The 144,179-nt window shown below is 36.3% G+C and overlaps 2 protein-coding genes across 3 annotated transcripts; both read left to right on the forward strand.

Annotated features, from left to right (window-relative positions):
- Positions 1-4,260: 4,260 nt before the first annotated feature.
- ccl32b.3 (chemokine (C-C motif) ligand 32b, duplicate 3) lies at positions 4,261-5,276 on the forward strand. The gene is made up of 3 exons (XM_073830354.1): positions 4,261-4,393; positions 4,569-4,686; positions 4,848-5,276. The coding sequence occupies exons 1-3, from the start codon at positions 4,333-4,335 to the stop codon at positions 5,020-5,022; spliced, it is 354 nt and encodes a 117-aa protein (XP_073686455.1). The 5' UTR covers positions 4,261-4,332; the 3' UTR covers positions 5,023-5,276.
- A 29,408-nt stretch (positions 5,277-34,684) lies between these two features.
- Positions 34,685-110,839, forward strand: ek1 (eph-like kinase 1). Of its 2 annotated transcripts, XM_073831049.1 has the most exons (18): positions 34,685-34,772; positions 47,908-47,972; positions 49,275-49,944; positions 71,940-72,095; positions 72,226-72,579; positions 75,999-76,010; positions 77,493-77,605; positions 80,384-80,546; positions 82,802-82,910; positions 93,121-93,188; positions 93,650-93,775; positions 93,903-94,088; positions 101,087-101,148; positions 102,680-102,889; positions 103,670-103,819; positions 107,546-107,739; positions 108,620-108,757; positions 110,488-110,839. In XM_073831049.1, exons 1-18 carry the CDS (start codon positions 34,685-34,687, stop codon positions 110,588-110,590), a joined length of 2,967 nt encoding a protein of 988 aa, XP_073687150.1. In that variant the 3' UTR covers positions 110,591-110,839. The 2 variants fall into 2 exon arrangements, with proteins under 2 accessions (XP_073687150.1, XP_073687151.1); XM_073831050.1 differs by lacking the exon at positions 75,999-76,010.
- The last annotated feature ends 33,340 nt before the right edge of the window (positions 110,840-144,179 follow it).

Below are 144,179 nucleotides of genomic sequence, written 5' to 3' on the forward strand. Positions count from 1 at the left end.
TTGGACTTGTTCTTGTAACTTTTGTATTTTGTATAATTTTTGTTTTATGTGTGTTTTGAGTAACGGATGGAACTTTCACGCTTTACCGGGTTTAAACCATGTTCATAAATGTGACAGGATTAAAAGCCTGTCTGGCGCCCGAACTCTATCAATTAAATTTTTTTTTTGGTGTGTGAAATAATTTGTTACCTGACTTGGCAAACTAAGAGACTGTTTTTCCTAAGTGGACTAGTAGGCTGGCTGTAAGGACACGGGCCTGAAATGCGGAGGAAAATAAGTTTTTTTTTTTTTTTTTTTGAGCATGGCGACCACCGTTACACCTGGCTAGTTTAGAGTTAATTATTTCAGTTTTTCACTTTCCTTTGGGTGTTTATAGCAACTGGCCGTTCATTTTGCCCTTGTTTGAAGACATCAGAAGCTGTTCTCCGCAAGGAAAATATCAAAAGTTACAAGATACATAAAGCAGACATCTGCCATATTGATGCTATTGAGTGAGTTCACTCATTTTTATTATGGAATAGTATAAACCTCAGAGTCAGACAACTATTCAACACTGCATGTAATGATAAATCTGATCTAATATGTCAAAATGTCTGTTCTTCTGGCAAGGCTTTATTTTAGTACATTGACAGTTTTTACTTATAACATTTGTTACTAAAACACACCATTTATGGTACTGATGTACAGTTTCATTTCAATAAACATCTGTACATTTCTATATTGTGTTGTATTTTCCCGCTAAATTGTTACTTTTATTTACAGATTTAAAACAGTCAGTGGTTTAACTTTTTGCTCCAATCCACAAAAAACTTTGGGTGAAAAGAGCCATGGAATTTGTGGACAAGCGGACGGCTTTTGAAACCACAGCACATCCTATAGAGTCTGCATCAACATTTAAAACAGCATCTACTACTTCTAACAAATGTCTGTAATTTCTTTTTCTGCTTTTAACTTGGTTTACACCTAGCTAGTTTAGAGTTAATTATTTTAGTAAAATTTTCTTGACTAAAAGAATGTCAGTTGTTAAAGATCTTTTGCTTTTTTTTTTTTTTTTTTTGCTTATAGCAACTGGCCATACATTTTGCCCTTGTTTGAAGACATCAGAATCAGTTCTCCGCAAGGAAGATATCAAAAGTTACAAGATACATAAAGCAGACGTCTGCCGTATTGATTTATTGAGCGAGTTCTTTTTTTTTTTCAACAATATATTTCATGATAAATCTGATATAATATGTCAGAATGCCTGTTCTTTTATTTTAGTAAAGTGAGAGTTTTTACCCATAACATTTGTTACTAAAACACACCCCTTTATGGTACTGATATACAGTTTCATTACAATAACCATCTGTACATTTCTATATTTTGTTTTATTTTCTTGCTATATTTTGTTTTATTTTCAGATTTAAAACAGTCAGTGGTTTAACTTTTTGCTCCAGTCCACAAAAACTTTGGGTGAAAAAAGCCATGGAATTTGTGGACAAGTCGACAGCTTTTGAAATCACAGCACATCCCATAAAGTTTGCATCAACATTTAAAACAGCATCAACATTGAGCATCAACTACTTCACCTGAGCTATTGGAATTTCCTAAGACATGTAATATTTTTTTCTGTTTTATCTTTTGTTTGACTAAACGAATGTCAGTTAATGTTGTTCAAGATCTTTTTTCTTTCCTGTTTTTGCTTATAGCAACTGGCCGTACATTTTGCCCTTGTTTGAAGATGTCAGAAGCTGTTCACCGCAAGGAAGATATCAAAAGTTATAAGATACATAAAGCAGACGTCTGCCGTATTGATGCCATTGAGTGAGTTCTCTCTTTTTGCTCATCGAATTATAAAACTCACAACTATTCAACACCATTTCATGATAAATTTGAGCTAATATGTCAAAATACTAGCTCTTTTGGCTAGACCCTATTTTGATACCAAAACACATTATTTTATGGTATTTATATAGAGTTTTAGTTTAGTAAACCTCTGTACAATTGTATATTTTGTGGTACTGTCATGCTAAATTATTACGTTTTTGTATTTACAGATTTAAAACAGTCGAGAATTTAACATTTTGCTCCAATTCACAAAAGCCTTGGTTGAAAAGAGCCATGGAATTGGTGGACATGAAGGTAAATAAAATGACAGCACATCCCATAAACTCCCCATCAACATTTATAACAGCATCAGCACAAAATAAAACATCTCAATGGAATGAACAGGATGAACTAAGATGTGTTTCACCTGTTTACATATGTCTGTAATTTGTACCTATTTATTTGCCTCTGGTTAATATACAGTATGTTGTATAAATATATATAGTTTTCAGTGTGTTTATTGTGTTTGTATATTTTATGTGGTCAATAAAATGTAGCTATGTGATTAGGTGCGTATTAAATTTGATCTTGAAGTTTGTTTTCAGTTATGCATATACCTGCAATTGCCTAATTAAAAAAAAAAAGAAAAAGAAAAAGAAAAAAAGATCAGACTAGATTTATAACCCTTCACATCAATGATTTGGCCACCCATGCCCTTTTCCTACTACTAATAAAATAAAATGAACTAATAAATGCAATTAAATTAAATTAAATAACAAATAATAAATAAATACATACATGAATAAATGCATAAATTGATTTATATTTTTAACAATTTTTTAACACACAAATTTAAAACATTTAAAAACATTTTTTTCACATGATACATGTTTAGGCAGTGCATGCGTCTGTACTGAAGGCACTGTCACCTTGCATGGTACTCCCACAACTTGGTTTGAGAGGAGGTGGAGTAGTTACAGGATGCGTTTTGTGAGAAAATGTGGGTGCTTAAACAATAGGTTGGTGATGTGTTTTCCATCAAGTCATACTAATGTGTCAGGTTTTCAGTAGAGCAAGGTTTTAAATGTAAATATAAATGACAAATTTTGTTAGCATGTAATGCATGAACCCACGGAGACATCTATATGACGTCTATGTCTATATGTGGTCCTTCTGAGCCTTTTTGTATAAATTAAAAGCAGGTCAGTGAGGTAAATGAAAGCTAGGTCAGGTTTTTGTGGTGTGGAATGATGGTTGCATATTATATTAGTATGCAACTGAAAAGAGAAATGACATTGCTCAGACATTGCTACTTGATATGTCCCGCCCTGTCTCTCTGTTTCAGTTGAAATTATGTCAACAGATAGAATAACGCTACATGATGTTTTATTAAACAAAGTTCGGGAGGAGCACGTCAGATACTTAGCCTAATTAACACAGCTGGAACTCACTCAAGCCAATCTACATCATGCATAAATACTTGGGCTTGGTACTCTAGGTTCGGGCCATTCCCGAGCTCGGAGCCCTTCCCCGGACAGCACGCCAAACATACATACTCCAGCTAATTATATGTACGTGGGAACTTGTTAAGTGTTTCAAAGCACTTCAGTCGAACTTTAAGTGTACAGCTTTGTAGTAAAAATACTGACAAACATTGTTTAGAGCCAAACAGACTCAGATAATTCATACACACACGGTTCAGTACAGTTAGGGTATGTCGAAAAAATCCTGTCTTGTTTTCTTCTTCAACATCAAAATCGTCCCTCATCACTGTTTTACCTTTTTTTTTAAGAAAAACTATTGACTAAAGAATGAAAGGCAAAAACATCTTGGATGACAAGGGGGTGAGTAAATTATCTGTACTTTTTTTTTTCTGGAAGTGAACTTCTCATTTAACACTGTTGCTGTGGGTTGTTCATGTCCGTGGTTTGAAGCGACCCTAATAATGTAATATTTATCCCCTGGAATGCTAATTTTACCAGGGGAAAACCGCCATTTATTTTACCGGGGGACCCCCCTCAAAATGCAATTGGGATACTTCGGACTACTTTTAAGTAGCAATTGGGCAGGTTTTGTTGTGAAAACCTGGCAACCCTGGGTACTTGTCCTCAATATGAACTCTAGCCTTGCTCTATGGATTTTTTTATGATCATGAGGCAACATGGCAAAGCATTACATTTGTAACACAAGTTGTATGCACTCTCAATTGTCATAAAAGTGTGCAGTTCTTCAGTTCTATAGTTAGGCCATGTATTCTTGCAATGCAGCTCCATTCATCTACAGTAGCTACCCACGCTGTGGCGAGCTGTGTGGGTGAAGGACCGAACCGAGAGCTCATCAGTAGCGCCTTTTTCCGCTCATCGGATAGAGGCTCATTCGAATGCATTCTCTCACACACACTTTCTTCATTTTGGAGGTTGAGGTTTGTGCGTGTGTGTGTGCACAAAAGAGCAGAGGAAATGAAAGTGTGAAATATTAAGGTTGTGTAAGGAGTAGTTTCAGTCAGAGTCTGTCTACACAGTTGTCATGAGGTCGCTCGCCTGTCTTCCTTTCTGCCTGGGGTTGTTTCTGTTCTGCCTCATAGCAGGTGAGTCTAAAAGTTTTTTAGACACCTTTTGTCAACCATTCATGATTTCTGGAATGGGTCAGTGTGTTTGTAACTTGAATGCTAAAATCAGAAGTGAGGTTTTTAAATCTTGTTTTATTAAGTTCTGAAACAGTTTAATGTTTCAAAGTAACTGCCATTTCTTTTTGTCATGCAGAAACAAGTCAGCTGTCTTCTCACTGCTGTTTGACGACGGGGAAAGAAACAATATCTGCAAATAGAGTTATGGATTATACAATTCAGAAAGCAGGAGTTTGCCCTATCAATGCAATTGTGTAAGTGAAGAAAGTCTCATAACTTTCTTTCTTATGACATTTATTTATTTAACATTAAATTTCAAGAGTCAACAATATGGACCTTACAGTGATTTAAACAGTAAACAATATGGAAATAAACAATTTTTTAACTTTTTTTCCTCAATTGTTTTTCACTCTAGCTTGTTGACCGTAAGAAGGAAAATTAAATGTGTTGATGCAGACGCAGACTGGATCAAAGGTGTCATGAGAAAAGTGGACCAGAAAAAAGCCATGCAAAGCCAAAATGGCAAAAGACAGAACAAACATAGAAGAGGAAAGGGACGCAAACAGAAGAATCAAAAGAAAACTGTATAATTTCTTTGTTTTCTTTTGTAATGTATCATTCGACCTGTGCCAACTGACATTAACCTACATTTGTAATATGCCAAAAAAAAAGTATTTAAGTTTTTTTATGTGGAATTTTGATCCTCTCTCTCTCTTTTGAAATGAATTTATTCTGCTTCACAGATATTATTCTTATCAAGAATGTATTTTTGTATTCAACATTTTTGTATTAAAAACGTAATGTTGCAGAATCATTATTGAATAAATTAAGAAAAATATGACAATCAGGATTTCCAATTTCTGTTTTTTGTATGAATGGGCAAAAAGAGTAAAATGACTAACTAGCTAAATCAAAAAAAAAAAAAAGAGTGAATGCTTTAACCACAAAACTGTTTCAGATCAGTTTCAGGAACATCTGATACTTTCTTTTTCAAAATGCAGGAATCAATTCCTCCTAAGAGAAATTAAGATGAAATAAAAACAGATGTCTGCATCTTTAAACACAAATGGGCGAAACACAGCATTTAGTTAATTGTCAGGTTAATTGTGATCGGTGCTTGTTTTTACGAAATGCTGTTTTAAAATGGACCGCCAGGTGGAGTTATTTGACAGGAGATACAAAAGAATCCACTTTCAATGGAGTCTTGGTTTTAAATGATAAAAAGGCGCAACTAAAATCTCAATGATTATTTACAGCTCGCCTCACAAATAATAATAGTGGTGTGTGCTCACAGTTTGTCCAGTTCTATGCCTGATTTTTTAATGGTTTCACTTCTCTTGTGAGAATATAAAGACGAATATAAACTATAAATCTGCTATTAAACGATTAATGTTTTTGTATGTATATTTCAATGCATTGCTAAGTAGCTACACCTAATACCTACGCAGTTTTAATTACTAAATATAGATGCTTTTATGTAACATCCTTTTGAGACGGGCTTCTGAGAAGATGTCTTTCTGGACAGGAACTTGAAGCTTCTCATGGTTTCTGCTTTTGGTTTGTGGTGAGTTTCTTTATGACTGTGAACACCTCTCAGCTTTGCACTCAACTCTACAACACTTTCTCTTAGCTTCAGTTTTCTGTCCATCTCTGTGTCTTTAAATGTCCTTCAGCCATGTGAAATTGTGGGTTTGTTATGGAAGTAGTGTGTGTGGTAGTAGCGTGTGAAGGATGTGTGGATGTGAGTGTATGTGGGAGAAAGGCCGGGTGAAATTAGACACCTGCTGCTTCGCTGTGCTCTCATCAGAGTGTGTGTAATGCGGTGGAAAACACACCTGCTCCCTGTCAGAGGGGCAACATGGACGTACACTCGCAAGACGGCAGATTGACTATCCATAGGTTCCATGTGACGTCACTGTAGTTTATCGCCGCCATTTTTGTGTCCGCGCTACCTGTTTCAGTCTATGGTCACAGCAGCCGCAACTACCAGAGGAAGATCAACAAAACTCCCAGACTGTTCACAACAAGTATACAATATGCCCGGGATATGTTGTTCAGTTAGCTGTAAAAACAGTCATCAGAAAAAAAAAACTAACAACAGTTTTATTAGATCTCAGCAGTGCTCGAAGTGGGTCGGTATGCATATAGCGTACCGGTGTCATTCACGCAGGTGCTTTCCAAAGCAGGGTTTTTTTTTTCGGCACAATAAGAGTACTGGAATAATAATTAAATATTGACTAAGATTGTGAATCAGTACATTATAACGAAAATAATGCCTTAAAATGAAAAGAAACATTTTTTTGCGATTACATCATTTTGAACCGATCAACTCGTAAGTCCAAAGATTTAGTAAACAAGAAAGCATTCAAAGAGCAAGTTCAAAACAGTGCTAATGCAGAGAATAGTGACTTACAGTACATCCAGATGCCGTAAATTATTTGTTTTCATGTGGCTTAAGAGCAAGAGTGTTTTATAGTTGAAGGTGTTTTAGATTATGCGGTGTTTGGTGAATTATGAAAATTAAATAATAAACGCTAAACTATTGTACTACATAGCGTTCGTCATTGCAACGCCTGCAGTAAAGTATATACATGTAAAAGGGTTCTCAAAAATAATATTTGTTTTGCTAAAACTATTTATGTACAATTACTCTAAAAATGATTTGTCATACAAAAATGGCACACAAGTTACACACAAACCATCGTCCCAAGTAAATGGTACCATTGTGAATTGTGACTGGCTGCACAAGTGGTGTAATAAACTAAATTAAACTAAAATGTTATTGCAGCCATATAGCTTGAATGAATAAAAATGCATATTTTAAATAAAGAAATCTCATGCTTTTGGTGCTTGAATTTGTGCTTCAATAATGAGATCCAGTTTTAGGAATACACAAGACGTGAAAGACGTCTTCCCTCAGGTATATTTTATGTTTTCTTGGCTTGCTGGATGTTGCGCTTATGCTCAATAATCTCATTTTTTTGCATTCGCCAAAACTAATTTGCCGACATCTAAGCGCGGACTGTGGGAATTAGTGCCGTCAGCGCGAGTCCCGTTCGCTGTGAAGTAAGTTAGTGACCAGCCGGCAGAGGATTCTTCAAGGTCTTAAAGCCTTCATCGAGCGACTACGTTCACAACAATTTACACTTTTTGTCCTAAACATACAATCAAGTCAAATACACAGTGTGGGAAGTAGTAGTAAAAAGTAATTTCTTATTTCAATTTATTATTAAATCTCATTGAGATGCGCTGTGTCTGTTGTCATATCGGACACAAACATGGCGGCGAGCATAGCGGAAGTGACGTCTTTGGTACCCATGAATAGACACCATTGGAAAAAAAGACACACGTGGTGTTACAAAAGATTTATTTTCAATACCAGAAGGTAAGACGTACCAGAAAGAATTTGAGAGAATGCTCAAATATATAAATGCCCCAGAAGGAAAAACGATGCATTAAGAGCTGGGGGTGTAAACTTTTGAACTGTGTACATTTTTCTTATTTTGCCTAAATATCATATTGTTTTCATTTAGTACTGCCTTTCATTGGCTACAAATGATATTTACATATGTTTCCCAGAATACAAAATAAGTTAAATTTACCCTGATCCTCCAAAGGTTTACACCCCCTGCTCTTAATGCATCGTTTTTCCTTCTGGAGCATCAGTGAGCATTTGAACCTTTTATAATAGTTGCATATGAGTCCCTCAGTTGTCCTCAGTGTGAAACGATAGATCTCAAAATCATACAGTCATTGTTGGAAAGGGTTCACAAAAATGCTGAAAAACCAAAGAATTTGTGGGACCTGAAAGATTTTTCTGAAGAATAGCAGGCAGTTTAACTGTTCAGGACAAACAACCCTGTTGAAAAAACAGCATAGGCTGGTTAGGTAGGTTTTGATGCTGGAATGCTGGTTTTAGCTGGTTTATGCTGGTCCTTAGATGGTCAAGGACCAGCATAAATCAGCAAAAGACCAGCGTAAATCAGCTAAGGACCAGCATAAACTAGCAAAGACCAGCTTAAGTCAGCATACTAGCATCAAAACCTACCTAACCAGTTGGTTTTTTCAACAGGGAAGGGATTCATGAACAACTATCAGTAAAAAAATAAATAAAACACACACACACACATACACACAGCTGTGGATCATTCAGGTAACAACACAGTATTAAGAAGCAAGGGGATGTAAACTTCTGGATGGGGTCATTTTTATGAATTCAACTATTATTTTCTCTTGTGGACTATATGGAAACATCTTTTATGTGAAATATCTTATTCAGGTCAGTACTAAATAAACAATAACATGCATTTTGTATGATCCCTCTTATTTTGGTAAAATAATTAACATTTTGCAGATTCTGAAAAGGGGGGTGTAAACTTTTGACCTTAACTGTATTATATTATATAAGTATAGTATAGTTTTTTAAATGTATTATATTATGCTTCTTATTCTTAACCCAATTTCCAATGGCTTTGTTCTTGTTGTAAACATAAATCTAAAAAACATTTGTTTTTGTTTTTTCTAATTCTTAAAAAATGCCAAATGCTGACTAGGAAAATAATTTTTTGCAGTGCATTATACCACCAGACGGATACCGGCTGACCTTATCCCTTCCGACATCTCTGGAGAGACAGTGTTATCATTGCAGGTTATGAATATCGACTATGTACTATAGATCGATACAAAGACCTTTCACATAGACCTCAGCTATAATACAGCACAGATGAGGCCACTCCATCACTTTCTCTCAGGTCACTCAGGTAGAACGTGGAGACTTCGAGGCGTCTGCGTTCTGTTCGACTGGACGTCCATGTCTCATAAACATCCTGAAGCTAACATTAGCCATCCATAGACAGCTTTATTAAAACACAGCACAGGTTTAATGTCAAGACAGCAGCGTATTCTGATTTTCCCATTGCCTGAAAGGCCTCTTTAGACAACGTTTTGGTGTGATTAACGTGTAAAATACTACAAAATGTAATCTAACTGCAGGGTTTGATTCACATCCTGGTGTCTTTTGGCTCCTTTCTTTTTCTTGATTCCTTTTCCCGAGGCTGGCTTTAAGAGGCTGCGCGGAAGAGATATGAGTCTGGAGTTTGCTTAAGGGATTTTCAGTGTTTTAAATAGAGAGGTTAACTGGGGTCATGGCGGACCGGTGACGTTTTGGGGCAGAAAGCCCAGCTGTGTGCTTCTGATTAAGAAACAGTCTATATGTTGAGGATTTGAGGTTCTGTCAAGGGACCCGGTGTGTTTAGGAAGAGATGGTGTTAATAAAGTCAACATACGGCTAAAAATATTGTCATCCCGAGAGAGAGAGAGAGAGAGAGAGAGGTCAAATATTGTGTGTTAAAGATAAGAGTTAATTTCACCGGATCCAATAAAAGCAGTGTGAATGCAACACAGAAATATCTGCTCTGCAAGGCAATATATCTAATCCTATTGCTGCAGCAATAAAAATGCGATGTTCACAATCCAGGCGTATGCATTCTTAAAAATATCCCTGGTTCTCTTGTGTATTTTGAATCACTGTAGTCCAGAAGCCTGAAGTTGCATAACTCTGAAGGAAAACCCTGCATCTTGACCTACTTAAAGAGAGCGTAAGAATCGGCTGGAGCCTGTTTAATGTCGTCCCGCTCTGCAGCTGAATGCATGCTGGATGTCTTATCACTAAATATTGATTAAATTAGGTAGAGCAGCTGTTTGATAATGAGATCTCAAATAATTACAAAGACTAATCCGCACCGGAGCATTACGGATTGATCCGTTTCTCTGCCTTGAAATGGAGAGAAGCGGGATTCTTTGTCGGTGCTTCTTTGACAGAGACGATGGAAGCAGAAACCCAACGAACCCGAGTGATGTGCAACATCACAGAGCCGGCGCTGAAAAAACATTCTCTCTTGGTTATTATATAACCACGCCAGAGGGATAGGAGTCTTTTCTCTCCTCTGTGATCTAAAAGAGACATCCATTGCCCTCTAAAGTGTTGCAGAAGGAGACATATTCAGAGACATTACAAAATAAACAACTCTGACAAGGTTTTGTTCTTCCAGGGGTGTGTTGTGTAAGTGTCTGAGGAAGCACAACAGAAAGAAAAAGTGATAGAGATACTGGGAAATGGTTTTGTTAATGTGTTGGGTGGTTTTTGAGAGGCTCGTAATGCGTTGAATTGTTTTCTTTTTGAATAGTTCGGAAAATATTAGTAATACTTCCCAGCAATATGCTCTTTCAACAATGTCTGTCAACTGTTCTTACATATGCCAGGATGAAAAAGTATTATTTTTTATATATAAGATATAATGGATGATTTATTTTAAGAACGTAAATGTGAATAAGGGATAATGCATGGTTTGCTGTGCATTAAACAATTTTATACAACAGTTCTTTCTGGTCCTTGAATCTGATTGGCTGAGTGGATTGTGATATTCTAGTGATATCGTAACTCCAACCGCTTCACAGTTGTATCACTTCACTTGTGGCATTTCTCACAGCGAGTGTCATGGTGGACACCCAAATCCACCATAATCTTAGATAATTAATTAGACTTCAAATATTCAGTGTTCTTGAACCCGCTGAAAGCAGCCTTACCTCGGTCAGTTCTTCTGGAATTTGCCATTGGCGCTAATGTGTCTATAGTGGTTAAACATAAGATATAATTTGTTTTGGATAAATCTAACGGGCAGTTTTTGGTCTCATTAATCTATTATTTGTTCCAGTGCAAATAGTTTGGAAATAGTTATATTTTATGTAACTTGAATGCTGTATATCAGAGCACTGCCTTTGTACTTTTGACTGAATTGGCAACTTTTATAAAGGCTGTTGTTGTTTTAAATATAATTATTAGTGGTGGGCCGTTATCGGCGTTAACGTGAGACTCTTATCGGGCGATAAAAAAAATATCGCCGTTAATCTATTCTCAAAGTTGGGTTGGGAGCTGGGTCTAAACTACATAAGCTATGATGACTTTCACCTTGATATTTTAGCGCGGATGATGTATACCTAGTCGAATTGCACTGTAGGAGGCGAGAACGAGTCTTCAACTTCTGTGAAATTACCACATCAAACGAGAAGTGACATGCATGCAGCTATGAAGCCGCTTCAGGGCAGGTGCGTTGCTAGACCCTTTTTACTGGGGCACGTGCCCCAGTGAAAATCTGCTGTGCCCCAGTAAAATCTCAAGTTTGAATTATAATTTACTTTGATAATCCCGAAATAAAGACATTAAACTATATGCAACAACTGAATTGACGCTTTTAAAAGCAACGCAGTTTAATGGAAGACTATGCACGCAGAAATCCATGCCCGTGCGCGTCTGTGTATTTAACAGCAACGCGCACGTCGTGCAGCCTTTTGCGCAGAAGTACTTGGTTACACAAGTTTGTATAGGTAGTTATGTTGTAAATGCAATTGTCAAGCAGTTTGTGATGCATTTTGGAAACAGGAGATGAGCGCCTGGTCTAATGCGCCACCTGGCTTGAGAAACCCGTTCTCGAAGACTTACTTTTAGTCATTATTTAAGTAGCACACATATTCTGAAAATGCCTTCAGCAGAATTCAAATTAGCCATTTTAATCTAGATTAATCTAGATTAATTCCAAGATTTAATCTAGATTAATCTAGATTAAAATAATTAATCTATGCCCACCCCTAATAATTATTAAATAAAAAATGTTTTATATAATTAATAGTAGTGTTTAATAATAGTATTTCATTTTGAGAAACTTTTGGGTTTGGGAAGTTTGGGAAACCCTTTTTTGAATTTGTGAAAATGTGAATAATTAAAACCAAATAAGAGAGATATTACAAAATGCATGTTATTTTTTATTTAGTACTGTCCTGTGTATATTATTTTACATAAAAGATTGTTTATCGTCCACAAAAAAAAAATTGCTGAAATTATTAAATTAACCTCCTTCAAAAGTTTGGGAACCTTTGGTTCTTAATACTGTGTGTGGATACCTGGATGATCTATGACTGTATGATTTTGAGATCCATCTCACACTGAGGAGGACAACTGAGGGACTTAAACACAACTATTGAAAAAGGTTTAAACATTCACTGATGCTCCAGAAGGAAACACGATGCATTAAGAGCTGGGGGTGAAAACCTTTGAACAGGATAAAGATGTCTAAATTTTTCGTATTTTGTTGAAAGATTTGTTTTCCCCCCTTAAGTACTGCCCTGTGGAATCAACAGAAGATACTTGCATGCTTCCCAGAAGGTACTAAAGAAGTCCCCCCCCCCCCCCCCCCAGCTCTAAATGCATTAGTGAAAGTTCTTATAGACAGCATGTTGAAGTTGCTCAAGATGCCATTTCTCCTTTCTCTGAGAGCGATGACGTAGTCTGGTAGCATGAGTTTTCCAGAAAATGTGTGTACTTCTTGGAACTCTGCAGATTTCTTTTAAATACTACTGTGTATTGTGCATGTTATTTTGACAGACAAAATGTTACATTTAGTTGTTGCAAATTTGTTTGACTTCATTTTGTGGTTTTAATGCACAACGTTGTTTTTTATTGCCTCTTCCAACAAAAATATTTTATTTAAACCCATGAAAATGCAGTTCCTATTGTAAATAATTTTTTCAGGGTGGTTGTTGTTGTTGTTGTTGTTGTTTACATTTTCAATTATTCCTGGTGTGTATTGTTTGACTCTTATGAAAAAATTGATATCATAAAAAATTATTGAGACTTCACGTAACACCTAGAAATCACATGGAAACATAACAAACCATTCTAAATACATTAGCAACCACATATCAAAACAATAAATAAAATACAGTTGAGATCAAAAGTTTACATACACCTTGCAGAATCTGCAAAATGTTAATTATTTTACCAAACTAAGAGGGATCATACAAAATGCATGTTATTTTTATTAGTACTGACCTAAATAAGATATTTAACGTAAAACAGGTTTACAGTCCACAAGAGAAAATAACAGTTGAATTTATATAAATGACCCTGTTCAAAAGTTTACATACACTTGATTCTTAATACTGTTTTGTTATATTATGTATTTTGTTTTATATTTTTTTTAGTGATAGTTGTTCATGAATCCCTTGTTTGTCCTGAACAGTTAAACTGCCTGCTGTTCTTCAGAAAAATCCTTCAGTTTCCACAAATTCTCTGTTTTTTCAGCATTTTTGTGTATTTGAACTCTTTCCCACATAATGACTGTGATTTTGAGATCCATCTTTGCACACTGAGGACAACTGAGGGACTCCTATGCAACTATTACAGAAGGTTTAAACGCTTACTGATACTTCAGAAGTAAACGCAATGCATTAAGGGCCGGGGGGTGAAAACTTTTAAACAGATTGAAGATGTGTCCATTTTTCTTATTTTCACTAAATATATATATTGTTTTATAAAGCCCTGCCCTTTAGAAGCTACAGAAGACACTTACATGTTTCCCAGAAGACAAAATAAGTTAAATTGACCAAATTCAAAAATTCTAATAGTTTTCACCCCCGGTTCAGTACTAAATAAAAAATAACGTGAATTGTATATGACCCCTCTTATTTTGGTAAAATAATTAACATTTTACAGATTCCTTAAGCTGCATGTAAACTTTTAACTTCAACTGTACATAAAAAGCAGAGGTGAAAATCCTTTATCATTAGATTGCACTTTCATTTCCTGTTTCTTTCTCATTCAGATTCTCACAGTGTGACAGAGAGTAAGCCACTCATTCATACAGTTGTGCAACATCTACGATCCTTCAGGTAGTAGCAAGGAGTTAAATAAACAGATCACTGAACTTTACCCTGGCTTTTGGGCTTACATTGCCTGCATTCACTGAACTCCCAATGTGTTTTGGCCAGGTTTCTGTTGCAAAAGACTCTAAACTGGTTGTCAACTAGAGTTCTTTTCTTTTTTAACTCACTATGTATTTTACTAGAAGTAGCTTAGTGCATGTTCAATGCAACTTTACCACATAAGAGAAACATTAGCAACTTCCAGAAACCTGCAGCAGACATGCAAGCAGCCCTTTCTCTTTCTCTGCACCAGACACTTTTGTAGAGCTTCACAAAACTAAACAAAAACAAAAAAGCTCTTTTGTGCTGGCTTGCAGTGCATCAGGGACCTCATGCTGGCTGATTGACGGGGGTCCAGGCTCCACCCACCAGAGGTGAGCAGGAGTGTGGGAAGAGGCAAGTGCACAATGCTTGCTCTCCAGAGGGGCGGGAGGGACCTAAGACCCGGCCCCAGCTCCATGGCAGACAGGGCAAGGCTCTCTTTCAGTAGACGGAGCCCTAGGGTCAGTATATGGGGCCCAGAGAAGCAGATCTGTGTGGAGTGGCATGGCCCTCGTTTAACCTGTCCCAGATGGCTCTGTTCTGTGGGCACCACACAAGAGAGGCACAGCAGTCTGGGAAGTTCAGTCTAGGAGTTGCCAAGTTCAAAGTGTAAGTTCATAAAAATAATGTGGAAGTGGATTTAAATGTAATGCTATGAATCAAGATTACCCATTTTAAATCAATGTTAGTTCAAAAGTAAACTAAAAGTAATCTGATTATATTACCTAAAATGTGTAATGTAATGGATTACACTACTAACTAATCTAATGTCTAATTTGGAATCAGACAACAATTTATAAGTAATCTGTCTAGTGTTCACTACCAGTCAAAAGTTTTTGAAAAGTAATATTTTTTTTTCAAAGAAGTCTATTCTGCTCACCAACCCTACATTTATTTGATCTAAAGTACAGCAAAAAACAGTAAAAATCTGAAATATTTTTACTATTTAAAATAGTTGTTTTTTATTTAAATATATTTTAAAATGTAATTTATTTCTGTGAACAAAGCTAAATTTTCAGCATCATTACTCATGTCGTCAGTGTCCCACAATATTTTAGAAATCATTCTAATATGCAGATTTGCTGTGCAAGAAACATTTATTATTATTAATATTTAAGTACATTTATGTCAGGATTATTTGATGAATAGAAAGATCCAAAGATCAGCATTTATCTGAAATAAAAAATAAACACTTTTGAGCCAGTATCATTTTTGTTTGGGAAAGAATAAAAATGATAAAAATTAATACTTTTATTTAGCAAGGATGCTTTAAATTAATCAAATATGATGATAAAGACATGTATAATGAACGCTGTTCTTCTGAACATTTTATTCATCAAAGAAACCTGACAAAGGATCATGTGACTGGAGTTATGACGCTGAAAATTCAGCTTTGAAATCAGGTATAAATTACATTTTAAAATATATTCAACTAGAAAACAGGTATTTTAAATAGTAAAAATATTTCAAAATTTAACTGTTTTTGCTGTACTTTGGATCAAATAAATGCAGGCTTGGTGAGCAGAAGAGACTTCTTTAAAAAAACATTAAGATTTTACTGTTCAAAAACTTTTGACTGGTAGTGTTTATGTAATAGATTATACATCTATTATGAAGTTATTGATGTTATTTATTTTATTTTTAAGATGAATCATATTTAACAATACCTAACAATCTCTCTTTGAGATATTTACTACAACTGTCTCACTAACATTAAAAGCTTCAGTGAAACCAGTTTATAGTCCAAGTATGGGATGCCTAGAAACAGATAAAGCCTTTTTCTAAGAATGTATTCATCACAGTTAGGCCACTGAAACCCATTCAGAGGTATTTTTCTCCATATTAAATGCTCTTCCCATATGCAGCATCAGCGGGGTTCTGGAGATCCAGAGGGGCCCCTGCTCAAAGTTCAAGAGCTCCCCTGCAAACCCCCCTTCCTATGCCCATCCACCATGGTTACATATCCATGATAGACAAATATGAAAGCATGTGGCTCTCGGCTGCAGCTGACATGATCATTCGTGCTCTGTCTGGCCTCTGGAGCTTGCCAGCAAGCCTCATTAGGCTCGAGCTATCTGCGCTAACCAACAGGAGGTCTTCGGTTGAAGGTTGATATGTATTTGTCAGCCCTGTTACACTTGTCAAAGTCCCTCCCACTTCATTAATAAGAGCGAGCATAAAGATCTCGGATCTGCCACAGCTTTTGGATTCTGAGGCTGATGGGTACAGATTCTCACTCCTCTGTGCTAAATAATGAAACAAGTTTATGTTGGGGATGTGGTGCAGCGGGAGACATTGTGGAAGACACATCGTGACCACATCTTCCACAAACAGGAAGGTTCATCTGACAGGTCACTGATGCGTGCAGGGGGGCAATTTTAAAAATTCAACAGGCCCTTAGTTATTTTAAAGTAAAGAGATATGACATTCAAAAAAAAAAAAAATGGAAGAAGAAAAGAAAAATCTGTCATCATTTATTCACCTTTATGTTGTTTTGAAGCTTCTAGGCTTAAAATTATGCAAAAACTTGAGAAAAGTTCATGGTGTCCCTGAGTTCTGGCCAATGTAAATGAACAGTTCTTGCAAATCATGTCAATAAATCTTTTGAAATTCTGATATAGAAGAGTTTGAGATATACATTGTTCAATTTCAATATCAGTTTATTCATTGATGTGTTTTTCCAATTGCAGTCACATAAAACAATGTTTACATTAAACTAGAATTAATAATTTGTTTAAACCCAATCAAAGTGATTCTTGAAAACATGGAAATTAAAACCTTACACTGTAAAAGTTTTCACTAGTTTCAACTTAAAAACTTAAGTTAAGCAGCTGCCTTAAAATTTTAAGTTAAATCAACTTAAGTCATTTCAACTCAAAAGTTAAATCAACTCATTTTTATTGTAATAAGTTAACTTGTAGTTTTAAGCTGATTTAACATAAAAATTTAAGGCAGCTGAGGGTGACAACAACATGAGGGTGAATATATGAACTATTTCTTACATTTAGATGCAATTCATGACAGAAACTGCGATGTTTAACAGTTTTTGCAAATCGTGTCAATGAATATTTGAAAATTGTGATATAGAAGATTTTGAGGTATGCATTGTTCAATTTCAATTTCAGTTTATTCATTGTTGTGTTTTCCAGTTGCAGTCACATGGAAGGTTTACATAAAGTCAGAATGAATAATTTGTTCACAAGTCTGAGTCATTTGGATCTAAAGTTCAACACATTGACTCAATCTAATCATAGTGGTTTTCGAAAACATGGAAAATGAAAACCTTAGTAATTTTAGGCCTGGGAGATATGACTTTTAAAAATGAATATTCTGCCATCATTTATTCACATTAATGTTTTTGGAGCTTTTAGGCTTAAAATATGCAAAACTACCAAATGTAATTCAATTCACGAAAGAAAGTGAGTCATATCTCGTCAGTGGATCTTTTAATACAGTTTGTCATCATTTACTCACTTTTATGTTGTTTTGAAGCTTTCAAGTTAAAAAATTATACAAAACATTATAAAAGTAAGCCAGCTCATTCAATTTATTTGCAATGTTTAATTTGTGAATTAACTGTTCTTGTGAGTTTGGCCATTTGGTTCTTATGTTCAACTCATTGACTTGATCCAGTTGGTTCCAATGGTTGTAGAATTATGATTATGATTAAATTAGGAGTGAATAATTTGGTCTTTTTTTCACTAAACACGACTGTATGGCACCAAAAGACTTTCATGGTGTTTTTTGCTTTACAAGGCTTAAAAGCTTCATTTCCCATTCATTGTATAAGTTTGTGGAACAGTACACAGAAGAAATAGAGTCATAAGTGTTGGAAACAATGTTAGTAGTTGAATATAGGAATAAAAGTGTAAAAAATAAAAGTGAACAAGGGAAGTTTGTTTTTGGGAAAACTTTAAAATGTAGCTTCCTACATTGGTTGCCGCATGCACATGTTCTTTCCAGACTGTCCTGCCTGTCACCAATAGTGCGATAGACAGCAAGAGAAGGACAGAGAAATGCACATAAAAAGACAGTGGCACTAAAAAAAATCTCACTGCATTTATTTTTCAGCTCTGGTGTGTACAGGCTTGTCTGAGCCATCATAAACACCCCCGGCACTCCTCCACACACCCCGGGCAGAGTGCCTGATTGTCTGTCAGCCATTGTTGGAGAGGGCTTACACAGTAGAGACATCTCATTTACACTCCCTGCCATCACATTCAGCCACATGAAATGTGATGTCATTTTTTTTGGTAGGTGACAAGAGCTTATGAGGGCTCCTGCGTGGGAGGAACCAGCTGGCAGAGGGGGAAAAAATGGTGGCCTTTTTCCAAGAGCAGTAAGAGTATTGATTTGACCTTCATCTTTAAATACCAAACATTGAGGTTTTGGTCTAATGGGATCTGTTGTGTTGGTTCACTTTGCGTCCCCATGCCTGTGATATGACTTACATGGTCAGGTGAACATGGCGGCACGTTGCCGCAGCAGGGCAGGAAACTGACTTTGACCCTCTGATCTAGATGTCCTTAAGCAAATAACAATGGGTGATGTAAGGATCTGGGTGATCTGTTAGGGCTATTTTTGTTATTTTAATCGATTGTCATTTTTTTAAAAAGAAGAGATATCAATTCTTCAATCCCAAGAATCGATTAGTCTAGTTTTCAGTCAATGAACAACATTTTTGCATACCTCCCATCTAATAAATCGCAATAAGCTTTGATATAAAACAAAGTCTCAGATTTCAGATTCTGTCCATTTCATTACAATATTCAAAGAACAAAAACAGTTTTGGTGCTGTTTAAAGTGTAGTGACAGATCGCTGTAGTGCCACAGTTCAAAGGAAGTGGCAGCACGAAGAGCACATGAACTGATCATCTCCTCTGCTTTAATACCAGTTTCAGCATGAAATAAACATGAATGAACATCCAAAGGTATGTTAAAAGAAAGAGTACAATAGAAATTTGTATCCTGTCTTATATAATCACTCAATTTGTGTTTTAACCAGGCAAAGATGTCGGCATAACAGCTTGTAAACAATAGAGGTTAGCACTTACCTCATGATTTGGTCAGTTAGCTGGATGCACGGCCATTTTTGGCGATATTCAGATGTAAACAACAGCATGGATTGCATGGTTAATGTACTACCGAATACATTCTGCTATTTTATGCTGTCTAAACCACAGAAAAAAATGTGTGGAAGCTCCTAAATTATATAGAGAGGGACATTCAGGCAACCTGTTACCTGTGTTTTTCCAACCTTCTACCCGTGAAAGTGCATTGGAATGGCAGTCAAACCCGTGACTTCCCACCGTGAACTCGCACTAGATCAATGTACTCCTAGTTACGAGCTCTGACGTCACATAGCCCACAAATCAGCAATGGCAGCCCCTATGTGTGCGGTGTTTATGCAAGTGGTATGCGGTGTAAAAATAGACTTTAGGACAATATAACATTATTAATAATAATATAATAATAACTTGCCTGGAATGCTACAAAGTCGTAAGTCATGGTCTGAAGTTGTGATTTATGTGCTCAAAAATTTGCTTGGAACGCAGCATTAGTTTGCAGGAAAGGGTGCAATAGTTTGACAAACTGAAGCTAATAGGTGGTAAAGATATGTACTGTATAAGCAGAATTAATTAAGATATTAGCCTAATATTTCATCTACCTGACCAGAAATGATAAGAAGAAATATGAATTTTGTCAAAATTCTCACCCTGGAAATCCTGGTTCAGTTTGGCCAAGCACAAATGCATTTTGTTCTTCAGTTTTTTGCACTCTTCTCCCTGATTTGTTATAACTTTTGTCAGTCTATATATTCTGTCCCTCTATGTTCTATAGTATTATATTAGTTCGCCGGTGCATTTCTTTATTTTTCCACTTGGGGTCAGTATCTCCTTTAGTGTTTCTTTTATGTTCTTCTTCATGGATTATAACGCAGGTTTCTACTCGGCACTCTGTTGTGATGTGCGGACACAGCAGTTAAAAGTTTGTTACACGCTGTGTGAGAAAATGTCCGGAGGTCAGGTGTTGACATGCTTCACTCTTCTCAGTCCCCTTATCTTTGGGAAGCTTTGACATGCCATAATCTGTAAGTTATTAGCTGCTAATTTTGTTTTTCTAAATGTTTAGTTATTTTTCTGGTACTTAAGAGGTCATTTTAACTCTTTCAAGCAAAAAGGTTGTTTATGATCTAAGCCAAGCTAATGTTGCTAGCTTCTGTTTAGTATGTGGTCCTACAATATCTTATAAGTCAATGTGAGCACTGTTTTTACTCAACTTAGGTCGTCAGGTTGTACAAAGTACAAGTACCTTTTGTTTTACTGTGTAGCTTTGATTAAGGCTTGCTGAGTTCATGTTCTACTAAATCTAGAGGAAAAGAGTCGACCTGTTATATTCTTACTGATATGTTGAATAGTATTTTGAATTGCATGTGAATCTGTGCTCTGAAACTGCAATTATCTGCAGTATATTCTGCAACCACATGGTGGCAAACTGAATCATTTAAAGGTGTAATGTTGTGATTCTTATATCTAGAAATCTGATCACTTCCAGTATTTAAATTCACAGCTATGAATCTTGGTTTGTTAAATAATGTATTTTTATTGGAATTTGCTTGTATGTTCACAGTTTTACAATCAAAAAGAGAGGTCTTCAGTAAAGACACTAAGAAGAAAACTGTGTCCTGTTATTCCTGGAACCACCTTCTCTTACTGTTTAGCTCACTGCATAGGCTGAGTAGCCACACACTCAACCGAGGGCAGAAGAGTAAAAAGATTATCTACCTATCAAGCACCCAAGATGTCTCAGCCTGAAGCTACACCACCTATGTCTCAGATGGTGGCCCGGTCGGAGTGCCACTCACGTTCTTCACGCCGTTCGTCCACCAGCCAAGCTGCAGCACGAGCCCGAGCAGACGCAGAAGCTGCCCGCACCAGAGCACAGTATGCCAAACGCCAGATCGACATGGAGGTTGAGAAGGCGCGCATCGAGGCAACGCTAAACGCTCTGAAAAAGGAGGGTGAGGCTGAAGCAGCGCTTGCTGCAGCTCATGTCCTGGAAGCGGCAGCTGACGAGGAACACCACGCCATCGACCTCACTGAGCAAGGCATCTCCCCTAGGACGCCTCCTTCCATCAGACGTGCTCGAGACTATGTGAATGCTCACTTCACCAACTTCAGTTCGCAAGTGAAAGAAGAAAAGCCTGACACAGGACAACTGGTCAGTCATAACGACTCTCACTATCTACAACAGAGCCAAACACCAGTCGCTTCCTCTCCAGGTGAACATCTCACTGATTTTGTAGACAGGGAAAAGTCCCCTCCTACACCCATAAAAATGGACATTTCACCCCAGCCTAGACCTTCAGCGACTCCACAGACGGAACTGTCACATCTAGCAGCCTACCTGGCACGCCGTGATCTGCTGACAACGGGATTCAAGATTTTCGACAACCGTCCTGAGTCCTACTTGTCCTGGAAGTCCATCTTCTGCAACGCCATAGAAGGCCTCAACCTCAAGCCCAGCGAGGAGCTTGACCTTCTAACCAAGTGGCTCAGCGGGGAGTCACTTCAACATGCTCTGAGGATCAGGGCCGTCCATATGAACAACCCACAAGCAGGCCTCCAACGTTTGTGGCAGCGTCTAGACAAGAGTTACGGCTCTCCAGAGGTAGTTGAGGCATCACTCTTCCAACGCTTACAGAATTTTCCAAGGATATCCAATAAAGACGCTCACCTGCTGCAGGAGCTTGCAGATCTTCTGCTAGAGTTAGAGTATGCACAAAGTGAAAGTTATCTGCCAGGCCTTAGCTTTCTCGACACCCCGAGGGGGATAAACCCGATAGTTGAAAAGCTCCCTTACGGACTCCAGGAGTCATGGGTGAAACAAGGGACAAAATACAAAAGAGACAATGGTGCAGTTTACCCACCTTTCTCATATTTTGTTCAGTTTGTAAATGACTATGCTGAAATGAAAACAGACCCTAGCTTTATGTTACAAAATTCAAACATAGTAGCTCCAAGAGTTGACAAAACACTAGTAAAACCAACCAGATTCAGAGTTCCTGTTGCAGTGAACAAAACAGATATCAGTCAAACAAACAGCACAGCTCAAGCATCCGTTCTCAATCCGGACAAGCAATGTCCTATTCACCACAAGCCCCATTCACTCGCTAAATGCAGGGGATTTAGGTCAAAAACACTGGAAGAGAGAAAAGGTATCCTCAAAGAACACGCTATTTGTTACAAGTGTTGTTCTTCCACAAGTCACAGAGCTAAAGACTGTAAAGCCATTATCCAATGCTCAGAATGTAATAGTAATGTGCACGTGTCCGCCATGCATGCTGGTCCACCTCCGTGGATACCTAAAGACTCTAACCCTCTGCCTCAGAGCCACGGCGGGGAGTCCGATTCCCCAAGCACTCTAACTACAACCAGTTGCACAGAAGTGTGTGGCCAAGGCCTCAAAGGTAAATCCTGCTCTAAGATTTGCCTAGTCAACGTGTATCCCCGCACATCCCCTGAAAAGAAAAGGAGGATGTACGCCATGTTAGATGACCAAAGCAATTCATCCTTAGCCAGGTCTGCCTTCTTTGACATGTTTAATGTAAAAGGTACCATACTCCCATACACCATGAAAACATGCGCTGGTTTATCAGAGACTGGAGGGCGCAGAGCTAGTGACTTTGTGATTGAGGATGTGAATGGAAAAGTGTCCATGCTGCTGCCCATACTAACAGAATGTGATCAAATTCCAGATAACAGGGACGAGATTCCCACCTCTGAGGCTGCGTCGGCTCACCCTCATCTACAGACAATCGCTTCGCAGATTCCCCCTCTGGACCCATCAGCAAAAATCCTTCTCCTCTTGGGCAGGGACATCATCGAAGCTCACAAGGTCCGCAGTCAGGTGAATGGTCCAAACAGTGCGCCTTATGCTCAACGCCTTGATCTGGGATGGGTAGTTATAGGTGATGTCTGCCTCTCAGGTGCCCACAAACCCACAGTGAACTCTTTTAAGACAAACATTCTCGACAACGGCCGCCCTACCTTCCTCAGGCCCTGTGAAAACAAAATCCATATCAAAGACAAATACACAGAAAGCTGTCATACACTTAAGACACAAGCTGAACTGGGCAGACACATTTTCCAGCAAACAGCAGATGATGACAAAGTGGCACTTTCAGCAGAAGATGCTTTGTTCTTGGACATTATGCACAAAGACTTTGCAAAAGATGATGCAAATAATTGGGTAGCTCCACTCCCATTCCGCACCCCCAGGCAGCGTTTGCCCAACAACAGGGACCAGGCCCTCAGTCGTTTAATGTCCCTCCGCAAAACGTTGAAAAGGAAACCTGAAATGAGGGAGCATTATGTTGAGTTTTTGGACAAAATCTTCAGTAAGGGCCACGCCGAACCAGCTCCTGCTCTTACTCCAGACCAAGAATGCTGGTATCTCCCAAGTTTTGGAGTTTACCACCATCAAAAGCCAGGGAAAATTAGGGTAGTCTTCGATTCGAGTGCTCAATGTAGAAATGTTTCTCTCAATGACGTGCTACTAAAAGGGCCAGATCTCAATAACACTCTTGTGGGAGTTTTGATGCGTTTCAGGTCTGACCCATACGCAGTCATGGCAGACGTGGAGCAAATGTTCCACAACTTTCTAGTCAGAGAGGACCACCGCAACTACCTTCGCTTCTTGTGGTTCAAAAACCATGATCTGGATGGAGAAGTGCAGGAATTCAGGATGAGAGTACATGTATTTGGGAACTGCCCCTCCCCTTCAGTGGCTATCTATGGACTTAAACGGTCAGCGATGGAGGGAGAAAGAGAATACGGCAGTGATGCAAGAGAGTTCATTGAGCGTCACTTTTATGTAGATGATGGACTGAAATCATTCTCTTCCGCAGATGAGGCCATTGACATTCTCTGTAGAGCTCAGAAAATGCTGGCTCAGTGTAATATACGCCTGCACAAAATCTCGTCCAACTGTCCTGTCATCACAAGTGCTTTCCCAAGTGAGGACCTTGCAACGGACATGCAGGGCCTTGACCTCGGGCAGACTACCCCACCCATGCAGCACAGCTTAGGCTTGGGCTGGGATCTGTCCACAGACCTGTTCAAGTTTCAGGTAACAGTCAATGAAAAGCCCTTCACTAAACGAGGAGTGCTGTCAGTCATTAATAGTGTGTACGACCCGCTCGGCTTTGCTGTCCCAGTCATTGTAGAAGGCAGGGCCATACTGAGAGGCATTTCCACTGACATTTGTGAATGGGACACCGAACTGCCTAAAGACAAATTACAACAGTGGCAACAATGGAAAGACTCCCTCAAATATCTACAACAACTTGAAATCCCCAGAATGTACACCTCAATACCACTATCTGCAGCTCTAACTAAGGAGATCCATGTTTTTTGTGATGCCTCCACTAAGGCAGTGGGCGCTGTTGCTTACCTCAAACTCACGGATAGAGATGGACATAGCGAAGTGGGTTTCCTTCTCGGCAAAGCACGGCTTTCCCCAAAACCAGACATCACCATACCTAGGCTTGAACTTTGCGCAGCAGTCCTGGCTGTGGAGGTGGCCGAGTTAGTCCTGGAGGAGCTGGACATCGCTGTCGAACAGGTGAACTTCTACACAGACTCCAAAGTAGTGCTCGGTTACATCTTTAACAAGAAGAGACGCTTTCATGTTTATGTGCATAACCGAGTGGAACGTATTAGGCGCTTCACACAAGCTCACCAATGGCATTACGTGCCCACTCATTTAAATCCTGCTGATCATGCCACACGAGCACTACCCGCTGAGCAGCTCTCTAACTCCACATGGATCAGTGGACCCGCTTTCCTTTCCAATTCAGGAGAAAGCCAAGCACAGGCAGAGTTGTTTGATCTTGTAGACCCAGAGACTGACAATGAACTGCGACCTGAGGTCACTACTTGTGCCACCACTCTCTCAGAGAATAGACTCAGTAGTGTCAGATTTGAGAGGTTTTCGAGTTGGAATGTACTACTTAAAGCTATATCCAAACTCCAACACATTGCCCAGTCATTTAAGCCGAACATAGAGGGCTCCTGTCATGGCTGGCACAGCTGTAATGAACATTTAGCTGAAAAACAACTCAACCAAGCCAAGAACACTATCATCCACACTGTTCAGAGAGAAGTTTACGCAGAGGACATGAGACAAGTTGAAAAAGGTGTGCCCCTAAAAAACTCAAGCCCACTTAGCAAACTGAGCCCTATTGTCGACACAAATGGAATCCTCAGAGTGGGTGGGAGACTAAAACGTGCACAGTTGACATCGGACGAAACAAATCCCATACTCATCCCTGGAAAGCACCACCTTGCCCAGCTCATTATAGAACACTTCCATAGGAAAGTATGCCACCAGGGCAGACATTTTACTGAAGGGGCAGTCAGGACTGCAGGCTTTTGGATTGTGGGAGGTAAAAGAGCAATAAGCAAAGTGATATTCAACTGCGTCACATGCCGTAAACTAAGGGGGAGACAACAGGAACAGATCATGGCTGAGCTACCTGAAGACAGGTTGTCCACGGAACCTCCTTTTACATATGTAGGCCTTGATGTGTTCGGCCCCTGGCCTGTCACAGTCAGAAAAACGCGTGGTGGACAATCGGATGCTAAGCGATGGGGAGTCATATTCTCATGTATGAGCACACGCGCCATTCACATTGAGATTATAGAATCGATGGACACGTCGTCGTTCATCAATGCCCTGCGTCGTTTCTTCGCCATCAGGGGCGCAGTCAAACTTCTTAGATCCGATTGTGGGACAAATTTTGTGAGCGCCTGCAAAGAATTGCAAATAGACAAACAGGGCTGTCACAACAGTAAACTTCACAGCTTTCTCGAAGACTCTGGCTGCAAATGGCATTTTAACCCCCCACATGCATCACATATGGGTGGCTCCTGGGAGCGCATGATTGGGGTCACACGCAAAATCCTCGATGCAATGCTCCTAGAACATAGAAATGCAAAACTTACCCATGAGATATTAGTGACATTCATGGCTGAAGTCACTGCAATAGTAAATGCTCGTCCGCTCACGGCAGTTTCTACAGACCCAGAAAATCCAGCCATTCTTACCCCTGCCATGCTACTCACACAAAAGGTTGCAACCCCACCAGTCCCACCAGGTCAGTTTGAGAGCAGGGATCTTTTCAGAGCGCAATGGAGGCGCGTGCAATACCTTGCAAATGTTTTCTGGAGCCGATGGCAAAGGGAATACATCTCAGGACTTCAGAACCGCCGCAAATGGAAAACAGTAAAACCAAATTTGCAAACAGGAGATGTAGTTCTGCTAAAGGAGGCACTTGAACATAGGAACAACTGGCCACTTGGTCTCATCACCAAAATCTTCCCAAGTGAGGATGGACTTGTCAGGAAAATAGAGGTTAAGATTTTCCGCAAGGGGGAACTCAGATGCTACACAAGACCTATAAGTGAGGTTGTGTTACTGGTGTCTAAAGACAGTACTTAGAGTCAGGTACTTTGTTTCATTGTAATTTATCTGTAGTTGCATGCTAGTTATGGATGACATTCTACAGATGTCAGGCGGGGAGTATTCTGTCCCTCTATGTTCTATAGTATTATATTAGTTCGCCGGTGCATTTCTTTATTTTTCCACTTGGGGTCAGTATCTCCTTTAGTGTTTCTTTTATGTTCTTCTTCATGGATTATAACGCAGGTTTCTACTCGGCACTCTGTTGTGATGTGCGGACACAGCAGTTAAAAGTTTGTTACACGCTGTGTGAGAAAATGTCCGGAGGTCAGGTGTTGACATGCTTCACTCTTCTCAGTCCCCTTATCTTTGGGAAGCTTTGACATGCCATAATCTGTAAGTTATTAGCTGCTAATTTTGTTTTTCTAAATGTTTAGTTATTTTTCTGGTACTTAAGAGGTCATTTTAACTCTTTCAAGCAAAAAGGTTGTTTATGATCTAAGCCAAGCTAATGTTGCTAGCTTCTGTTTAGTATGTGGTCCTACAATATCTTATAAGTCAATGTGAGCACTGTTTTTACTCAACTTAGGTCGTCAGGTTGTACAAAGTACAAGTACCTTTTGTTTTACTGTGTAGCTTTGATTAAGGCTTGCTGAGTTCATGTTCTACTAAATCTAGAGGAAAAGAGTCGACCTGTTATATTCTTACTGATATGTTGAATAGTATTTTGAATTGCATGTGAATCTGTGCTCTGAAACTGCAATTATCTGCAGTATATTCTGCAACCACATGGTGGCAAACTGAATCATTTAAAGGTGTAATGTTGTGATTCTTATATCTAGAAATCTGATCACTTCCAGTATTTAAATTCACAGCTATGAATCTTGGTTTGTTAAATAATGTATTTTTATTGGAATTTGCTTGTATGTTCACAGTTTTACAATCAAAAAGAGAGGTCTTCAGTAAAGACACTAAGAAGAAAACTGTGTCCTGTTATTCCTGGAACCACCTTCTCTTACTGTTTAGCTCACTGCATAGGCTGAGTAGCCACACACTCAACCGAGGGCAGAAGACTATAGTACTCCAAATGTTCTGCCAGGTCAGAATGATTAGTACAGCACAAATTATGACAATAATTGATCATTTTCAGCAGCAAATCAGGGAATTTTGCAAGTTCCATTTAGTTCAGTGGTATTGTTTACGTTCAGTGCTGCCAATATTGCCGATTGAGGACATGTCATGAAAACACTTTATATGTCAAAAAAAACAAACAAAAAAAAAAAAACACATATTTGGTGACCAAAAACCCATTAGTCCGGTCGAAAAAATTAACTTTAGAGATGAGAACCTTGCTAGATATATGTGACCCTGGAGCACAAAACCAGTCTTAAGTCGCTGGGGTATATTTGTAGCAATAGCTAAAAATACATTGTATGGGTCAAAATTATTGATTTTTCTTTTATGTCAAAAATCATTAGGAAATTAAGTAAAGATCATGTTTCATGAAGATTTTTTGTAAAATTCCTACTGTAAACCTATCAAAATGTAATTTTTGATTAGTAATATGCATTGCTAAGAACTTAATTAGGGCCCGAGCACTACAGTGCGAGGACCCTATTGGAATTGCTCCGTTTATTAGGGCCCGAGCCCAAAAGGGCGAAGGCCCTATTGTTCTTCTAAGGATTCTTATTTGTTTTTTTTTTTTTTTTTTTTTTTTTTTTTTTTCAACCGTTGGGGCACTTTTGGGGGCCTTAACATACTCAAAAACTCTTGAAAATTTGCACACACGTCGGAATCTGCCGTCGTCCGGACGCCACAGAGGCTGGGACCCGGGCGTGGTTCAGGGCCTCTACAGCGCCCCCTGGAACACAGTTTGAAAACTTGATGTACTGCGCACACATACTTGCGCGTATTGATATGAAACTCGGTACACATATAGAACTCATCGAGCTGAACAACTTTTGTACTCTATGTCATGGGCTCCACGCAACAGGAAGTGAGATATTTAGGGCTGTTTAAAAATCGCATGCTCTGGAATTTAACGTACTCCTCCCAGGAATTCCATGGGATTGTCACCAAACTCGGTCAGCATGATCTCAAGACATTGGGGACGCTAAATTGCGAGGAGATTTTTGATATCTCGAACGGTTTGGCCGTGGCAAGGCGACAAAGTTATGGCGAGAAATGAGAAACAGGAAGTGTCTAATAACTGTTGCACACATTGCCTGATTCTGATGAAACTTCACCAGTTTGTTCCTTGTATGATGCCGATTCCATAAATGTGACTATTATGAGTCAAAGTTATAGCGCCACCAACTGGCAGCAGGAAACGTGTCATTTTCAAAATGCTTTGAAATCAGCCTCTTAATTTTAATCGATTTTCTTTAAACTTCATCAAAATCATGTCAAAACACGGCCAATAAGAATATGTAAAGGGGTCGATGATAAATCAAATGCTGTTGCCATGGCAACGTGTCAAACTTTAAAATTACATTCCTGTCTTTTCGAGGCAGATAACATGCTTAGAATTTCATGAAACTCAACACACACATCAATATTAATGATAGTTAGACACTGGCAAAAGGTCATAAATGGGCGTGGAGCAGGCACTCTGTAGCGCCATCTTTTGACAAAAGTTGGGGGGTTAGTTTTTCCTACAGTCACCAAACTCTGTACATATATTAATCTCATCAATCTGGACAACTTTCTAAATCAAACTCATTAGCTAAGACCAACAGAAAGCCGGCTATTTTGATTTGAAGGTGGATTTTTTGAAAAATCAGGTAGTAAACAAATTCACACTACTCCTAAGAACAACCAGCTGTTCACACCAAACTTTTTTAACATGAAGAGAAGATTCTGAAGATGTTAAATTGCGAGTGGATTTTGGATATCTCGAACGGTGTTGACGTGGTGATTTTTTAAAGATGTAGTAAAAAACATAACCCTAATTTTTTATATCTTTAAAGTGCAGCATCCAAACTCTTTAAAACTTTTTTCACACAGAGATCTAATCATTCTGAGCAAGTGCTGGAAATATAAATTTTATACAAGCTTCAATGAATTAAAGAAAATTAAAAAAATAACTCAGAAACCTGCTGTCACTCTGGTGAATGTCTCTACAGTATGTGTGTGCGTTCAGTCAGGCACAGAGAAGCTCATTATTGCAGGGGGGAGGGGTGAGAGGCAGAGAGGGTGACAGAGTAGAGAGCCATCCTACAGACCATCTTTGAACAAAAAATGCATGTACTGTATGTAGTGTAATTACATAAATATGTCTGATCTTTGAGAGTCTGATATTTTGAGAAAATATAAAGGGTCACTAAGTCTTTCATTGTTGGTATTTTGCAGTTGTTTTTTATTTATTTTTTACTTAACTGTACCATGAACTTGTCCTATTCAGTCACATAGCAAAAGATTTAAAAAAATACAACTTTTTAGCATGATCAATTTATCTTCATTGATAGACAATATTTACATAGTGTTATTTATTGAATATAAAATAATAATAATAAAAAATTAAGACAAACTTTGACAACAAAACAAACGTTACTGTTATCTCTTCAAAACATCTGAAAACCATAATTTTAAGATCAGTTATATGTATATATGTATCACCCCGTTAAAATACTCAACTTGATTTTTAAAGATATTTTGAAAGAATGAAGCGTTTATAGAGCACTTTATTGTGTATTGCTGTACACCCACATGAACTGTGTTCATGTTCATGTTAATTCACAGTACATAAACTATATATGAATACTTTTTTAGCTTAATATTAATTAACATTAATAAATGCTATTTATTTATTGGTCGTGTTAACTAATATAGTTAATTTTAACAAATGAAACTGGATGGCAACATTTTATATTTTGTGTGTATGTGTCTGTGTGTTGATTTTAAAGTCTAACCCTTTCAATTCTGTAAACTTTAAATCCAAACTAGCAGAGGGTTACTGTGAATGCATGTGCCAACTGGGCACCGTCTTCCTTATTGATTCTTAGTTATGTAGCGCTTAAGAGTGCTGTCTTGTAACAGGAGGAGTCACCAGCAAAGCAATATCCACACAAAACTTGTACAGATAGGTAACAATGACATTTAAGCAGAAGTGGTGGACGTAAAGCAAGCAATAATAACATTTTATTATCATCATGAATCATGTTCTTATCATCATCATCAGAATATAGGGAAAATTTTGCATATTGGTTCACAGTTGGCATTATCTGAAGTCCTTGCATTGATTGCATTTAATTAAATCAACATTATATTTGGTCAGTCTGATCTTGAGGCCTTAGAGATGTTAAATTGTGAAGATCTTGAGTTTTCATTGAGTTGTTATAACTTAGCCATAAAATGTCTGATCTGCCACAAAATTCACAGGTTTGGTAAGAGTCCTGGCCTGAAGACACCTAAAGACCAATATTCAGATATTATCATAGCGCCACCTGTTGGCAGCAGGATATATCTTATCTTTCACTAACTCAAACATACCAAGGTCGATCTGCACCAAACTTCATATGTTTGATAATAGTGCTGGCCTGAACACATCTACATGCCAATAATCAGTTATAGGCATAGCGCCACCATCTGGCAGCGGCAAGTTTGGCACATTTAAATGACTTATGACATATTTTTCTATATTTACTGTTTTAAAAGCATACTGCCCACCGTTTGCTGATTTCCTGAAGCCACCGGTCGGCGGTGAGCCCGGGTGCGAGGGCCCGTTCATCGCTGCTCGCAGCTTTAATTATTATTCTTCTTCTTCTTCTCCAAAATGAAAAGTCTTTTTGAGGGCCTAAACATGCCCGAAAACTCACGAAACTTTGCACACGCATCAGACCTGGCGAAAATTTACATCTGATATGGTTTTCAGAAGTGGGTGTGCCAAAATGGCTCGATAGCGCCACCTATAAAATTTCAACGGAGTGCGCCTCGAGCTGCGTTTCACGTACATGTACGAAACTCGGTACACATATGTAACACACCAGTTCCTACAAAAAAGTCTCCTGGTGCAACATCCAAAACCCAACAGGAAGTCCGTTATATTGAATTTCCTGTACGATTTTTGTGCAGTTTTTGCCATTTTCAGGCCTCGTACTTTAACGAACTCCTCCTACAGTTTTTATCCGATCATCTTCAAATTTGCTGAGTGTCATCATAAGGCTTTTGCGATGTTAAATTGCGAAGCTTTAGAGTTTTCGTCGAAGGGCGTGTCCGTGGCAGCCGGACAAACTTTGATGTTTCGCCATGAAAAAGGAAGTTGCTGTAACTCAGGCATACGATGTCCGATCTGCCTCAAACTTCACATGTTTGATAATAGTCCGGTCCTGAACACAGGTCAATGCCCATATTCAGTTATAGTCATAGCGCCACCTGCTGACAACAGGAAGTGACATGTTTAACACTATTACGGACTCCTAGCAACATTTTGAAAAGCGTTAACAAGTCTTAAATAGGCTAGCAACATGCTACAAACATGCTAAAACATGCTAGCAACACTTAGCTACGAGCTAAAGCATGCTATTAATACAAATACAAAAGGAAATTGCTGTAACTCATGTATATAATGTTGAATCTGACCCAAACTTAATATTCAACATGCTACAAAAATAATAAAGCATGCTAGCAACACTTAGCTAATATGCTAAAGCATGCTAATAATACAATGAAACAGGAAGTTACTGTAACTCAGGCATACAATGTCCAATCAGCCCCAAACTTAACATGTTTAATAAAAGTCCTGGCCTAAACACACGCCCATGCCCATATTCAGTTATAGTCATAGCGCCTCCAGCTGGTAACAGGAAGCCACATGTTTAATACTGTTGTGGATGCCTAGCAACATTTAAAAAATATCAACAACTGTTCAAAACGGTAGCAACATGCTAGAAACATGCTATAACATGTTAGCAACATTTAGCTAAGTGCAAAAGCATACTCTTAATGCAGTGAAACAGGAAGTTACTGTAACTCAGGCATGCAATGTCCAATCAGCCCCAAACTTCACATGTTTGATAACAGTCCTGACCTGAAGATATCTAAATGCCAATATTCAGTTATAGTCATAGCGCCACCTACTGTCAACAGGAAGTGACATGTTTAACACTGTGACACACTATTAGCAACACACTAAAAAAGCCATTGAGTGCTAAACTAATTTAAAACGTACTCAAACATGCTAGCAACACTTACTTAGTGCTAAAGCATGTTGTTAAAGACATAAAACAGGAAGTTACTGTAACTCAGGCATGCAATGTCCAATCAGCCCCAAACTTCACATGTTTGATAAGACTCCTGGCCTGAAGATATATACATGCCCATATTCAGTTATAGTCACAGCGCCACCTGCTGACAACAGGAAGTGACGTTTAATGGTGTTACGGACTCCTAGCAACATATTAAAAAGCGTTAGCAAGTTTTAAATAGGCTAGCATCATGCTAGAATCATGTTAAAACATGCTAGCAACACTTAGCTAAGAGCTAAAGCATGATATTAATACAAAGAAAAATAAGTGTAACTCATGCATACAATGTCCAATCTGACCCAAGCTTAATATGTTTGATAAGAGTCCTGGTCTGAACACAAGCCCATGCCCATATTCAGTTATAGTCATAGTGCCACCTGCTGGCAACAGGAAGTCACATGTTAAATACAGTTGTGGAAGCCCAGCAACATTTTAAAAATATCAACAAGTGTTAAATAGGGTAGCAATATGCTAGAAACATGTTAGCAACATTTAGCTAAGTGCTAAAGCATACTCTTAATGCAATGAAACAGGAAGTTACTGTAACTCAGGCATGCAATGTCCAATCAGCCCCAAACTTAATATGTTTGATAAGAGTCCTGGCCTGAATACATTTACATGCCAATATTTAGTTATAGTCATAGCGCCACCAGCTGGCAACAGCAAATTACTTGTTTTACACTAACTTAAGCATGCAATATACAATTTGCACCAGACTTGACATGTTTGCCAATAGTCCTGGCCTGAAGACATCTCAAAGCCAATATTTCGTAATAGCGCCACCTGTTGGCAGCAGGATATGTCATGACTTACACTCAAGCATGCCATGTTCAATCTTCACCAAACTTCATATGTTTGATAAAAGCGCTGGCCTGAAGACATCTGCATGCCAATATTCAGTTATAGGCATAGCTATAGGCATAGCGCCACCAGCTGGCAGCAGGAAGATTGGCACATATCAATGACTTTGACATATTCCTCCTACATTTACTGTGTTAATAGCATAGTGCCCACCATTCGCCACCGATCGGCGGTGAGCCCGAGTGCGAGGGCCCTACCATCGCTGCTTGCAGCTTTAATTTGACTTGATTTTCTCAGTATTTTGATTTTTTGCACCCTTAGATTTCAGATTTTCAAATAGATGTATCTCGGTCAAATATTGTCCTATTCTAACAAATCATACATCAGTAGAAAGCTTATTTATTGAGCTTTCATATGATGTATATATCTCAGTTTTGTAAAATTTAACCTTATGACTGGTTTTGTGGTCCAGGGTCACATATGCACCATATATATTTTTTTCACGGTTGTTTAATAAGTTTGAATAAATCCGTCGGATATTTATTACAGTCACTATTCAAATGTTTATATTTAAAATAAACAAGAGTAGAAATACAATGAATTCTCTCTTAAATCTATATATCTATCTAATCTATATATCCAAACTGAATGCCGACAGTAACTATCACTTTTTACACAATTTACAGCTAGGAAAGTCTTCTATTATACGCACTCAAGCACGCCTACTTTTGACGCCACGCACACACGCGTGACGCCCCCTTCATCCAGTTTGCTCTGTCCATACTCCAGAGAGTGCAGTTCACGCCAGTGTGGGATCATCCTTCAAACAGGCGCACTGTTTCCTTTCCAGCTCAGCTCAGCTCAGTTCAGTTCTCCAGCACAGCCACCGGCTCAACAGCCCAAGTTTACGCACAGGGATGCGGGCGCGTAAAGCCGCCTGAAAATGGCTCTCTTTAGGATTTACTCTTTCCTTGCTCCTTTTCATATATTGGTGTTGTGTCAAGCCTTGAGGAATTATCCGGATAATGAAGGTAAGGCATACAATCGCTGTCATGTTTGTGCGCTTTGGATGTTCTTGGATTTCGTTGGACTTGGGTAGTGAATCATAAGTGAGTCAAAGCAAATTCATGTATGTTCGTTTCTCTCCCGGGGCTATCGCATTAAAATTGGATGATTTAAAGATAGGATGCCTTGGAGTTAGAAAACATTAACATGCAGCCGTTAAAATGCAGAATTCTCATTTGAGTAACAAAAAAAAAAAAAAAATGTTAGCGTAACAACGTTTGACGAATGATCCAATAATTTGACTAAACACTGCTGAGTTGAAATGATTACAAACAAGGATGTGTCCATGACCAAATATGATCTAATGCTGCTCAACTTTGTTTTTGTAAATACTCTGAGCGGTTGACACAGATGTAAATGGATATACACAAATAATGTTTAATAGTAAACTGTCAGTACTTTAAAGACAACTCAGACTAAAACAAGCTGTATTTATATGTTGGAATTTGATGGGTGTTTAGCATTGAAAGGGATGGTTTGGACGGGCAATGCCTTGAGCAATGACAAATGGATGTGAGACACTCATTTGCTTAATTAAACAATTAATTAGCAGAGATCAGAGAGAGCTGCTCCCATAGAGACTTGGTATTCTAACCCATCCAGACCTATATATCAAATACTTGACTCTTGCGATCTAACTTCTTTGAAACTGCTATGACACAAGTTGCTTTGTGAGCGAGGAAAGTAGGTTTCTTGAATTTACAAGTGAGCCAGGGATATTTATAGACCTTTGTGTTTTAAAATGCTGTGTTGTCATCTGAAATATTAGGATATAACAGGTAGCATTTTCAGACTATATATTAAAAAATGCAGGGATGTCAGTTTACCACGCAGTCCACACTGACTTATTTCACTCCGAGGCTTCAAAAGTCAGACAATAAATTAACCTCACTGGATTAAAACGGGTTTACTTCTCATTGTTATGAGATTAGGATTAAGCCACCCATTGTGCTGTTGTCAGAAGGAAGGTTCAATGGTGGATTTAATACACATTTAGGTGGAATCTATCAGATAGGATTTTGTGCATGATGTCTTTGGCTGACTGGAAGCTTTGGGAAATTAAAATACACTTTGTTGGGCATTGACAGTGGGAGTCAAATCTAAATCTGGGGTGTTTTGTGGTGTTTCATCTATATATTCATTATCACATCTCAATAATCATTATGTTCAAACATATCTTCCATCTTCGCATAGAGTTGTCATTGTGTTGGTGTAAATTGCGGTTGTTATAAAGGTGCGCACTTCCTCTAACCGCCAGCTGGTGGTATCCCTGAGGTGATTTTTACAATATGGTTCTATGAATGTTTGTGTTGTGAGCAGATCTACATCTGTGTTCGTGTCGACGAACTGTTCATTAACTTCTTGCTCTGGAGTTTTTGTCTTGCAAGCATTTTCTTTATTAAGGATGGTAGCCATGTCCCATATCGACATATGCTTGATATCTGTCTTCTGGCAAAGCTAAAACACATCAGCACATATTTAATGTTAATGACTACATTGGTTTTCCATTCAGGGTCCAAATGACTGACTTCCTCAGCACATTTTCTGTTTTTGGACGGCATTACTGCAGTGCTTGGATATTTAGACCCCTCTGGAGATAATAAAGACCAAAGATGTTTTAGAAACATTTCTTAAATTACTAAAACTTTATTCACACATGCTCAAACTTGAACTATGTAGTGAAAAACTGATAACAGTGGTTTTTGACTAGCTGGATAAAAAGCAAATATAGGTCACTAACTATTTAAGAAAATAATAATAATTATTTATTTTATAGTATAAAGTATAGATGCTAGCCAAATTAGACAGACAAATAACATCTGAATTATTCGCAACAGCAAGAAACCATCAAAATAAATACACTTGGAATCCAAATGTGTTCATATTTAACATGTTCAATACATTAATTTTAAACAATTTTGTTGCATTGTTGGGCCATTGTAAAATCTGGATCTCCAAACCAGTTGAGAACCTCTCATCTAGGGTTGTTTAACTATAAATTAAAAGCATAGGTACCTGTGACAACCTTTTGCACTATATAAAGATCTTTTCATTTTTTAATAAGTGCCTTCTGTTGCCCTCTTGTTTTTCTAGTTAGCGCTAGGGTCCCCCTCATTAGCTCGTCCTTTGTGCACGTTCTTACTGCATTTAGTGACGGTTTCTCGTCTGCTTTTGTTTCCCTCCCCGGCACTCTGGCAGGGAAATTAGCATGAGAAAACACACTTTTTATGTTCAATTCAGCCGTGCTTGGAGGCTCTGTTTTGCTCTCGTTCTTTCACTCTCCCTCTCACCATCTCTTAGCTACTGACTTGGAGAGAAGCTTGAATTTGCATCTCTCTTGTTTGCAGGTTGTCTGAGGAAGTCTGTTGATTAGTCTAACCTGTGGCCTTCTCTTTTTTTTTTTTGATAGTATTGGTTATTTTTCCCCCTTCTCGTTGGTAGAAAGAAGGTTTTATACATGATACTTCAAGTGCTCGACTGGTATTTGCTTTGCTTAAGATACATTTACAAATCTTAATTAGTCGTGACAATGCTGCTGTTCTATACCTGCCATGCAGGGCATATTACTGAGCATTTCGCTCACATATTAGGTTGGAAACTTGGAGCTAGCATCACAAAATTAAATTTTGCATGGTCATATGACTTTTAATGGACCGGTCTGATGTCCAACAGATGTATTTTGCTGATATAAAGCTTAGTGACAAGGACTATTGATTCCATCTCAGGCTCATTGGAATTGCGTGTCTGTGGGGACATTTCTGCAAAATAATGTTACACTGCTTCTTTGAACATTTCACTAAAAACACGTTCAGCTTTATTTGAAACAGATGAACGTAAATCTGGCAACATTTTGTTGCATTAGTTGTTGTATGTATGCTGTGTCATGGCTAGGGCTTGACCGATTATTGGCCTGGCCGATTATCGGTGCCGATATTAAGCATTTTATGGTTATCGGTCATTTTCAAAACTGATTTGCCGATAAAATAATTTTAAAGCATTTACAAAAGTTTTTGTCAGAGCTCTTGTTATTCTTAATTTTGACATTAGTTTTCATTTTTACACCAGACATGTATGTCGGTTCAAAATATCGGTTATCGGTTTGCTTGATTAAAAATCGATAATCACATCAGCCCTGAAAAACACACTTTGGACGTGGCAGAAAAAAGGGCTACCTAAGTGACGCTAAAAGGTTAATGCTAATGTGAGAAAAGCACATTTGCTGAAGCAGCCATGCCTTTTTAGCTTGCTTTTACAAGATTTCGAGCTCTATTATTGTAACTTGTGTTTTATCGGACTGTAGCACTACATTGCAAGTGCAGTGCTATATACCAGGTGAGCGTCTGAGCAAGTTTACATCAGAAAAGCCATGCATATGGAGCTATATATGTGACCCTGGATCACAAAACCAGTCTGGAGTAGCACAGGTATATCTGTAGCAATAGCCAAAAATACATTGTATGAGTCAAAATGATCTGTTTTTCTTTTATGACAAAAATCATTAGGATATTAAGTAAAGAACGTGTTCCGTGAAGATATTTTGTAAATTTCCTACCGTAAATATATAAAAACTTAATTTTTGATTAATAATATGCATTGCTAAGAACTTCATTTGGACAACTTTAAAGCTGATTTTCTCAATATTTAGATTTTTTGCACCTTCAGATTCCAGATTGATTTTCAAATAGTTGTTTCTCGGCCAAATATTGTCCTATCCTAATAAACCATACATCAATGGAAAGCTTCCCTTGTAATTATCAGTTGAATTGAATATGAATAAACATAGTGCAGTTTAATTGTCTCCAGTGTTAATTTCATCCGGAAACTGTGGTGAATGGTACAGTAGAGTTGTGCAGTAGAGACACGTATGAGTCTAGGTTGATTGATTCACTTGAGTGAGAAAACTCAAATTCCCAGAGTTGAGTTTATATATATATAACTATGAGTCAAAACCATTAACATGAGAGCTATTACTTTTTCTGTCTCCTGCTTCTCTGAATGGCACACCTTAGACCTTATCGCCCCTGGCTGCATCCAGACTCCTGCGGATCAGACAGCTCATGTGGTAGAACGAGTCTTGATGCCTGTGGCATTTCAGAATTGAGGCACATGAGTGCTTTGGATCGTGGCCGGAAAGCTGGGTGTGCGTTCCATTGGGTTATACACCATGTGAATTTCCTGAATGAGACGATTCATTGTTGCACTGTTTACCTTTTCTTGAGCATATCAGTGTCGTAATACATCTCGCTGTGTTCATCGCTAAACTGGTGGAAAGTAGAAATGTAATCTTAATGTAATCTTCCTTGGCTTGTTGAAGGGATAGTTTTGTGGAAAATCCCTTCAGTGTTTACTCTGTCTTATGTCATTTTCCTTTTTGGAACATAAAAGATATTTTAAAGACCATTGGCTTTCATTGTATGGACAAACAAACACTAAGACATTTATCAAATTCTCTAGAATGTTCAAGTTTGATCGCATTTGCACCTTTCCCTTGTCAATCAGAGGAGAAGGATTAACTAACATCCCACTTTCCATCAAGGGTCAAAGGCCATTGTGTTTTATCATCCGCTCATTTGTCTAAAGGCTTTGCATTTTTGCATTTAGGACCTTTCGGTTCTGGTAAAGTAATGAGACTTGATTAAAACAGATCCCTTGTGTGCTCACGTGCACAAGACCCTTTTAGCCGACAACAGCTTTGATCTGTACTTATTGTGCGCCCTCACCTTCATTAACATGCTCTCTGCTCTCTGTACCCAATACTCGGCCTTAATGTTTTCTAATGTCTGAGACGGTGTGAATTCTGTTGTGCGTATCTCATTAACAGCACTACGCTTATCACTGATGGTCTGCTCTCCTGGGGATTTGAAGCTCATGCGCTACGATTCCTGGGAGGTTTTATTGGATTGGCCCCCTGCATTTTGTTAATGCAAGGTTTAATTGCTTAGAGACTAATTCCGAATTTGAAAACGGCTGTTTCATGCGTATTACGACAAGCTTTTTTTCTTTGATTGAAGTTAAATAAGTATGTTAAAATTTATTAAAATTGCTTTATGAAATTTGGGATTTGAGCCGAACCCAAAAATGAAAATTCTGTCATTATTTACTCACCGTCATGTCGTTCCAAACCCGTAAGACCTTACAAAATAAGATATTTTTGATGAAATCCAAGAGCTTTCTGACCCTGCATAGACATAGCAATGTAACTGACATGTTCAAGGCCCAGAAAGGTAGTTAGGACATCGATAAAATAGTCCATTTGACGTCAGTGGTTCAACCGTAATGTTATGAAGCAACGTGACATACTTTTTATTCAACAATTTTACTTTTGAAGATGAATGAAGGTTTTATGGGGTTGGAACAACATGAGGATGAGTAATTAATGACAGATTTTTGAGTGAACTATCCCATATAAATTTTGCTTTAAATTTTCGCAATGTATTTTAATATAAAATTGTACGGTAGGAAAATTCTCTGTTTCATCTCCAGCGAGCATCTTACTCATCAGCTGTGTTCTGAGAAACAAATCCCTTTAATCAGCCTTAATTATAAAGGGTCGTTATGAACCCGCAAGCTCAAAGGTGATGTCATCCTCTTCTGGTGCGGCCCAGTTTAATCCCTCTAATTATGACTTGGGCTGTTGTGTTGTTGTAACCTGTTTCATGCCCTCTTGGGATTTCATGTCCAGCATGGGTGCAGTTTTATCGCTGTTGTGCATCTCGGCACACACATCCAGACTCATCGATGCGGCAGGTGTGGTCCGAGCCGTGTCTGTGCTTTTAATGAGGCATCCCAAGAGTGTCTTCCCTGCTGTCTTCCACTAACAAACACACGGGTCACCATTTCATGCCATGTCTGGCAGCAGCCTGTTTACACCTCTCATCATTAAACAGACCTTGGCATGGCCAGTCAGTCGTGCCTGACACACATTACGCACATTATTAGGTTGGGAAATGGCCCTTGTGTTCATTGTAATTCACAAGCTGATGTGCTTACTGTCTATTAAAGGGTTAGTTCATCCAAAAAATGAACATTTTGGCATTAATTACGCCCTCTAATGTCGTTCCGATACAGTAAGAGCATTGTTCATCTTCGGAACACAAATTAAGATATTTTTGGTGAAATCCAAGAGCTTTCAGACCCTCCATAGGCAGCAACACAACTGAAATGTTCTCAGAAATGAAGCAAGGTCATATGTGAAATAGTCGATGTGACGTGGGATTCAACCATAATAATGTAACTGTACATATATATTTCCTTCCTTTTTACTTGACAGTTCCTACTTCTAATCTTCCTTCATTGAGTGGGAGGAGCACATCTCAGGAAAGCCTGTTTGGCAATATGATGCTGTAGTTCTGTGGTATTTGTCTGAGTGATAACAGTGATTGTGTGGTGATTTCTGTTTTGGTTGAGTCTTATCTGTCTCATGCTGTGGTCTAGAGCTTGGCAGGGTTCCTGTGGCTCCAGTGTGAAGAGCATGATTTGTAGATTATGACATTCTGTCAGCAAAATTGTCATTTCAACCAGGAAATGTACAAAAAGAACATTTAAGAATGAAAACAAAATTAAAATAAAAGTCTAGGATGAAATCCTTTATTTTAATGATAAATAGTCAAAACTATGGTAGAAATAATGTCAGGAAACCTCAGTTATGGTTTGAAATATGACCAGAAGTAAATAAGTCAAAAAGAGAGAACTGTGTACTTAATTCATCTTATTGCATAATGTGATTTGTAAGTTTTATTTTATTTTATTTTAGAATCATTCTGTGTCAAATCAACCAAATTTCAGACCATCAACCTCCCTGGCTCAAATTTTGATTTTGCTGATATTTTTTCTGTATAAAGACATGTATAGTAATTAAAGCCAAAATATTAAATGTCATGGATTGATGTTTATTGAGCAATCCACTATTTTCTAAAGGGGGGTCAAAATGGCCATTCAGAGACAAATTACAGGGGGCTAAAAATGACTTCAGAAAGATGGCAGGATCATAATGTTACATGGAGATTTATAGTTCTATTAGTAAAATCTGTTGACTTTAGCAATCTTTGTTGCGTTATTTTTCAGTGGTTACCATTCAAATATAGGGAAACAACATGTTTCAAGTTTTTACTCCAAAGTTTGCATGCCTGTAACTCAAGAAGTTTTTAAGATTATCTGAATGTCCTTTTAGATATTGGGTCTTAACAAACTTTCCTTTTGGACTCTTTATTTTTAAGGCCCTACATGGTTCGGGTCCAGAAATATTGGAATTTCAATATGGCTCCAGGGGTAAATTGTTAAATTGTACACATTTTCAATGGTTAAAAACACAATGTGGGTCAATTTACAAAGATATGATGACATATCTTGTTTCCTTCTGTCAAAACAACTGCATTAAACCTGTCTGAGTGCTATAAATATGTGACCCTGGACCACAAAACCAGTCTTAAGTCGCTGGGGTATATTTGTAGCAATAGCCAAAAATACATGGTATGGGTCAAAATTATAGATTTTTCTTTTATGCCAAAAATCATTAGGAAATTAAGTAAAGATCATGTTCCATGATCATGTTCCAATTTTTTTGTAAAATTCCTACTATAAATATATCAAAATGTAATTTTTGATTAGTAATATGCATTGTTAAGAACTTAATTTGGAGAACTTTAAAGGTGATTTTCTCAGTATTTTGATTTTTTTGCACCCTCAGATTCCAGATTTTCAAACAGATGTATCTCGGTCAAATATTGTCCTATCATAACAAACCATACATCAATAGAAAGCTTATTTATTGAGCTTTCATATGATGTATACATCTCAGTTTTGTAAAATTTAACCTTATGACTGCTTTTGTGGTCCAGGGTCACATATTATTTTTGCAAAGTTTGCATGTCTATAACTCAAGTAGTTTTAAAGATATTGTTCATATGGTTTTAGATTCTAGTTCTTAATAAACTTTTCTTTTAAAATCTTAATTTTTAAGACCCTGCATCGTTCAGTCCCAGAGATATGGGCATCTCAATGATGCTCCATTTTCAAATTGTTGAATATTAAAGCAATTTATTTAATTTAATTTTTATTTGATTATTTTACGTTTTATATTTGTTGTTGTAATTAATATTTCCCATTGAAGACAAACTGAATGCTGCCTAATATTCTACATGGTTTTATTTTCTTCTAAAGTCCCAGTTTGTCATTTTCAAGTGTGGAAAGAATTGAAATCATAAAGAACACCAGGCTAATTTTTGCCTTTTTCTTGAGGAAATCTTATTAAACCCAAAATGTATTGAAAAGTAAGGCTATAAATAGGCTATATATCAATATCCATATCAATATAAATATATAATGGATTTTTAATAAAAAAAAAGGCACGTCTTATTTGTTGATAGTGAGAAAACTTATATTTATGATAGCTGATGGCAGCATAAAAGCAAAAGAACTTGTCGTGTTTGGACCTAGTTGTGTGCGGATATGCATAAATATGTCTGCTCAGAAAATAGCAGAACATCTTCATTCATACGTGTTAAACAGGTTTGTCATTGGACATTAGGAGATCACTCATGGGTGTCAAGCTGTAACTGGATGGCTGTTCTTTTGGGCATTGAGTCAGATGAGTGTGATGGTTGTGCCGGACAGGCTGGATCTCTGTGGCAGGTCTCATCAGTCTGTTGAGGCAGAATAGAGGCTCTTTTACCACCTCCCAGTAGAGCAGACCTCTGACTCCCCACCAGCAGTGACTGACAGGAACTGCTCACTGCATTTCAAATACACCCCACCTCTTCTGTCAAGACGACTCTATGATACCAATCTCTTACAATAGATATACTTTCCGTGCTTTGAGTGGCTGCTGTGGAAACTGACATATCAGTCTTTGCAGGCTCTGTGTTTTGTGCTTCAGTAACCCGAGAGTCATTTTCTTCTAACCATACAAGCATTTTTACAAATGTGGGACTGAAAGATGAAGTGTATAATTTTTTGTTGATGCTTGATATATATCTTCACGTGTGTCGATATACTGCCATTCACAGTGCCTCTCCCTCGGTCTCATGGGATATTAAAGTGTCCATCAGATCTATACTTCAGAATCTTGTCAGAAATAGTAGGTCAATCCAGGTATTTTTCGCCTATGTTTTTTTTTTTTGAATGCTAAGAATTTGGACATATGACTCTTTTCATCTACAGTTTTTCGACAGCTTTTTCGAGAATGTTGTCGTTTATGTTTTCGCTACCTTTCTGGGCCCTTCGAAGTGAAAGTTGCTTAGACTGTCAAGTTGAGGGACAGAAACCTCTCAGACTTAATTTAAAATATCTTCAATTGTGTTCCAAGGATGAATGAAAGTCTTAGTGGATTGGAACAACCTGAGGGTAAGGAAATAATGACAGAATTTCATTTTTGGGTGAACTATCCCTTTAAGAATCCTGATCAGTCTGACATAGCAACAGACTCAACCAATAGTGTGAGTTTGGGGCGGAGCCATGTATTTGTCTGACCAATGACAGAGGAGGGAGTGTAAGGGAAACCTGTTTGTAAACAATTATGATTTTTACAATTGTTTGGTGAGGAAAAGACAAACTTTGCACTTAAATAGATGATAAACTAGTAAGAATACAATATTTTATGCTTGTAAATGAAATAGATTTGAAACATTTTAATGCCCAGTAGTTCTGAATCCTGCCCGAATATACATTCGGTTCCAGATATTTTGGATTTCAATATGACTCCAGGGTCATTCAATGTTCAAAAACCCAATGTGGGTCAATTTGCAGAAATATGATGCTTTTCTTTTAAAGAGGATGGTCTGAAGAAGACATAATGTCGAAGCTGGAAATGATCTTGTTTCCTTCTGTCAAAGCAACTGCATTAAACCTGTCTGAGTGCCATAAATATTCTTTTTTCCAAAGTTTGCGTGCATGTAACTCAAGAAGTATTAAAGATATCGGCATATGATTTTAGATTCTTGTTCTTAATAAACTTTTCTTTTGGAATCTTCATTTTCAAGGGCCATTTTTAAGTCAATTTTAAACATTTTAATGCCCAATAGTCCTGAATCCTGCCACAATCTACATTTTCAGAGTTAAGAATAGCATCCTCAGAGATTGATTTACCTCTTAAGTAAAGGATACTTGAGAAGTACCTGACAGTGGCTACGCATGAGCAAGAGTGACCCCATTGTCCTTTTCGGTTCCCTGAGGACATATATCCAGCTGCTTATCTATCTTTTCCGTCTCTCTTTTTTGTCCTACCCTTCTCCATTTTCCATTTTTAAGTTTTTGCTCCCCTGTTTACATTGGAGGTGACTGCTGACCACTGCACTCTTCCCAGTGTTAATGGTTAATCTCATCTATTGGCCTGAGGTGCTGAGATCTCTCAGCCATCTCAAGGGATTTCAGCATTTGCCACATCCACAGTTGCATGGCTGAGAGCTAATGATGAAGAAAAGCTCCCACCCTCTTCTCTATCTAACCAGCTGTTTTCATAAACATGTATCTGCCTGGTCCTGTTCAAGACTGTAACCCTATTTGGGATAATGGGGGCTCAAATATAATTGGCTGGTGAAAAAGCCATTCCATTCAACCACTAGTGGAGGGTATGCTTCACCCACAGTGTGTATCATGGTCGTGACCCTGTTCTCGTAATAGTAGTTGCGTTTGCATTACAGATTCACGCAAAATGTTATAAATCTCAAGAAAAAACTATTGAGAAATAACAGCATTTCCATTAACTGATTATGCAAAAAATTTAATTTTTTCTTATATAAGGGATTATTCAAACAATAAAGTCCCTTATACTTGTGAGTGGCCACGTATGAGGTCGGTCTTGGAGGTAATAGTTTGTTAAAGAATGTTCATGTGACATTTACGTGCACCAAATGAGCTGTAAATGCGGAAAAAATAAAAAACTGTTTCCATTGCAGCTTTGCGATATATTCCCCTTTTAGAATGCCTGAAGCATAAAAACCTTTTTGCAAAACTGATGTGTATTTTCAATTCGCAATTTAAATTTGTGCTGTTTAAAAGCGTAAAAGAAACACAGCTACTGACAGTAAATCTCCGTGGCATAATAGTAAATGCTTTGGTACCAAAATGGATTGAAGTTACGAAAATTTTCATTTTATTGCATGGTTCTGTCATGTCTTCTAGTGAGCTTGCTTATATCCTTCCTTAAGGAACGTCAGCTTTGTGAAACACCCCCTTCTCTCTTTCTTTGACAGGTAGATAAAAGGGATCTTTCACCTTTTTGATGACAAAGAATTGAAAGACTTTCTGTGTTTGAACTAGGAATTTGGAGAGGGATATAGACTCCTTAAACATTTGGGTTTCTGTGACATTTGGTTGCGTAAGCTTGTCAGAATGCTAAGGTTAGTTAGATAATAATAACAGATCGTTTTTGTTGAAACTGCAAAAATGACTTTGCCATGTGTGCCATTATATTTGTAGCAGAAGTGTTTAAAATTAGTGAATTGTGTGAAATCTATGAATATATCTTTTTAAAATTGTATGTAAAATTATACTTTTAAATGTTAAATTATACAATTTAAACTTAGAAATCAATTTTTTATTTTGGTGCCAAGGAAAAACCAGAGCTGGTTTCCCAATTGAGCAAGTAAACAATCTAGCCTGGGTTTCCTACTGCTGAGATCTGATTATGTTCATGCTGGTTTATTCTGGTTAGTCCCTGTTTGGTACTTATCTTGCTAAAAAAACCCAACACAGCAGTTATGTTTGCTTGTAAAACATTGCCAGTTAAGTTGGTTGCACCTGATCTTGCAGGTGCAACTGGTTGACCAAGTGGTCTTGCTGGTTAAAATAGCAAGACATTTTCTTTTGTTTAGAAAGCCAACTTGGACTGCCTTGGTGATTTAAAAGTTTGAGCATATTAGTTGTTTGTGATTTAAGCAGGCTGGTTTTCAAAACACAACACATTAGTTTTTTCATCAGGGACTGTATAGTAGTTGTTTAAAAATTGCTTGCTGAGCCAGAACTGATGTCTCAGGTGGAACAAATTTTGCCTTGCTGTGAGTTAAATGTTACCCGCTGTTTGTATTAATGGTCTGTGCAAGGCCTGCGGCTGTATTCATTTGTTTGTTTTATTAAATGTGTCTTTGAAAGGCCGAGCAGAATTATTTCCAGATCGTTTGGACTGATATATTGGCCTGTCTGGTTTTACCCCTTCATCAGAAAACAGCCACGCGAGCACCAGCAGTTAATGGCATCGTAATCTGTATTCGGTTAGGAAGCAATATCCTGCTTTGCCTCTACATATGGTTTTCTCTTCGAGTGTCAAGTCATCAAATTTACCCAATTGCTCTGTATACGACCCATAAAACCAAACATAATCCATGTTTCCACATCAACCAACCATCAAAGCGCGATTTAAAAATGCGCACTGTTTGCATGTCACACAAACCCATTGGCAGTCAGTTTTAATTAGAATTTGGATCCAGATGGTCTTTGATTTTCCCATTTTCCTTCTTCCTTTTTTTTTTTGAAATAGTCACAAAAGGGCACGCACGTGTGCCAGGAGAGGGAGAGGTTGATATTCAGCGTGAAAGAGGAGGAACATCTGAGGTTTGGATGTGATTAAGAATTAATCACCCTGGTTGCCAGGGATGTAATTGGTTTGGAACGGAGCTCAAAGTGGGAAGTTCAGGGCTCCGACCATTGGGAGATTGAAAGACTGTTAAAAATAGCACCAACAACCTCTGAAAATATTGATGTGAGAACAGATTTCAAAAAGACTGCGTGAGGAGCTGTGAATTGCATGTTTTGTAATGGTCACGGCTGAATATCCAACCCCATCTGGCCTGAGGTTTAGGTTGATGAAATAAATCCACTGTATGTAATGTACCATCTAAATAAAACTGGAATGAATAACCTTGAATGCAAAGTGTTGATTAGGCTGTTACAAGTGATTCTGACATTTCTAGAGCTCCTTTGTCTATGTTTTATTCAGACTTTAGCCTTGAATGATTCATGCTTTACATGACATCATGCTGTGTAAAAACCCCATTGTTGTTTATGAAAAATGTGAACGAACGATAAAAATGTGATGTTCTCTGCTAAGTATACTAGCACTGTGACTTTGATTAACTCTGTACCTCTGTCATTTTCATTCTTTTACAGTTACTCTGCTCGACTCTATGTCCGCCCCAGGTGATCTGGGTTGGGAAGCGTATCCACCAGAGGGGGTAAGTACCTGTGAAAGTCTGCACAGCACAGCCGAAATAGATCAATCATCCAAAAAAAACAATGATTAAGAGCTCTGTGCTTGTGAAAGTTGCCCTGGGCCTTTCTCACAGTAGCTTGCCAAAGATTTTAGCAAAAGTCATTTCAATATAGAAGCCACTGTCACAGGTTTTGGGATAAGTGCAAATTCCTTCCTTACAAAAAGCTTTTTAAAGTTTCAACGAATTTACAGAATGGCGGTTCAAACTTTAAGGCTTTAAGGCTTTGTCAAATTTTACTTTGTCAAATCAAAATTTGTCAGTTAGTCAGTTATCCTTTCATTTTACTTTCTGTGCATTTTAATTCAAATTAAGGAACTGAATTTGATTTGAAAAGGCATTTAAAATTCAAAAGCATTTGCCGCACATTTGTAACATCCTATGGTTATCCCTTGTGGGTTTGAACCTAAAACCTTTTAATTACTTCATCCCCAACCAGTGCTCTTATACCCCAGATTTAAAGTGTACAGCTTGATCTTTCTGACCCTCAAAAATGCACTCGGCTCCCCTCTGTGAACATACAGGCTGTGCTTCTGAGTTTCCTGTGGGGGGTCGTAGGAAAGTCTCATTTCGAACAACCTTGCCAACCCGCTGAGTAACGATTCTCTGTCTCCTCTGTGGGAGTTGGTTCTCATCCCACGCTTTCGTTTCATTCATTCAAATCCATTTTCACAAGATGATGATGGATTGTAATAGTGGCCTTGGCACAAGCAGTCACGCTCAGATTCATGAGTGCCTGTAAAAAGAAATATCACATTTTTTTGTGTGGTGCTTGTAAAGCACCATTCAAGGTTTGGCATGTCCAGCAGTATGCATACTACACTTTTGAAATAAAAGATTTGAAAGATTTACGTTGCTACTTTTTGTACCATTATTTGTAACCCACAAACTTGCTGACGTCAATGCCAAACCAGCAACCCAAGTTATTTTTCATGGTTTTTGCCTTTAGGTTTTAACAATTGAAGTTTCCAGTGCACAATTATACAATTTTCTCAGCATCAACAATGAGTTGATTTATGCGTGAACAAAACAACTGAGACTATTCAGTTCATAACTTTGAGCTGATTGCCTGTCAGATGTACTTTCCTCTTGGTGACAGTTAAATGAAGCCTTTTCTCGTAATGTGCCCATCATGCGTCTGTCACAATCTTTTAGAAACCACTGTAAGAGTTTAGAAAGTTCAGAAACTAAGTGCAAAGAACAATTACTAAAGCATTTAAGGATGTGTGTCTCTTTGTACTGATCGACTTTTTGTCTATTTGTCAGTGGGAGGAGATCAGTGTTATGGACGAGAGGAACATTCCTATGAGGACGTACCAGGTGTGCAATGTAATGGAAGCCAATCAGAATAACTGGTTGCGCACTGGACTGATTCAGCGAGAAGGTGCTCAGCGTGTCTACGTGGAGATCAAATTCACTCTGCGAGACTGCAACAGCCTTCCAGGAGTCCCTGGAACCTGTAAGGAGACATTTAATGTGTACTACCACGAATCCAACAATGCCGTCGCCGCACCTTTGCGCCACATTCGAGAGAGCCAGTATGTCAAGATCGACACTATAGCGGCTGACGAGAGCTTTACGCAGACGGACGTTGGGGATCGTGTTATGAAGTTGAATACGGAAGTGCGAGACATCAGCGGTCTCAGTAAGAGGGGCTTGTACCTGGCATTTCAAGACCTGGGGGCTTGCATTGCTCTGGTGTCGCTGAGAGTCTTTTATAAACGCTGTCCTCTGGCGGTGCTCAATCTGGCCCGGTTCCCGGACACGGTGACGGGTGGCGATTCAGCGCTGGTGGAAGTGCGCGGCACTTGTGTCGAGGATGCGGAAGAGCTCGAGGCACCACGGATGTTTTGCAGTGCTGATGGAGGTTGGCTGGTGCCTATCGGCCGCTGTGTCTGCCGGCCAGGCTTCGAGGAGGTAGATGGACACTGCCAACGTAAGTATTATTGCTTTTACGGTCTCAAATGATTGCCTTGGAAAATATCAACATTTTTGTGGCTAACTGCGTAAATGTGCACTTGGTCTGAAATGATTCTCTTTGAAATTAATATTGTGACCACAATAGTGGTTTTACATAGCAAACGTGTCCAAATTCAGAGCTTTATTATAGGTTCTTTCTGCTTGTGTTAGCATTACGCTATTGGTTGCGTAATAGAAACTTGAGGTTATGCAGTTAGAAGCTGCAGCAAATGTGGTTGAAGGTTTTGTCTTGATTTATGATTGGATGGAAGAGATTAGGATGGATTATTATCACCATATTCTATAGTTGAACAATAGATAAGGATGGGTAGGTAAGTGGATGAATGGGGTTGGGTAGGTAAATGGGTAGATAGATATAGTTAAGCTATAAATGTAGGAGTGGAGATAAAAATACATGGGTAGGTTGCTATGATGAAGGAGTGGATAAATGTAGAAATGGAGATAAGATGGCTTGAGGGCTAGATGGATTGATGGCTGGATAGATGGATAGATAGATGGACAGATGGGGAGATCGTAGATGGGTTGGTGGCTAGATAGATGAATAAATGGCTAGTTAGATGGTTATGTGGAGAGATGGGTAGGTAAGTGGATGAATGGATGAGTAGTTGGGTAGGTAGATAGTTGATGAAGGAGTGGATAAATGTAGAAGTGAAGATAAGATAGATGGGTGGGTGGCTAGAGAGCTGGATGGATGGAAAAATAGGTGGATAGATGGAGAGGTAGATGATAGATGGGGAGATCATAGATGGGTAGGTAGCTAGATAGATGAATAAATGGCTAGATGGGTATGTGGAGAGATGGCTAGGTGGATAGATGGGTAGGTAAGTGGAAGAATGGATGAGTAGTTGGGTAGGTAGGTGGTAGATAGATATAGTTAGCTATAAATGTGGGAGTGGAGATAAGATAGATGGGTAAGTGTATAGATGGGTAGGTTAGTGGATGAGTAGTTGGGTAGGTAGATGGGTAGATAGATATAGTTAGCTATAAATGTAGGAGTGGAGATAAGATAGATGGGTAAGTGGCTAGATGAATAGTTGGGTAGGTAAGTGGATTGAATGGATGAGTAGTTGGGTAGGTAGATGGGTAGACAGATATAGTTAAGTTATAAATGTAGTAGTGGAGATAAGATAGATGGGTATGTGGAGAGATGGATGGGTAGGTAAGTGAATGAACGAATGAGTAGTTGAGTAGGTAGATGGGTAGATGTAGTTAAGCTATAAATGTAGAAGTGGAGATAAGATAGATAGGAAGCTGTCTAGATTGGTAGGTAAGTGGATGAGTAGTTGGGTAGATACAGTAGATGGGGAAGGTAAGTGATTGAATGGGTGAGTAGTTGGGTAGATAGATGGGTAGACAGATATAGTTAAGTTACTGTAGTAGTGGAAATGAGATAGATGGGTATGTGGAGAAACAGTTGGGTTGGTTAAGTGAATGAATGGATGAGTAGTTGGGTAGGTAGATGGATAGACAGATATAGTTCGATGGGTAGATGATAGATGGGTTGGTGGCTAAATATATAGATGAGTAGGTGGCTAGATAGATGGGTAGATGATAGATGGGTTGGTGGCTAAATATATAGATGGGTAGGTGGCTAGATAGATGGGTAGATAGATAGCTAGATGAGTGGATAAACATAGTTCAGCTATAGATATAGACGTGCAGATAGATGGATAGATCAGTGTAGTATACAGTCCAAATTGGAATTTGATTGGCATTTTATTGCTTTATTGTGTTTTTTTGCTATCATTATTGTTTAATGAAGCAGTGAACTTTGTGTAAACTACATACCTCAATCAAAAATCAGCATCTTAATCCCTTAGGGAGGGTTTTGCACTTTTGTGTCTTTCATACTTCCAAACAAAAGATCCATTAAAAGAAGAAAATGCTAGGTAAAACCTCACAAATTAAGCTATCCCCCTGAGAAAAATAGACGGCACACTTTATTATCGTGCGTGCATGGTAACAGGTTTAAACTCAGGTCTTCACTGTTCTTTTCATTACAGAAGGTGCTAATGGCTTCATTAATGTAGCTTGCTTTCTAGCCAAGGCGAGGGTTGCACTTAATTTTTTTTTGTGTGTATGTTTCTCTCTTCGCCTTTGTTGTTTTAAAGCCCTGTCGCCCCTCAGCCTCCGTTTGAGATACTTGCCCGTATGCCACCTCAGGACTGAGATGGCTGCAGCTTTTAAATATTCATTCAGCCATTCTGGACTGTTTTCTTGTGGGTGGAAGTAAAGATCAGGAAGGAGGGGATTTGGACAGAGTTACAAGGAACATTTGAGTGGCATGACTAGGAAGTAGACTGGAGAGATGGGGGTGGGATATCCATCACAACCAGGCTGATAGAGTCCTACAGCTCATGTCAATGATTGTATCTGTTAATTGGGCTGTTAGCTATAGGCATGAGTCAGGTTTTGACTGTGTGTGGTTGAGATAGTGGTGGAAAAGAGAGAAACAGGAAGTTGGGGCAGGATATATATGTATTTATACAACTATTTGAAAATTTAGAATCTGAGGGTGCAAAAAAATCAAAATATTGAGGAAATCACCTTTAAAGTTGTCTAAATGAAGTTCTTAGCAATGCATATTACTAATCAGAAGTTAAATTTTTATATATTTACAGTAGGAAATTTACAAAATATCTTCATGGAACATGATCTTTACTTAATATCCTAATAATTTTTAGCCTAAAAGAAAAATCAATAATTTTGACCCTTAATGTGCAACTTTAGGCTGGTTTTGTTGTTCAAGGTCACATATAGATAATCTCAAAGCCACTGGACTAAGATCTGGAAAACTCCAGTCTTAAATAGACAATTGTATTTTTGGTTTTTGCATGCAACCTGTGAAAAAAAAACTATGTATTGTTTATATATTGTCTTTATATTGTCATAGCTTATCTCCATACTTTCTACTGATTACTTCATCTTTTAAAACCCACTCAGGAAAAGTATCATTTGTTGTGGCACAGTAGATTCAGCTCAGTGCTGCAAGAAGCATTCAGCACCAATGGAAAAAGGGTAGCATTTTAGCAGCCATTCATTACCGAGAGTGATCGCGACTGGGCTGTAACTCAATAATAACCTCAAAATAAAAGATTTACTCCAATTGCAATATGAAATTGGTTAATTCATATGAGCCCGGTCAGCTGACAAAACATTCATTTCTCTCTGGTTCCAACAGCTCGGAGAAACGGGGCAATGCCAGGCGAAATGACTTAAAGTGAAACAGCTCGTGGTATGTTTTCACCTTGCGGTCTCGCTGTGGGTTCTGGAAGTGCTTGCTGACGTTGGCTTTCTCCACTTTTCATGCTGCGAGGGCTTTTATATTCACTGAAAACGGCATTAGAAGGAGGACAGAAGTATTACAGCTAAATTTAGGCTAGTGTTTAACAAATTCTTTCTTCCTTTTCCCCACTGTTTCTGTACTCTTACTTCCTACCTTTTTCCTAGCTCTCCTATCTCTGGGATTCTTTCTAAATCTCTCAACAGTGCCTCTGTCTAGCCCACTTACCGCTCAACGTCGACCAACAAGGCCGTAATAGAAAGACAGTGAAAAATAGAGGGAGACGGCTACTGTTTAGATACGTCGTCTCCCACAACCTCGGCTCAGTGAACTGCCTCTTATATTTATCTCTCCCATTCTTTTCTTTTTGTCTTATTGTGGCAGCTCTCAAACGCTCTCCAACAGAAACCCCCTCCCATCCATTCCGGTTTAACACTTTGTCCTGCCGTCCGTAGATTCATCCTTTTTTCTTTCGCTTCATTCTCCATATCCTCTCTTAACCTTTCATTCTGTGAAAGTATGTTGTAAACTCTGATAAAAAAAAAGCCTCTTGTATCAAGTCCTTTCACCGGGGCTGTTCATTCGTACCCGTATCTCTCAGCGTAAAGCACTTCGGCGTACAATCAGGCCCTTTTGTTGGATGTAAATGGTTTTTGAGTGGCTTGGTGGTGCACATCAGCCTCTGAGTTTGGGTCTGGCATGAGGTCTGACCCGATGGCCCCCGACTGTTAGCATGCCAGCTGGAGATGGGCACTCTCTTCTGTCTCCCGAGGAGTATTTTCTACAACGCTAAGCTCACACGGTTGTGGCTGAATGGAGTGTTTTTCATCGGGGCAGGAGCGGCAGAAATGAGCTCTTTGTGACAGTAATCTCGCTGTGAGGAGCTCTAGAGTGTCTTCCTCCATAGGATTTGAGCTGAGAAACTGGGTCATGGGATTGTCAGCACCCCAGTGGAGATTCACAGTGGAGGCGGCTTTAGGAGATGAGCGCGTGTGTGTGTGCTCCAAAACCAAATTTTGGAGCGTAGATTGGAGAGGTTAACACGGTTAAGAGACCTGAGCTTTCCACGCGCTGCTGCTGTACGTCTTTATAGGGGCTCTAGTAATCACGTACTTAGACGTTTAGTTCGATTTCCACATCTGTAATCCTCGCCACGTGATGCTCGCCGACCGGGTTACAACATGACGCTGGAATTGCAGGAGTTTATCTCCGGCCAGTGATTTTGTACCACGGACACAGTCGCCATTCAGCTCAACCGCATGAACCTTCTCTGCGGCTTTTGTTGGCTAACGTGTGAATGGGTATTAGGAAATTGGAATATTTGAGTCATTTTGCTAATCCTTTTCTCTACCTTTTTGACTATCCACAATAATATTTGCAAGTCCCATGAATTTTTCAGGTCAAGGTAGGGCTGGGTGATATACCAATAACAAGAGTTCCATAATTGTTTGATATAATGTTTATGCGCCATAAGCAGAAACAAACAGCGCTACTCGTTAATTCCGCGTCATATGGACCATTTATCCGCTTTTTTTAAAGTTCAAACTGCAGCGCAGCACAAGCTTACTTGCAGATGTGTTTACTCGCTGAAAATACTCTGTTTTGCAATCACTAAACATCACTGTGAGATCCAATTTGAAGCTTTTGAATTTAGCCAAAACCACAAATGATTCAGTGATTTTAAACTATTTTAAAGGCAGGTGAAACGGCGCTGACAAACAGGAGAAATACTGTGTGCAGCGATATAGTCAGAATGCTTTTCAATCTACAAATAGCCATTATTTACCATGGATTTTTTTTTTTTACTTTGATAACACTAACTGCACCATAGTATTGTTGCAGAAATGTGTGATATTCATATTGAATTCTATTATGTTTTTAATCTGAACATGTTAAATGTATTAAAGGAATAATGGAATAAACTTACAGTATTTTTTGTGATTAAGCTATAGTGTGTGTTAGCATAACTTAAAAAATTATTTAAAAAAATTAGGCTATATATAGAAAAATATTTTTAATTAGACTTTATGAAAGCCTTTATGAAATGGAAATGGCTTCGGTTCCTCCTTGAGATATATTACAATATCATTATAAAAGTTTAGAAGGAGATTTTAAGGCTGCATTTATTTAATAAAAAAAAAATACAGTAGTATTGTGAAATATTATTGCAATTTAAAATAACTGTTTTTAGCATTTTTGTGGAAACCGTTATACACCACCAAAAGTTTGGGGTAAGATAAAAATAAATTGTTCTCTTAAATAAAAAATTATATGCTTTTATTCAGCAAGGACTTGTTAAATTGATTAAAAGTGTCTGTAAAAATACATTTAAATTCCATTTAAAAAATGCTGTTCTTTTGAACTTTCTGTTAAAGAAAGGATTTCTGAAAAAAGTGTCATGTTCAGCTTTGCCATCACAGAAGTACATTACATTTTTAAATAAATTCCAAAGGAAATATAAAGCAGCTTTGGTGAGCATAAGAGTCATCTTTTAAAAACAAAAAAAACAAAAACATAATTTCAAACTTTTGATATATAGTCAAAAGTCTTTGAACAGAAAGATTTTTAATGTTTTTTTTTTTTTAAGAAGTCTCTTCTGCTCACCAAGCCTGCATTTGTTTGATCCAAAGTACAGCAAAAACAGTACAATTTTGAAATATTTTTACTATTTAAAATGTTTTCAATTTGAATACTTTTCAAAATGTTATTTATTCCTGTGATTTCAAAGCTGAATTTTTAGCATCATTACTCTGGTCATTATGTCGAAAACAGCTAGAGTAGAATTTTTCTTCAGGTTTCTTTGGTGAATAGAAAGTTCTGTATCTGAAAGTATCTGAAATAGAAATCTTTTGTAATATTATAAATGTTTTTATCATGACTTTTGATCAATTGAAAGCGTCATTGCTAAATAAAAGGAATTTCTTAATTCCAAAATGAAAATTATAGAGACTCCAAGCTTTTTGAATAGCATATAATGTTACAAAAGCTTATTTTAGATAAATGCTGATCTCTGGATCTTTCTTTTCATAAAAGATTCCTACAATATTACTGCTTTTGCTGTATTTTTAATCAAATAAATGCAGGTTTGGTGAGCAGAAGAGAATTCTTTAAAAAAGCATTAAAAAACTTACTGTTCAGAAATGTTCGACTGGTAGTGTATATGCATCATGTTTTAACATTTAGTGAAGAAGAAAAAAACCCTGCTATATATAGTTGGTACTGCCAGTGAATCCGACCACAAAACATGCCTGTGGATATTTAGGTCCCATAACACATGAAGCGTGATATACCGTTTCTGCGCTGTGGACATACATATACTGAATCATTTAACTGCCACTGGTACATGCTGATAGCCCCTACAGCTCAGTCAACCATAAAGCTGCATGTTCAACATTCAGCCCAACTCAGTGACCTGAGCTGCTTTCTCCCCCATATGCTTTCGAACCCTCTGCGTAGCATATTGCTAGCTGCTCATTGCCAGTTTGGAAGTGTGTGTGTATGAGCTGCATCGAGTGCAAGTTTTTCTTCCAATGGAGAAGCTTTTATTGGCGAAGACAGCATAAGACATCTGCAATAGCCATTTCATTTACCCTTGATAATAATATTATTTCTGGAACAAATGTTTAAAGGAGAAAAAATGCTCATGTGTAACTACACTGGCAGTCAGTTTGGATGCACTCGACTGAATTTGTTACTTATGATCTTTAAAACCATATGCTTAAATGCTTGAAATTAGTTTTGTTGATATCAGTTGTGTCTGCATATTAGCTCTTTATGAAACAAACAAAAAAATCTTCGCAAAAATATTGGTTTTAATGTATGTGTGTACACTTTACATTTTTTAAGGCTGTTTATTTGATTAAAAAATACAGTAAAAACTAATATTGTTAAATAACATTGTAATTTAAAATAGCAGTTTTCTATTTTAATATATTTTTAAATATAATTTATACTTTTGGATTTTTTTTCAGGATTCTTTGATGGGTAAAAAGTTAAAAAGAACAGGATTTATTCACAATAAATGACTTTACACAATGACTTTTTATAATATTTTATTTTATTTCTTTCTTTCTTTTATTTTATTTTATTATTTTGGTTCCATTTTGTTTAGTTCTTATTTCACAATTACTTTGTTTTTTACTTTTTATATTTATATTTATATATTTTATATTTTATTTATTTATTTATTTATTTTATATGTATTGTATTTTATTATTTTAGTTTAGCTTTTATTTCACTTTTATTTTTTTTAACTTTTTTATTATGTATTTTGTATGTATTATTTTATTTTGTTTTATTTTTTATTTTGGTCTGGTTTTGCTTAGTTTAGTTCTTTGTTTCACAATTACTTACCTTTTATTTTTATTTTATTGAAATAATTCTAATACGCTGATTTATTATAATTTTTTTTTAATGTTAGAAACTGTTGTGCTGCTTCATATTTTATTTTGGAACCTGTATTTTTTCCCCCCCAGGATTATTTAATGAATAATAAGTTAAAAAGAACAGCATTAATTTAAAATAGAAATATTTTCTAACAATAAAACTCTTTACTATCACTTTTTATCAATTTAACACATTCTTGCTAAATAAAAGTATTAATTTCTTTTTTTCCACTATTTTAAAATGCAATAATATTTCACAATATTGCTGTTTTTTTCTGTATTTTTAATCAAATAAACAGCCTTGATGAACAGAAAAGATGAGCAGTATTTAAATGAACTGTTCATTTATTTTTAATGTATTTATATATTTTAATGACTATGCAGAGCTGTAATCTACCCAAAGAATTTCATTTCAATTTATCCATTACTTTAAAGTGTGTAAAAATAATAAAGATTTCCGCTGTTTTTATTACTGCCATCTAGTTAATCGTTTGCCGCCTAAAATGTCTAGCCGTCTCAGCCCTCTATCATCCTGTCTACCACATGTCATCTACCCATTTCTGTACCTCCAGCTGCTGTTCGGATCAATAACACTTTAGTAGCCGATAGTAAACAACATGGAATAACCTGTCAGTGGATGGCAAAGTGCCAATCTGCAATTTAGGCTCACGGTCCAACTGTCATAACACAGACAATTCATGATACGTGTTTTCGTTCATGTGCAGTTGTCTCTAAGGAAGTTTCAGATTGCTGGCGTGCTGAGATCTGGGCAGGGTAAAATATAAATGATGCCCAAATCAAACGCTGACGGAAAACAAGCAACGTTATCGCTATTTAGAATTACACGGCGCCTAGACTTATTTCATTTGTTGGTGTCTCTATAGATTTAAAGGCTGTGGAGATTTGAGATGCATTCTACATTTCTTTCTCAGTAAGCAGTTAAACCAAGACCGTTGTGAGCTCTGCTGGAGAACGTCAGGATGGCTACCAGATGTAGCCGGTGGGTTTTTTCCGTCTGGCTGTTGGGTCTTGGGTGTGGACCCCTGTAGGAAAGACAAGCTCAGGAATGGAGTCTCCACAGCCAAAGCATCAAAGACTCGGAGCACCATCAATTATACAGGGACATTGACAGCTTACAGAACTCTAAAATTTCATCTAGGGAGTTTAGCACATCGTTGAATGTTCCTTTTCTGTCTACAGGATGAATTTATGAATGTTTTTGCATGCGTTTAGTAGAAGTTGTGTTTCACAGACTGTAAAACTGACAGTCTGGCTTCGCAGTTTTTCTTTATTGAGAAGGGAAAATGTTAAGGAAACTAGATTTCCCCCCCCCCCACACATTTATCCCAATCACCCGCAGTTTAAAAGTCATGATAGGCCTATTAACATCATGATTTTATGGAGAAATTAATAAATTACATTATGATTCACTAATAGTGAATTGTGGTTTTTGTTAAAATAACAATTAAAAAGTGCCTATTTTAGGTAGAGTAGGTAGTAGGTAGGTAGCTAGTTTTATTTGTTCCTTTTTTTTATTTTTGTTATTTAATTGATCATTTTTTTAATCTATAATTATACCCATTTTTCATTTGATTTTAATTTAATATAATGTATTAACTTTTTAATTTTTTTATTTAATTTTATTTAGTTTAGTTGTTTTTCACATTTATTTTATTTTTTACTTTTTATATATGTATTTTGTTGTTATTTAATTAAAATTTTCATTTGATTTTAATAAATTTTTTATTTTAATATTTTAGTTTACCACATTGTTGAATGTTCCTTTTCCTTCTACAGGATGAATTTCTGAATATTTTTGCATGCGTTTGGTAGAAGTTGTGTTTATTGAAAAGGAAAAATGTTGAGGAGCTAGACTTTTTTTCCCTCTTATTCTTCCCAATCACCTGCAGTTTAAATGTCATGATAGGCCTATTAACATCGTGATTTTATGGATAAATTCATAAATTACATTATGACACTAATAGTGAATTGTGGTTTTCTTTAAAAAAAACTATTAAAAAACTCATAATAGAAAAATTGTGATTTATTTTATTTTATTTTATGTTGTTAAATAACATTAACACATTTTTAGTTGTTTTATTTTCCCTTTTTTATTTTTGTTATTTAATGCAATTTTTCATTTGATTTCATTTTATTTTATTAACTTTTTAATTTTTTAATTTTATTTAGTTTAGTTGTTTACTATTTTATTTTATATGTATTTTTGTTGTTATTCAATTCAATTTTCCATTTGATTTAATAATTTTTATTTTATTTTATTATTTTAGTTTGGCACATCGTTGAATGTTTCTTTCTGTCTACAGGATGAATTTAGAATGTTTTTGCATGCGTTAAGTAGAAATTGTTTCACAGACTGTAAAACTGACAGTCTGGCTTCAGTTTTTCTTTATTGAAAAAAAGGTTAAGGAAACTAGATATTTTCTTTTTCTTATTCCTACCAATCACCCACAGTTTGAAAGTCACAGTAGGCTTATTAACATCATGATTTTATAGAGAAAATCGCAAATCATTTCATGACATTAATAGTGGATTGCAATTTTGAAACACATAATGGGGAAAAGGACGCCTTTAATCACTGTTTATGTTATGTTACATTAAAGTATGCACAGTTTACACTTCTCACTGTTTACTGACGTTGAAATGTGTTCTTTGCTGGTGTTGCCTCACTGTGACGTTGTAATGGGATTTGTTTCTACACCTGTACACTTGTTTCTCTTAATGGCACTCAGATGTATTTTTTTCTATGTGTGTGCTTTGAGGAGAAAGACGGCACGTGGAGGCACCGACACGTGCAACAAGCAGTCTTCTTGTATTATTTTTTCCAAACTCTTTTAATAATTCATCTGGCGGGCTGCAGATGACAAGAGGGCCCTGCGACCAGGAGAAACAGTCTGGCGGTTGGCTCAGACTTCTGTTTTTAGTCAATATGAATCAGAATGGATTGTATATACTTGATTGCATTTTCCTGGTCTTATTGTCAATGACTCATCGGTGCATAATAATCCAAATTTGAAAAAAGCTCATAACAATTAATAAAAAAATGAATCATTACTTTTTTTTTACATTTTTATTATTTATTATTTTATTTTAGTTCAACTTAGTTTAGTTTTCATTTCACAATCACTTTTTTATTTTATTTTAGTTCAGTTTTTTGTTTTTATTGTATTTTAATATTTTATTTTACTTCAGATTAGTTTAGTTATGTCACAATTACTTAATTTTTACATTTATTTTTATTTTATTATTTTATTTTAGTTCAATTTAGTTTAGTATTTACTTCACAAATACTTTTTTACTTTTTTATTTTAGTGTAGTTCAGTTAAGTTTTTTTCACAATTGCTTTATTTTAAAAATGTTCTTTTTCTTTTGTTTTGTTAATTTATTTTAATTTATTTTATTTTTTATTTCACAATTACTTTATTTCTTTTTTTTTTCTTTTTTTTTGTATTTTATTTTATTGTTTTATTTTAGGTCGATTTAGTTTTTATTTGACAATTAGTTTACTTATTTTATTTTATTTTATTTTACAATTTCTGCCTTAGGCCACACAAGCTATTAAATGACATTAACTGGTTTTTAACAAACTCCACACTACATCTTTTTCCCCCTTGTGGAGCATTCCTTTTCACCCAAAAATACATCAGGTTTTGGAGTTTAAAGGGGTTTTCACTTTAATTTTAGGTACAAAAATTTCACTGTGAGCTGCTCTGTTAAAATGCAATCATGTCTTGCTCATTAAAAGTTATTCTCACATTTAAAAAACAGGCGGAGCCTCAGGAGAGACAGGAGTGAAATATCCAATAGCATTTGCACATGTGTAATGAAATGGAGCCACTATCAATAAAACAAGAGACTGTCTTTTAAGAGGAGCCAGTTTCCAGCTTTGACTCTAAATCTGGCAATGACTGGTTTAAAAAAAACTTTAAACGTTTAAAGTCTACGTTTTGTGATTACAGACCTGTACAACCTCACATCTCCCATGCAAATATGGGTTTTCCTGTCAGGCTAAATGATTAGAGAGGACAATAATTTTCTCAAGCAAAATTCTAGAGAATGGGAGCCTTATTAAATAGATCAATATGAAGAAATCTTTGTGATTTTTCATGACACAGACTGTTAAAAGAAAACAGTAGTAAGTCGAAGACTTCAGCAGCTGTTTTAATGGCTCCTCTATGTTCAGAAATAATGCATTGCTTTGGAAACTCAGATTGAAGTCGTTTTATTTTATATTCCTGTGATTTTAAATTGATATAGTGAGGCTATAGCTTTGTAGACTTGCACAGACAGCGAGGAAAAAAGGCACGAGTAAGCGGAGAAGAATTCGTTTTTATTGCTACTTTTCTCACATGTATGGATAATCTCTTTTTTATAGCTCTCCACCCAAGAACTGCGGTCAGAGGCTCCCCCTGCGCCCGCTCTGTAGCTCACCCCACTGAAATAACAGCAAGACCGCTGGACTCCAAACACACCTGCTTTTCATTTCAGCCCCACTGATTACAAAGTCTGCCAGAAAACTGAAGCATTGAGTATGCTGTAAGTTTGCGTAGAATGGGCTGAATGCAAACCACATCCAATATGTTGTTCCCCAAGTACGGAAGCATTTCTAAGATTAAAAAAATGTTGTGCATTAGTAAAATATATCACATTATAGTTATTTTTGCTTTAAATATGTTCTTTGTGATGTAGAACGAGTAAACAAGAAACAGTGCATACAGTAATCAAATGTAAAAAACACTGCATATTCAGTGTGTAAATTAAATATATTTCTTCTTATTAAAGTTACAAAAGTGATTTAGTCAAGAGCAGTGAGAGATTTACTCTCTTTTGTTGTTTAATTAGCCTAACATGAATGACAGACAGCAGGACTGCTGTCACTTTAAGAGCTGCCCAGATCCAATATACTGCTAAAATGTGTTTTCTTTCTGAACTGTTTGCTTTGACCTAAGACCTAAATTACTGTGTTTACGGAATACTTATAAAGACAGCCATTTTGACACGTACAAGTTTGTGTATTTAATTGTTCAAGGCCTATGAAGAGGCAAAAATAACTTGTTTCGATACTGCCACACTCGTTTTTAAACACAATGCATAAGGAGCAGGTCATATGGTTTTTAAAGTGTCCTAAGGTTGTGTTGGAGTCCTCTACAACAGGTTTAAATGCAACTAAGAAAACATTGTAATTTTCCCAGAATATACTTTTATACATAGTCATTTGACAATGATTTTATCAGTTTTGAGCGTAATAATGACTGTAAACCTCTCCCTTCCATAAGCCTACTCTGCTCTGATTGGTCAGCTGGCCAAGCCTGTTGTGATTGACACAGAGTGGGGCACTTGAGCAAGTTAGATAGCGCTACTATCTGTGTTGCCAAGTCTGCTGTTGTTTTTGATGTTGCGGATTGAAGCGACCCCTGTAATGTCATATTTAGCCTCTGGAATGCAAATTTACCAGGTGATCCCTGACAAAAAACGTGTATTTTTAACAGGGGACCCCCCCTTGAAATGCAATTTGTCTAGTTTTGAGTAGCAATTTGGCAGGTTTTTTTTGTGATTACATGGCAACCCTAGCATGGATCTTTGCATAAAACAATAATATAGTTCTCCAATCCGTTCTTAAAAAAAATGACATAAAAACATTGTTTAACACTTATGCAAGTGAATTGTGCCCACAGCTTGTTTAGCTGCTAAACTGTAAACACATAACAAAACAATAATGGTGGATACGTTAGCCGAGTGCTAACGTGACTAACTGATGAAACGATACAGTTTGTAAACCAAAATATATCTAAGTTACATTCTTTATTATTAACTAGTATTTAGTATTTAATTAGTATTTAGAATGACAGTTTACATTATTTGACACATTCTTAGGAAATAGTGGGTACAGCATTTTATTAGAACTATTTCAGCATTGTGGTTTACCTGAAAACCTAAAGCTGCACTACATCACATATTAGCACAAAAAATAGATATTTTAAGCACTCAATTGAAAATGTACATGTGATGCATCAATCGTACTTACAGGTTGTGGTTCAGGAACGTTTGTTAGTCCAAATAAAGAAGATTAGAAGCCAAAGAAGATAAAAGCAGATTGGACAAGCAGTCCTCTGTGAAAACCCATATGACCTGCTCTTTAAAAGCGCATGCAAACGATAAGTTTTGTGACCACGAAACACAGCGGCGTCACCGTGAGTGCTATAGAAATGCACTGGCAAGTCTTGTATGAGCAAGTACCTCTTACATTCGTAGAAATCTAGTTATTTCGTAAGTGCTTATTTGACGTATATTCATAGGCTTTGCAATCATATCATTCGCAAGTGGTTTTATTGTCTGTGGGATTTTTCTTAGATTTGATGGTTGAGGAAAACTGTAAAGCTCCGCTTTCGGGTCGTGATAAAGTTGTCCACCTTGTTTCTATCAGTTGTTTCACGGGATTAAGTAGACATTTTGTCTCTGGCTCAAGTGGACATTATATGCCACTAGGTTGATAGGATGTTCCAGCTAGGCGTACCAGCAAAGCCTGGGAGATTGGCTCTGTCATGCTGTGCATGATGGATGGAAAGCGGGAAATAGCCTTTGGAAAGACAGGGCACTCCAGGGAGATTGAGAGCAGATTGAGACAAAGGAGAAATCCAGCGGTGGAGATGTTTAAACCCTCTCTTGACACCTCTAAGGTAATTGGACAGGTATTTCGGATATTGAAGGCCAGGTAGAAGCTGTGTGACTCTAAGCCATTCGTGCAGCCATTTTTTCCATTGTTATTGGAGAAGCTAAAAAGTTTGACCTCTGAAAAGCCTGTTTCTGGGATCAAATCACTCCATAATCTTGCTGTTTAAAGGGTTAAAGATGTGGTTTAAGCACAGAACAGGCTGGTTTTGTGTGAATATTGTGAATGACCTTTTAGCCGTGTTCCTAGCGGGTGAGCTTTGAGGAAAGTCTGGCTCTACCATTCTCCAGTCGTCAGCCTGGATGGGTTGGATTTTTTTTTCCTTCCCCAAAAAATCAATGCCACATTGCCTAATGGCCAGGGTAAAAATGGCTGAAAAGACTTTAAAAAGTCTCTGCTGTGCAACCGGATGCTAAATCAATACAGCGCTATAATCACCCGAACACTTCCATTCCTGTAGGTGAGATCGAGTTCTGCTAATGTGAAGAACCTTATTTAGTCTTGTAAGTCAAAAGGCTCAGCAGGTCATTTGCTTACCAACAGAAATGCAAACATGGAGATCCATAGATAGATGCACTGAAATACCCTAGAGGCTAACTGTTAGCCTCGATTAGCATGTCATATGGAAAGTGGCGCTTTGAAATTGATGCATTTCGGCGGTTTAGCATCACTGAGTCAAGGTGAGCAAACATCAAAGACTCGCTGTAAGAAACTCAGCTTCATTGATCACTAACGCCAACGCTTTTTAGCGCCTTTTTAGTTAGCCATCAATTTTGATGTTGTATGCATGAAATATACTAATGTGAGCTAGTCTAGATGAGCCCATATTTGTCCGTTTGAAGGCTAAGGCATGAAACATGCCTCTGAAGGTTGGCTGTATAAAGTTCTTTGAAAGTGTTTGAGATGCTAACGTTTCCCAGTTTTTCTGTGCTTTGGTTGTGCGAATCCTTCGCTACATGTGGATAAAATTTCACTCTTCAATCCCCCTGGAGTTCTACTATTTAAGTCTTGATTCACACTCAATGAAGGGAACGTTTTGGAATTATGTTGCCATGGAAACTAGTACATAAGCCTCTCTCCCTAGGTAATAGAATGCTCGGTTTCTGTGGGCACGGGACCCTGCGGCCGGCGTTCCACTGACCCTACCTTTGCTACGCTGTTCTGCTTTTCTGAGTAGGTCTGCAATGCTGTTAAATTGAAAAGGGCACCTGAAGCGCTGGAAGCAGGGATGTCACTCTTACTGTCTCACTCTCGCCCTCAGGGGGGAGGAAAGTCGGTCTGTCTGTCTCTCATATCTGAGAAAAACTCCCTTCATCTGAGGGTGAAAAAATCCAAATATTGAGGAAATCGCCTTTAAAGTTGTCCAAATAACGTTCTTAGCAATGCATATTACTAATGAAAAATTAAGTTTTGATATATTTATGGTAGGAAAGGTACAAAATATCTTCATGGAACTTTAAATGATCTTTACTTAATATCCTAATGATTTTTGGCATAAAAGAAAAATCTAGAATTTTGAACATTACAAATATACCCGTGACTGGGTATTATGACTGGTTTTATGGTCCAGGGTCACATATATTAGTTAGATGTTTGGGTTTCATTAGTTTTCACTCTTTTCACAGTTTCATGGGTAATTTGACTAATTTTTACTTATTTTTATTATTTTTTTTTTAAAGAGTATTCTAGATTTACTTTTATAAGACCCTACACTGTAAGAAGTTTTCACCAGATTCAACTTAAAAACCTAAGTTCAGCAGCTGCCTTAAGTTTTTAAGTTAAATCAGCTTAAAACTACAAGTCATTTGAACTTATTACAATCAAAATGAGTTGATTTAACTTGTGAGTTTCAATGACTTTAACTTAACATTTTAAGGCAGCTGCTAAACGTAAGTTTTTAAGTTGAAACCGGTGAAAACTTTTTTACAGTGTAGTTTTCTAAAGTTTTTATTTTAGCTTTAATTTTTAGTATTTTAGGGCTACCATATTTATTTTATTTTAGTTAGTCTTTAAAGGTTTTTTAGGTTCAGTTTAGTTCAAGTTTTCCCCCAGTTGGGTTTTTTTTTTTTTTTTTTTTTTTTAGTTCATAGTAGTGTGGCGTCCTGATCCATGTGATGGAGAAGGGTCTCTGTTAGCTGTTCAGGTGGTGGGTTGATGTCTATTGATCTGCCTCATTCAATATGAACCAGAGGCTGCAGACAGAATGAGAAAATACACTAATAGCAACCATTCGTCCCCATGGACCAGGGCATTAAACACACTCTCCAAACATGTCTCTCATTCTCCTCCTCTCAGAAAGAAGAAGAAAAAAAATACAAGCGCTCCGCTGTTCATTTTTCTCTCGCTTGCTTTCTCTCTCTTTATTCCCATGATGCTACTGCTCTTTCTGTCTTTTTGTCTGAAGGTATCATGTATAAAAGCTATTGATTATCTTGAGCCAAGGGGACACCAATCACGGCAATGTAAATATTTGATAAGGAAGCCATCTGAAATCTCTCGAGATGTTTCACTTTTCTGGGTCTTGTGCTTGGGAGCAATGTTGTTTTACATTGATCTTTTATTTCTCCCATCACTTATTTGTTGCTAAATGTAAAATTAATGAGTTTGATTTTGGTGGGTAAAAGTTTTTCAAATGTTAATAAAAAGTGAAAACATGTTCATCACAAAATAGGTGTATTCAGGTCACAAATTGCATTTTTGATATTTGTCTTGAATAAATTAATACAAAATGAGTGTCATTACTTAATAGCATGGCTATGTCAGCACCAAACCATCATGTTCACTTATTTTGTTTGACTAAATTTCATTATGGTAGACTCACCTTGCTGGAGGATGTTTTCAGGCTCTGATGATCTCAGATAGACCAATTAATCTGGAGCATTTCAGCTCTCCACTTACGGGCAAATTGCTTCTCCTGGATCTGTCCTTCACAGCATTTCCATATCCTTTAATTTGCGGTTAGCAGGCGTAGTCGAAATCTGCCTTGTTGCTTTTGTGCTGGCTTTGACACACTAGACCAGTTGAGCTGTACAAAAGGCCGGGCTTTCCAAGGGCTCTCTGGTTTGGCATTGAACACAGAGAGGGTGCAAAACCATAATACACACATGCTGTTTCATTTCAGGCCTCGTTCCAAAACCACCACGGGGACTTTACACTTCTTACCTCATGCTGACCACCAGAGGTGATGGAGAAAACAATCACACGTTCTTCAGGTCTTAGCTTAGTGTATTGAAATCGGTGTTTTTACGCTCCATGCAGCAGAACTTCACCTCATAACCCTGGAAACTACGTTTTAGCTCAGAATTATTTAGGTCAGTGAATACTCCCGGATTTGTGCCAGAACTCAGTAAGCCTGTTAGCATAAAGCTTTAGTTAGTACATTTGGGAAAAGGTTTTTTGTGTACTGTATATTTCCACATCTGTGTATGTACTGGTGTACAACAGAAGAGCTCTGGCATTAAAAAACAATGGCTTTTTGTGTAATTGTGGTCATGTGGATTATGACATGTCCGTAAATATAAGTAGAGCTTGGCTTGATGGCAAAATACAGTCAGCATGACACTGAGAAAGCATAGATTTAGTCATTTCACACTGTGGAAGAATTTTCCTGTTAAGACCGGTATTAATTCTGCTGGTCCCGACTGCCTCTCGGCAGATTGAAGTAAAAGCATTTAGAGCAAATTCTTGTTCCTTTAATCTCTCAGAAAGATCTCCAGCTGAGAGGGTCTTATCTTTACTAAAGCATTATCGGTTTCATGTTTTCTCACTCGATGTGTGTGTGTGTATGTAGCTTTATGTGTGTGTGTGTGGTTTGTCAGTGGCTTTAGATTGAGATGGATGGAGAAATCTTTGTCATTCGTGTTGAAGGAAGCCTACTTGAAGGCCAAAAACAGACTCCAAAATACCCAAAACATGATTTTATTTCCTATTAAAAGACACACCTGCTCATGTTTTGACTCGTTTGACCTTTTCACGCTTCATACAAGCAATAAACCGCTGTTGATTGGTTGGTGAGGAACTGAAAGATTGATTAATTAATTAAGAGGGACAGCTGTCTTATTGATCATGAAACATCTCCGGCCATTAATTAATGGTAATGTGGTGGTAAATCAGAGCGCCAGTTAATGGATTGAGGTCGAGGATGTGAGTGTAAATTATAAAGCGAGCAATGTAGTGCATATTCTGCTGCTATTGATTATTAATGGGATTCTTCTGGCCCATGTCTTGAACGTTATTTAAAAAAAAATGCAATTTAAAATACATTTATATTATTTATAAATTTAATGTTTTATTATATTAAAAAAAAACTTATTTTAATATAATACAATTTAAAATTTATAAACAATATAAATTGCACTTTTTTAAAATTAAAATAGAAAACCCTATTTTAATATAATAAAATATAAGATTTGTAAATCATATAAAATTAAAAAAGTTTAAAAAATGCATTCTTGTGATGTAAAATTAAATTTTCATTAGTCTTTTTTCTTTAAAAAACATTCTAATATTTAATATAATAATCATATTTAATATTCAAAAAATGTATTATCAATGTTGGAAAAAGTTTTTTTTTTTTTTTTTTGAAACCTGTGATTACTTTTTTCAGGATGCTTTGATGAATAAAACGTTAAAAAGACCAGCATTTTTATTAAAAAATAAAGTCTTTACTATCACTTTTTATTAATTTAACACATCCTTGGTAAATAAAAGTATTCTTTTCATTCAAAGAACAAAAGAAAAAAAAATACTGACCCCAAACTTTGAACAGTAGTGTATATTGTTACAAAAGATTTCTATTTTAAATAAATGCTGTCCTTTTTACCGTTTTATTCATCAGAGAATCCTAAAAAAGTATCACAGGTTAAAAAAATAAAATAAGGCAGCACAATTGTTTCCAACATTGATAATAAATCAGTGTGACTGTGGATCACAAAAACAGTCTTCAGGGAAATTGAGACTTTCATATATCATATGAAAATAGGCTTTCCATTGATGTATGTTTTGTTAGGATATGGCAATATTTGGCCAAGATACAACTATTTGAAAATCTGGAATTTGAGGGTGCAGAAAAGTCTAAATATTGTGAAAATTGCCTGTAAAGTTGTCCAAATGAAGTTCTTAGCTATGCATATTACTAATAAAAAATCAAGTTTTGATATATTTATGGCAGGGCATTTACTGTACAAAATATCTTCATGGAGCATGATCTTTACTTAATATCCTAATGATTTTTGGCATAAAAGAAAAATCGTTTATTTTAACCCATACAATGTATTTTTGGCTATTGCTACAAATATACCCATGCTACTTAAGGGTCACATATTTTTTGGCCTTTTCCCCCATTTTTATTAATATTGATAGTATACTACAGGCAAGAAGTGAAAGCAAAAAATGTTGCAAACCAGACTTGAACTCCTTCCTCATACACTACTAGGCCATGGTTCTGATGCAATGTAAAAACCTTTTTGCATAGTTTTTTTTTTTTTTTTAAAGGCAATGATTCATTGTTATTTTTCCACTGTGTGCATGTAACTACAGCATGACTTCTCTTGTGAATATTAACTTCTCTAATGAAGTTGCCTTGGAGCCCAAGATGGCATCTGTGTTTGAGTTATTAATTACAGCGTAGGTTGAGTCACTCAGCGTTGTTAAATTTACAAGCAACACCTCTCAAAACTACATCAACCTTTAACTGCTTCTCAAAGCTGCCGTCACTCTACACTCCATTAGCACGGTCCAAAGTTCCGTATTAGTCGCTTTGAAAAGCCTCTCTTGAAAAGGGAAATATGTTGGAGGCATTGTGCTGTGGCTGATAAGAACTGACATGTTTGGGATGTGTTTGCAGAAATATAGGGTTTGCTTTTAGTTCAGGGGCAACATGGGAGTCTGGCACGGCGTCCCTGAGGGGAAGTGCTCTAATGCACACACACACACACCAATCACACTCACTCAGCTCTAACTTAACCCAAGCCACACTCACACACACACACACACACACACACACACACACAGAAAACACGGCCGCCACGTGCCTCCAGTCAGGCTAATGCTGCAGCGAGATGTTAGTTATGCCTCACTGGAGAAGGTGACGAGAGCTGAGAGGAAACCTCCCTCAGATAACATCACACTCCTTTTTTTTTCGTATTCTTCCTTATTTTATTTTTATTTTTTCCCATTTATAAATGAAAAGAAATAACTTATAACCTACGCTTACTAAGGGAAGTCAAGGTTTTCTTCTCCAAGATCAGTCATAATGTAGTTTTACTTGAACTTTTTTTCACTTCCTTGTAGCATTAACACACAACAGGCTGTGTTTGCTACTGTACCTTTAAGAATCTCTATATGCAAATGTAATTGATAAACATCAATGTGTGTGTTTGTATTTCCCTTTTCAGAGGGAAATGGATGAATGAATGGATAGTTATATGTAATTTTTATGTGTAGTTTTTATATTTTTTCTCAAGTAATAATATAAATGTAAAATCTAAATAATAAATAAAACATAAATCTTATGTAAAATATATATTTTTTTTAAATCGGAAATATAATTGCAAACAATTTTTTTAATGATAAGAAATGGTTAAATATTAGGGGTCGACTGATGTGTTTTTCAGGGCCGATATACCTGGTGTAAAAATCTAAATTATGAATAACAAGGACTCTGACAAAGAATTCTCTAAATGCTTCTAAATTATTTTATCTGCAAATCGGTTTGAAAATGACAGATACCGATAATCATAGAATGCTTAATATTGGCACCGATAATCGGTCAACCCCTAATCTGTAAATACATCTAATTTTATGTGTAGTTTTTATATTTTTTTAAATAATAATCTAATTCTAAAATCTAGATCTAAACTATAAATAATAAATACAACAACATATATAAATCATATTAAAATAGATTTTAAAAATCTGAAATATAATTACAATAAATTTTTCTAATGATAAGAAATGGTTAAATATTATGGGTCAACCAATATGTGTTATTTAGGGACAATGCCGATTACTGATTATTACAGATCAAGTAGGCCGATAATCGATATTTTGAACCAATATATCTGGTGTAAAGATAAAAACGAATGTCAAAATTAAGAATAACAAGTACTCTGAAAAAACTTTCTTTAAATGTTTTTAAATTATTTTATCGGCAAATCTGCTTTGAAAATGACAGATACTGATAATCATAAAGATGCTTAATATCGGCACCGATTATTATATTATACTACTGTATACTAATATACTGACAACACGTCTTTAATGATAAGAAATGGTTAAATATTAGGGGTCGACCGATATGTGTTTTTCAAGGCCAATGCCAATACCAATTATTACAGATCAAGTAGACCGATAACCGATATTTTGAACCAATGTATGTCTGGTTTATAAATGAAAATTTTTGTTAATTACGAACAACAAAGGCTCTGACAAAAACTTTTTTTAAATGCTTATAAATTATTGGCTGGTACCGATAATATCAGCGCAGATAATTTATATTTTTTATATATTATATATAATTTATGTAATTTATTATAATAGTAATATTTCTAATTATAAACACAATAATAAAAAAAAATTCCCTTCTTTTTCAATAGCATGTAGGTCAGGTTTCTACAAGGCCTCTGCTATGGATGCGTACTGTGTGAAGTGTCCTCCACACAGCTATTCCCACCAGGACAAGGCCTCCGAATGTGTGTGCGAGAGAGGCTTCTACAGGGCCGAATTGGATCCTCGCTCTATGGCGTGCACAAGTAAGCAGGGTCTTTGTGGCTTCCTAAATACTAACAAAAAAAGCAAAGAAACATCTATTTGATTTTTTTTCATGATTTTATTTGGATAAGTGCACAATTGATATCCTTCACCTTTGTGTACGTTCATCAGGACCACCTTCGGCACCCGGCAACCCTATTTCCATGGTGAACGAGACTGCAGTCACTCTCGAATGGAGTCCTCCTCGTGAAAGTGGCGGACGTGGAGATGTCAGCTACAGTGTCCACTGCAGGAAGTGCTCTGGAGAACCAGGGGCTGCAGGAGACAGCGAGAAGTGCGTTCCCTGCGGAAGCGGTCCACATTTCAACCCCAGGCAGTTTGGTTTGACGCACCCCAGAGTTCTGGTCACAGAACTGCAGCCTCACACCAATTATACCTTCAGCATTGAAGCCCTGAATGGAGTGTCGGATCTCAGCCCCAGTCCACGTCAACTAGTGTCCGTCAACGTCACCACCAGCCAGACAGGTGAGACGTCACACATCTACACTCTTGACTTTCTTCATTAAGCCATTATTCTGTTTATTATTAGCCTCTGAATTGGGGATTTTCAAAGATGGTGTCGGAAGGCTCTAATTCAGTTTTTCTTTTTAGAAAAAGGTTATTTATTTTAAAGGTTTTTATAAAAAAATGTAATGTAAATGTAATGTAAATGTACTTTTTTTTAATTATATTTATGCAGTTTATGCTTTATAAATGTTTTGTGAAATGAGATTAATTGCATAATATCTGAGATTGTGAAACTGAAGCCAAATCGTGAAAACAAAAATAGTTTTGTATACATTTAACTGATGTACTCTCTTATTTATTTATGCATTTATGAATCTATAGAATCTATGGAATACTGAATCTGTTTTATCATTAAGAAATATAAACCAAATCTTTATAGAGTTTTGTAGATAAATACATTTCTTTAACTAACATTTGTTTAATTTAAATGAATATAAACATACATTTTTTAAATATAATTTGTATTACATTTATGCAGTTAACAGATGCTTTCCTTCAGTATTTTAGAAATGAGATGAATTGCAATTATTTTATCCTGTTGAGTTTTGTATAAATAAAAAATACATTCAACTAATATTTATTTATCTAATACAAATGATTAATTTCTTAAAATATATTTAATTTTGATAATAATAATAATTTTAAATTGGTATATAATATAAACAATATAATATATAAAAAAATATACAATACAAAATATTAATGTAGTAATTTTTAATTGCAGATTTTAATCTGTTGACTATTAGGTTTTAAACCGAGAGAAAAATAAACCAAATCTTTTTTTTTTACATTTCTTCAACTAACATTTATTTATTTTATTTATTTTAAATTTTAATTTATTACATTTTTGCAGTTTGCAGATGCTTTTTTTATTTTTATTTTTACTTAAGTAAATTCAAGTAATATTTTATTTATTCATTGATTCATTAATTCATTCAGCTAATAATACAAAAGATTAATTTCTCCAAATATATTTAATTTTAAAATTGGTGTAATATTAACCGTTTAATATTTAATAAACTTACAAAGCAAAATATGAATATAGTAATTTCTAAATAGAAAGTAATATTTTAATAAATAAATGCAAATGTAATCATAAATATGACCATATATTTTATAACATCACTTAATATTTTCATAAACAGTATAAATGAGACCTTCATACGTAAATATATATAATTTAAAGCTGTCTTTATCTTTATGAAGAGGTTTGTAAGGTGATGGTTAGATATGAATTACCTTGACAACCCTTTGTTGTAAATATTATGAACATTTTACAAGGACATGCAGTATTTATTTCCTTTTTGGGCCTTTTCATTTGGCTCATACAAAAAAAATGGCATGATATGTGACGTAGATATTTTTTTGTATAACTCTCTGTCAGAAGGGTCAGGGTTGTGTAGTATTCAGCACCTTTCAACAGCTTTAAATGTCCTCAAGTAGAGATATTTTTACTTGTTCTCTTAAATCTCTGAAGCTGTAGTCACAATTTTCATCTCCTGCTTTCTGCTTTTGAATTTTTACACGGGTGCTCTGTGCTTCAGTGGGTCCTCTTATATCTCGCCTGACCTTTAAACCCGCTCTCTGTGAGCGCCTCGAAGCCTGTCATTGGTCGAGAGGAGGGACGAGCTCTCCTGATCCTGTGGTTAAGTATGATTCAGCCCCTCAGAGAACAAGAGTGAGAGAAAGACAGGCAGCGTAATGAGAAGCCTGAGAGGAGAGTTACCCAGGATGCCCAGATCAACAGCCCTTCGCTCTTATGAGAGCTGACATGCCTGTAACCGTGGAAACGCCACTAATGGGCGGGGACTGATTGAGGTATACCTAACTCTGATTGGCCTGTATTTCGAGTGCTTGGCCTCTGGTCCACACCGCTTGAAATATTCAAGAGACAATCCACTGTGTGTCGAGAGGAGACTTCTGGGATGATGTAGTGCGTGTATTTGCATGTTTTGCATGATTTGGATATTGATTGATCTTTCAGCGCACATCTTTCATCGGCAGGTGTGCGAGAGATAGCAAACGGAATATTTATAGATGCAAATTGTGTGGAGACACAAAGTGACGAATACATCAAAGATGACAGATTCATGACTTCATAAGAACTGAATGCAGAGTGTTTTATTGCTACATATATGAATGTATAATGCACGTTTGTTATTTACGTTGATCTTCTGTGTAAAAGACGACGTGAAATCGAAATAGACACTATTACTGTTTTAAATTTCGGGATCAGTAAGATGTTTTTTTTATATTAAAAATAATTTTATCGAGTGAAGATCAATAAATTGATTTAAAAATAACAGTAAAGACATTTATAATGTTACAAAAAATTCATAACAAAATCTATGGAAGCCCGTTTCCGCCACTGAATAATAAAAAAAGGTTATTGCGACTTTTTATCTCACTGTTCTGAATTGCAGGATACAAACTCATAATTCTGACTTTTTTTCTCAGAATTGTGAGATATAAACTCGCAATTGTGAGTTATAAAGTCAGAATTGCGAGATATAAACTGATAATTCTGAGATATTAAATCACAGTTGCAAGCATTAGTAAGAGAAACTCAATTTTATTTTGCAATTCTGACTTTTTCTCACAATTGCGAGTTTATATCTTGCCATACTTACTTTTTTTCTCAGAATTGTGAGATATAAACTCGCAATTGTGAGTTATAAAGTCAGAATTGCGAGATATAAACTGATAATTCTGAGATATTAAATCACAGTTGCAAGCATTAGTAAGAGAAACTCAATTTTATTTTGCAATTCTGACTTTTTCTCACAATTGCGAGTTTATATCTTGCCATACTTACTTTTTTTCTCAGAATTGTGAGATATAAACTCGCAATTGTGAGTTATAAAGTCAAAATTGCAAGATATAAACTCGCATTTCTGAGATATTAAATCACAATTGCATGATATAAACATGCAATCGCAAGTTAGAAAGTAAGAATTGCGTGATATAAACTCAGAATTGCAAGAATTAGTAAGAGAAACTCAATTCTGACTTTTTTCTTGCAAATGCAAGATTTTATACCGCAATTCTGACTTTTTCTCGCAATTGCGAGTTTATATCTTACAATTCTGACTTTTTTCTAAGAATTGTTAGATATAAACTTGCAATTGTGAGTTATACAGTCAATTTTGAGTTCATATCTCGCAATTCTGACTTTATTAAGTTTGAGATAACCTTATTAATTTTATTAATTGTGAGATAACGCAAATTCTGAAAAAAAAGTCAGAATTGAGTTTATATCTCACAATTTTGACTTTATAACTCGCAATTGTGAGTTTATATGACACAATTCAGACTTCATTTCTCATAATTGAGAGTTTATATCTGACAATTCTTACTTTATGACTCACACTTCTCAGACAAAAGTCAGAGTTGTGAGTTTGTATCAAGCAATTATGGAAAGTAAAGTGATGTAACCTCGCAATTGCGAGGAAAAAAGTTGTAATTACCTCTTTTTTTATTCAGTGGCAGAAATGGGCACACAAATATTTAGTTTTTCGCATTGATGATAAGAAATGTTTTGTATGCATCAAATCTACACACTAGAATGATTTCTGAAGTTACAATTCTGAGAAACAAAGTCAGAATAGCGAGATGATAACTTGCATTTCTAACTTTTTTCTTGGAAATGTGAGCTTTTAAGTTTTTATCTTGCAATTCTGGCTTTTTCTCCTCAGAATTATGAGAAAAAAGACTTTTATATCTCACAATTCTGAGTTTATTAAGTCAGAATTGTGATATATAAACTTGCGATTCAAAAAAAGTCACAACTGTGAGATATAAACTCGCAGCAGATAAAAAGTCTGAATTGCAAGTTCTCACAATTCTGACTTTATAACTTGCAACTCTGAGAAAAAAGTCAGAATACCGAGTGTGTATCACGCAATTCTGAGAAAAAATTAATGCGAACTCACAATTGCAAGAAAAAAGTTAGAATTGTGAGGAAAAAGTTGCAATTACCTTTTTTTATTCAGTGATGGAAATGGGCACAAAAATATTAGGAAACACAACTGTTATCTGCTTCGTAAGCACCAAATCAGCATATTAGAATGATTTCAGAAGGATCATGTGACACTGAAGACTGGAGTAATATTGCTGAAAATTCAGCTTTGTCATCACAGGAATAAATAGCATTTTAAAATATATTAAAATAGAAAACCGTTTTAAATTGTAATAATATTTCCCAATATTGCTGTTTTGATCAAATAAATGCAGCCTTTGTGAACATAAGAGAATTTAGGCATTCACATAATGGTCATGTTGTCCTATATAAATGCATTATCCTGTTTTTACTGTTTAACTCATCATCTACATCTTTTCCTGTGATATTTTCTTTCATTACTCTGAACTCAAGCGTGCCTGTTCTTTATCGGTGAACCGAACACATGCTGAGATATCAGCGTAGCTGTTTGTTTATCAGTTTAAGAGTGTTTGTGTGCGTACGGCAGTTAGCGGTGTCACTGTGTCAGAGTACGCCGAGTTAAGACTCGCAGAGCTCATTAAAGATCGAAACGTCAGCTCCTTCATTCATCACTAGCTGCCGGGCCCAAAACGGGAGGCCCTCGTTTGTACTCACAATCTGACACCATCATTAGCACCTCTGTCTCTCTCTCTTTCCGCTCAGGGCGGCTCGCGAACGCTGCTGTTGTACGAAAAGAAGGGCTGAGGTGCTCTGGCTGCGTGCCAGCTATGTAGTACGGGGTGAAAATGACTCACTACACACGCGGAATAATTTATCACTCCAAAAAAAGACAAGACGCGCTCCGGCAGCCCTCTTTAATTAGAAGTGTAATTAATCCTCCTCTTTTACATGGAAATCAATCTCAATTCATCTCTCTCTCTTTCTTTTTCAGTGAGCGTCATATTAAAGGAAAGGAAGGGCACTGACAGTGTAACGCTGGCATGGCAAGGTCCAGAACCTTCCGACGGGACCGTGGTGGAATATGAAGTCACCTATTATGAAAAGGTTAGACGCTTTGGTCTTTTCTTCAGCATACGTTGATCTCCATGACCTTTTGGCCCTATGTGAGTCCTTCCTGTGCTGATTGGACATATGGCGGCTCACTTTTATCGAACCCTGGGGAGAGACTGTAATGTTAACACAGACGTGCTTCATTCGGTCCCAATTAACATTCATGGATCTCCTGCCTGCCAAAAACCTTTGAGGTTGTCACATTCTAGACTTGATGACATTATTGTCCTGAGCAAATTACAGAGGCTTTGTTCAGAAGAGCAGCAAAAATCCAATTTTTACTTCATCCAATTTAAACTAGTTTAGTTTTTATAGTCTGAACAGCCCAAAAACACATTAAATCTGATAGATTTACAAATCCATTTGCGATTATCTTTGAAATCCTTGTCCATATGTGACCCTGGACCACAAAACCAGTCATAAGGTTAAATTTTACAAAACTGAGATATATACATCATATGAAAGCTCAATAAATAAGCTTTCTATTGATGTATGGTTTGTTAGGATAGGACCATATTTGGCCGAGATACATCTATTTGAAAATCTGAAATCTAAGGGTGCAAAAAAATCAAAATACTGAGAAAATCACCTTTAAAGTTGTCCAAATTAAGTTCTTAGCAATGCATATTACTAATCAAAAATTACATTTTGATAGGTTTACAGTAGGAATTTTACAAAAAATCTTCATGGAACATGATCTTTACTTAATTTCCTAATGATTTTTGACATAAAAGAAAAATCTATAATTTTGACCCATACAATGTATTTTTGGCTATTGCTACAAATATACCCCAGCGACTTAAGACTGGTTTTGTGGTCCAGGGTCACATATGTGGTTTGAAATCCGATTAAAATAAGATTCTCGTTCTAAATGATCAAATCTGATATCATGTATATATGTGACCATGGACCACAAAACAAGTCATAAGGGTCATCTGAAAGCTGAATCAGTAAGTTTGCTAGTATAGGACAACATTTGTCTGAGATACAACTATTTTAAAATCTGTAATCTGAGGGTGCAAATATTAAGGGTGTTGTAATATTAAATAAATTACATACGTAAATTTTACTTTATTAAAATACATGGGAAATTTAGTGCTCCAAAGTGTCAAAATGTTGTTTTCATAAGAGCCTGATAAAAATGCTCACAAAAATCTCAGACGAACTTTGAGGTCTTAATTTCTATACACAGGGTAAGTGATTTCGTGCAATCAGTTATTTAGATCCCTCGGTGACACCCTCCAGTACCACTGTACTTGGCTGTGTGGCATAAAGACAGGGTGATGGGTAATTATTATGATTTATTCAGGTGATTATGGGCTATGTGGCTTTTAGATGGAGCGCACAGATGGACAGGCTTGGCTGCCGCTGTGTTCACGATCCGTTTGATGCCGCCTGTTTGGCCCATCTTAGATTTAATAGCACCACAGGAAATATGGCCATCCCTCTCTCGCAGGGCGTGGCGTTCCTGTCTGGAACGTTAGATTTCCCTAAGCGGGATGCCACGTGCCTCTTTAGCGAAGGGCTTACATGAAGGACGATGAATGGATATCGATAAGCTGTGAAATATTAACATGAGCACACTGTATGGAATTCTCCTTAGGATTGGACAATGAGAATTGGACAATGAGGCGACAGCTCAGAGTCAATAGGATTGATGTCATTTATCTGGATAAATTCCAGTTACTGGAAGCCGAAAAGCTGTTAGGCCCTTAAAAAAAATGCAGAAATCTGCGTTTCTTTTCAGTTCAATCCATCTATGTGAAAATCATTGTGTTAGGCATTGGCAGGAGGTGCTTGAATGAGCACTAAATTCCATCTGAGCTAATTGCTAATTGCCAATTGACTGATTTGAATCCAATTGCATGCTTTGTTCTCTTGTTCCTTCATTTGTTTCTGTCAATACATTATGGATAATTCGAGTTCATGCAGGACTAGGGATTCAGGTGTCATTGTGAGGGATCGAGACATTTGTCTTCATGCAAAGCAAATTGTTCACTTAAAGGAGAAGTTCAATTCCAGAACAACAGTTTACAGATATTTTATTCACCCCCTTGTCATCCAAGATTCAGTTTTAAGGAATTATCTCCATATAGTAGACTTCAATGGTGCCCCCAAGTTTGAACTTTCAAAATGCAATTTAAATGCAGCTTCAAAGGGCTTAAAACAATCCCAGCCGAGGAAGAACGGTCTTATCTAGCGAAATGATCGGTCATTTTCTAAATAAATTGATAATTTTTGTTCTTTTTAACCTCAACCTTATCTATTCTCTGTGATGCACATGCGAACTGTGTAATCCAGGTTAATACAGTTAGGATAAATTGAAAAATTTCCATCTTGTTTTCTTCTCCAACTTCTAAATCGCCCTACATCGCTTCATAAGTATAGACTCAGTTTTAAAAAAAAAGCAAAAATGCAAAGAAAATCAAACGTTCTTTTACAAAAAGGGTAAAACAGCGATGTAGGATTATAGAGAGTTTGCATCTCAGAGAATAGATGCGCATTTGAGGTTAAAAAGTTATATAAATTGGCAATTTGTTTAGAAGATGACTGATTGTTTTGCTAGATAATAAGACCCTTCTTTCTCGGCTGGGATCGTTTGAAGCTGTATGTAAACTACATTTGGAAGCTCTAACTTGGGGGCACCATTGAAGTCCACTATATGGAGATAATTCCTGAAGTGTTTTCCTCAAGAAACATAATTTCTTTACGACTGAAAAAAGACAGACGTGGAAGTGAACTTCTCCTTTAATCCATTCTTTCTTACTGTAGAACCAGCAGGATCAGAACTACACTGTGCTGAAGACCAAATCCAACAGTATGACGGTGGATGGACTCAAGCCTGGAACCACATACATCTTTCGGATTCGAGCCCGTACAGATGGAGGCTATGGGAACTACAGGGGAGAGATTGAGTTGGAGACGAGCCACGAAGGTGAGTGGAAAACCATTCTTCATGCACCTTCATAAACCGTCCAGAAACCAGAAATGTTTTGACTTTTTAAGATCTGCTTCCAGCAGTGAATTGAAAACCTTCAGAACTTCCTGGCGATTAGCCACAATGTTCTCCTGTATTTTCAGAGAAATCTGACCTTAAAGTTGTCACTTGTCACTGTCAAACTGGACAGTTCTGCTCTTGGGTGCTAATTGGTCAATACCATATGTGCCAACTGCACAATATGCTTTGACTACACATGAATTTGCTTAAAATAACGTTCTAATGAAACTTAAAGTGTGTAAAGGGATAGCTCACCCAAAAATGAAAATTCTGGCATTAATTATTCCCTCTTATGTCGTTCCAAACCCATAAGACCTTCATCATTCATATTCTTGATAAAATCCAAGAGATTTCTGACCCTGCATTGACAGCAATGCAACTGAAACACTCAAGGCCCAAAAAGGTAGTAAGGACATTATTAAACTAGTCCATGCGACATTGGTGGTTCAACCGTAATGCTATAAAGTTACGAGAATACTCTTTGTGCACAAAGAAAACTAAAATAATGACTTTATTCAACAACTTATTTTCTTTGTCAGTCTCCGCTGGCGTTTATGAGAGTACCTGATGTCACATGGACTAAAGTAATAAGCCCCTAAAATTACAGAAAATTGTAATAAAGCATGCATTGCAATTTTATCATAGTTAATGTGCTTTGTGGAGTATTGCTTTATTAGAAATCTATTCAAAGTGTCCTTGATTTTGTAGATCCCTCTATAATTTCTTACTGTGTAAGTGCCACCAAACTCCTAATTTTTCATTCAAAACAGAATATCTTAAGATTGTCAAGGACATTCGTTTCGGCCAAACTGTAACCTGTGTCACACGCGTGTATTTCTCCATCACAAGCCGCTGATTGAATTTCCGATCCGCCGCGCACTTTGAAAGAGGCTGTGAAATATTCATACATGTGAACACGTTCAATTAGTCCCCTGAGATAGACGAGGCTCCTCACGCGCCACAGTTTGCTCTCTTGCTGCGGTGTTTGAAGTCTGAACATGTAGATTTTCTGTCATTGCTCCTCTGAAGTGTGAGTAGGCAGATGCCCCGCTGTGTTTGTCTCATAGTTTGTGTACCATATGGTACACACCACCGTTCTGTGCGCATAATTAGAGGGACGCTTTCTTAAATCTTTTTATTGGAACATTATGTGGAAAAATTCATCCGTTCCCTTTGTTTGTCTACTAAAATATTAGTCAGGATGATTTTTGTGTGTGATGCCACTTGTTAATGATGTCAGAATAGTTGCCATGGTATTAATAAAGTAATTTTAACAGTTTCTAAATTGTGTTTACTATGTGGTACTATTTTCTTAAATTATGTGGTTTTCCAGCATCTTTTGCTTATTTGAACCCTTTCCAGCAGTTACTGTATGAGTTTGAAATCCATCTTTTCACACTGATGACAAATATGCAACTCAACTATTACAAAAACGCGATGCCTTAAGAGCCAGGGGTGAAAACTTTTGAAACAAGATGAAGATCTGTAAAATTTCCTTATTTTGTTCAAATATTAGGGCTGGGTAAAAAAAAATATAAATTCTCGCTTGTAATCTGTTCTCATTCTCAAGGAAAGATCGATTTTTAAATCCCAAGAATCAATTTGTTTAGTTTTCAGTTAATGAATGGGACATTGTATTGTGCCTCCCATCCAATGAATAGCAATAAGCTTTGTGCTTTGTTACTTTTGATATGAAACAAAGTCTCAGATTTAAAATTCTGTCCATTTTATTAAAACGTTTAAACAATAAATGCTGTTTTGGCGTTTTAATATGATGGATCACTGTAGCGTCTCAGTTCAGAAGCAGCAGTTTCAGCACAAAATAAACATGAATAAACATCCGAAGGTATGTTAAAAGAATGATTTCAACTTACCAAAATCCATTTTCTCTTGTAATCCCTCAATCAGTGTTTCAACCGTGCAAAGACATCAATATAACAGCTTGTAAACAATGTCACGTAATGTCACATTTACCTCAGAATAACATATTTGTGACTATAAACTCGTTAGTCAGCTAGAAAAAGCTCCAGAGAGGAGCATAACTATGTGGTCCATATTACATATTAGAATTTTTATTGTTCTTTATGCATTCACATACATTTTATCCTTTAATAATGAAGCTAAACTATAGATATTATACTAGAACTGTCGTAAATTGTGTTTTAATGTTGGTTTCTCTCTCTTTCTATTAGATATGCTGGCAGTTGGAGATCCCAACCAGCAAACCATACTGGCCATCTCTGTGGCAGGCGGTGCAGTGCTTCTGGTCTTGCTAGTGGCCTGTTTTGTTGTGAGTGGACGGTAAGAGAAATTTACTATTCTTTTCTAAACTTTCTCATCTTACAGATTCAGACTGTACCGCATGCAGCCTTCTGTATGACGAAAAAGCAGTTAATTGGCAACTTCTATATAGACAGACTTGGATGAATCAGTACTAATCTGGGTTGTTTAACCGTCAACAAATCCATATGAAGGATAAAGGAACCATGTTTCATTTAATCAGTGAGCAACTGTAAATATAGAGACAGAATCGAGCAAATGAGATGTTGTTGTGTGTCTGTCGGTGTGTGTATGTCTTTGTATGTCTGCCTGTGTGCATTTACACAAAATCAAAAGGACACTAAATTGTTTAGCCCTCTGATTGCATAGTGTGATCTGTGGAGATGAAAGCAAACACTTGAGAGAACAATTGAAGAGACAGACATAAGAGAGAAAAGCAAGAGTAGACGCACTGTACGGCTGAGAATGAGGGAGCTAATGAAATGGAAATGAAAGGAATGGGGGGATCTGAGGAGACGAGGAACAGAAAGCAGAAAATAAATCCCTTCGATGACATGAAATGGTCAGAATGAGTCATGAACTGATCTGTGTGTAGTTGTGTGCCCTTTTGGTATTATATTTAGTAAACTGTAAACTTATAAAGTAACAGTATGTAAGTATTATATTTCTCGTATAAAACAAATAAAACCACGTGACAATAAAGGCAATGTGCAGATACCCAATTTAATTTGTCCTAGCAATATTGCCGAAAGACTGGCATCGTTGCAGCTTTTTATTTTAGTATTGACCGGCGCATGCATTCCCATTTCGAACGCTGATTTACTAGGGATTTTTTTTCAACTGTTGGATGCTATACGATTCAAAATGTTGTAACACAGAATGAGATTTCCGTCTGCTTTGCAATTTGTAACCCATAATGCACTGTGACAGAAAGGTCCCGTAGGATGCGTTATGTCGGCCAAGTTTATGCCTGCAAGCCAAAACCTTGGTGCTGCCACCTCTTATTCATGGTTTCCACCACCCCCATCTCAATGCATGTGTGACTGCTTGTGGGAAGACCCTCATGGAAGCAATAAAAACAGTTTTGATGCTGATCTCGAATGACGTGTTTCTAGTGTGGTGTGGAGGCCAATGAATCGTAATGGTGAGTGAAGCTAAACTCTGTAATTGCATTCAATCCCTTGGCATTGGATTATATTGAGCTATATATACTGGACTTAACAAGGTATGCAGTTCACAGTGCCCTTGGTTGTTTTACTGCTTTCAGAACCTCAGCTGAGCTGTAAGAGAGACTGAGGCCTTTCTATTATTGACAGTTTGAGGTCATTGATTTCTGATTCTCTCGCCGAGTTGAAAACATACATGGGTTGTTTGCAAAGTTTAACTCAAGTGGGAATCATAAGCAAGATGTTAGGGATTCGAATGCTTGAGTTAAGCAAGGACAAGGGAAATCTGGAGTGTTTTTTTTTTTTTTTGACAGAATTTATACATCAAGTTTTGTGACCAGTTCTGCAATTCTAGAATTTTTCTTTGTGCATGCATTTTTTACTCCTTTTTCAAATAAAGTCCAAATCCCTTTCAGAATCTGCAAAATGTTAATTATTTTACCAAAAATGTCCACAAGAGAAAATAATAGTTGAATTTATAAAAATGACCTGGTGCAAAAGTTTACATCCCCCTGATTCTTAATGCTAACTAGTACTGTGCTTCAGAGGCTACAGAAGACATAATAAGTTAAATCTACCCTGATCTTCAAATTCAAAAGTTTTCACCCCCGGCACAAAAATGTTGGAACACCAAAGAATTTGTGGGACCCAAAGGATTTTTCTCATGAACAACTATCACTAAACAAAAAACACAGCTGTGGATCATTCAAGTAAGAACACAATATTAAAAGTCAAGGGGATAAAAACTTTTGAACCGGGTCGTTTTTATAAATTCAACTATTTTCTCTTGTGGTCTAAATGTAAACATCTTTTATGTGAGACATCTTATTTAGGTTCTGAAAGGGGGATGTAAAGTTTTAACCTCAGTACATTGGACGAGCAATGGGAACTCTGGCTTATGTGTTTGTCTTCTGTTTGCACACCAAAGTTGAGGTTAGTCACAGAAATATGAAGAGTTCAGGCATGTTTATTGTGTTCAACTTTGTTTTTGCACCGATTTGGGCTGGCATTCGTTTGCAGTTGGCCAGCATTTTGGTCTTTAATAGGGGAAAAAACAGCTCTGATTGGCTGGTGATGATGCTGACAGATGGTCTTCGTTTGTCTTTCATTTCCCCCCAATTTTCGGCTTATATCCAGAAAAGCAATTAAAATGGAGGACACACTTTAAAGACTTTAAAAATCTTTGTGATTGTGTCTGTGGAACATTTTAGTGCAATGACAGATGCCGCAGTACATCTAGCAGGTGCCACCTACCCAAAGAAACGCACATTTGCAAATCTGAGGAGTGTTGTTTGCCAACCATGAAGAATTCAAGCTTCTGATGTTAAAACAATTCCCTTTACTTCTGGTTGGACGGCCTCCAAATCATTCGCTAATGCGAATTATTGCAGTATAATGATGAAATCTAAAAGCCACATGGTTGCTTTCTGCAGGAATGAAAAATGAATTGTTGGTTAATATCCCATTATTGGGGTTATTGCATTTCTGATTAGTGGTTTATGTGTTTGTGTTATGTGAGGAACCTTTTCTACTTTTCCCCCCCAGTCTGTTGTCAAGATTTGCTAGATTTGTAGTGTGCTAAATCATGCAGGAAGGAAAAAAAATTGTACATTACGTAATAAAATAAGTGCACACCATATAACAGCTGCTCTCTGATGGTTAAATATTCTACTGGACTCTTCAAAAATGAATAAATTATTCAGTTCTATTAAATTTTACTCAAAACTATCAAGTTCAGACTGCAAACATGATTACAACAAAAAATCGTGCACAAGTTGCTTTTTCTGTGTATATAAAACAGTTTGGTGTATGAAATTACTTTAAAACTATTGTGATATTACAGCTGAAAACAGACATACAATCATAAACCAAGAGATTTCAGTGCCACATTTCTCTCTATGCAGTGAAAACCCACAGTGTAGTGTAATGGATGCCATTTAGGGGAAGTAAATTTCGTTCACAATCTACCAATGTGAGTGAATGCAGGTTGTAAATGTGTTTTGTTATTCAGTTCTTTGTTTGAGCAGTGTAGATCATGCTTTAGAGGCACAGCCGAGGGCTTAATGGGTCTTGTTCGGTTGATTTAGTGTAGACATTACCTGTATCTCGCCCTTGGGTTTGATGCCGTACCGTGACTGTTTAGTCAGTCCATTTGTATGTTTAACAATGAAATACAGCAACACATACAAGTACACACACAAAATGGAATTACTATGCCATTTCGAAATGGTTGCATGAGCGCGTTCGGTTGTTAAACAGGGTTGTTTTTTTCCAAACCGTTCCATCTGGCTATTCCAGTGCCTTTCCAAGTGGAAATCGCTGGCCGTGTAGCCCCTGAGCACATCGTGACTCGTTCACTCTCAGCACGCAGCTTCACTTAGAATTTCATTTCCATGCCTTTGATGGCAGGCCAGCTGTAGATGTGTCTGGACGAGTCAGCAGAACGTTCCGGAATATAGAGGTGGATGATATGTTGGATGCATGTGCAATGGCAATGGAGATGAGACCAGGATGCGCCATCAATCAGTTCGATTTTCTTCTGGATTTCAATTAGCGTAATGAACCCTTCTGAAATGATAGAGTCAGTGTTTTTAAAACACCTGTCAGAGGAGCTTAGAATTTATGAGTGTCCATTTCCTCCGAACACACGATCATTTCCTCTTTTTGTAATTAGCCTGATTGTAAATCTATTTTTTTATCCTTGGGTAAGAGGAAAGGTTTACAGAGATGTCTCTATGGACCATACTGTCAATTTCTAGTTGCAAAAAAATCTGATTTACTATTATCACACCATTCCATTTTGTATAGAAGCTTGTTTCTGCCACTGAATAAAAAATAAAAAGGTAATTTTTATCTCTAAATTTAGACTTTTTTTCTCACTATTGCGAGTTTACAAATAACATGCAATTGTGAGTTATGAAATTCTGACTTTTTTCACAATTGCATGATATAAACTCGCCATTGTGAGTTATAAAGTCAGAATTGCCAGATTTAAATTGGAAATTCCGACTTTTTTTTCCTCAGAGTTGCAAGTTATGAAGTCAGAATTGCGGGATATACACTTTTTTTTTTCTCATAATTGCTTGTTTGAATCTTGCAATTCTGACTTTTTCTCACAATTGCGAGTTTGCAAAGTAGACTTTTTTTGAGATATTGTGGGGGGGGGGCGCAGGTAATTGTCAGTTATAAAGTCAGAATTGCGAGATATAAACTAGCAATTGCAAGTTATAAACCAGAAAATTTGACTTCTTTCTCAGAATTGTGTAAAATAAATTTGTAAAAATTCTGACTTTTTTTTTCAGAGTTGCGATTTATAAAGTCAGAATTGTGTGATATAAACTTGTAATTACAAGTTCTAAAGTCAGAATTGCGAGAAATAAACTCACAGTTGCGAGAAATCAAGTCGAAATTGCAAATTAAAAACTAGAAATTTAAACTTTTTTCTCAGAATTGCATCATATAAACTCGCAATTGCGAATTATGAAGTCAGAATTATGAGTTTAAAAAATCACAATGACTTTTTCATTTTTTATTCAGTGGCAGAAACAGACTTTCAGAATGTTTCCAATATTCCCCTGGTAAAATCTTTTTTTTTTTTTTATATCTCAAATTATTTTGAATTACTTTTTATATTTTCAGATACACTTTAAATCCAAAGTTACTATTTACAGTGTATATATAAAAAGTAGCATTCTTTATTTGTATGTTAAGATAAGATAAGATTATACTATGATCTGTCAGATATGCTTATACAAATATATCAGTATATAATGATAACTTTATATGTAATGATGCATTTAATTTGGTCTGTTCAGTTTATCTTAATCAGGTGTATCAATATGTCCTTGTACTTCTCTGAAAAAGCTTGCAAAATTACAAACTCCTAGAGAGAAAGCATTAATAATCCATGACATTGACCAGCATATGTTATGCCTCACAAATGCATTGACTCTTACTTTACAGATTTTTCCAGAAAAAATACATGCTTCACTGAACCGTTCCAAATTAGCACTGTCGTTTAGGAGAAAAGGCGCATGGCAACATGCAAGGACATCAGTTGAATTTTGTTCTGTTGTTCGTGCCACCCTACTGGGATGTATTGACCATGCCAGTGGCTTAGCATGCCCTTGTAGCAGGTGAAAGCCGGGGCTAGCCTGCCGACCGCTACATGCTGAACAGATCTCCAGACCCAGCTGGAAGCTGCTTTACCTCATTAGCTCAATGAGCTGGAGTATCATTATGTAATGAACTAGTTTTAGGGTCAGAGGACAGAGTTACCACATTAAAATGTCAGTGTTTTATGCTCGTAGCATATCATCTCCTGCTGAGGCTGTTCAAGGAAACCACTCGGTTCTTTGTCTAATGGGATCTAGTTTATATAGCCTCTTTATTAATGTGCATATAGGCTAAAAATCAATTACAGCGAAAGAAAAAGCTCACTTCAGTAGTTCAGTATCCTTAAAGACACAACTTTATATCTTATCTACTCCTAAAAGATGCATAGTGGTACCTTTAGAGCAGTAATATGTGACCCTGGACCACAAAACCAGTCTTAAGTAGCACAGGCATATTTGTAGCAATATTCAAAAATGCACTGTATGGGTTAAAATTATCTTTTATGCCAAAAATCATTAGGATATTAAGTAAAGATGAATTTCCAAATTAAATATATCAAAACTTAATTTTTTATTTGTAATATGCATTTTTTGGTACCCTCAGATTCCAGATTTTCAAATATTTCAAATATTGAAATATATTTCAGATGGTGTATACTTCTCAATTTCACAAAATTGACCCTTATGATTGGTTTTGTGGTCCAGGGTCACATATGTACTCTTAAGGTACTACTACTATAATGCTTTCGCTATAGACTGAGTTACATGCCAATGTTTAGTACTTAAGGTTTGTATGAGCAATAATATTGTCTTGTCAAGCACTAAATACTGTAGGTCTATTTCCTCAATCTCTCCATTACATCTTTCTCTTAATGCTTATGGCAGACTCTGAGTCAGCTCTCACTCTTCGTTCCCTCAAGCCGGCCAGACAGTTTAAGAGTCTCTCTGCTTTTGCACCATGGCACTCGACGTCCCTTTTTTAAATGCACAGAGAAAGATGTGAGCCCTGTCAGCAGATACAAAGCTGCACCACTGCACTGTCACCTGCAGATACAAGCTACACACTGTGAGAGCGGGAGAAAGACAAAAGAGAGGAAGAAGAAAGGAAAAAGAAACTGGGTCATAGACAAAAGGGCTTCCAGCGGTGTAGGGCTGCGAAACGTCTTTATCACCGCACAAAAGGGATTTGAGGAATGCTTCGGAGTTGAAAAATGTGTTAATTGCAGAGTCCTAGACACCGGTCTGTCACGTTTTTTTTCCTTTTTATCCTCCGTTATAACAGAATATGCAAATAGCGACGCAGTGTGCATATTGCATTCAAATGAGTGACAGGAAGGTTGAAGGGTGGGATCGCGCTTCACTTTAGAAGCTCTCGGATCTCCCGCTACGGCACGGGAAGTGTTTCATCAGCGCGTTGAGCGGCGCTGCGGCAGGTGCAAGGGGGAGGGATCCGACTGCGGGACCTCGAGGGACGGCAGGGCAGGTTAGAGAGCAAGCGGGGTTGCTTTCGGAGTCGATTTACTCTCCCTGATTACCACATGCTTCAGCCGGGCGGCCCACCTCTGCGAACCCCTCCAGCTTTGCGCCCCCCGTGCAAGCATGTTCCGCTTAATAGACTGTGTTTCGCACATGGGACGGTTAAAGATCGTAGGGGTTGGGGGGTTGTACCTGCACACAGATGCACACTAGGCCCCCAGCATTTATTTAGGGGGTGCGTGTGTATGTATGGCTGATGAACAGGTGGGGTCTCTCTTGAGACCCCCAGTCTCATTAAAAGCAGCAGAGAGGAAACGACACACATGTACCTCTGAACCCCCCACCAGACGGGGCTGTACAACAGCTGAAAGGGAAAGATTTACCCCCCGCAGCTCCATAGGGAGATGCAACAGACCGGATTTGAGGGGGCATGAATGAACCCAGCGGTCTTCCCATTATGTAATAGACCCCTAGGTCTGCTCTCGCCCCAACCCCGGCCTAGGGCCTCGATACTTTGACTGCTCTGGAGCAGCTGAGCACGCTCTGGCTCTTGAATGAAGGGGGAATCTGTATCCTGTATTGATTAGCATTGTTAACTTTGTATCAAATCAATACCAGAATCAAAATACTGGTAACCCTGACGCATGATCGTTTCCACAGCTGCTACACTTTGACCGAGTATTACTAGCTAGTGGTTTGATTGCAGAATTTTGGTGGTTTCTCACTGTCATTATGGCCTGATTGCAGTGCAGAATTCAGAGTTCCTGAGGGTCAATTGACCCTTCGCGAACCAGTCATAATGCAGAATATGCTATTTTGTCTGACAAACAAATCAGATGGTAGAGTAGATTAACTTTGGTGGACATGCTTTAATTAGAGAAGAAAAGATGATCGATTCATGTGTCGATTTATCTAATAAGGCAATACAGTGATCTGTTACAACACATTAAAGAGCCACAAAAATAGTATTTATCTGTCATTCTCTCAATCGCTCTATCATTCTATCGCTTGATATATCTTTTCGTTATATATATTGTTCTGTCAATCTAGATATATTTCTATCAGTCTAGACACCATTCTTTTGTTCTATCTGTTGCTCCGTTCTTCTGTCTGTCGTTCTATTATTCAATCTGTCATTCTATCACTCGATCATTTATCAATCTAGATATAGTCAAATTAGTCTAGATATTGTTCTATCAATATCTATCAATCTAGATGTCATTCTGTCTGTCGCTCTATCCTTATATCTGCTGTTCTATTGTTTTATGCTAACATATCTGTCGCTCTATCTGTCGTTCTGTCATTTTAGCATTCTTTTCTGTTCTGTTTGTCATTCTATCAATCTATATTTCGGTCGTTCAAAATATCTATAGTTTTAGATATTGTTCTGTCAATCTAGTTATCGGTCTGTCACTCTATCCTTCAATGTGTCACTCTATCATTCTCTGATTCTCCATGTTGTCTGTTGTTTTATTTATTGTTCTATCACTTGATATATCTATTGTTCTGGATATCGTTCTGTCAATCTAGGTACCATTCTATCAATTTAAATGTTCTATTGTTCTATCTGTCGCTCTGTTTTTTATTTGTCACTTTATTCTGTCATTATATCTTTGTACCTTTTATTCGGTCATTCTATCGTTCTATCGATTCTATCAATACATTTATCATTGTTGACAATCTAGATCGATTTAGGTATAATTTTGTCTGTCGCTCTATGCTTCTATCTGTCATTCTATTGTTTTGTTCTAACATTCTGTCTGTCATTCTATCTGTAAATTTATCATTCTGTTCTATCAGTCTAGATATTGTTCTATCGATCAAGGTATCTTATCTGTTGCTCTCTTTTGTCACACTATCATTCTCTGTCATTCTGTCTGTTGTTTTACCTATTTTTTTCACTTGAGATGTATAGAATCGTTCTAGAAATTGTGCTGTCAATCTAGATATCATTCTAGCAGTTTAGATGTTCTGTTGTTCTATGTCACTCTATCGTTCTATTCGTCGCTCTGTTGTTCTGTCTGTCATTATATCTGTCATTCTGTCCTTCATTCTTTCGTTCTATAGTTCTATCGATTCTATCACTCAGTACATCTAGTCAATCTAGATATAGTTCTCTCTGTCAATCTATCGTTTTGTTGTTCTAACATTCTGTTGTTCAATCTATCATTCTGTCATTCTGTTGTGATGTCTATCTGTTGTTCTATCTGTAATTCCATTGTTCTATCGCTCAATGAATCTATATCATTCTGTTGTATCCGTTGCTCAATCCTTCTGTGTCACTCTATCATTCTGTCACGCTGTCTGTTTTATCTATTGTTCTATCTGTCATTGTATAATTCTGTTATTCTGTCATTCTATCTATCGTTCTGCCATTTTATATTCTATCGTTCTATTGTTCTTTTATCTGCTGTACTATCGTTCTATCATTCTAGATACGGTTCTATATATCAGCTTTTTAAAATTCGAAATAAGAGCATATTAATTCAGTTCTGAATGGCACTCTTATAGGCTTTTTAAAGGGGTATTACAGTTTTCATTTTGGTCATCTGTGTTTCATTGCATTTTTATGTCAGTTTAAAAACTTCTAAAGCATTAACTTTTTAAAATATGTACCTCATGACCCCTGCAATCCGTTCCATTCCCTTGCACTCAAGCTGGTTTTGGATGCAAAAACAAGTCCTGTGTGAATTCCCCCAAAGGCTTTCAACTCATAACACTGTCTGTCCACCGTGGACCTCTTAGCTTTCTTTACCTGCAGTTAAAGGAAATGCCTTGCCTTTTGTCATCTGCTATAGCACAGTAGAGACCCCAACCTGCTTTTCTATTCATAAGTGGATATTCACCCATATTATCGAGCCAATGTCCTCTAGAAACCCATTTCGAATGGCTTTTCCCACCTGGCCCCCATCAAACATGCCAGTCTGTAGACATTCTGCAGCCATTCTCCACATTTCAACCTGCTGTATAATTACAACGGCCAGTCAGCCTGGGACATTTTGGGCAATACGTTCTTGTTAAAGACATGACAGGAAAAGGCAATGTGCGAGCCTGTGTCACTAAGAGGATTAAATGAATAATGAACATAATTATCAGCCCTACGTTGGCCACCTTTCCTCCCCAGTGTATTGGAATATTCATTATCTAGGGCATTTCCTTATTCATGATCCCACTGTGAGAGGAATGATGTAGTTAATGATAAAGTCAGAGGTGACAGGATTGAATTTTCCAATGCTAAAAAGCAGATTAAAGGAGTGAAATCCTTTGCTAGGTGGGAAAACTGTACTCTGAAGACACGTTATGGTTAAACTACATTGTAAGGAAATGATATATGTGACTGGACCAGGCCACTGTAGATTTGATTCTACAATCATCAACATTTCTTAGTCTTGGGGGATCGGTTGATTGATTTAAGTGTGGGGGGAAATGCATGTGTGTCGTTGTGTTTTAATTGTGCTTATTCTATTGTTTCAGGCGCTGTGGATATATTAAAGCAAAGCAAGACCCTGAGGAGGAGAAAATGCAGTTTCAGCATGGACGAGGTAATGCACACAGGTTTTTGGCTCTTTGAAAATAACTCAAATCTTTTAAGAGTAATATCAGGGAAAACTTTTTAAGATGTCTAATGTAGTGCGTTCAAAGAACGTAGTTTGAGAAATATCGTCAAATCAGGATTGTAATTTCTCTGGCCAGTCAGACAGCGAACGTAATTCGGTCTGGCTGGCTGGATGAATAAAGAAAATGCATGTTTTTCCAGCAAATTGTCGGTTAGCGAACAGAGCCTCTGATGCATCTGCTGATAAATGATGTCTCTGATCGCTCTAGTTGCCTAATGTGTGTTTTCTCTAATGACACTTTTCCTGCCTGCCAAAGACAATGTTTAATGAGGTTGAAAATGCGGCACTCCCCTCCTTTTAGGAAAATGGATGGTTCAGTCTAGGTAACTAAAGTGACTGTAAAACAACCCGACCGTTATCCTCACTTCTATGTTCTTGCGTTGCAGTCAAACTTCCCGAAACCCGCACTTACATTCACCCGCACACTTACGAGGACCCCAACCAGGCGGTGCGAGACTTCGCCAAAGAGATCGAAGTTTCCAACATACGGATTGAGAGAGTTATTGGGGCCGGTAAGTCCAACTGAATGACTCATGAACATGCCCTACTTGTATAAACCACCTGAATAGCTCACCAGGGGATTGTAATGAAATGAAAGACAGGATTCAATTAGTTGACAAGCTCTTGTTTGACTGCCAGGTGAGTTTGGAGAGGTTTGCAGTGGCCGTCTGAGGCTGCCCAGTAAGAGGGAGATCCAGGTGGCCATCAAGAGTCTGAAAGCCGGATATTCGGAGCAGCAGAGACGTGACTTTCTGAGCGAGGCCAGCATCATGGGGCAATTCGACCATCCCAATATCATCCGACTGGAGGGAGTCGTCACCAGATGTGAGCATTTACACTCGAAACGCATTTGCATTTGCTGGAAATAGTTTGTACCCCCTGTGTTTTCCACACTGAGATAATTGACCTTACAATCTTATCTTCAACAATAACAAAATAGCGCAGTTCATGAATATTCATTCGTATGACAATATTTATATCAGTGATTTTCTGCCCTACTTCTACTTTGGAATACAAATGTGCTCTGACAATATGCCTTTGAATTACTTTTATCGCTTTGAATTATCATTCTAGCTAGTAAGATAATGTCTTCGGAAAGGTCATAGATAAGAAATCATCATGGCGAGAGTTAGCGGAGGGAAAAATAGATTGAAGAAGCCACTGTTTTGTTCCATAAAGGCATATTAGATCTGTATTACCTCTGATTGCTTGCTCCTGAGAATCTGAAATTGACGCTTGTTGCTTGCTGATAATGAGAATGCTAATATTGGCCGTGATTAGAATAGCGCCACTCAACCAACTTATTTCAAGGATTCAAGACTTCTATTGTTCGCACCTTGCAACAGGTGTTTTGGTCACTATTGAGTGGTAATTTCCTCTGCTGATCTCTCTTCATGATTTTTCTCCTCCTTCATGCCTCTCTGGATTAGACTGACAGGCTCTGTAACAAAAGGACCATGCATATTCATGCCAGCTGCATGAATATCGATAATACAAACATGTAATTGGATGTGAGTTTTGGGAGGGATCATGAATATTCAGTGTCAGAATTATTAACATTAATCCTCTCGACATTTCCTCCCGGTTCCTCTTACTCGTGCAAAATGCTAATGGTGGCCTTTAGTTTGATTCGGTTCAAATAGTTAATATTAATGTTGGCGGTGCAGCTTTTCCTTGCTTATTAAGTAGAAGTACAGTAATTTTCTCCTTTTTAATTCTGTGCTGCTACAACATAATTATGAGGTTATGAAAGTCTTGATTCAACAAATATGTCAGTGGAAGGCTTTCATTATTATAGGCTTGGATTGTCCAAAGGTACACAGACTTCCTGTGGCTCTCATTATGGCTTATGACAAAAACAATTGCCATTATTTTACATAGAAATGAGAAAAAAGTAGGTTTATATATATATATATAATATATATATATATATATAATATATATATATAGGTGTGTTTTATGCTAATTAATAACCATATGCCACACACTTCCTAACTAATAGTAATCCTGATTAATAAACAATAAGAACAAAATTGAAATTATTTGTGAATGTACCTTCTGCACACATGTAAACATAATTGAATATAATTGTTTGCGTATGATGCTTAATGAGGCTCAACTATCAGATTACATATCTTCCACATTGCTTCTTTTGGCAAATAATATAACACACGTGTGCATGAGTGTCGGTTTGCGAATGTGTCCTCGTCCTCCGCTGATTGCGTGAGATATGATAACCGGAGTAATTTCACAGGTCACAGATCAGCCTGATGGTGCAGGGCTGGGGATAGGAGAGGTCAGCGACCCCTCGCACTGCATTACAGAAGCAGCTGTCAATCCAGCCCCCTCCTCATAAGCGCAGACTAATCACAGCACTGATGGAGCCGAGCGGAGATGCATTAAAGAGGCTGAAGAGTGTTTATACTGCCTGATGGAGCGACCGGCGAAAATGACAAAGAGTTTTGCAGCGTAATATGAAAAGCATCTGTCACGTAACACAGCTTTCGGAGAGGCGCTCTATCATTACCATCTCAGACGGAAAAAATTAGAGCGTGATTGAGCTTTTTGTAATGCAAATATGTCGGCAGCTCAGAGAAAGGAATCAGAATAGACCTTAATGCCCCATTCAGTTCTTTATTCCCCATCTTTACAAAAACACAGAGCTGTCATCGTCTCTATTATAAAGCCATTGTGCATCTAACCATCAGATTAGCGGACTCAAGTCTGCTATCTGATAACGTTCGCCATCCACGAATGTATTTTCAGGTTCATTCCAGCTGAGTCCTCAAGAAAAGTTTTTCTTTGTGCCGTCAACAGCGGGAACAATGGATAAGAGGATGTATTGCTTTGTTCGGAGTAATGTGTGCTTTTAAGTTAGAGTTTAACTTGTTTTGAACCCAGAACATTTCTCTATCCTCTGAAATTTCATGACAAATTGCTGTCATTTCATCAAATGCCTCCAAAGCATGTGATTACAGATGATGTACAGAGTACATACTGCAGGTCTTTTTTTTTTTCAGAAATAGTTTAAATGCACACATATTAACTGGACAAGCCTGAATTGTTTTATTTTATTTTATTTTATTTTTACATTTTATTTTGTATTTGCATGAAATTGCCATCATTTCATCAAATGCCTCCAAAGCAGAGGTCATACTGGAGTTACATTTCTTGTAGTGTATTGTTTTCCCCCAAATGGTTTCCTCTGGATATTTTATTTTATTTTATTTTATTTTATTTTATTTTATTTTATTTTATTTTATTTTATTTTATTTTATTTTATTTTATTTTATTTTATTTTATTTTATTTTATTTTATTTTATTTTATTTTATTATAATGCATGCATATTAAATGGGCCATTTTATTTTTATTTTTATTTTATTTTATTTTATTTTATTATAATGCATGCATATTACATGGTCCATTTTATTTATTTATGTATTTATTTGTTTATTTCATTTTATTTTATATAAAGAAATGCATACATATTAAATGGGCCATTTTCTTTTATTTTAATGCATTATTTTTTTCTTTTATTTTAATGCATGCATATTAACTGGGCCAGCCTTAGTTTATTTTAGTTAAGTTTAAAATGCATGCATATTAACTGGGCCAGTCTCAATTTTTATTTTATTTTATTTTATTTTAGTTTAGTTTAAGCATTCCTCTTATATTGCATGAAAAATGCTGCCATTTATTCAAATGCCCCTAAAGCATTTGATTACAGATGATGTGCAGAGTACATACTGAATTTGCAGGTCATTTAATGAAAATCACCTTTTTCAGATACCCTTAAATTCATGTACGGATTCCTTGCTCCTGTGATAATGACCATAATTACAGCCTTTCCACAGTGGTTAGGCATTTAGAGTAGATCGGCTCACCACGGGACGCAATGGACATTTAAGTGTATGTGTGTGTGTGTGTGTGTGTGTGTGTGTGTGAATCGCTCCTAAAACTGCAGCATCAATCACTCTTAAATATGCATGCATGGATAACTAGCTAGGTAATTTCATTAACGTACCTACAGTATCAGTAGAACCATCAGCCATACTCTAGCTCAATGGCTAGGGTACGGAAATGCACATTGGTTTGATCTGAACAACAGCCATGTCAAGAAGATGTTGTGGTTCATGTTTAAATGTGCTCAGTTCAGGTGGCCAAAGGTTTGTAGGTTGAGGTAAGGAGGCTACGTTATGGCTAGCTCACTGTCAAAATAATCTGTCCCATGTTGTGCGATCCTTTCAGATATCCTTCGCCACGCTTGTCGTGTGGCTTCGATACTAAAGGGTGTGACCGATACATTTGTGATTTACTTACAGTGACAGCTAGGACATACAGTGCAACCCCCATTCGTCTGAAGCCACAACTGGCTACATCTTAGGGCTTTGAGCTATAAATAGCTTGTTAGGGCTGAATGGGGTTTTATTGGGTTCAATTGGGTTTCTATTTCTTTGTGCTTTGCTGAAGCAGAGATTACAAAACCATAATGAAACCATTGACTCTTTGCTTGTAGCCTCACTTGCAAATCTCCAGAAAAAATTGACAGATGTCTTGTTATCTTTGTCCTCAAGGTCTTCGGCTCACATTTTCTTTTATTTCATGTATTGCAGCGAGAGATGTGCAAAAGGCAATGGCCACTGATGTCCGGCTGTATTTATATGGTGGTAGAAGTGGTGCTTTGATGCAACATTTAACCTTATCTATCTTATTTATCTATCTATCTTATCTACATCTACAATATCTATGTCTATATCTTTATCTATATATGAAAAAATAACCAAAAAAATCTAAAGCAGAAATTGTTCATTTATTTGTTTGTTTTTAGAAAATGCACGATTGTTAACTGGACCATACTGAATTAATTTTCTTCAAGAAACTTTTTCATTCTAAATATGGTAAAAACATCACTTTTGCCTCACTAATCAAATAGTCTAATGGAATACTTTATTTTATTTTTATTATTATTTTTTTATGTATTTTTTTATTTAGTTTTCTTTAGACCGTGCATGCAATGTTAACTGGACCAGGCTGAATTTATTTTCTGTGAATTGAACTATGGAGCTATTAGGTTTAATAATCATCATCATAATAAATTAAATTGATTAAATATTGACAATATATTAAGTAATATATATTAATAATATATTAATTAGTTAGTTAGTTAGGCCAGCCTTGTTTTGTTTTGTTTTGTTTTGTTTTTTGTTTTGTTTTGTTTTGTTTTGTTTTGTTTTGTTTTGTTTTGTTTTGTTTTGTTTTATTTTATTTTATTAATAATAACAATATTGTTCCCAATGGAGTAAACTGAGGTTAAGTTGCCTAATAATAATAATAATAATAAATTACATATAATATATTAAATTAAAGAAAGAAAAAAAATTGGCCTTGCTAATCAAATAATAAAATGGGGGGAAATGTTAGTTAGTTAGTTAGACCAGTATGTTTTTTATTTTAATTTTAATTTATGAAATAATAATATTGCTCCCCATGGATGGAACTGTGGTTAATGTGTTTAATACTAATTATAATAATAAAAAATTACATATATTAAATAAAAAAAACAACCTCACTAATCAAATAATAAAACAGAATTTTTATTTTTATTTTTTTATTTTATTTTATTTTATTATAAAAAATATTATAAAATATATTTAACAATAATAATAATGATAATAATAAATTACATATATTAAAAAAACATTAGATGAATGAAAAAAGTAATAAAAAATGTTAGTTAGTTAGGCCAGTTTGATTTTTATTTTATTTTATAACCATTGTTAAGTTGTTTTATAATAATAATAATAATAATAACAATAATAATAATGATAATAATAATAATAATAATAATAACAATAATAAATCACATAATATATTAAATAAATGAAAAAAAAACCCATTTGATCTCACTTAGGGCGATTAATCGAAAAGTAATCGAAATCGACATTCAGAACCTATAATCGATCAAATTTTTCCAGGTCAGTTATTTCAATTACTTTCCCTTTAAAAACATTACCGCGTGTGGAGTCAGGTGACCCCGCTCCGTTACGTTACATTATTCCTCCGACATGTCGATGGAGAGCTTAAGCAGTATTTATACAGTAAAAAGTATTTACAGGATATACAATAGTAATTTTATTTAGAAGAGATACTGCTTATTTTCTACTTTTAATATTTATTATTATTTTATAAATAATTTATTTTGTTTCCAAAAGTGCAAGTTATTTATTTTCACTAATTTAAGAAAAATGTGACTTTTCGTTTTACGCAATGTGCTTCTTTAATTTCAGTTGTTCAACACTGATGTTCAATAAATAATCATAGATAGTAGATAGTGTGTGCACCCTTCATTCAAAAATCTCTCACTTGTAATCTGTGAGCATATTTACTGTACAAAACTTGTCAGTGAACTATGAGGGCAAAAAAATAAATATTATTTAAATATAATTAAATATAATTTTATTAATTAATAAAATAATCGTTCATTAATCGTAATCGGGTTAAAATGCAATTAATCGAGATTTTGATTTTAGGCCAAATCGCCCAGCCCTAATCTCACTAATCAAATGGATTAAAAACTTTTTTTTATTTTGTCATTTCATCAAATGCCTCCAATATTAACTAGACAAGCCTTATTTTATTTGAATTTAATTTAATTTTATTTTATTTTTGCATGATAAATTGCTGTCATTTCATCAGATGCTTCCAATATTAACTGGGCAAGCCTGAATTTTTTATTTTATTATTATTATTATTATTATTTTTTTTTTTTTTTTTTTTTTGCATGATAAGTTGCTGTCATTTCATCAGATGCGTCCAATATTAACTGGATAAGCCTGAATTATTTTATTTTATTAAAAAAAAAAAAAGAAAACTGGAGAGAACCACGGTTAAGTTGTTACCTCAGTGGCAAAATAGTGACACCTTAAGAATCACCTCGCAGCATTCAAACCTTAACCTGTAAGCCTAGACACAAAATAAAGGCCTGCTAACAGAAATGCTGAGCGCCTCCCGGGTTAAACGTCATCTCATGCTGATGTGCGTCTGGTGCCCCGAGGTGAAAGTTTCCACCTTACGTTACATCCATCAAACATCTCTGATAATCAAGACGGATTAGCATGTTCTCTTCCCTGTCACATGCGAGGTGAGAAGGGGGGTCTCTCTGACTGACAGCGTGTTATTTGGGTGGAATCAAGGGGGAATTTTTAATCACTTTCAGCAACGCAGGTGCAAAATCTCCCCATATGAGCCTCTCGCAGCTGTGTCTGCAACATAGCGACGAGGTGAACACTTTTCCCATTAGCGGATCTTTACACCCCTTCATCTTCAACACCCCCCCACCACCACCCCCAGGGCAATTAATCAGCACACCCCCTAAAATCCTCCCCCCTCACTTGTCTCCCCCCCTTCATCATCCTCCCTCCTAAAGGAACTCATTACCATTTTAGGTATTTCTGGACAAAGATATTCTCAGTGGACAGCTCGCTCTAATTATCAGCCTGACTGTTATTGAGAGCTTTGATTAGGGGCTGTCACTATGAGTAACAGGCAGCAGGTAGAAGCGAACCAAAGGAGGAACGAGGGGCTGTGAAGTCGCGAGGAGTGGGGGAGGTGTCCGCTCTCTTTATCTGCATGTTTTTCTCTGTCAACTTGGAAATGAATTAAATATAGGACACAAAAGCGCCTGCCTCTTCCTGCCTCTCTACTGTGTCTTTTCTTATTCGCCTGTGAAAAAAATTAAACGTCTTTCTCTCTTTCTCTCTCTCTCTGTTTTTTGCAATATTTCACACTTCCCGTTTTGTCTCCTATTTCTCTCGTCCCTTAGGTAAGCCTGTGATGATAGTGACAGAGTACATGGAAAATGGATCTCTGGACAGTTTTTTGAAGGTGAGCGTGCTCTATTTTGCTGCGGATGATGGAGGCCAATTTGCACCAAAGGAAATGCTGTGAAATATCACAGGAACACAAAGCAGTCGTCCGGCTCTTCCAGATTGGGCTCGACAACTCGCGTGTTCACACCTCTCTGTGCCTGGCTTTTCTTTGTGTCGCTCAGCTTGCGTTTAGCTTCTCAGCTCAGACCACCATGGTTTATGCTGGTTTGGATCATTATGTTCACTACAAATCTTATCTGGTGGAGATAGTTGAACAGCATGGGCTTTCTGATAATGCTGGTTGACTAGCTGGTCTAGTTTTTTAATGCCAAATACTTATAGTATAGTATAGTGGGAATACAATTCCTTTTGTACTGAAAATGAAACATGAAAAAAAAAAATATGAAAAGTTGTATTATTATTATTTCTAAAATGATTGTTTATGTAATCATTATACTTTTTATAATTGAAATAGTATCCTGAAATATTTACTTTGTTATATTGGCAGTGTCTACTTCCCACTGTAAGACTAAAATTAGATGTGTGAACTCAAAGAGAAATATTTTTAATTAAATGCAACTTGCAATATGAAATAGTGTTCCCAAGTGAATTTAGAGTTGGTATTCATACTGTGTGAGAAAATGGGAAGTGGTATTATGAAAATATTATTTCTAAAGTTATTGTTTGTTTGTTTTTGTTTTTTCGTTATCATTACAATAAAGTCAAAGCAAAATATTGAAATATTATCCTGAAAATATATCATTTCTATTACACTATTACAGTGCATTGTTAGAAAATATTTATATTTTCTATAAATGCTGTTCTTTTGAACTTTATATAAAAAAATAATAACAATATTTGGCATAATATTTGGTTTTCGACATTGATAATAAATCAGCATATTAGAATGATTATAATAGCTGATAAAAATTCAGCTTTGCATCACAGGAATAAATTATATTTAAAAGTATATTAAAAACAGAAACTATTTTCATATTGTATTTTTTAAAATTGTAATTTTTTTTTCTGTATTTTTGATCAAATAAATGCAGCCTTGATGAGCATAAGAGACTTCTTTAAAAAACATTACAAGTCTTACTGATCCCAAACTTTTGAACAGCAGTGTACTGTGTGTGTGTGTATAAAAATATATACATACATAATATGTCAGATTAGTATTAATTGAAAACCCCTGCACTAACAAACCACTATTCCATTATTACTCCAGGATTACCATGCAACCATAGTTAACAATCAAAACATTACGATTTCTTGCCAGAGGGTGTAATGAAACATCATAATTTGGTTAGTTGGTTACTTCCCATTGCTTGCATAAAGCTTAAATGATTATACAGTGATTGCAGTTAATAGCTCGTGCCCTGTAACATGTGAGCAACACTATTAATTAGGAAGCCAATGAATTATGAATTACTCATGAGACACATTCAAACATGACCGACTGTGCCAGGATCCACAGAGGTTGAACGCGGCAGGAAATAAGGCCACAGGGATGAGAATTTGACATGAGAACTCTTCATTTTGTGCAGAAACATGATGGGCAGTTTACCGTGATCCAGCTGGTGGGAATGATGCGTGGGATAGCTGCGGGGATGCAGTACCTCTCAGAGATGAACTACGTGCACCGGGATTTGGCAGCAAGGAACATTCTGGTGAACGGGAACCTGGTGTGTAAAGTGTCTGACTTCGGGCTGTCGCGCGTGTTAGAGGACGATCCCGAGGCGGCGTACACTACACGGGTGAGAGATCATGCTTCTGCTCTGGATGTTTACTCTCTCCAGTCTCATTTTAACTAGATTTACTATGCAACAGTTTTGTTGCGGTATGTTAAACTGGTTCAGGTTTCTGTTTAAATGAAAGAAATATGATTTGATTGTGCAGGGAAAAAAATCAGACACAGCGAGATATATTCTTGCTGACCTGTAGTCTGGAAATGAGGTCACACAGGACTGTCACAACAGCTATCCAGACTGATAGATGGCTAAACATCTACTCAGTGTGGGTGTATGCCTTTCCCTGCCTGAGAATGCATTTCTGAAAAGTTTTGCTAGAGGATGAGTATTAAAAAATGAAAAATAAAGCATTTTAGAGCAAAAATACAAAGCAAAGGCTTTTTTTTGAAAGAAGGACTTACTTTCCCTCAACTGCCATGCGAAGAGATAGTTCACCCAAAAATGAAAATTCTGACACCTTCGTGATGTTTTTAATGAAATCCAACAGCTTTTTGACCCTGCATAGACAACAATGCAACTGACATGTTCAAGGCCTAGAAAGGTAGTAAGGACATTGTTAAAATACAGTAACTCTGTAACTTCATAAAGCTACGAAAGTACTTTTTGTGCGCAAAGAAAACAAAAAAAAACTTTATTTAACAATTTCTTCTCTTCCGTGTCAGTTTTAGACTCCGTTCATGACAGTACCCTGCAGTGCTAGCATTTTACTGGTGATCACCTATAAAATCGCTTTGTTATTTGTAGTGATGCTACTTGGCTAACTACATATTTTGCGCTCTTTTTCAGGGGGGTAAGATTCCAATTCGATGGACGGCCCCTGAAGCAATCACCTACAGGAAATTCACATCAGCCAGTGACGTGTGGAGTTACGGCATTGTCATGTGGGAGGTGATATCCTATGGGGAACGACCATACTGGGAAATGTCCAATCAGGACGTGAGTAAATTCAGAATTTAAATGTTACCACAGTTGCACTACACCAAGATCTCACAGTAAATAGAAAGATTTGTAAGTTTAAAAAATTTATTTTGTAATGTGTAACCATTAGTGCTATTTGAGTTTTACTTTGAGTTTTAGTGTTTGTTCATTTTTTAAGGGGACATCAAATGCAAAATTGTGTTTGTATAAAAATGTGTCTTAGCAGTGGACACAACCACCCTACAATGATAAAAATCCATTCAATCCTTTGTTTTTAATCCCCCAAAACTCGAAACAATCTAAATTGTCAAGCCGTTTTGATTTTCTGGGCGGTATGATGTCATATTGCTCAAGCCCCACCCACGGCCGCTGACGAAGCAGCTGTAGCGACGTCTTGTAAGCAATGCAAGTGTTTTGTATCTGGATGTAAAAGTGAACTTAATAGTCTTCATTTTCTCCCCGAGTCACTGAGAACGCAGTGGATTGGTTTTGTTTTGATGGTAATGCGACAATATATACACAAAAAAAATGGAAGAAAGGGGTGGGGTGAGTATAGCTCATTAGGATTTAAAGAGACATGCACCAAAATGGGTCGACGTGAATAGAGCTGTTTTTGATGAGGTAAAAAGGGTGTTGTTTTACGCCATTGAGGAATTTTAACCAAAGTATGTTGCAGACATTTCACAAAGACCCTAAAGAATCATACCAACTTGTGGAAAATGGGCATTGGATAGTATTAGCCTATAGTGTTGTCAAAAGTCCCGGTACTTCGGTACCAAGTCGGTACTAAAAAAAATTTAACGTTACGGTACCTGGTTTTCTTAAGTACCGGTGGTACCGACTATCCGGTCAACCCGGTTCTTGATACGCTATACAAAAGGTGCGCTCTCACGCACTGCACAGTTGCGCTCTCTTCATTAAAGCACCTGTGGTGCTGCTGATGCCGCGGCTCTGAATCCACTTGTTGACAAACAAGAGCCAGACTTTTACTCCAAATATTTTGGATTTGCGGCTGAACAAAGCGAACATCATAGATCATCAAAAAACTATTTGCAAAGATGTCGTCTAGGTTCTCTCTCGAAAGGACAAAACACCTCAAAGACCGACTCCGCGATCAAATGAAAGAGTTCAAGCAAGGTAGGTTTCATTTTAATTTCATATTTAGAGCTTCTGTCACGAACATTACTGCATATTTTAATTTGAATGTCAGACTGAAATAAACATCACCGTTTGTGTAGTGAATCGTTAGCATAAGCACGGCTAATGCTAAAATGCTGGCCTTAATGAATTTGAAACAACGCTCCTATAACATTTGTTAGAGTAAAAAAAAAGGACATGATGTATTTACTATTTTTTACACAAATGACATGTGTATCCAAAATATATGTGTTAGAGAATGTACAAATGTGTCGTTAACAATGTTTATGTCCTTAATATCAGTCTGTCAGAAAACGTTCTAGACTTATTCTTGGCTGGATAACTCTAGCAGGTTTCAAAAGCTTTTTAATAATAAATATGAATGCAGTTTGGATTAAATAAAAGTACAATGAAATAAAACACGTTTTATCCCGTTTAGTTTGGTAATACTTTACAATAAGATCAAATTCATGCATCATCTAATATAAACTTAGAGTAAGTGAACAATATATTTTTACAACATTAATTCATGTTTGTTCATGTTTAACAGATTAACATGATTTTATGCATTAGTAAATGTTGAAATTAGCCTAACCTCACGAAGAATAATTGCCATGTAACTACTGTTTATTGTTAGGCAATGTTATCTAATAAATGAAAATTGTAAAGTGTTTTTAATACTGCTGTTTTCATCTGTGATAGACACTTGTCTTAATATATGTAATCTTATCTAAATTTATTATAACAGCTGAGGTTTGTTATTTACTGAAAATTCATATATTTTTGCTGGTGTCAATGATCTAATGTCGCATCTGGTCAGACTTAGCCCACTGCTTTACTTAAGTATATTATATTGTCTTTTTACAGCTGCAGATTGAGGAAAATCATGAAAGACCCCAGTGAACTCCAAAACAGACAACAGTACAGATGTTTTTCAGCAGAAGCAGAAATATGACAAAAACTTTTGGGTGAAACTTGTTTACATTTTTTATTCCTGTAATTTATTTAGATGTTATTTAATTACTAAAATGTTTACAGTCCTTGAAATACTTTTTTAACCTGTGGAAAAAAATGTAACAAAATTTTATGTAAGTATAAAGAATGGCACTGTTTTTTTTTTTTTTTTTTGTACATTTTATTTTTGTTCAACTTTATTAATAAAAAATTGTGTGTTGCTCAATTAATATGTTATTGTGTTTTGCATTGGTACCGAAATTGGTACCGAGAACCGTGGATTTTCAATGGTATTGGTACCGAATACTGAAATTTTGGTACCGTGACAACACTATTAGCCTATTTCCTTGCAGTTAGTTGCCTTTTTTTTTTTTTTTTTTTTTTTTTTTTTTTAGAGGTTTTCGTCTAAAATGTGACCCTGGGCCACAAAACCAGTCATAAGGCACAGTTAAAAAAAAAAAAAAAGCTGAATAAATAAGCTTTTAATTGATGTATGGTTTGTATGGTATGGTAATACAACTTTTTTGAAAATCTGGAATCTGAGGGTGAAAAAACATCTAAATATTGAGAAAATCTTCTTTAAATTTGTCTAAATGAAGTTCTTAGCAATGCATATTACTAATCGAAAATAAAGTTTTGATATATTTAGAGTAGGAAATTCAGAAAATATCTTCACCTAATGATTTTTGGCTTAAAAGAAAAATCGATCATTTTGACCCTATTTCTACATATACCTGTGCTACTTAAGAATGGTTTTGTGGTCCAGGGTCACATATTCATATTTTATTTATTTAGGCTTTATTTTCATTTAATAGTTGTAGTTTTAGTTAACAGTATCAACTGTTAACCATTGCCAATGGCCACTTTATTTTTTAAACCTGCGAATCCCCATCGATTTGTAATAAAAGACCTGACCAGAACACTTCAGTGAGACTGGAATTTTAAAAAAAACCTCCCAGGCTTACAAAGGTAAAAAGATTAAATGCATCTGGAGGGTGAACATTTCCAGATTTCAATTCACGGGCCGCTTTAAAAGAGAAATTTGAATCCGTGTCAGTGGGTTCTTGGCAGATTTTCCACACCAGAAACCATTTTCATTTATTTATTTTCACCTTGGGAAGAGATCTTTGCTTGGGATTTGGAAAGAGGCTGCTCGGGAAGGAGATTGAGACATTTGGGAATGATTCAAGCCTGTATACTCGACATGTTAAAGTGGAGCGTTTGCATGCTTGTTAGCGGATGCACTTTTGTAGTGTCGGGGGAGCGGAATTTGAAAGTTCCATTCAAGGCGTAAACCACAAAATCCATCTGTCTTCCTTCCTTTGCCATGGTAACAGGCAATGGAGCGTTTCGGCGGTTACAGTCTTCCAGGCAAGAGTTAAGATAATATGAATGTTTGCATCAAGCTAGTTTATTCTTTCCCTCACGGCGGTATCATTTCATAAAAGGGACTAAATTAAACAGCTCTCCTCTTGCGCTAACAAAGACGGAAAATCTCATTCTCACTTCAGTCACAGATGGATAAAAAAATGAATTAATCTAACCCCACACAAAAGCTAAATGCATTAAGCGAGAGAATAAATCTGCTCAGTATTCATGAAGCGTATACACTGCTAATGTATGATTTTAATGTGGAATCTTCTTCTCCCCCAGGTGATAAAGGCTATAGATGAAGGCTACAGGCTACCAGCTCCAATGGACTGTCCGGTGGTGCTTCACCAGCTCATGTTAGACTGCTGGGAAAAGAACCGCAGTGATCGGCCCAAATTCGGGCAGATTGTCAACACCCTGGACAGGCTGATCCGGAACCCAAGCAGCCTGAAGCAGCTGGCCAACACTGCAGTCTGGTGAGCCAAATGCCCTCCGTGGATTAGATCTGAATTCAATAGAGGCGATCCGCTGGGATGTGTGCGGTGGTTTGCAATATATAGCTCATGAAGGGGCGTTATGATGTTTCTCAGGTGTGTGATAAAATCTGAGGTGTTTTTTTGCAGTAATCCAATAAGATCTAAATAAAGGAAACAGATATCCGGCTAATCTAGATTGAAGCCAGATGTACGTCAGTACGAACTTCATACTTCCAGTGCATGTTTTTTCTCGATCAGGAGGGGGGTTTGCGGTGGTCTTGGCTGATATCTGATTGCCTGTCTATCCCTCTGCTGCATGTTGAGGGTTGCCAAATATGAGGCAGATGGGCGCTGGATTGTTTAGCCAGTGCTTGCCACAATTAAAGCAGAATGTGCAAACTGAATTTTCCCACAAACCACTGGGAAAACTCTGCCTTGTGCCCTTGCTATTAAACAAAATGGGTTTAAATCTAAATGAGCAAACTCAGGATTGTGTTATAATGGAAGCTATGCAACAGAGATGGAGAGAGTGACAGAGACATGGTTTGGTGCAATCTGCCTCCCTTCTGGATCTGGACAACATAACATCTCCAGGCAATGATAAGCTTTTGATAAGCTGACACACACACGCCCTCTTACAAAACTGTGTTTGTAAATGCTCACATCATTGAAACACTTGCATTGATAGTATACTGAGAAAATAGCATAAATTCAAGGGGAATTTTACCAAAAACACAACCTCAAATGGATACATACATCTGACATCCTCAAAGACCAATGCAGAATGCTTTCTTCATGACAATGCTGACATATGTCATGCTAGATGTTAGATTGTTATATAAAAACTTTGTTCTGACTGCATTTCTTCCTGAAACCATAGGGAGGATCCAGTGACACCTGAGGCAGGGGCAAGCACGGTGGAAGACTGGCTAGACTTGATTAAAATGGGTCAGTACAAAGAACACTTCTCCAGCGCCGGCTACGTCACCCTGGACTCAGTTCTGTACGTCAGCGCTAGGTAAATAAAACCTACATTTATGTTAGTGTTGAATTTTTTAGAGACAGTGGACTGTGTTCTCAGTGGTATATTATCTTACTGCATACTAAGAGTCAAACTGAGAGTTAACAAACTGCATACTGTATAAAGTTAGTATGGCATTCCAAACATACCAGACCATGTTGAATACTTGAATATGGTGTACACTGCTTACTATTTTTTTTATAGTATAGTAAGTATGCAAAACCATGTTTAATATACAGTGCTAAATGATGTAAACAATATTATGATGTGACATTACTTGGCATGTTTTATTAAGCAAGTGAAATCTAGTTGTCCTATCGAAAATAAACATGAATGTGTTGCGTTTTCATAATCAAAATTAGTCCACAAAGAGGTTTCATTTGCATTTCTCATTGCATTATGGGAGCACAATATTCCACAGGCAATAGTAGTAGTAGTAGTATGCTTCATTGTCACTTGACCTCATTATGAGTTATCAACTTAAAATATTATCCATTTTTCATTTAGTTTGGTGTAGAAATGTAACTTTTAACACTTTATTCAAATATTGTGTAAAAAGTGTCAAAAAAGTACAAAAATAGGATTTGTTATGATTCATCACATCTTTCTTCAGTCGTAAAGAAATTGTTTTTTGAGGAAAACATTTCAGGATATAGTGGACGTCAATGGTGCCCATGCGTTTTAACTTCAAAAATGCAGTTTCAGTGCAGCTTCAAATGGCTCTAAATGATCCCAGCCGAGGAATAAGGGTCTTATCTAGTGAAACGGTCGGCCAACTTTATGTACTTTTTAACCTCAAATGCCTGCCGTTCTTTAGAAGAATTCTTCAGGTCCCACAAATTCTTTGGTTTTCCAGCATTTTTGTGTATTTGAACCCTTTCCAACAATGACTGTATGATTTTTAGATCCATCTTTTCACACTGAGGACAACTGAGGGGCTCATATGCAACTATTACAGAAGGTTTAAATGCTCACTGATGCTCCAAAAGGAAACATGATGCATTAAGAACTTTTTTAATTTGAATATCAGGAAAAATGTAACTTATTTTGTCTTCTGGGAAGCATGTAACTATCTTCTGTAGCCTCTGAAGGGCAGTACTAAAAAATAAAAAAAAGATATTTAGGCAAAATAAGAAAAATGTACACATCTCCTATCTGTTCAAAAGTTTTCACCCCCGGGTCTTAATGCATGGTTCTTCTTTCTGAAGCATCAGTGAGCGTTTGAACCTTCTGTAATAGTTGCATATGAGTCCCTTAGTTTGAAAAGATGGGTCTCAAACTTATACAGTCACTGTTGGAAAGGGTTCAAATACACAGAAATGCTGGAAAACTAAAAAATTTGTGGGACCTGAAAGATTTTTCTGAACACCTGGTGGTTTAACTGTTCAGGACAAACAAGGGACTCATGAACAGCTATCACTAAACAAGAATAAAAACACAGCTGTGGATCTTTCAGGTAAAAACAGTCTTCAGAATCAAGTCTGTGTAAACTTTTGAACAGGGTCATTTTTATAAATTCAACTTATTATTCAGGTCAGTACTAAATAAACAATAACATGCATTTTATATGATCCCTCCTAGTTTGCTAAAATAACATTTTGCAGATGCTAACTTTTGACCTCAACTGTACATAGTTAACAAACTGAACATTGTAAAAAGACTATGAGTGGTATGCTATTGTAAACAAGCACCCTTTGCTAAAGCATTTTCTTACGCTTTTTTCACAGTGAACTGGATAAGATGGGCGTAGCACTAGCAGGCCATCAGAAGAAGATCTTGTCTAGTATCCAGTGTCTTCAGACACAACATGGGACTCAGGTTCAGGTATAGCGCCTCACCTCAACGCCCTCGAACCTGTTCCGCTTCCCCTGAGGAGGACATAGGGAGCGTTCTTGCCACATGGAAGCGTCTTGCTGCAAAATGACTCTGTTTTAATCTCTCTACCAGCACTGAAGTTCATCAGCCCTACAGGAGAACGGGCCGGTACCTTCCCCTTTTGTGATCAGCATCCAGAAAGGCAGTAGATCGCTGCGGATGTCTAAAAAGTGGATATCTAGAGAAGTAAGGACAAGAATCAACACCATGTGACATCACAGCACTGTGAACATCACGCTTCACTCATTGTACAGAAGAAAGACCTTGAGAAGAAACACCGATTGTGTCTTGTGAATCTTTTAACTGTTTTGCGAGCGATACTAGTAAGACTTTCTTCAATAAGACATTTAATGTGAATGCGAGGATGAGGAAACCTTCAGCGAGATGTCTTTGTATGTGGAAATAGTTTAGAAGCTCGTCTTTAGAAAGCAATGAAGCACTGATCTCTCTTTCACACATACGCACACATAGAAGGGCCGCTCCTTGACCCCGAATGCCACTCCGGCCTGCTCCCGTCAAGCCTTCAGCAGTGTTTTTCGGAATATGTCAATTCCACCGTGGACATCCTAGAGTTCGGAGAGCCCACGCTTGTCACTTTTGACAAGTTCTGACATCCGACGTGCAGCGACAGAGAAGCATGAGACGTTTAAGGAATGAAAAGTAATTGTTTCTTTGCAAACAAAGACTGGACAGCGTGACAATGTCATGAAGAGGGCAGATGTTGACTTTCCTTCACACTGGCAGCAACTTTCGGTCATCGTTTTCAACACGTCGATGTGGAGCTGCTTCATTTGATGTGGCTTTTCTTTGCGTATTTCGCCTCATTACATGCGTTTCATCACAAACGTGACCGTCTTTTTTGGAAGGAGGAAGGATATGTGTTGAGCATTTTATGAGGGAGACTTTATTCCTAAATCATCCTGGTGTTGATGGAGCTGCACTCGGTGGACTGTTGAACCTGTGTTTGTGTTGGACCCCGTTTAGCGTTGAGGTCTGATGGTTACTGAGTGCTTGATACCTTCAGATATGATAAAATGGAGGATCTTAAATGCTTTAGCATACAATTTCATGCACCACTTTCACAATCCCGTGTAAAAAGGTGTCCGCGACCGATGCTGGTGCTTTAAAAATAGCTTCATCCTCCATTTCTGGTTTCTCGCCCCATGTTTCTTGGCAGTGCTTTTCTGCGCTTGGAAATGTGTGATTGAAGAAGAAACGATTGTATTGCGGTAGAATTTGAGACGTTGTACAGTGTTGGTTATTGTATTTGTACAGTAATGACTTAGTGTTTTGAAGGTTTTCGTCAGTTGTAAATTAAGGCAAGGTGGTAACTCTTATTTTAACCTTCAACTCTAGCTTTGGACAGACCAGGATTGTGTGGCTGTAGAATGTAATGGATAATTTAGCTTTAAGATGTTGGGGAAAGCTAAGCATTCTCAGGATTGTTGTTTGTCACTGATACACGGTTCAAGATGGCAGTGGATCAGACAGAACTGCCAATTCAGTTCTGTCCTCTATGGATACACTTCCTGTTCGATGCTTGTTGGTTTTATTGTTCTTATTTATGTTTTGTCATCAAAAGTCCTTCATTTATACAGTGCAAAAACACTTTCTCTCTATGTTTTGTCTTGTTTTCCAGTAAAAATAGACTTTAAGACAGTTTAGGACTAAATTTGAAATATTCTCTGAAACGTAATATCTTTCACAATTTACACTACTGTTCAACAGTTTGAGATCAGCTAAATTTATTTGGTAAGAAATTAATACTTTTATTTAGCAGGGATGTGTTACTCAAAGGCCATAAAGATATTTAATATGTTATATTATTTTTTCCTGAAAAATACTGCTGTTTTGACATTTTTATTAAAGGAAGAAGTCACTGTTTCCACAAAAATATTAAGCAGCACAACTGTTTTCTATGGAAGCCTGTTTCCGCCAGTGAATTAAAAAAAAAAAAAAAAAAAGGTTATTGCGACTTTTTATCTCACAGTTCTGACTCAGAAATTCTGACTTTTTTTCTCAGAATTGCATGATACAAACTCACAATTGTGAGTTATAACTCACAATTCTGACTTTTTTCTAGCAAATGCAATATATATCTTTCAATTCTGACTTTTTTCTCGCAATTTCTCACTTTTCTCAGAATTAAGATATAAACTCACAATTCTGACTTTTTTTCTAGCAAATGCTATTTATATCTTGCAGTTCAGACTTTTTTTCTCTCTATTCTGCCTTTTTTTCTCAGATTTGTGAGATATAAACTTGCAATTCTGACTTATTTCTCACAAATGCTAGATTATATCTCGCAATTCTGACTTTTTCTTGCAATTCTGACGTTTTCTGAGATATTATATCTCACTATTTTGACTTTATTTGAGATATAAACTCACAATTCTGACTTTTTCTTGCAAATCTGACTTCTCAGAATTGTGAGATATAAACTTGCGATTCGGATTTTTCTCAGAACTGCAAGATGTAAACTCACAATTCTGACTTTTTTCTCTCAAATGCTAGTTTATATCTTGTAATAGTGACTTTTTTCTTGCAATTGTAACTTTTTTTTTCTCAGAGTAATGGGATTTAAACTCACAATAGTGAGTTACAAAGTCAAATTTTAAGGGGAAAAAAGACTATGTTCTTAGAATTGCGCGTTTATCTCACAATTCTCACTTAATAACTCAATTCTGAATAAAAATTAAGAATTGTGAGTTTATATCTCGTTATTTTGACTTTATTTGAGATATAAACTCACAATTCTGACTTATTTCTTGCAAATGCCAGTTTTTATCTCGCAATTCCGACTTTTTATTGCAAATCTGACTTTTCTCAGAATTGTGAGATATAAACTTGCGATTCTGACTTTTTTTCTTGCAAATGCTAGTTTATATGTAGCAATTATGACTTTTTTTGGAATTGTAACTTTTTTCTCAGAATAGTGGGATTTAAACTCACAATTGCGAGTTATAAAGTCCAATTTTGAGAAAAAAAAAATATGTTCTTAGAATTGCAGTTTATCTCACAAATCTAACTTAACTCTCAATTCTGAATAAAAAGTAAGAATTGTAAGTTTATATCTCACTATTTTGACTTTATTTGAGATATAAACTCACAATTCTTATTTCTTGCAAATGCCAGTTTTTATCTCGCAATTCTGACTTTTTCTCGCAATCTTTTCTCAGAATTGTGAGATTTAAACTCGCAATTGCAAGTTATAAAGTCCAATTTTAAGAGAAAAAAAGACTGTTGTCAAAATTACGTTTATATTCCATTATTCTGACTTTAAAACTCGCAATTACGAGTTTATATTAGGGGTGGGCGATATGACCTAAAATTAATATCACGGTATTTTTCATCTTTTGAACGGTGCCGGTATAATATCACGGTATTATGTTCCTGGTCTTGATCAGAAGATCACAAATATTGTCTCTGTTCTAGAGCGATACTCTCAGGGCCATCTTTCAACTACTGTACCTTTTGGCCATTGAAAAGGTCCAACTCAGGCCCTTCAATGCTGACAAATAAGAGTTGGTGGAGTGAATCCACTGAGATATGGCTTCTCCAGTCAAGTCAATTTGCTTCATTGAACTGAAACCCCTGTGAGGTAGTGCCAATAGTTCCGCAAGTAATAATCATCAGCAAGATTTCTGTCTTTATTTGTATAGTTTTGTCCATGAAAATGAGGCTCAGAGGTGCCATGAGTGCAATCAAATCTATAAAATCATGTTGAGATTAGTGGGGTTTTTTTTAAATAAAATTTGGAATACACGAGTATTTAAGATTTCAATAACTGAAAGGATCTGCCAGCAGGTGGCGGCAAGACAATGAAATTAATTACTGAATCGTATTGTTCATTTGATTCGTTTGAACACGTTCATTCAAGTGACTCTCTTTATGAATGCGAAATTGAATCATTTCACTAGATTAGTTTAAAAATGCACGTTCACTTATAAACGAAACACCGCTGTGTTTGATTGGAGAACTGTGCCTCTTTATTTAAACACAGCGGTGTGACTTATTCCAGAATAAATTTTGAAAATGAAACTGAGCAAAATCGGGTATAGTGTTATTCTCAGTAATGTAAGTCACCTAATAATAACTTCTTGTTTATTTAACGGCTGTAGTAAATTAATATCTAATTTACAAACTCCCATAAAAATATTAAAAGCTGTCCCTCATCTTAGTTTGCGATATAACAAAACTCTATCTTAATCAAAGACGCTCTCTGTACTGCAATCAATCTCATGTTTACTCTCTCTACACACTTTGTTGATAGAAGGAATCGTGAGATATGTCTGTGATACATTACTGTGCTGTGAACCTAGACAGGTCGGTCGGGGTTTGGCTTTCCGGTGCATTTAGAACTTGCACAACAGGAACAAAGCAGCAGTCGTATTTATCTCCGCCATTGTCGATCGCGCCGTGTTGTTATTTGCGCGAGTGATGGGGAAACCTCCCGCGGATAAACTAGAGTGAGTGACGCCATGCGCATGGTGTAGTGTGAACGCACCTACTGTCTATGAGCGCACGTAATTGACAAACGGTCGCAGGCAAATTAAACTTAGGTGTAGCTTATTATTTAGAATTAGCTATTATTGATGTAAATGCAGCCGTTCAATGCACAACATTGATTTATTACGGTATTGACGGTATTAGAAAATCCATGTCGTGGCGCAATGTCACACCGGTGTTGACTATGATACCGGTGTACCGCCCACCCCTAGTTTATATCACGCAATTCCGAGGAAAAAAAATCAGAATTGTCACAAAATTAGTCTTTTTTTTTTTTATTTTATTCAGTGGTGGAAAGGGGCTTCCATAGTTTTCAGCATCAACAATAAAAAGAAATGCTTTTTACACACAAATCAGCATATTAGAAAGATTTCTGAAGGATGATGTGATGCTAAAGACTGCAGAAATGAAGCTGAAAATTCAGCTTTGACATCACAGGAATAAATTACATTTTAAACTATATGCAAATAGAAATGGTTATAATAAATTCAAAATAATATTTCACAATATTCCAGTTTTAACTGTATTTTCGATCCAACCCCAAACTTTTGAACAATAGTAAATCTTACCTTTATTAAATTATCTTGTTTGTTTTATTGGAAAACAAGACAAAGCTAAGTAGGTACGTTTTTTTTTTTTTTTTTTTTGCAAACCTTTTAGGTGAAACAGTATTGTTTTAATAAGCACAAGTCTAGTAAGTAATGCTAAATAAAATTCAAAGATCAAACATGATTTTTTTTTAACTTTATTTATAATGTTGCCAGACATTTTCTAAGTAATGCAGAAGAAACAAAAACAGTGTTATTCTCTCATTCGCTCATTCTGTGACCTCTTGTGGGAAAGTGTTCCTTCAGCTCATTGAGTTAAATATAATTGAAACGCTAATGAAGAATGTTTATTTCTTCGGAATATTTATTGATGAAAGTGAAGGTTATAATTGTAATAATGGGCACATCTGCTCTGTCCTTTTAGTAATTCTTAATTAGGAGCTATTTCTAATTGTCAAATTACTGAAACATATGTGCCTATTCAGATTTGTAATTTCCCATGCGGCAACAATAACAGCGAATAATTTAATGAGGCGTTGCGGAAAGCATCTTCCGACCCAAAACAATAAACTTTGAATTCTTGGAGTTGCTTATAGCCCACAAACATGCACTCAAACTCAAACAGTTCAATGCAGTAAACATTGTCTCCAAGCATTCCTTTTGATTTCTAGAAATAATAAATGCAGTTGTTTGTGTTTCATTTTGTAAAGTACTGTTATTATTCACAGTCATATCATGCATACTTTGGTCTGGCAGTTTACACAGTCCACACTACTTGTTACTGGGTTACCTGCACATTGCATCAGGACCTGGGTTGGACATTTTTAGCTGGATAGTGAACACAAAACTTAAACTTTGACTGCCAGGTTTGAATATCAGCCAGGATTAGCAGTGAGACAGGAGAATAAATATGTCACTCAGCGGTTGAGACGTCTAGCGCTATTTGAACAATATTAATGATGTGTCTGGAAGTCATGAATTAAACTGTAGGAGGCCACTCTCTTGTGGCCGAAGGATTCAGTATTATAAAACCATTGGATGGTTTTGCAGTCGGCCTCTGTAACCAAACCAATCAGGACTGTTGTTTTGTTGTACGGGTAACCGCACTGCATTAGGTAATTAAATCATATGTGGTGTACTTGCATTGAAAGTGTACACATGTGATGCACTTTGCCACCCACTTCTAAACTGGAGTACTTCAGCCCTGAGTGTAAAAAGCTTCTCTGGCTTGCACGAGGTCAGTAATGGATACATGATCGGATAACTCCATGAAGGGTCACTGAGTCATTGACTTCAGCAAACCAGGTCCTCAGTCAGTACCTGAAGATGTTACCTCTAATTTTTTTATTTTTATGTGTGTATCTTTTGTTTTCGATTTTCAACATTGTGATCATTTGTGTACCGGTTTGGTTATTATTTCATAAAGCTCTTGTTGAATTGTATGCATTTTAAACATTGTGTCCAATAAATATGTTAATATTTTTAGCCATTTGTTTTCATCTTTGTCTACTATAAAATGAATTTGAAAGTAGTTTGTATAATATGTAAGGAATAATTGACGACGGGCCGTAGAATTCTTAGAAAATAATGCACACCCGAGGTGGTGATGCGGTCACGACGCGAAGCGGAGTGGCCGTTCCACCTCGGGTGTGCATTATTTTCGCAGAATTCTACGGCCCGAAGTCAATTATTCCGCTTATACTACAGTTACCACACCTCAAGACATCGATCAAATGATATATTTCAAGACATTCGTCCCGTTTTTATCCTTAAAACCCTATTGTGAGTAGGATTAATTTCTTACGCAGCTCATTCAACAGCTTCGTTGCTAGTTCCAAAACGTCATTTTAGAACTAGTAACGACGCTTGAGCTGTTAATAGCAAAATAATGCCGTTAATAATTAGGTTTAGACAGACCGAGAGACAAGCAGACAGACGGAAAGAGTGAGGGAGAGAAACTAAGTGTATGACTTTACCTCTCTCACGTCTGTGTCTCTCAAGGGTGACTGGCAGCATCGTCTCTACTGACAGTTAAACTTTAAGTTCATTATCTTCAAGACCACGCCGTTGTTACCTCGCGTGTGAGAGCTGTCATGTCGTTTTTAAGTTGTTAATCGTCAGAGCAGCGCTAACAACATTAGCGCGAATGCTAACGCGAGTGCAAACTGTAACGTTATGTGTGTGCGTCTGTGAGGTGAGTGAGAGAGGGCGAGAGAAATAGTTTGTGCTTTCTGTACATAATAAAACGTAATATATTGTGGAAAAAAACATGGAAATAATCTGTCGTTTTTATCCTGATGTTTACTGTATTTATTAGTTTGGCCAGTGTCATTGTGGGTTTTAGTTATTTTGCTGTTTTGGGCTGTAAGGACCTTTGAAATAACTGAAATGTATGGCGAAGTGATATAGACATGCACTGCGGTCTAAAGCTGCCTGGAACTACGTTCGCCGTGCGTTTCCCTGAATATAATGCACACCTCTAGAACGTTCGTCAGCCAATCAGATTCAAGCATTCAACGGCCCTGTAGTATAAATATATATAATATCATATATCATAAAACATCATATATATATATATATATATACATACAAAAAATTATATATAACATAATATATATATATATATATATATATATATATATATGTTATATATCATTTTTTGTATATATTTACTTATAAATTGTTAAAGTAAGATAAAGTTTTTTTTTTTTTTAAATGTACAAATTACATAAAGCATAAAAAATGCTTTGGGATGTTAATTTTTGTTGATATATATCAAAAATTATCTATATCTATCTAATAAATTGTACATTGGTAAGACATAAGATAAAAAAGATTTAAAAAGCTTTGAAAATGACAAAAAACATTAAAAACTATGTTTTATATATAGGATGTAAATTTTTGTCAATATATATGTGTGTGTAGATTTTTGTAATATTTGTTAAAAGTGCTCGTTTTAAATTATAAACGACAGATAAATTGTTAAAAAATAAAAGATTTAAAAATAATACATATAAACAATGGTCAGTGGTTTCCTAGTTAATTAATTAATTTATATTTATTGTTTTATTATTTATTGGATTTGCATATATATATATTTATTTATTTATTGTAATGTTTGTTGAAAGTTGAAAAAAAAATATTGTTGAAAATGCTTGTTTTAAATTATAAAATGACAGGTGAATTTAGTAATTAATATAATATATATATATATATATATATATGTGTGTTTGTGTGTGTGTGTGTGTGTGTGTGTGTGTGTGTGTGTGTGTGTGTGTGTGTTTTAAATAATTATAATAAGTAAATATTTAATTGTATTTTAATTAAATATTTAATAATAATAATATAGTAAATATTTCCATAAAGCATTTTATGTTTGTAAGTAAAAAAACAGAAGCTTGTTTTGAGAAGCAGCTTTTTTTTAATTAATTTTTTTTCTGCCATGAGAAGTTAGTGGGGATTATTCTTAAAAACTATTCGACAAGTGTTTTTTTAAGAAAACAAAAACAAAACAAAAAACTACTTACACTACCACTGAAAGATTTTATTTATTTTATTTTTTTGAAAGAATTTTTTTTAGATATTTTAAATTAATACAATATGTAAATATTTAACAGTATTTAAATTAAATATTTAATAATAATATAATAAATCTTTTAACATTTCCATTTCTATATATAAATTAAAAAATTTACTTTTTGGAAAAAAGCAGCAGCTTACAAAAATTTACTTTGAGAAGCAGTTTTTTTGCTTGTTTGTTATTTTTTTTCCTGCCATGAATTAAAAATAAAAATAGTAGAGATTATCCTTAAAAACTGTTAGACTTTTTTATTTTATTTACATTACCATTGAAAGATTTTATTTATTTTAGTTTATCTTTTAAAAGAAATTAAGGTAAATTGCTTAAAAAATCTAATAGAAAAGAATTTAAATTTTATTAAATATAAAAAATTAAAAAAAAAAACTTCCATGAATTTAAAATGTAGGGATTATCCTTAAAAACTATTAGACACTTTTTTTACTACAGTTTACACTAGATTTTAATTAATTTATTTGTTTATATGTTTTGTTTTTTGAAAAGGCAACTTGACATAAGTGACCGTAACAGCATTTATTGTTACATTTCTATTTCAAATAAATGTGGAAAAAATAGTTTTAAAAAAATGTCTAGCATTTTCTGCAGACGTCACATGAAATATCAAACCATATATAAGGATTTAATGTTTAAGCGGTACAGAAAAGGTTGCCCATTACTATTTCGTGCAATAAAAGCTTTAAGTTTAATTTAAAGCATTACCAATCCAGAAATATCAGGAACGAAAGGTCAGTTCCAAGGAAAACATTGAACATCTGTCACTAGAAAACGGTTCCTAAACCTAGACTCCCCAGAGCGATAGTGAATAAACACACAGGTAAACAGACTGTCAGACGCTTGTCTCTCTCCCTTCCCTTCTACCTCTTCCAGGAGATGCTCGTGAGATCCATACTAACTGAAAACAAACAGAGCAGAGGTCTTTGCTATTCCCATCATGCTCTGCTCAAACAGTGGGCCACCATCTGGAGGGGCTTCGTTGAATGGCAGCGAGGGTTTCGCCACCTTAAAAACAGCTCCAGGTTTAAGCTTCTCGCAGCTGTTTCATTAGAGCTCGCTCTCCAAATTCAGCTAGTTATTCATTCATGGCTTGGAATGAATAAATAGCTGAATTTAGAGAACAAGCAACTCAAGCAAAGACTGATTCAGGTTTTGTTATGTATGAATGGAATAGAAATAATATGTGTGGATGTGCTTGAAAGACATCAAGTATATGAAACATCTTAATCAATGCATGGTCTAATGACAATGTTTTCAAATTTTCAAATGAAAACCAGTTTTTATTCTTGGAGAATATCACAGTATTTGTTCTCATGGCCAGGCTTTAGTAATCCAAGCATTTGTTTCTAACCTAGTTTAGTTGAATGTAATTAATGATTTTTGGGCTAATATTTTTCCTCTTTGAAGATGTTTCAAGGGCAGACAGTTATGGAGACCAGCCAACAGTGTCATGCTGTACGGCAGCCAATGATTCCACCTTTCATTTGACTATAGCACAGTGCTCAATTAATGCTGCCGAATGAAACCAGCAGCTGGAGTCTATATCTCGCTTCCAAAACCTAGAGTATAGTCAGCGTCCTTGTAGCGTCCTCACTTATAACCATGGATATTTACAGCTGAAGTCAAAAGTTTACATACACCTTGAATCTGAAAAATGTTAATTATTTGACCAAAATGCATGCTATTAAATGCATGCTATTTATGTAGTACTGACCTAATTAAGATATTTCACATAAAAGATGTTTAAATATACAGTAGTCCACAAGAGAAAATAATAGTTGAATTTATAAAAATGAATAGTTGAATTTATATATATAAAAAACAAAACAAAACAAAAAACAGTTAAACTGCCCGCTCTTCTTCACAAAAATCCTTCAGGTCCCACAAATTCTTTGGTTTTTCAGCATTTGAACCCTTTCCAACAATGACTGTATGATTTTGGGACCCATCTTTTTACACTGAGGACAACTAAGGGACTCATGCAACTATTACAGAAGGTTCAAATGCTCACTGATGCTTCAGAAGGAAACATGATGCATTAAGAGCCGGGGGGGGGGGGATATTTTGTCTTCTGGGAAACATGTAAGTATCTTCTGTAGCTTCTGAAGGCCAATACTAAGTGAAAATGTACACATCTTCATTTTGTTCAAAAGTTTACACCCCCTGGATCTTAATGCATAGTGTTTCCTTCTGACGCATCAGTGAGTGTTTGAACCTTCTGTAACAGTTGCATATGAGTCCCTCAGTTGTCCTCAGTGTGAAAAGATGGATCTAAAATCATACAGTCATTGTTGGAAAGGGTTCAAATACACAAAAATGCTGAAAAACCAAAGAATTGTGGGACCTTAAGGATTTTTTCTGAAGAATCACATAGAGTTTAACAATATTTTTACATTTTCCATTAAAACGTAAACTAGGGAATTATATTTACTTAATCATTCAATAAAAAGATGTTATTGTGAATATTACTGTTACTTGTTCATCATTGTGTCAGTGTTTTTCCGCTAGAACAATAGTGATGAAACGCGATCTGTAGAGCAGTTTGTCCCTTCAGGGCTACTGTAGAAACATAACGGCGACTTCCATGTGAGGGGAACCGCGGTGTATGTAGATATAAACTGATAATTCCAAGGTAATAAAAACATAATGGTAAGTAAGGTATTTATACACCCCTGAAAACATAGTCTAGACATAATCTTAAATATTACACCCTGCACCTTTAAGTATTTGAGTTGAAGTAGCAGGCATAATAAGATATATTATAAACCTTTGTGCAGAGTACAATCAGAAAGTACCATTTTGTGAGACAAAAATTAAGAAAAACAAAATCAGCGTGAAGAGAAAACATGGTTGTCTATAACAAGCACAAGAAGAGCGTCTACGCGTTAACAGCGTGAACATGGACATGTTACCATGGTTACAACAAAGACACCAAAGTCTCTCATTTTTCAATCCGTAACAACTCCATGTATGGCGAGAAGCAATCAAATAAATTCAGTTTGCGTGACTGCAGGGGAATACAAATGTGAGAATAGGCTAGGATTAGCTGAAAAAGCACCCTGAGACTTTGTGATTTACGATAGCGTGTTTTGTATCCAGCGGTGTTCTTATTTATGTGAGAGTTTCCTGCATCCTGCAGTGTCCATCAAGTCATGGGGATAAAACCAATATTTTTTTCTTCGAACCGTGAGCTTTGAATACTTTGTCCTCACAGGTGACACAAAAATCTTTTCACGTCTGCTGAGTACACACACATCCTTACACACATTGCATAAAATTGCATCAGACTGACATATCTGGGAACGATTTGTATTTCATTTGTCTTTTCTGTAGGAAAACACAATATCCTATGTTTAATTTAGAACTGGAGTGAGGGAAGTCTGTTCGTGGAATGCAAACACCTCTCTTGGATTTGCTGGAAAACCATACTACTCCCAACATTTCTGCAGAACATACATAGTATACTTTTTTTGTATGCATGAAATAAATTGACAACATATGCATTATACTACATGGCACATTGCTCACAATAGTGTTTTCCCACAATGCAATGCGCTCGGCATCTCAATCTTGACTCAGTGTTTAATTAATTTGCTAAAAGTGTAGTCATTTTTTTTTTTTAAACAAACCGGAATTTAAAATGCAAAGTAACCATGTTTATTAACAGTGGATCAATGGATGTATCAGTAATCTCAATATACAATATGGATATATAAAAATATATGCAAGGATATGGTTATAAATAAATAAATCTATAAAAACCAGCAATGTTTTAATTCATGACCTTGTACGCTATTTTTTTAATTGGGGTCCGGAACGGCTATTAGGCTAAATAAATAATTGAGAGGAAAAAACTAATGTAAAAAATAAATTAATAATAATAATAATAATAATAATAATAATAATAATAAATAATATAAAATATACTTTTTAATATATATTTTTTATTGCTCAATGTTTATGTCCATGTAGCATTTATTAGTAAGATATAAAACATATGTAATATAATACAATACAATATAATATAATATTTAAAATGTAATATTTTAGCATTACGATATAAAACACACACACACACACACACACACACACACACACACACACACACACACACACACACACACATATACAAGGATATGCTTATAAATAAATATATAAATACCAACAATGTTTTAATGCATGACTTTGTAAGTATTTTTTTAAAAACTGGGGTCCAGAACGGCTTTTAGGCTAAATAAATAAATAATTGAGAGGAAAGAATAATAGTGAAATAATAATAATAATAATACTTTATATAAAATACACTTTTTAATATTATTTTTATTATTTTTTGCTCAATGTTTATGTCCATGTAGCATTTAGTAGTAAGATGTAAAACATATGTAATATAATATAATATAATATAATATTTAAAATGTAATATAGTACATAAATACATAAATGCCTGAAATATTTTAATGGCTGACTTAGAATCTGGAACAGCTAGGCAAATAAATAAATAAAAAATGAGGAAAAAACTAAAGTTAAATAATATATATATACTTTTTAAATGTTTAATTTACATTTTTTAATATTAACACTTTTTAATATTCATTTTTACGTAGCATTTTAGTAGTAACATATAAAAATAAATATAATAGAATATAAATACACATTTTTTAATATTCACATTTTAAAATGTATTGCTAAATGTTACATTTGTTACAATAGTTTTATTGCTGTGCATTTTTTTTATTTTATTGTATGCATTTATATGATTCCATATTGCTTACTGTTTAACATACTTTTTTAATTTAAATGTATAGTATTAAACTGTATGCTATTCCATTTTGAACATGCACCTTCTCTTTGTCTCTTCTCGACGCATCTCCTCTTTCTTCATTCTGCTTCTCTCCATCTGTCTCTTTGTCTGTTTCTCTAGCATTCTTTTTCTCTCTCGTAATGACAGCACTCTCTGGCAGCTGAATGTCTGTGGATGTGGATGTGCACCTGCGGGCTGGGTGGACTCTGACAGTGTTCTGCCTCTCTGGAGCCGCTTATAACGCATCTGCGATGCCTTAGGCTGCCTGTGCTTCTGCTGGAGTTAATGGCAGGACTAGACCACAAATCCAGACTGTGTAACTAAAGAAGAGGTAGATGCTTCAGTCTCCTGAAAACATTAAAAATTTACAGAAGAAGAGAAAGGGAAAAGACAAATAACAAGGTACATCTAATAAGATCTGGCAGAATCAGTAAATAATGAAAACGTAGCCCAGGTTAAATATTTGCTCATTGAAATGCAAGCCTACTTAATGAATGTTGACATTGAGTCTCGACGTGGGTCTCGAATTAAAAAAAAGCATCAATCACATTTTTCTAATATAATTAAAATGTGTGCTGGAGGGCCGGCACGTTCCCTCAAGAGATTTGCGGCGTTAAGAAAAGAATATATTAATGTTGAGCTCAGTGACAGGACATGCCCTCACTCAATTAACCTTAAAGAAATGGAGAGACACAAGACTATGATGCTCCACTTAAAGTGTTAATGGCATCTTAACGAGAGAACTCAAGCCTACTTGATCTCTGACCTTTCAGAATTGACGCCAGACCACGAGGTCGGAAATATTGATCATATTTTCCCTCATTAGAGACTGTCTTTCTCTGCCATGTGATATTTCAAATTCATTTTGACTTAAAGAGATAGTTCCTCAAAAAATGAAGAAAATTATTTTTTACTCACCCTCAACATGACTTTCATTGTTGTTTGGGCCCCATTTTGCTTCAATTTTTTTCTTTTGTGTTCCACAGAAGAAAGAAATAATAGTTGATTTGAAAAGACTTCCACACTTAGATCATTTATAGGATATTTAAGTTATTATAACGTAACAGTAGGCTCTAATAAGGGGTTAAAGGTCACGCTAAAAAAAGCTCCATTTAAGACCTGTTAATAGCTAATATGTTCCATTAAAAGATTAGATAAAAGATTTCCTGATAATTTATTCACCCCTATGTCATCCAAGATGTTCATAACTTTCTTTCTTTTGAAGGTTTTTGAGGAAAACGTTCCAGGATTTTTTTTCCGTATAGTGGACTTCAATGGGGATCAACAGGTTGAAGGTCCAAATTGCAGTTTTAATGCAGCTTCAAAGGGCTCTACACAATCCCAGCCAAGGAATAAGGCTCTTATCTAGCAAAACGATCAACCATTTTCTAAAAAAAAATTAAATTTATATTCTTTTAAACCACAAATGCTCATCTTGCACTAGCTCGAATTCATGCATTACGCTAGCAACGTTAAAAAAAAGGTCACACGTGACCCAGTGTTTACAAAGGTAATGTGCAAAGAAAGTCAAACACTCTTTACAAAAAAGGTCCCAGATAGCACAAGTACCTCTGCAAGATGTCTGTTAAAGATCACTTAATCTGAAAAGCATCTGCTGCGTACAAACACAGAATGACGTCTGTAAGATGTCAGTTTTACATCCATTCTAAATCATACATCTTAAAGACATATAATAGATGATAGGAAATGTCCTATATACGTATTGCAGATGAGCAAACACTCAAATGTCTTCCATATGTGAATGCAGATGTCAAATAGACATCTCTGTGATGTATGTGTGCCATCAGGGGTAAAAATATAGTGCTTTAAGGCATTTTAGCACATATTAAAAAATACATCACATCTTATTTAGCAGGTCTGTAACCACCTAAATAAATTTTTTGGCAAATACAGGTAATTTACCATAGAAATATGATTTTCTTTTAAACATTTCTGACTGTTATAGTGCTAGCTGTGGTCCATTCTCCCTAAAACTTTGCATGCTTGTTTAGCACCTGTCGATGTGCTCACCAGGTTTCGTGAAGTTTTCGTTTAGACTTTATAGGCTTATGGGTATATTTGGACAGGCCCCTTTTCTAATGACCTCGTTATAGCATCCCAAAGGGAAATGTCAACATTTTTTTGATAATTATTGACCTAGAGAGTCTAGAGAATTGCATTGCAAACCTAGGACTATTTTGCAAATCTAGTTTTTTTTTAAATTTCCTCAATCACTTAACAAATGGTTTGATTGAGAGCAGTGGTTCTAGAGGCAAATTTGTTCAGAATGAGGAGGTCCATAATATGATATGAATATTGTGCATATGTGGGAAAAACTATACAATATACAATCGTTTATGCCCTTGAAAAGTGCGACATCACCTCCCATTAGCCAATTTCTTTCAAAGACCTTAAGGGCCAAGAGTCAAACAGGCCCACAGAGTTTTGTTCCAATCAACATCTGTTAAACTTGTCTAATAGTTGCTCAAAATTCATTGGTCTATGGCGACCATGTTTTTTGAGATATACAAATGTTCTTATAGCCACTTGTGGCACTTTGGACCAAGAGCACGTGTACCAATCTCCACGTTGATAGAACAAATGGTTATGTAGTTATGGCCGTTTTTATGTTTTTTGTTTTTTTTTAACCACTTATAGCAGCACCAAGTGCCCACGCTCTGCAACTTTTTTCAAGTAACCTCAGATTCAGCTCTTACATACTAGTTGTTTGTTTGTCGAAGATATCTCATTCCATTCAAAAGTTATAGCCATTTTAGTAAAAGCTGCCCTGCCCCTTTCGAATGTTTTGGCATCCCTTTGTAACAGAGAATCACTAGTAAAATATTTTTTGATAATTATTGATATTCACCCTCCGGAGACTCTTCCTGCAATGGTTTGTTTCCATTCCACATTGACGATCGAATCTGAGGCATGCATTTTGATCAGGCTGGTTGGGGTGAGCCTTGGTGACATTGCAGATCAGGGTTTCTCAAATCTTGCCCTGGAGGGCCAATGCGCTGCAGAGTTCAGCCCCAACCCTGATCAAACTCACCTACCTGTGATTTTCTAATGATCTTGGAGACATTGAGATTAGCATGTTCAGGTGTGTTTGATTAGGGTTAGAGCTAAACTCTGCAGGAAAATGGATCTCATGGGCCAGTTTTGAGGATCCCTTTTGTAGATGGTGTGAGTACAATCACCTCTGCAAGTTTCAAGTCTCTACGACCTACAGTTTGGTCTGCACAATCAGTTTTACATAAGGGTTGCAGATCCTTGGCCATTCTAACAATTACAATAGGGTTACACAACTTTTTTGAACCAAAGTACACAGATAAAGAACTAACCGAGCATGACCTTTCCAGCTTTATTATATAATGAGTGAAGGTGAACTAGTGCAAGACATGCATTTGTGGTTTAAAAGTATATCTTTTTTTTTTTTTTTTTTTTTTTTTTAGAAAATGGCCAATCGTTTTTCTAGATAAGACCCTTATTGTTATTGTGTAGATTCCTTTGAAGCTGCACTGAAACTGCAGTTTGGACCTTCAACCTGTTGACTTCCATTGGAGTCCATATGGAGAAAAATCCTTGAATGTTTTCTTCAAAAACCTTAATTCCTTTCAAAAGAAGAAAGAAAGAACATCTTAGATGAAATGGGGAGAGTAAATTATCAGAAAATCTATATTCGATTTTAAACCTGCCATACAAATGCTATTGCCGTTTCATGTCTTTATAGAACAAAAAAGGTCAGAAATCCTAGTTAGATATATTGAGGACGGATGCTGACCACCATTTCGAGGTTCAGCCCATTTGTGCTGGTGGTGTCTACTAGGATAAACGGAAAACCTCACAATCAATTTCCTTGGACAGGAAGGATTAAAACTAGAACAGGTGTGCTTCTTTAGCCCTAACTGGACATACCGTCCAGCCACCGAAGCACTGTCATCCATCATGCTTTAGTCTGTATCTGCAACAGCTGGGTGATTGAGAGAGCGTCACCCTTTAAGAATCAATCTCCATTTCTGCTCCCTCTCCCACAATGCATTCCCTCCGCGACGCGCCGCTATGGCAAATTGATTGACTTCTGGTAAATACGGCATTACCACAAAGTCAGAGGCAGGAATTTATCATCATTTGTGTCTGTTCCATCCGAGAATTCATTATGAGACTTAAACAAATAACAAAGATGGGCCACAGTCGTCTGCTTGTGATGCACAGCGTGAGGAAGACTGCTGGAGGGAAAGTTTGAGGGGACTGAATCCTTGCTGAATTATTAAATTAAAGTGTTTGGCATCAACAAAGATGCAGATACACATATTTAGGGTTGCCAATTTAATGTGTTTATAATACATTTATTTTAAAGTAAATGTTATATTCAATATTTTTTTAGTTATAAATATAACTTAATAAATAATAAAGATAACCTCAAATATAACCTTATATAGTTGGTTATATAAATATAACCATATTAATAATAGTGTAGAATTACATGGTCTGTTGAATGCAAATAATTTATTTTAAAACAATTTATAATTATTAATGAAAATATGTTACAAAAATTATTCTGTAAAAAATGCATGTTCTATTCAGTGCAAATAATTTATTTTGAAAGTAGTTTATTGCAAAATGACACTGCAAAAATGCATTTTTATTCAATGCTAAGTTCAATTTTTTTTATAATTATTAATTAAAATATTTATTACAAAAATAATAGGGCAAAATTGCATTTTTCTATTCAATGCTTATGTCTGCCACAGTAATGAAATGTCTTTGAATCCTCTTCATTTGGTGGCTTTTCTAAGCAAATATTGATGTATGCATTATACATTTGATTAATTAATTTGCATTTTATCTTATTAATTCATTTTATATTGATCTGCTTGCTACAAAGAGAACAAGCACCTTTACCACTGATCCAAGGTTCATTTGGCTACAATGAGAAAAAAAAATGGTGTAGGATTTAAGTAGTAAATTTTACAAATAATTACAAAGAAATGTCAAGTAACTCACTATATTTAAAGAAATTGTATTTTCTTTTAAAACGTTTCAATAATCCTTAAAAAGTCATTTTTTACAGTGTACATCTGATGAAAGCGCGATATAAACACAGCCACGCAATCTAAAACAGTGATCCTTTGAAACCAATTCACTCGGTCTTGTTTTCCCCCTAAAACCGAATTTCCCTTCTTATGGCTTTCATTCTTCCAACACAAAGCCTCATTGAATTCTGCCTGCTGCTGCTAGATTTCCCCCCACCGGAGTGAAAATATTTGTTTAATATCAGTGACAGTGAGTGTAGACAGTGGAGACAGGAGGGGGGCAGAATTAGATTCAAGGTCTTGCGATTCAAGCTTGTGTTTCAAGCCTGATGACAGTTTAATGAAATATACGAGGTCTGATGCCACACAGCAGCTGTTTTCACATTACAGAGGAATTAACTGTGCCTCCGCATAATAATTGAGCAAATCTGATACTGTACCCTTAGATAAAGTTCAGACTTAAAAATAGCGTGAAATCAAAATTGACCTTGTTTATTTGAACAAATGGCCCTCATGTTCACAGTTCATTAGTCCATGCTATTCTAAACAATAAAGCATATTCAAAATAATGCTGTTTTCATAACAATCAACATGTAAAAATAAATGAGGCAGTATTTCCAGCATCTACCATAAGGGTGGGTTACCAAGACCATTCTAACCAGGTATATTAACCCTGGGTATTGTGACATGTTTGGCTTAATATAATGTAAATGATGTCGCTTACTGAAATATGTAGTAGAAAACCCATGAGCGATTTACGTTATTAAAAAAATCCACATTGTTTTATACATATTTTGAACTATTGGGGGCACTGTTATGACATGAAATGGTTGCACATGGTGAGCTACTGGTGCTACCTGTTGCTATTTTTAACACAATTCAGAATAAACAAATCTTAAAATAAAATACTGATACGATGGCCACAGCTACTAAAAAAGCTTACAGGTAGCAATGGATGTAAATGTAGGCTTAAACCAAATGTCATACCATTGATTTTCCCCACAAGGAGTCTAAACGCACCAGATATTGAGTGAAATCTGCGCTGAAAACTCCTTCAGTGCGTGCTGTGTTGTGAAAAGCGTTGGCATATTTACATCCTGCCAGGATGGCATCTAGCGTTTATTGTCTCTGCCATTTATAAGTTCTTTCAATAGCTGTGGTCTACTAAAAGCCTCAAAGGCATCAGGGCTAAAGTTGAGAGAACAAAGTCGCGGCTCTTTACAAAATGTTATTCATCCACAGGCATCTTCCCATTCTTTGTTCCTCTTCTTATCGTTAGGAAAATCTGAGAATATTTATATCACTTCTTTTGTTTGCCGTTGAATGATAATTACAACCCAAAGCCCCAAATTGTGGCATTATATCAGTATTTTATTCGGTAAAAATTGCAACAGTTGACAGCAGTAGCTCACTGAGGGCAGCCATTTCACATCATTGAAATAATGGTGCCCCCATAGTCCAAAACACGTAAAAAATGTGGATTTTTAAATTTTCTGCTACATATTTCAGTAAGAGACATAATTTATGTTATATGGAGCCATACAAGTCTTAAGTTAATACATGGGGGTTTCCTTTAACCCCTTGACCTCCAAGCGCATTTGTTGATGTTCCTATGCATACTGCCTTGAAAAAAGGCAAATGATGTGTTCAAAATTGCATACTTTCTGAATAGTTACTTCTTTTGAATAAGTAATTACTTTGTGACTGTTAAAAAAAGAAACAATTTTCACTCAGATTTTGCTTGTAAATTTCACAAATAATTCAAAGGAAACGGCTAACAAAAGAAATGTTAAGTGCTGTAACATGTTGAATTAAACTTGGAATTTTAAAGCAGAAAGACTGATATAGTATTTTACATAAGCCAGTAATCATTGATTTATTTACAGCTTCACTAAATCATTTTACTGCATTGCCCTGTTGAAAAAACAGCATATGCTGGTTAGATTTGTTTAGAAGCATGGCTGTTGGTTTGAGCTGGTTTAACCCTTGTGCGTCAATGTCCAAAAAACTGTCATAAAAATATGATTTATTAATATTGTTTTCCACTTTCACTGATGTCGATTTTTTTAACCAGCATCTGTTCTATCCATAGATACCAAACATTCATTAATTTTCAGAATTGTAACCCTTTAAATGCTGGTTTGTTGCATAACACAACAACATTAATTTTGAGGTATTTATATTTTTATGTAGTGTTAGATTAAAAAAAAAATGTATATGCCAATTTTGAGAAAAAAATGGCAAAATGTAGTAAAAAATGGTAAAAAAATTTTAAAATTTGAAGCCTTGCTGATAAAATGAATGCCTATTAGCTAATATTGCATAATTTTATAGTCAAATGGCCCTGGGTTAAAAAATGGATTGTTTTAATGGGTTTCATTTGGACATTTTTGTCCTTAAGGTCCTGAGTGTGAGTATTTTTTTGTATGGAGGGTAAAATAGATTTTTATTTATTTTTTTATTTTTTTATAAAATGAGGGTGAAATATTAAAATTTCAATAAAAAAAACCTGAGCCAAACTTTATGCAGTTGGCATTAACACAGGCACATACAACAACAAAACAAAACTGAAATGGACAAAAAAGGGTTAAGCTGGTCCTAAGCTGGTTCTAAGCTGGTCCTAAGCAACTAGCTTCTGCTCAGGACCAGCACATGACCATCTTAAACCAGTTAATGACCAGCTATGGACCAGCTTGAATCAGCACAATCCAGCAGCCATGCTTCAAAACATACCTAACCAGCATATGCTGTATTTTCCAACAGGGTGTTGTGTTGTTTTCAAAGAAAATGCTTTTTTCTACACCTTGAAAGGGTCACAGCTGGACATTCTGAGAAAGCAGAAGTAAAAAAGGAATAAGCGATGTCTAAAACAGCTTCAGTTTGGCCAGAATGGTTGCACTGTTGGAAACCATAGACCTCTGGCACTCTTGCAAAAAAGGTGCAAAACTGTCACTGGGTGGCCCTAATATGTACACTTTAGACACTAATATGTACCTTAAGTGGTACGTAAATGTAACGTTTAGGGGCAAATAAGGTATAAAGATAAGGGTACCTTTTAGCTTTAGGTAGCACCCCAGTGACAGCTTTTTTTCAGAGTGCACAGCTGGCCAAATTAGCTTTAATGGGCATGGTCTGAGGAAACATGGTGGCTAAATCAGACTAGCATCAGTTTTCAGAGCTTGAACAGTCTCTCAACAATGCATGTTTACAGCACATGTTGAGGTCATGTGTTTAAGAGGGCAAAAGAGCTTAACCTTTTTCAAGGATGAACTAGGGAAATTGAGGAAACCTAGCAGTTAAATCAAATTAGCATCCTCACTTTTCAGAGCTCAAACACTCTCTAACAATGCATGTTTACAGCAAGCTTTAAGTGCAGGTGTATAAAAGGGCAGAAAAAATTAACCTTTTCAAGGACAAACTGAGAAAACGTAGTGGGTAAATTAGACTAGCATCTTTACTTTTCAGAGCTTGAACCAGAGATGGTCTTATTAGTGGGAGATACTGAGGCCCACAAATCTACCATCATAGAACACTGATGCCACATGGACTATTTTAACAATGTCCTTACTACCTTTCTGGGTCTTAAACGTGTCAGTTGCATTGCTCTATCGGGCCAGAAAGCTGTTGGATTTCATCAAAAATATCCTGATTTGTGTTCTGAAGATGAACTAAGGTCTTATGGGTTTGGACTGATATGAGGGTGAGTGATTAATGACAGAATTTTTATTTTTGGGTGAACTATCCCTTTAAAGCAGCTTTGCTTGAACAAGGGCAAAAAACGCAAAAGAATAGACACTTTTCAAGGAAGAACTAGGAAAGCTAGTACTAAATCACACTAGCATCTTCACTTCCCAGAGCTTGAATGCTTTATAACAGTGTATGTTTACAACATGTGTGTTTAAAAAGGGCAAAAGAAGTGGAACTTTTCAAGAGAGAACTTGACTCTTCTCCCTCTGTGGATCAAACCCTCTCTCACGGTTCTTAAGAGTGTTTGTGTGCTATCCTGCCCTAAATCTCATCTCTCTGAGACTACACGCCCATAAAACAGCAGGCTCCATATCTTTATAAATAGAAAAACTATTCACAAGCCATAGGTGGGCACAGCCCGGTGTCGCCCACGGCTGCACTCACAGTCAATCACTGGCAGACTGGCGAGGGCGCTTTTATTATGTGCATATCTTTTTACATCCCAGGGAGCTTGTTACAGTCCGGCCCCATGTAATGGCATGCATGACAAGCCCTGCTATGACAGCTTAAAGAGGGGATATGAATTGTCCCATTTTCACATTCTCTGCCTCATGGTGCCTGAAGACTGACAGTTGACCTTATCAGCGCTCCACAGAGGATATTTACTGAGCTGCCCTTTTTAAAGTTTGCATTTTAAACACCCTTCTCATTCGCCACTGAGGCATGCGGCTGCGCGTGTGTGGCTGCTTTTGCCGCGGATATGACATGGCACAGCGCTTTCATGATCTGGGGTCCGTCTAGGTCCAAGGCAACGATTGTGTCAAAAGACGACTGGTGGCTTGCTAAAAATCACAACCTGTTGGTATCGGCATTCAAGAATGAATCATGAGCAAATATCAAGCCTGTTTACAGCTTTACCTGTTCGTCAAAAATCAGATCTTACAGGTGAATACAGATGTACTATGGATGTTCAGTGGCCTAGAACTGGTGTTTTTCTGTGTGAATAGTCTGTGGCTGAGGATATAAGATTTGTGTAGATGTTTGTTCATAAATAAGATCCCTGATTCATCTGATTCATTCACAAATGCGATGTTGCAGTTTGTTCAGATTATTTCAGTGAATGAATCATGACTCGTAATGCATTGAAACTAAAACAGTTTATTAACCTAAGATATATATACTGATTCATTTGAAAACAAAACCCTGTTAATAAAGGCTTGCTGTCTCAATGTTGTTGAATAGGCTGTTTATCAAACATTTTCATAGTCTTTTTCCACAGTCATTTATTTCTTGCATTTCATCAACTGTCTTGGTAGAGCAACAGTTCAAGTTAGTTAAAGAGACAGTTCACCCAAAAAAAGAAAATTCTGTCATTAATTACCCACCCTCATGTCATTCCAAACCCATAAGACCTTTGCTCATCTTTGGACCACAAATAACGATATTTCTGATGAAATCCAAGAGCTTTCTGACCCTGCATAGACAGCAACGCAACTGACACGTTCAAGTCCCAGAAAGGTAGTAATAACATGGTTCAAAAAGTCAAAATGTATTCTTGTAGCTTCATAAAATTAAGGTCGAACCACTGATAACACATGGACTATTTTAACAATGTCCTTACTACTTTTCTAGGCCTTGAATGTGTTAGTTGCATTGCTGTCCATGCAGGGTCAGAAAGCTTTTGGATTTCTCAGATTTTAATTTTTGGGTTCTCAAGATGAACAAAGTCTTATGGGTTCGGAACGACATGAGGGTGAGTAATTAATGGCTAAAAGAATTTTAATTTTTGGGTGAACTATCCTTTTAAAACAACACAATATGTACAGAACAAAGTTCAGTTTGTTTCTATTTCTAGCATTAGCCCCGCCCACAATTAAATCTCATTGGCCCAAATTAATTTGTCAATTTGATGTACCCTGAAGCATTTTCACTGTCAGTATGGACGAATTACTTGTTAATGAAAGCTTGTGGAGTTCTATATGCGCTGGCCAGAAGCAGTTCCAAACAGTTCTAAGGCATGAGAGGAACATTTTGTCTTATTTGATATGACAGCGACCCCTTTGAGAAATATTTATGGAAATCATAAACATCACTGTCCTCTTGTAACCGCTGTAAAATGCAATATCTGTTCTTCTGAATCCACTGACAACACTTCTGAAATGTCATTGTCCGAGCATTTGGAACGGCAGCAGGGATTTAGTCGCTGCTTTGTGATATTATTGTCTTGGTTTTGTTTGTGTTTGTTTGTGGCTGTATCAGATTTATTGTACTCGTCATTCAATAATAGTTATCTATCAAAACAAATAAGTAATATTTTTCTCATAAATTTTCAGTCTCGCTCCAGGTGTGCGGCAGACTGTTTGCCTTTTGAGAGCGGATGTAATAAAGTAGGGATGTTCACTTTATTGAAGAAGAAAGAGAGTAATCTTACCTGCGCTGCATGAATTATGGGACACGCATGACAAAAGTGCCCAATATATATGAGTTTACATATAGTCTACAGGAGAAATAATTTTAATTTATAAAAATGACCCTGTTCAAAAGTTTACATACACTTGATTCCTAATACTGTGTTGTTATCTGGATGATCCAAAGATTTTGCATAGGTTTTTTTTTTTCTAGTGATAGTTGTTCATGAGTCCCTTGTTTGTCCTGAACAGTTCAACCGCCTGCTGTTCTTTAGAAAAAATCCTTCGGGTCTCACAAATCTTTTGGGTTTTCCAGCATCTTTTGCCTATTTGAACCCTTTCCGACAATGACTGTATCATTTTGAGATTCATCTTTTTAAACTGATGACAGCTAAGGGACTCATACATAACTATTACAAAAAGTTCAAATGCTCACTGATGCTCCAGAAGGAAAAAAACGATGCATTAAGAGCCAGGGGTGTAAACTTTCTAAATCTGAAGATCAGGGTAAATTTAACTTATTTTGTCTTCTGGGAAACATGTAACTATCTTCTGTAGCTTTTGAAGGGCAGTACTAAATGAAAAAAATATATTTAGGCAAAATAAGAAAGAATGTACACATCTTCATTCTGTTAAAAAGTTTACACCCCTGGCTCTTAATAAATTGTTTTTCTTCTGGAGCATCAGTGAGCATTTGAACCTTTTGTAATAGTTGCATATGGGTCCCTCAGTTCCACTCAGTGTGAAAAAATGGATCTCAAAATCATACAGTCATTGTTGAAAAGAGTTTTAAAGACACAAAAGATGGAGGAAAACCAAAAACTTTGTGGGACCTGAAGGATTTTCTAAAGAACAGCCTGCAGTTTAACTGTTCAGAAAAAACAAGGGACTCATGAACAACTATCACCAAAAAACAAAACAAAAAAAGCTGTGGATCATTAAGATAACAACACCGGTTTGAAACTTTTGAACAGGGTCATTTTTAAGAATTCAACTATTACTTTCTCTTGTGGAATATATGTAAAAGTCTTTTATGTTAAATATCTTATTCAGGTTAGTACTAAATAAAAAAATAACATGCATTTTGTATAATGCTTCTTATTTTGTTAAAATAATTAACATTTTGCAGATGACATTAAATATCTTTGTTACTTTAGATCAAATTAATGCATGCTTGCTTAAAAAACAATTTCTTCTTTTCAAAAAAAAAAGAAAAAAAAGAAAAACATAGTGACTCCAAATCCAATGATTGAATAGCAGTATATGTATTATATAATAATACATTTTATTATTAAGTTCTGGCACATTGATTTGATTTGAGAGAGATGCATACACAAGCTGTCGTCTCTTTCTGTCGTCCATCTCTCTCTCTATTTCTCTCTCTCTCACTTTTTAACGTATTTACCAAGGCAAGGATGGTCTACTAGTGTGACGAATCAGAGTTAAGCCCCTTCAGAAATCCATCACCATAAGCTTTTAATGATTTACCTCATCCAATTTTTTCCTAGCAGACTTTCGGCAGATTAATGTCACAAGTCATTCACTGCACTGAAGCATGGTGACTATAAAGGTCAGTTGGATTTTGCTGTCCCCTTCTGCAACTTCCAGGCTGCCCAGCTGATTTATTTGGTATTTCCAAAATTAATGAGAAGATCTCAGGTTTCCAAGACCCATGAGAAAACAGCCCAAATATATGACACATCTGGAAATCTCATCCTTCCTGCATCGGTGTAGCTCACCAGCTGAATACTCAGTCATCATAAAAGGAAGATAATGTCAGACAGGACCTCGGGTGGTAAACCCTGGCTGAGGAATTATGACCGGCGGTGAAATGGATAAAGTCGAGTTTACTGGCGTTCCATTTTTCTTGGTAAGACACGCCGATTATGAGCTTGCATGCTAGTTTGAGCTGAATTTGTTCAAGGTGACCTATTCTTTGTAGGGCAAAGAAAATTGAGCCTAAACTTAATTTATGTAACATGCCCGCTCCGGTGGGACTGCTGACCCGCGAGCTGGGAGGAGGAAAACTGATTTCGCGTGATAGACACTTTTCTCTCCTCGCCTTGACGCACACATAAAAGAAAAGGCTGGAAGGGGGAAAATACAGAAAATAATCAACAGTCACCTTGAAGCCATGAAGTGTTAAACACAGAGGTTGGTGCTGGTGGGGGGCCCGGTGTGTAATTGTTAGGATTCCATTAGGATACCAAAAGAGATTAACCCCTCAGGTGCAGGGAAAATTAGAAAACGGGGAATAATAAACTAGGATCTTGACTGCGATATGTGATGGATGAAAGTGTGAGGGTATTTAGAGGATCAGCCCGCACAGCACTCCAGAAAGCAATTACCCGTAAAAAAGAGGTCCATTTGAGCTAATGTGTCTTTTAAAACGTACACGATGGTCGGAGTATTAGTAAGACACCACAGCAAGTTGGCAGACAACCCTCAATTAGTGGCACGGGGTGAAGTGAGTTTGATTAATTATATGATAAACCCATGACCTTGCCACTTCTAGCGCTGTGCTCTACCAGTTGAGCTATAGGATAGAGGGGAGACTTAAAATAGACATAATCTTTATTAACAAACCGCATATTTGAAGTCTAAACGAGTATGTGCTTGCCTAAAAAACTCCATTCTGTGACACAAAAACAGTATTATTTATAAAATTATAGTGGATTTAGGTGTCTGCCATGACACTCGCTGTGAAAAATCCTGCTGTTCTTCAGAAAAGTCAGCATTTTTGTATTTTTTAACCCTTTCCAACAATGACTGTATGGTTTTGAGATCCATCTTTTCACACTGAGGACATCTGAGAGACTCATATGCAACTATTACAGAAGATTCAAATGCTGATTCTTCAGAAGGAAACGCTATGGGTTAAGAGCCGGGGGGTGTAAACTTTTGAAATTTGAAGATCAGGGTAAATTTGACTTATTTTGTCTTCTGGGAAACGTAGCTTCTGAAGGGCAGTACTAAATGAAAAAAAAAAAAAAAGATATTTAGGCACAATAAGAAAAATGTACATATCTACATTTTGTTCAAAGGTTTTCACCCCCTGGCTATTAATGAGTGTTTCTTTCTTTCTAAAGCATCAGTGAGTGTTTGAACCTTGTGTAATAGTTGCATATGAGTCCCTCAGTTGTCCTTAGTGTGAAAAGAGGGATCTCAGAATCATACAGTCATTGTTGGAAAGAGTTCAAACACACAAAACTGCTAAAAAAAACAAAGAATTTGTGGGAGCTGAAGGATTTTTCTGAAGAACAGCAGGCAGTTTAAATGTTCAGGGCAAACAAGGGGCTCATGAACAACTATCACTAAAAAAACAAACAAACTGTAGATCATTTAGGTAACAAGACAGTATTAAGAATCAAGTGTATGTAAACTTTTGAACGGGGTCAATTTTATAAATGCAACTATTATTTTCTCTTGTCGACTCTTATGTAAACATCTATTATGTGAAATATCTTATTTAGGTCAGTACTAAATAAAAAAAGAAAATTTATTTTGTATGATCCCTCTTATTTTGGAAAAATAATTAAGATTTTAAAGATTCATCAAGGTGTATATATAATCTTTTGACTTCAACTTTATATGTTATTATACATTTTTTATAATTGAAAATGACCAGTCTTCTAGTCTTCAGTGTCACATGATCCTTTGGAAATTTGGATTTGTTGCTCAAAAAGTAGTAATAGAAGTAGTAGAAATATAATTTAAACTGTCACTCCCATTTTTGATCAGAGACATGAAAATGAAGAATTTAAACTAAGATTTTTATAATTCATGAACGAAAGCATTTTGTAATATGATTTTGATGTACATTTTCTGTATTAATGCAATGTCTGATTTTAAAATGGTTTTCAAAGGATGAATTTTGAGATTTTAAGTTTTTAACTGATATATCATTTCTTATGATTTCTAAAGTGTGATAGGGAAAAAGGCAACCAGGAAGTCTGTTTGTGACAAAGGTCCGAACTCCTGTTATAAAGTAGATTTTTGAGGTGCACTCTTGTCTTAAATTAATCTATTATTTTTCCTACATAATTTGTATCTATTTAGGAGCGTTAGACCTTTCCAACAATATAGTTTTTTCATTATTAGATTATGATTTATTTGTAAATTGGTGAAGTAAACTTGGGTGTCCCACAGAGGGGGATGCTGACAGTTAAGCGTTAAAAAAAAGTATTTCAAAAGTGTTATGAGTATAAACCTATTCTGAAAAGTCATAAAAATGTGACAACTAGCCCCAGTCCTGTCCTATAACTGGCAAATGTGAGCATATAAAATCAAAATATTGCTTCTGGGTGAATAATAAATGTTTATAAGGTGAATGTGTTTTTGCAAGATCCATATTAACGTACAAAACATGTTTTGTTTCCTCCATAAAATCTGCAATAGCCGTGGTTATAGTGGTTGCAGTCGTCCACGGTTGGCAATAAATCACTGTTTCAGCAGCTGCTCTTCACAATTAGCCTGATCCTCAAGACATGCGTCTTCTTGTTTGGATTCTAAACATGATAAAGTCTAAAACAATTTTCTTACCTCAGTGATAATATAACATAATTGTGTCAGCAGTATTGATGTCAATGCAGTTCTGAAAACAAACACTGAACTTGAATGACAGGGTTTATTAACATTCTGCTATATTTAGCTGTTGGCAGAGTGTGTTAGAGAAGAGGAGAGAGACTTGGGTATTCTTTCGCTGTCCGCTTTAATGAGAAAAGGGAGGCCTGAGAAGGGTCAGTGACAGGACTCTCTCTACAGCCCATTAAACGTGATTATATAAAACTGATGGCAATTAGAAGGGCGAGATCCAGGTCCAGCGCAGAGCTCAGAGCTTTCACACACAGATCAGTTCTTACTGAGGTTTATATAAAACTCGTTAGCAAGAGACGGAATCTTAATTCGAATGTGATATTTATCCCTTCTGTCTGTGTCTGAGTTTACGTTGGCTGCTCTATTTCAAAATGTGAAAAGGAATAATAAACAATGAGATGGTGTCCAAACTCTGACTGGAAGTGTAAGGGTCATTTTCAAATCAAGAAAAAGGAAAAAAAAAAAAGAATTTCCAACTTACACAATGTATTTTTTTAAAAAAATAAATAAAAATAACAATGAATAATAATAGATTATATTCATTTTTATCATTTTGTTTTAAATAGTTTTTTTTATTTATTATTTAGCATTTGACATTACTAATCATACCAGTTTTTGTTAAAAGTTTTTTTTGTTTTAAAGTCTCTTCTGCATTTATTTATTTACATTGATCCAAAGTAAAATGTTAAAATATTTGTGCTATTTAAAATAACTGTTTTCTATTTAAATATGTTTTGAAATGGCATTTATTCCTGTGATTTCAAAGCTGACTTTTTATCATCATTACTCCAGTCACGTGATCCTTCAGAAATCATTCTAATATTCTGATTTGCTGCTCAAAAACATTTATTATTATTATATTGAAAACAGCTGAGTAAAATTTTTTCAGGTTTCTTTGATGAGTAGAAAGTTCAGAAAAACAGCTTAAATAGAAATCTTTTGTAACATTAAAAATGTCTTTGTCACCTCTTTTGATCAATTTAAAGCATCCTTGCTAAATAAAAGCAAGCATTTTTATGATTTCTTTGCTGAATAATGCTGTAAATTTAGATTTGATCACAGGTATTAATTCATTTTTAATATATATTAAAATAGAAAACAGTTATTTTAAATAGTAAAAATATTTCACAATTGTACTGTTTTTGCTGTACTTTGGATCAAATTAATTCAGGCTTGGTAAGCAGAAAAGACTATTTAAACAAAAAACATAAAAAAATGTGCAAAACAATATAAAGAAATATTTTCATATAGTTTCATTAACTGTAAAGTTATGAAAAATGCATTTTTGTATGGTGTTTCTTGACTACTTCACTATAAAAAAAAAGGTTTGAGCTGTTTAATTTGTAAGTTTACTCAACTCAAATATCCAAGTTGTCACACAGTACAACTTAACATTTCACTTTGACTAAACTTAAAATTTTAAGGCAGCACAAACACTTCTTTTTTTACGGTGTTGAAATATTTTTCACCTTATTCAGAACATTTTGTTCTGGTTATTATATGTATTTAATATCGCCTGGACTATACTGCTGCTGCAGCTACATACACAGATAAATATGATGCAGGAAATATTCTCTTGGGTCCATCACCGAAGGCCACATTTTGTAGGCATTGCCAATCTATCTATATGTGTCAATGTCCAGGCCTTATCAAACGAAAGTCCTGGCTCTGGATCTGATGTGCGCAGGCCTGGCAGGTTTATTCCATCACTGTGCTTTCCATTTGGAGCTGATCCATTCTGCTTATTCAGGCCATCAGTGCACATGTGATTAGATCTGCTGTCTCAGACTGGTGTATCTGCCCTCGATGGATGCACCGCATCACTGCAGACAGTCTGATTCATCACCACCTGTAGATACACGAGACAGTCAGCAAGTTTATCATGCGTATGCAAACGCTATTTGTATACATGACAGAATAAAACAGGAAAGCTGGTCAATTTGTATACATATATTTCAAGTATGTGTCAGGTGCTCGGTTAACTGGCTACCCAACAGCCATGGGGTTGGTTTCCGGGCTGTTTCAAGATGGAGAAATCCTCGGTCAGTCCTCATTTGCAGAAATCACCTTGAAATCTCACCAGGGACACACTGTGGGCTGTCACTAGCACGTCAAATATTATTCCGCTGCCTTTGTCATCTTACAAACCTTTTCATCAGCCTCCCAGGCTGACTGCTGAAGTGCTGTCTGTCCCTGTCAGACCACCGGTGCATGGGCTGATAAAAGCGTTTTCAGGGAGCTGGTGGGAACCTGTGGGAGGAACCTCATCAGTCTGTTGTCCTGGATTGGCTTTTCATCAAGCTTTGGCTGTAGACAGGACATACAATATTCTGCACAGTATGTTCCAGCTATAGGCTTAGATGCTGTGGATTTGCTTTAAACTTGATCCTCTGTTTGCATGGGAATTCATGTTCATTTTTGCATTTGCCATTTTCAGGCATTCCAAGCATGCTTCCAGCATGAAAGCAGTTGCAGGGGAAAATTATGTTGCCTTACAGTGCATCTCAGTTTTCCATCTTAAAACCCTGAGAGAAAATTGATACGTTGCTCAGGCTGATAGACCATGTAGGCTGTAATTTTATATTGTTTATCTGCAATACTTTCTTGAAATGTTCTTGCTCGCGTGATAGAAAAACATGCAAATATCTTTGAGACATTTATTATTTAGATTATAGGTGAATCAAATGTTTGTACACCGTCACCAGAAGCATTTTCAGTCAAAATGAAAGACTGAATCAAAGTTTAAAAATAAGGTTAAACATAATTGTGTGATTTAGAAGAGGGAAAAAAAAAGACATTTTTATCTAAAATGTTGAGCCAAGTTTTCAAATGTAATCATAACTTAGTATTATTTAAATCTAAAAAGCATTAAAAAAAACCTGGATGAGTACAGATTGAGAACAAACTTTGAAGTTTGAGAAAGCCTAGCTTGAAAGTGTGAAGCACCTGTGAAAGCTTGAAGTTTGAAAGTGATAGCATTTTGCTAGTAAGATTTAGCATGTTTAGCACATGGCTAGCATGATTAACATGTCGCTAGCGTATTTGTAGCATGATGAGCACATTGTTAGCATTTTTCTAGCATGATTGGCATGTCAGTAGCATGTTTTGAACATGATAAGCACATTAATAGCATGTTGCTTGCATGATTAGCATGTTGTTAGCACGTTTCTAGTGTGATTAGCATGTTGCTAGCATGTTTTAGCATTATTACGTTGTTACCATTTTGTTAGTATTTTTTTATCATGCTTAGCATGTTGCTAGTATGTTTTTAGAGTGATAAGCATGTTGATAGCACACTTAGCATGTTATTAGCATGATTAACATGTTGTTAGCATGATTAGCATGTTGTTATCACATTGCTACCATGTTTTAGCATGATTAACAAGTTGTTAGCATCTTGCTAGCATGTTTTTAACACGATTAGCATGTTGACTTTTTTAGCATGGTTAACATATTGTTAGCATGTATTTAACATTATTAGCATGTTACCTTGTTGCTACAATATTTTAACTAGCATTTATTGGCAGGATTAACATTTTGCTAGCATTTTTTATAATTAGCAAGTAACTAGCATTTTTTGCAGGATTAGCAGGTTGCTAGCATGATTAGCAAGTAGCTAACAATTTTTTGCTGGATTAGCATGTTGCTAGCATTGTTTTCAGCATGTTGCTAACATGTCAATAGCATGTTTGTTACATGATTAGCATGTTGCTAGCATGTTTTTAACATGATAAACATGTTGCTAACATGATTTGGTGATAAGCATGTTGCTAGCATGACTAGCATGTTGTTTTAACTTTTGTTACATGATAAACAAGTTATTAGCATGTTGCTAACATGTCTTTAACATGATTAGCATGCTGTTAACGTGTTGCTGCATGTTTTTAACATGATCAACATTGTGTTACCATGTTTTGGCATGATTAACAAGTAGCTAGCATTTTTGTTGGATTAGTATGTTGCTAGCATGTTTCAAAAATGATTAGCACATTGCTACCATGATGTTGTTAGCACGTGTATAGCATGATTAACATGTCGTCTTGTTGGTCGCATGTTTCTAACGTGATTATCATGTTGCTAGCATGTTTTTAGCGTGATTTGATAACATTTTGCTAGTACGTTTTTTAACATTATTAACATGTTGCTAGCATGTTTCTAACATGTTTTAATTTGATTATCATGTTGCTAACATGATTAGCATGTTTCGAACATGATTAGCACATTGTTAGCATGATTAACATGTTAACATCTCGTTAGTATGTTTCTACATGTGGTTAACATGTTTTAACGTGATTGACATTTTAAGCATGTTGCATTTAAAGCATGTTTCTAATGTGATTATCATGTTGTTAACATGTTGCTACAAT

This window comes from Garra rufa, chromosome 24, assembly GCF_049309525.1.
Source record: "Garra rufa chromosome 24, GarRuf1.0, whole genome shotgun sequence".
In the NCBI taxonomy this organism is placed as follows: Eukaryota; Metazoa; Chordata; class Actinopteri; order Cypriniformes; family Cyprinidae; genus Garra; species Garra rufa.

What these genes read in the sequence shown, in the direction of transcription:
- ccl32b.3 (XM_073830354.1), top strand. Translation starts at nt 4,333, where the DNA reads ATGAGGTCGCTCGCCTGTCTTCCTTTCTGCCTGGGGTTGTTTCTGTTC. An exon ending in TCTGTTCTGCCTCATAGCAG is followed by an intron (nt 4,394 to 4,568) that starts GTGAGTCTAAAA and finishes TTTGTCATGCAG; the next exon opens with AAACAAGTCAGCTGTCTTCT. An exon ending in TGCCCTATCAATGCAATTGT is followed by an intron (nt 4,687 to 4,847) that starts GTAAGTGAAGAA and finishes TTTTCACTCTAG; the next exon opens with CTTGTTGACCGTAAGAAGGA.
- ek1 (XM_073831049.1), top strand. Translation starts at nt 34,685, where the DNA reads ATGGCTCTCTTTAGGATTTACTCTTTCCTTGCTCCTTTTCATATATTG. An exon ending in AAGCGTATCCACCAGAGGGG is followed by an intron (nt 47,973 to 49,274) that starts GTAAGTACCTGT and finishes TCTATTTGTCAG; the next exon opens with TGGGAGGAGATCAGTGTTAT. An exon ending in CTCTGGACAGTTTTTTGAAG is followed by an intron (nt 101,149 to 102,679) that starts GTGAGCGTGCTC and finishes CATTTTGTGCAG; the next exon opens with AAACATGATGGGCAGTTTAC.